Source organism: Diabrotica undecimpunctata, chromosome 9, assembly GCF_040954645.1.
Source record: "Diabrotica undecimpunctata isolate CICGRU chromosome 9, icDiaUnde3, whole genome shotgun sequence".
Lineage (NCBI taxonomy): Eukaryota > Metazoa > Arthropoda > Insecta > Coleoptera > Chrysomelidae > Diabrotica > Diabrotica undecimpunctata.
This window is the reverse complement of record NC_092811.1, coordinates 11686297-11788286: the sequence shown is the minus strand read 5'-3', so window position 1 is coordinate 11788286 and position 101990 is coordinate 11686297. Positions and strand designations below refer to the sequence as shown.

The 101990-nt window shown below is 34.9% G+C and overlaps 1 protein-coding gene across 1 annotated transcript; it reads left to right on the top strand.

The window, feature by feature from the left end:
* Positions 1-29761: 29761 nt before the first annotated feature.
* Positions 29762-99777, top strand: LOC140449533 (fatty acid synthase-like). Its single transcript, XM_072542736.1, has 26 exons — positions 29762-29946; positions 34200-34352; positions 34464-34631; positions 36988-37188; positions 37260-37498; positions 44299-44718; positions 47848-47976; positions 48668-48898; positions 50997-51186; positions 54462-54993; positions 56583-56835; positions 58781-59138; positions 60917-61233; positions 64590-64742; positions 70349-70576; positions 70761-71399; positions 75142-75321; positions 76946-77111; positions 77605-77818; positions 82466-82596; positions 85735-86094; positions 89978-90160; positions 90315-90571; positions 92942-93172; positions 93934-94170; positions 99635-99777. The coding sequence occupies exons 1-26, from the start codon at positions 29817-29819 to the stop codon at positions 99740-99742; spliced, it is 6408 nt and encodes a 2135-aa protein (XP_072398837.1). The 5' UTR covers positions 29762-29816; the 3' UTR covers positions 99743-99777.
* Positions 99778-101990: the final 2213 nt, after the last annotated feature.

Below are 101990 nucleotides of genomic sequence, written 5' to 3'. Positions count from 1 at the left end.
GGTATTTTAAAAATAGAAAGTTATATTTCGGAAATCTGGTCTTTTCGGAATTATATCTTCTGTTCAAAATTGTTTACAATTCGTGGAAATGAAATAATTATTTGTATAATCCGTTTTTGATCTTAATGTCCTTTTAATGACACACTTTCTCTACCTGCATTTACAGTTACAGACATTAAAAAATAATTTAGAATTAAAAAAATATACCTATTTATAAATTCAAAATTATTGTCTAATGCCAGCAATTATAAATTCAGGTAAATACTTGAGAGTAATTAAAAGAATTTTCAGTTGATATCAGACGTTTGTGTCGTGTCAGTGTCAAAATGACCGCGAGTGTAATAAAATTCAAAAACGGTAATTTGTTAAATAGTGAATGCAAAAAAATAGTGTTAAATGTTTTTAACTATTTATCAAACAGTAATAATGATAAAAGTGTATCAACAATAGTGCGGGAAGTTTCTGCTATGACTGGAGTCTCTGAGCGAACGATATTCCGATATAGAAGTGAAAGTAAAAATGGTCCACTCGTAACTCCTATAAGAAAAAAAAGAACCGGTTATTTGAATAGTCGTGAGAATAGATATGATGAAGCAACTCGGTCTAGAATAAGACAAGTAGTGCACGGTTTTTTTATGGACAATATTCCTCCAACCCTTGACGTAGTACTAGAAAAAATTAAGCAAATGGAGCATCTTCCGAATTTTTCCAAGAGTACGTTGAGAAGACTATTGCACGACATGGGTTTTATATATGGCAAACAAGGTAGAAATTCAATATTAATAGAAAAACAAGAAATAGTCGCTTGGAGGCGTCACTATCTCCGGGAAATAAAGAAACTGAGGAACGAAGGAGCCAATATCATTTATATGGACGAATCATGGGTTAATACTGGAATAACCAATGGGCAAGTATGGCAAGATACAACAATAAAAAATAGCCGACAGGCTTTCGTAAATGGACTTACCACAGGTTTAAAAACTCCGACCGGAAAAGGACCAAGATTTGTTTTAGTCCAAAAAAGGTGCTGAAGATTACCATGAAGAGATGGACGGAGATCTATTTGAAAAATGGTTTGAAGAGATGTTAATACCGAATCTCCCAAAAAATAAAAAGAATGTCATTATCTTGGACAATGCATCTTATCACTCTAGGAAATTAAATTTTCCCAAACAATATTGGGTGAAACGTCAAATTAAGGAGTGGCTCTATAAAAAGGACATTTATTTTGAAGAAGATTACTTAAAAAATGAACTTCTGGAAACTGCTAATGTATTTAAAAATATTTATGACAAATACAAAATTGATTGTATTGGTGAAAAATACAGGAATCACAGTGACGAACAATGCCGCGTAGATGTACATATCTTAAGACTTCCGCCTTATCACTGTGAACTGAACCCAATAGAAATGGTGTGGAGTGAAGTGAAACGGTACGTGTCCTCTAAGAATTCAAGTTTCAAACAAAACGACGTTAAAACATTGATTTATGAAGGTTATGATAAAGTACAGAACAATGGACATTGGAAAAATTACGTCAACCATGTTATAAAATTAGAGAATAATTTTTGGACAGTAGACAACATTCAAGATGACATTGAACCTATTAGAATTTCATTAAACGATGACTCTGAAGATGAACTAGATTATGAAAATGAAGATGATTGAAAATTGTTTTTCGGGGGTATTCTTTTCTCAGTAAAGGTAATAAAATATTTAGTTGATCTGGTTGACATGTAGCACACTTAAATAACTCATTAATCGACATAATTTCAAGTAGTTATATTAGACGTCATTATGCAAAAAATAAAGTTATGAACATTTAATAAATTAGTGCACAATTGAGGCCCCTAGAACACAAGGGGTGTAAGTGCCAAAAACAAAGTTTTGAAAAATCTTTGTTCAAAGTTCGATATAAATTTAAAAACCTAGGTAGCACTTTTTCAGTTTTCAGCATGTTTTCAATGACATGTAATTTTTGATGGTGTTATTGTTGTTAATGTAGAAAGTTTGAAGCCAAAAGTACGTGCCTGTTGTTAGATATCAGTTGCTAAGTGATAAGCAACTGCACTTACACCCTTGTGTTCTAGGGGCCTCAATTAGGGGTTTTTTGCAATTATCTCAGTCATTTGTTTATGTATTTTAATTTACAAACTAAAAAATTAAAAAACTGTTTAAGATCTGCAACATTTATTTGAAACATTTTTCCCTAAAATGCACGAGGAACAAAATAGGCAAAAAAATGATTTTTTCCAAACTTCTCATCTTTCTTTAAAAAATAAACAAAGCAAAATTGGCTGTAATTCTTCAAGGAATTATCATCAGTTATCCCTTATCTACCGTTTAGAACATTAAAAAACCTGTAGAATATTTTTCATATTTTTTTCCCTATTAACTGCGGTATTATGTATAAAAGCATTTTAGGAATTATTACCATTTATTTCATTCACGAATTTTCTATTAACAACTTTAGCTTACCTAAACATATCTTAGTTTACCGTGAGTTTGGCCCTGCTTATTTTACAAAAGTAGCAAAACTTACAATGGCAGTAGAATTGGCAACGCTGTTATCCTATATCCGTACACTGCCATCTCAACGTGACTTTATCTATAGTAATTTCCATATGATCGTCAGAGTCTTCGAAAGAAGATGACTCACAAAACATCTTCTTTTGATTCTTGAGTTTCTTGACTTTTTTTTCCAGAGGCCCTTTATTCTTTTTAGCATCCTTTTCTTTCTTTTTAACATCTAAATCTTTGCATATCGCCAAATTCACTGGGCTAGTAAGTACTGCAGCCAATTGTCTACCGCGTTTCCTTACTTGTGAAATACCTTATGTAGAAGGTACTGGAGAGATATCTAAAATTTTACCGGGAGTAATTTTTTCTTTACAGGTCGGCTTATTACCAGGTATAGATGGTAGTTCTAATGGTGACGTGTGAGATGGTGACGTGTGAGACGGCGTCGAAATGCTTGTAGATGGTAGGTTTAGACGTTGGAGATCATCTATTTAAGGAATTTGTGTTGTTGAACTCTCAAGAAAGGCGTACTCTGGAATTGCATTCCGGTCGACTGGATAAATACCACATGCGCGAAAACCAGATAGCTCATTTTGTACTGAGGCAGCTTTTGTCCAAGCCTCATTTAATAATTTCCCGAACTGCAAGCGATTAATCTTCTTTGTAGGATTCATTTTAACAAATGAATTGCAAGCATTGTAATAATGTGACTTCAGCGACTTAAAAAATGAACGATCTATAGTTTATTTTTATGAACGAGAGAGTAATTAGCATAATTTTAACTGGTACCTCCGACCATTCCATGGGCGTGCTCAAGATTAATTGAAAAATTACTTTGAATAATTGTAAAAAATAAATGAATTATTTCAGTGTTATAAAGTGTTATGTGTATGTAAACAAAAGTGACCTCTTTTATCACACACTATATTAGAACTGACTGGCCTACATTAAAAAGGGTTTTAAAAAATTCACATTTTTTTAATTTTTAAAAATTACAAAAGAGAAAAAGAGTTTTTAAAACCGTCTAAGGTATGTTAAATAGATGAATAAAAATATTAATATAAAACTTACAGCTACTTGTTACAAATCCAAATCAGATTCAGAAGATGAACTTTCAGAACCAAGATTTATAATAACTGGCTCGATCATTTTATCAGTAATATTGTCCAGCTTCCACATTTTTTCCTCTTCTTTAATAGTGTGATTTACTGCCTTTTCCCAGTTTTCAGGTTTTACATTATTTACGGCCTCCAAAAACAACTGTTTAACATCATGAATTTTAAAAGTGGTATTTTTTCTTGAAACTTCACTCTTTATCTGTGCCCATACCAATTCAATCGGGTTTAATTCACAATGATATGGTGGGGATCTAAGTACTGTCATTCCACGATTTTTGGCAATTTCATCAATTTCGTATTTTTTAAATTTTTCTTTATGAAGGGCACACAACGAATAAAGTTCCTTTCTTATAGATCCGGGATGGTACGTAATATTTTTTGAACTCAGCCAATTCTGCAAGTCTTTTTTTAACCACTTGGTTGTGGGCAGTCCTTCTATAAGTCTGGAGTGATAACTTGAATTATCCATTACTATTACACAGTTCTTAGGAAGAAGATCTATCATTTGTTCGAACCATTCTTGAAAGACATCAGCGTTCATGTCTTCATGGTAGTCACCGGTACGAGTTGATTCAAAAGTTAATAAACCACCTTCGACAAAACCGTCTGAACTGCCAATGTGTACTATTATCAGCCTGCGTCCCTTTCCTGATGGTGGGTTTAAACCAGTAGATAAGTTATTTACAAAAGCGTGCCTTTGACTTGTAACAGTTTCATCCTGCCAAAATTTATTTGGTGTATGACCCTCGTTGATCCATGTTTCATCAAGATAAAATATTTTTCTTTTTTGGTTTCTCATTTCCTTTATGGTTCTTAGAAAATGTCTTCTCCATATGACAATATCGCTTCTTTCTAATAAAATAGACTTTCTGGGATTCTTTTTCCAGCGGAAGCCTATTTCTTTTAAAAGTTTCCATAACGTACTTCGACTCATTTCTGGGTAATCCTTATCATCTCGAACTGAGACAAGAACTTTATCCAATGATGGAAATTCTTGTCTAAAGAAGAATTCATGCACTTTCCGTCGAAGTCCTTCTTTAAAATGATATTCTATTTGAAATTTTGGTTTCCCTGGAGCATTACGTGGCATTTGAAAACTACCACATTTCTCTTCTTTAATAACTCTGTAAATCGTAGATTTCCCAACACCAAGTGTACTGCTAACTAACTCAACGGTCTCATCAACACTTTCACATAAACGTTTGTCTGTAAATGATTTAAAACAATTAAATATTAATGTTTTTTCATTAACTGTTAAAGGACCAATTTTTCGGCGTTTACACGGCACTTCCAAATTTTCCATAACACTAGTATACACAATAAACTGCACCTTGCAACTGAAGTACCTACTTTTAGTGAACTGTTAAGAATTTTGAATACGCCACTTGGACCTTCCTACAAAATGGAAAAACCCACTATCACATTTTCTGTGGAATAAGTTTAGAAGGTAATTATCTAGTCAATTACTGTCTTAGATTCCTGGAATTAAAGAATTAAATGTTTGATTGTTGAAACCCTTACTTCGTGGAATGCACTCATTTCAGATAAAATAAAACGTTTTATTTTATCTAAAGAATTAAACTTTATTTTGCAAATAGGTAGGTACTTATTAAACTTTTATTGGTTATATATAACCAATAAAATAAACATCTTACATTTCTTGCAAATTCATTAGTACCTGTTAACCTCCATCACTCCGACACTGGCAACCTTATTTAGGGATTAGTAACCCTCACAACTATTGTATTCTATTCTGCTCCAACCTTTATACCTGGTGGTCATACTCAATTTAAAATTGTTTTCCTATATACTTCTGTAAACTTGTTGACAAATATCTGTTTTTCATTGAGTCACCCGTATCAACAGTTTAGGGATTTGCATACATAATTTATTGTTTTATTACTCTCTCATACATAAAAATACACTATAATGGTTGCAAAAACTGTGCAGTGTGGCTCGGTAAACACAGTAGAATGATCTCATTTTCGTCTGCATAGTCCAACATTTGGACGGAGTTGCAATGACATGCATAACCATCCAAAACCAGTAGGACTTTTCCTGGGGGCTTTCTAGGAACAAAGTGATGTCTTAACCAATCAATAAATATATCTGTGTTTATCTAAGCGGACTTTTCATTCATGTAAACCTTTGATCCTGGGGGCATGTCGTCTTCGAATTCTTGCTTTTTATTTTTGCCTTTGAATATACATGTCGGGGGAAGGAAGTTAGCTCCTACATTTTTAGATCCCTTTTGGGCTACAACAAATGCAGGTTTATTATTCAGTTGGAGTCCTGTTTCGTCCATGTTAAATAAACTTCTGGGCTTCTCCATCAACTCATTTTCTAGAATAACTTGCTCTAACAGATCAAAATAATCGCTTACATGCTTTTTGTTCATGCCTCGACTTCTTGCTAAGGATACGCCTTCCGATTTTCTTATACTCAAGTCAGGGTTTCTTTTTAAGAATGATTGTAATCAGTCAAAACCTGCAAGTTTTTTTTCCTTGTTGAAAGTAGTTTTAATATGTAATTCTTCCGCTAATCTGAATGCCATTTCTCTAACTCCAGCTCTCGTAGGTGCAAAACCAGCTTTCTGCAACTTTAGGATATGTTTCTTTATTTTATTTTCATTTTCTTTGCCGAGAACACTACTTACCCCTAATGCACTTTTTTTTAATTGTTATATTTCATTCTTCTTCTTATTGTAGGTGCTGGCACTTCAAAATTCCTGGCGGCAGCATTGACCCCCATTTGTCTACTTCTTACGGCATGTATGGCTGATTAGAGTTGATTTGTAGTCCATAAACCACGTTGGCAATTTCCTTTTCTGTTATACTTCGTTGGCATGGCTGAAAATAAATTTATCTATTAAAAATATCCTTATATAAGTAACTAAAGAGCTAGGCCATATCTCCCTAACATTTGCAAGCCAACTAACCCGAATTGTCAGGGTGAGATGGCCCACTTAATTTCCGTGTGTTGGTAACGTTTGAAAGGACTGAAAACTATGCCTACATAACCTCAACGATACAAACAACATGTCATCAAAACGTGACTTCAATAAAATACAGACAAAAATAAATGCACAATAGTTTTGACGATTACCGAAAAAAGTTTTAAGAAGATGTAAATAAGAATTTCTAAATATCTTACCTTTCAATCTTGGGAAAAACACGGAAACAACGCAATGCATCAAATAACGCAATGCAACTGACTCCAAATAGGATAAAACTGTGATATATTCGACCGAGTCATCTCACCCGACGAGCGATCTCTCCCGGACTTACCCGGAAACCATATGTTTTGTGTTAAGTATTATTTCCACTATTTCTTGTGTATTTTGATGAGTAGAATTGAAATAGGCAATCAAAAATAGTCTATCATACAAGGTTTTCTTTAAAAACTCTTCTTCTATCACAGAAGGTTTAAACGAATAACTTTTTATAAACAATTTCCTAAAAATAGGTCTTCTTCTTCATGTAGTTCCTTCTCCTATCGGAGGTTGGCTATCATCACAGCTATCCGTACCTTATTGGCGGCTGCTCTGAAAACATGTACCGAGCTGCAACTATACCACTCTCTTAGGTTTCTTAGCCAGGAAATTCTTGATAGTCTTCCTATGGATCTTTTACCCTTGATTTAAACTTGCATTATGAGCCGTAATATCTCATATTTCGCACCTTCAGTTTTTGGCCTAAATATTCTAGCTTTCTTATTTTGATATGCTTTATGACCTCGCAATCCTTTTGTAGCCTTCTTAACACTTCTGAATTTGTAACTTGTTGGGACCATGGTACTTTCAAGATCCTTCTAAAGCACCATATCTCACATGATTCCAACTTCTTTATATTATCCACTTTTAGTGTCCAGCTTTCCATTCCATACAACAAAGTCGAGAGCACGTAGCATCTTAAGGCTCTTTTCCTCAGCTCCAGATGGTCTCGATTAACAAATATTGTTTTCATTTTTATGAATGTTTCTCTACCTTGATCATTGTTTTCATTTACCCAAAAATTCGCAGATATTTGTAGTTATTCACTCTTTCTACTTGTTTACCCTCGATATCTAGCCTTCCTACTGTATGTTGCTTAGAAATAATCATGCACTTGGTTTTCTTAACGTTCATTTGTAGTCCATATTTTATACTGACTTGATGGAATCTATTTACTAAGCGTTGCAGTGCTTCTAGACTGTCTGCAAAAACAGCGGTGTCGTCTGCGAATCTTATGTTTTTAAGATTTTTCCGTTTATTGATATACCCTGTTGTTCCTCTGATATTGCTTGCTTAAAAATAGCTTCGCCGTACAGACTGAATAGCAATGGGGACAGCACGCAACCCTGTCTAACATCTCTTTTGATTTCTATAGATTCTGTATCAACATTTTCGATTCTAACCTTTGCTTTTTGATTCCAGTACAAATTGACAATATCCCATATATCTCGACTATCCACATTCTTTTCTTTTAACAGTTTTACTCTGAGTTTCTGATGTCGTACTCTATCAAAAGCCTTTTGATAATCTATAAAGCAGACATATAGATCCTGGTTCATATCTAGTCGTATTTGCGCGAGAGCGTTAAAAGCGAACAGAGCCTCTCTCGTTCCTAGTCCTCCTCTGAATCGAAACTGGGTGTCATCTATATCTTCTTCTATTTTTTTGTATAGTCTTCCATGTATTAGTTTGAGAAATATCTTAAGTGTGTGGCTTATTAAGGAAATTGTTCTGTACTGGGAGCATTCTGTCGCATGTACTGACTTTGGTAGTGTTACAAACGTGGACAGCAACCAATCTTGGGGCATTACTCCTGTTGTAAATACTTTGTTGAACAGATATAAAAGTATATGCAGTGTTTCTTCGTCAATGCATTTAATTAGCTCAGTGGGTATCTGATCTGGGCCTACTGATTTTGCGGTCTTTGCATTTCTAATTGCCTGTTCTAATTCACACATTATTTTTGTTCCTGTGGTTCTTTTTGTATCATTCTATCATCGCGAATAGTTTTATTATGTATTCTTGCCAAAATCTTAGTTTATCTTTGATGTCTGCAATGAGTTTACCATTATCATCTTTGAGTATCCCATAGTGTTCTCGCTTTTTGGTATTTGTTAGTTCTTTTATTTTTTTATGCATATTAAAGCTGTCATATTTTCTGTCATACTCTTCTATTTGTATACATTGATCTGTTAACTACTTTTCCTTGACCTTGTTTATCTCCACTTTACTTCTACTTTGTAGTTCTTGATATTTTGGCTTATTTCTCCCTTTGGCTTTTATCTTTTTGAATTAGTAGGGACAGGAAAATACCGACAATCTTTTTGAATTCCAAAAACAGAGCTGAAAACCACGCAATTTTCGGATAAAAAAAAAGACATTTCTTTGGTGTCCTTTGTCCCGAAGAAAAATAAAATAGTGTTAGTAACTTCTTCACTTCATTATGATACATAATTTGACCACAAATCAAATAAACCTGAGATTATAGACTTTTATAATCACACAAAAGGTGGCGTAGATATGGTTGACGAAATGTTTGCGTTATATAATGTGTCTCGTAATAGCAAGCGATGGCCTCTAACAATTTTTTTTCACTGCTTAATAATGCAGGAATAAATAGTTATGTTATTTATCAACATAACAAGCCAACTGAAAAACTAAAACGTAGATATTTTTTAAAAGAACTTGGTTTGGCTCTAATTAAACCATATATTGAAAAAAGAGGTAACAATCAAAGAATACCATCAGACATAAGAGCGAAACTAAAAAGAAATGATAGCGGAGAGGACTCTCAAGGACCTCCAAACAAGAAACAACGAACAACATCCAGATGTGGAGTGTGTCTCCGTGGAAAGGATAGAAAGGGCCAAAAAAAATGTGTGAAATGTGACATTTTTCTTTGTCTTGAACATTGTGTATATTTTTGTTCTAAATGTGCAAATAATTGTTAATTATGCTATTTAAACAAAAGTTCATAGTTATAAAATTTGTATTTTTTTTATTCTATATCTCTAATAAAAATGTTGGTAACAAAAATTGTGGTAGTGGTTTAAATATAAACTAAATTTTAGTATATTTTTTAAATCGTTGAATTTTTAACGGAAATTTTTTAAATGATTTAACTTTGAAAAAGATTATATAACAATATAAACATGATTTAAAATCTTAAGGTTGCATGTAAAAATAAAATATTTTCTCAATTTTATAAATAAAAAAAATGGGGTGATAATTTTCCCAACATACAGCCCCTGTCAGAAAATTTCACCACACAGTCGCCGGGTTAATACCTAGGTCCAGATATACACCCATCTTTAAATATTAAAATAATATATTTTTGTTTCATAATTTATATTTAATGTTGTAAAAATATAGTACCTGGTAATTAAAAGGATTTAGGTTAACAATACCCTAATTGCCACACTTTATCTTAACAAATCTTTACTAATTTATTAAATAAATATACACTGAGTTAGCGTTTCTCACAATCTTATTTACAGTCGAAGAAACAACACATTAAACCTACCAATATTCCGTAACAAGATGAATCGCCGTGCAACTTTTTACATTCGATTGGAGTTCTAATTCGAGTTTTAATGGTGTCAAAATTTTTGGCTTATAAATACTTAACAAGATAAGTAGCCTTTACTCATTTTTTTCCACAACACAAAAATATAGAAGAAGAAGGGAACAACAGAAGAAGATATAAACAACAGACTGAGACAAACAAGAAACTGTATAAGACAACTAAACTCAGTGTTGTGGGATAAGAACATTACGATAAAGACAAAAAAGAGAATATATAACACCCTGACAAGAAGTATCCTGACATATGGGTCCGAAAACTGGACAATAAACAAGAGAAATAGAGGTAGAATAAAAGCAGTAGAAATGGAGTTCCTGAGGAGAAGCTGTAGACTTACAAAAAGAGACAGAATTGAAAACGCAGAGATTAAGCGGAGAATGGGAGTGCAATCAGACATAATCGACTATATAGAGGAGAAGAGACTATCCTGGTACGGCCACGTCAGAAGAGCGGACAGAGGACGCTGGATAAACAAAATCACAGAATGGAGCCCGATTGGAGAGAAATAGAGGTAGAATAAGAGCAGTAGAAATGGAGTTCCCGAGGAGAAGCTGTAGACTTACAAAAAGAGACAGAATTGAAAACGCAGAGATTAAGCGGAGAATGGGAGTGCAATCAGACATAATCGACTATATAGAGGAGAAGAGACTATCCTGGTACGGCCACGTCAGAAGAGCGGACAGACGGACGCTGGATAAACAAAATCACAGAATGGAGCCCGATTGGAAGAAGAAAGAGAGGAAGACCCCGAAGGTCATTCAGAGATGAAATCGACGAGGCTATGGAGAAAAGAACCCTGCGAGATGGAGACTGGAATGACAGGGAAAATTGGAGAAAACGGTTGAGTGAAGGAAGACAGTGAAAACTGTGGAAATCCTTAGTAGTAGTAGTAGTACAAAAATATAGAACAGATAGTATGGCACGGAGATAGCCAGCTACTAAATTGGTCAGCCAATTTAACAGAATTAATAAACGAAAACAATCCTCAATAAAAGATGTAAGAACATTTAGACGTGCGTGTGTAAATTCAGACCACTACATGATCACAGCCACTATAAGACAAAAAGTTAAAATTGAAACAAAACAGAAAAACCAACATAAAAAGTAGAATGGTAGAATGTCAATAAAATAAGTAATGAAGCAGTAAGAAAAAAATATGAAGAGCCAGTAACAGTTCAAAAACAGTTCAAAAAAGAAATATAAAGCAGAAGATATAAACACAGAATGAGAGATAATCAAAAAATCAATAGAAGAACGTGCAAATATGCAAGTAGGTAAAAGTCAGGATAAAACAAAAAACAGATGGTATAACCAAGAATGTAGAGAAATGACAGGAAAAAAAGTGTAAGCTAGGATTAAATAGCTAAGAACAGATAAAGAGGAAAACAGAGAAGAATATGAAATATTAAGAAAGAATGCTAAGAAAGTGATAAGGCAAAATACAAAAAGATGAGTAGACGAAAAAATGCAGGAAACAGAGCAGAAAAGTACAAACAGAAATACGAAAAATTTTTACAAAAAGATTAAAGAACAAAACAAAAAATACAAAGGCAAACCAAACGGAATAAAAAATAAAGAGGGAACAGTGATAATAGAGGATCAAGATACAAGCAAATATGGAGGGATTACTATAGAGAGCTCTTGACGGAGGAAACAACAAGGGAAGAAATGAATAATGAGGAAAAAACGGTGCACGAAGAAGAAGCAGACGAAGTAGATGAACTAGACATCGAAATTTCAAAAGAACCAACATTAGAGGAATTGGAGAAAGTAATACAGAGAAGCAAAAATTGAAAAGCCCCTGGTAAAGATGAAATTAATATGAAACTAATAAAATACGGAGGAAGAGATCTGAGAGGAAAAATAGGCACTATTAAAAAATATATGTATAGAAGAGAAAATGGCAGGGGACTGGGAGGTAGGGCAGATCATAACAATACATAAAAAGGGAGACCAACAAATTTGTGAAAATTATAGAGAAATAACGTTACTAAATACAACATATAAAATATTGATCAATATCAATAATAAAAAGGAGGTTATTAAAGATCACAAAGAAGACAGTGGGACCGTACCAATGTGGATTCACAAAAGGAAGATATACAATAGATGCAATACACACAATAAAACAAATAATGGAAAAAGTAAATGAATATAAATTAGAATTGGAAATGTTATTCATAGACTTCAAAAAGGCATTTGACTCAATTAAAAGGAAAAGATTATTGATAGCACTTAAAAAATTAAAAATTTCACATACACTCAGAAAATTAATATAAATGACAATGAGATCTACAAAAATTAGCATAAAGACACAAAGAGGAGAGACAAACGAATTCAGTAATAAAGGGATGAAACAAGGAGATCAACAACGCTATTTAATCTAGCCTCAGAAAATATACTACGAAATATAAATAAAGGAAATCTAAGAACAAAAGGTGTTCAAATAATCGCATATGCAGACGATATTGCTATTATTGCAGTTAACAGGAAAATAATGAAAGAAATGCTAGAAGAAATAAAAGAGAAAGGAGAGGTAATCGGACTAAGATTAAATCAAGAAAAGACAAAAATATTAAGATTAAGGAAAAAGCCAATGAAAGAAAAAATCCAAATAGGTAGTTCTGAGTTTGAAGAAGTAGAATACTTCAAATACCTAGGAGTTACAATAAGCAAAACCAGAGAAAGGAAGTCCGAAATAAAAGAAAAAATATTAGCAGCGAATAAAGCTTATTTTGCAAACAAAAGATTACTTAAAAGCAAAATACTGACTAAGAAAAGTAAGATGAACATTTAAAGCACCATAATTAGGCCAATATTATTATATACAGAAGAAACAATGACGATGGTCAAAAAATATGAAGAAGACTTAATAATAGCGGAGAGAAAGATTATGAGCATCATACTGGGATCAATCAGAACAGAGCAAAATGAGAGATTAAGGAACAACTTAAGGAAGACATTGTGACTAAAATAAAGCAATGCCGAGTTAGATGGTTAGGTCACATTTGGCGAGCAAGAGATGAAGTAGTGACATACGCAATAATAGAATGGAATCCAGGAGGAAGAAAGAGAAGGGGAAGACCAAGATCAAAGTGGCTGCAAGAAGTTGAAGAAGACCTCCAAAGGGCAGGAGTCAGAGAATGAAGAGGAAAAACTAAAGACAGGAAAAAATGGAGAGATATCGTCAAGAAAATAACATAAACAGAAGGGAGTGATCCACCCAAGAAATAGGATCTAGAAAGCATCCGCGGTTTAATCCCATGCTGGGTTGTATAGCCATTATATATATATATATATATATATATATATATATATATATATATATATATATATATATATATATATATATATATATATATTGTTATGGATCAGTGTATCGATCAGAAATAGAATAAAGAGTTTTTTTATTATTTTAATATACCGCGGGCATATAAGTTAAAATACAACCCTGTACTTATTTGTAATAGTTAAAATAAGAGAAGACATTGTTCCGTGACGGTACCTGGACGAGTTTTTCCTTGAAAGACTGAGTGAATAGTGAAAGGACAATGGAAACTCGTATAATTATAGATTTAAGAATAAACTTGTAATTGTATTTTGCGGTGGGCATTTTTCAAAAGTAAATAAGAATTAGATTTAGATATGAGATAACAAGAATTTGGAACTTTATTTCTGTTGAAAAAGGCAAAATTGTTAATGGTTTCTGAAAAGTAATTTGAGTGAAAGTAGTTTATTTGTTTTAAATATTATGTTGGAAATTTTCTAAATCGAAAATTAGTGGGAAAGATGAATGCTTATGATTGGTTAAAAAGGAATGATGGGGAATGAGAGAGTGGAGAAGGTTGTCTGGGGAGATTGAAAAGATTATTATGTTACCGGCAGACCAGAAGAGAAGACTTGTTTTCGTGTAGTCAATCTGAGTACCAGTGTTTTCGTTTGTTAGTGAAAAAGGTGGAAGCTGAGAGCAGATCAAAATCGAGAAGATTAATACCTCTTTTGAGTCTGCATAGTCCACGAGATATAATTGAGAAAGAAAGGAGAATTTGTGAATAAAGAGTACCGGTCAAAAGAGGCTTGGGCTTGTGTTTTCGGAGGAGTAGTTTGCTGGTATGCGGTTTGGATCGATGCAGAGAACGAGAAAGATTTGATGGTAGCCGGACATAATCAATCAAGGAAGGAACTATGGTTTGATCGAGAGGAGATATCATTGGTGTAAAAAAAACAAAGGTCAGTCAAATAATTTGAATGAAAGAAAACTTTAAGATATTCTAAAGATAAAATCAAATATAAGCATACGAACTAAGATTCCAAGTTTCAAAGAGTTATTTTTTTTGTGAATAAATTATATTTTTATATGGTCATCTTTTTTAGTAGATATTATTATAAAACAGATCAATAGATAGTTTGTAATTAAAATTAAATTTAGAGTATAGGAGTTTGTTGGGAAAGATAATTGCCCACAAAGGTTATTTATTAATATTCATCGTTATTGCTTATTGAAAATAAATAATAATGTGTGTGCATATTTACGTTGTTTTAATGTTAGTTCCGTTTCCTGTTCTATCCCGATTATGAGCAACTAGGAGATACTGAACCCACTAGAAGAGATATATAAAGTAAACTGATTAAAGTAAAATTAAAAAGGCACCCTGAGAAATTTTTATAGTAATTGATTTGTATGACTCTGCATAAATTAGTGAATTAATTAAGTAAATAATTGGATTAATTAAATTAGTGTTAATTAATAATAAAACATCATAAAGCAGATCACAACAATATATATATATATATATATATATATATATATATATATATATATATATATATATATGAAAATTACTGAGTTCTCGGGAAGAACCGCGTTGAGAATTTAAAACTCGACGTTTCGGCACCCATTTTGGAGCCATTATCAAGAGGGATACGGTTCGGTTCGAGTTCGGGGTCTCAATCTGCCTACTCCCCTCACTCGAGACGTACCAGTATCGTGTTCTATATTGCAAGAACTGTCTCTCGGCACTGAGGTCTCAATCTGCCTACTCCCCAGTGTCGAGTGACAACCGGTCTTGCCCTGTGTGGCTGCTTTTATACTCGCTGTATGCGCGGGAACGGTATGCGCTGACGTGGTCTGAACTGACGTGGCCTGAGCGGTGTGGGCGGGAGGTCGCTGAAGAAGGGGTCGCCATGTTGCCGGCAATCGTTTCGCGTCATCGCGCGTGTTCAAGCTGTGAGGCCGTTTTTCGATTTCGATAGCTTCACGAATGATTCTCGCTTTTAATGAGCGGATGGGAGCGATGGTTTTTGCTTTTTCGAAATCTATTTTGTGGCCTGTCTGAATATGATGTTGGGCTAGGGCTGAAGTGGTATCGGAATGTTTGACTGATAGAGAATGTTCGTAAATACGGTTATGGATTCGTCGGTTTGTCTGTCCTACGTATGTACGTGGGCAACTGGAACAAGCTATCTCGTAGACACCATGGTCTTCATTGGGGATTTGGTCTTTTACGGATCTAACGAGATTGGACAATTTGGAGTGAGTGGTGAAGATGGTTTTGATATTAAGAGGGATAAGAGTTCTACTGATCTTGTCAGTGACACCTTTAATAAAAGGTAGAAAGATTTTGGGTTGATCCGGCGGCAAGGTTTCTTTTTTGGATGGAATGGGGTTTAGAAGTTTTTGAATGCTTCTATTGATTTGGGTTTTGTGGTAGCCGTTTTGTAGGAGTGTTTGTCTTATTGAATTGATTTCGGATGACCTGTGATTGTTGTCGCTAAGTCTTATGGAACGGGAAATAAGAGTGTTGATGACTGAATTAAGTTGGGCGGGGTGATGATGTGACTGGGCATTGAGATAGCGGTTTGTATGAGTGGGTTTCCGGTACACGGAATAGGAAAAACTGTGAGGTGGATTTTTCTGAATAAGAACATCAAGGAATGGCAAAGACGCTTCAGACTCAACTTCCATCGTGAATTGAATGCTGGGATGTATTCCATTCAGGTGGGAGAGGAAGAGATCTAATGTGTCTTTACCATGGGGCCAAATGACAAAGGTGTCATCAACGTACCGTAACCAGCAGGTGGGTTTGAGATTTGACGAGGACAAGGCTACTGTTTCGAAATGTTCCATGTATATATCTGCTATTACGGGAGAGAGGGGCGATCCCATTGGGGCACCTTTGATTTGACGATAGAAACGATTTTGGAACGTGATATATGTATTAGACATGCAGTGTTTTATAAGAGATAATGTGTCTTGGGGAATTTGATGTTTAGAGTCCAAGATGGAAATGGTTTCATCGATGGGAATGTTGGTGAATAAAGAGACAATGTCAAAACTGACTAGTATGTCTGAGGGCGAAATAGAAAAGTTTTTCAGAAGATCAATGAAATGAAAAGAGTTTTTGACAAAGGACGAGGCGTTTTCGGCTAATGGTTGTAAGGATGAAGCGAGATGTTTTGCCAATTTCTGAGTGGGGCAGTTGTATGCACTGACGATAGGTCTTAGGGGAACATTGGGCTTATGGATTTTTGGAAGGCCGTATATCTTTGGAATTCGGGATGATTTTTCTCTGGGTATAAGAGATTTTTTGAGGTCTGGAGATAGAGTAGACTTATTTATAATGGATTTGGTCGTTTTTTCTAGATATGTGGTTGGATCATTTGGGACATGTTTGTATTCTGTGGAATTCAGAAGTTCGGACATTTTGTCGAAATAGTTAGAAGAGTTGAGAATGACGGTGGCATTACCTTTGTCGGCCGGAAGGATGACGATGTCAGGGTTGTTGTAAAGTTCTTTGAGGGCACGTCTTTCTGAAAGACTGATATTTGAAGGTGGCGGTTTGGAAGTACGGAGAATTCTGGCGACATCTTGTCTGGCAACTTCGGCTTGGTCGGAAGGAAGATGGGAAATAGCTTCTTCAGTTTGACAAATAATTTTCTCAGTTGGAATGGAAAGAGGAGTGACAGAGAAATTGAAGCCTTTTGACAGAGCTTTGGTAGCTGAATCGGATATGTGAATATCTGAGAAATTATGGACAACAGTAGAAGGTTGTTGATTTGAAACGGGCGGTGGATTTTGCTGAGAGATAAGTTGGTCCAGTTTGCGTTTCTGGGTTTGGGTTTTGTTGTCAGAAATGTGTTGGGCTTTTTGGTGAGAAAGACGATCGAAAGTGTCCCATAATAATGGATGGATATTGAAAGAGTGGATGTCATTGTAGGTTTTAAGAAGTTGGGAATTTGTTGTATCTAAGTTGCGTCGGGTGGAATGAATTGAATTTCTAAGAAGCGAAAAACCAGTGGCTCTAAGAATTTTGGAAATTGATGAAGATTTGGTGTGATGTTTAACTTGTAAAGATTTTGGAATGACTTGATGGTCACGACATGATTTAAGAAAAGCAAGATCACAGAGAAGACGGTATTTGCGTGTTAGAAGATTAGAAAAAGATTTGGTAAGAATGAAAAATTCCTCCCCGTAGAGGCGAATAAAATGTTCGGATAAGTTTCCGCGGTCAGATGAATGAAAATTACTGAGTTCTCGGGAAGAACCGCGTTGAGAATTTAAAACTCGACGTTTCGGCACCCATTTTGGAGCCATTATCAAGAGGGATACGGTTCGGTTCGAGTTCGGGGTCTCAATCTGCCTACTCCCCTCACTCGAGACGTACCAGTATCGTGTTCTATATTGCAAGAACTGTCTCTCGGCACTGAGGTCTCAATCTGCCTACTCCCCAGTGTCGAGTGACAACCGGTCTTGCCCTGTGTGGCTGCTTTTATACTCGCTGTATGCGCGGGAACGGTATGCGCTGACGTGGTCTGAACTGACGTGGCCTGAGCGGTGTGGGCGGGAGGTCGCTGAAGAAGGGGTCGCCATGTTGCCGGCAATCGTTTCGCGTCATCGCGCGTGTTCAAGCTGTGAGGCCGTTTTTCGATTTCGTTTATATATATATATATATATATATATATATATTTATATATCCAGTTCTAAGATCCGCGTTAATAGTCAAATTTGGGACATTAGGGACATCAACTTAGATGAGGAAGCATGGAGAGATAGCGATGAATGGCGACTGGGTATCGAAAAATATCGTAGAATGTTGTAGATCGATTTATATAATAGTTTTATATATTCCTGTCAAAAACCTTCCATTTTTTACAGTCCGGTATGTACAATTTCGCTAATGTTAGGATTTGTTATAAGTGTATCAGTATATACTACACTGTACTTATACATTTCTTTAACTCTTTGTTAACATGTAAATAGTATTTCTTGACCTTTAGATAATTAACATATGACCAGGAATGCAAATTTATTAGTTTCTGTACACTGAACCTCTGTGTTATTTTGTTATTTAATAAAATCACTTAACGCTTTGCTAACACGATTCTTTCGAGTATATTTGGATCGATGTTAGAAAAAAACACATCAAAAACAGTAGATATTTTGGAACCTAAATAAACTTACTTTAACCTTTAATTGTGGCTTATTCCCATTTAAATAGTAATTAATATTTTTTATCGGTGCATTTAAACAACTTCTATAGAAAATGTCACACCGAGAGTGCAGTACGGCTAATATAGGAATGCACAATTGCCGGATTCCACGCCTTGTGCTTGGCGATACAAACAGGTCCAAGTGATAGTCACAGAACCGTACCCAGATCTCTACGCCGGGCTCTGTTATTTATTATAAAATAATATATTGATAAAATAATTGCCTTCAAGTAGCCAAATAAGAGGCATGAATTTGAATAAAAAGACCTTAAGTTTTTAGCGAGAATTTTATTATAAAACTGTATACTTTATTAAACTAACAAATGTATTTTAAATTACATTTCTTGATAGCTATAAATATACCGGGTGGAACCTCCGGTAACTCGATTTCCGTGCACCCAGCCCAATATCCAAGAAAAACTTTTTCTTTTGTAAATATGTGAAAAATTATCAGGAACGGGAATATCGAAAAATCTTTGCCCATTTTTTAATCCCGGCTATGTTATTAAAAAAACAAGTTGCGCACTTGAATCACTGCGAAATTTTAACACCTACTATGAAATTTTTTTTTGTGGAAATCTGAAGTGCAGTTTTTGTCCTTGTTAAAACATAATGCAGTCTCGCATTTTTTACACACAACATAAGTTTACCTAGTTCCTTGGCATAGCAACCTGGTAGTTTTCAGCGAAACCTTGTGTTATTCCATATGGGATAATGGTTTTCCTTGCCCACACTTGACCAGATGAGCAGGTATAAGGTTTATAGTGTAAGTTATTTAACATTATATTATATTTATACTTTATTAAACTAACAAATATATTTTAAATTACATTTCTTGATAGCTATAAATATACAGGGTGGAACCTCCGGGAACTCGATTTCCGTACACCTAGCCCAATATCCGAACAGCCCATACTCTGATTGGACTGGTAAATGCATTTTATTGGTTATACAGTGTAAAATAATCGAGGTTACTCACAGATATTCAATTAATTATACTAAAGTCGTCCTCTACATCCGAGATGTCGGATTCGCTTTCGCTACTCTCCCCTGTGTTCGCGTGTATTATCAATTGGTCTAAGTAATCTTGCAGGTTGTCCGCAGTCCACATCTCAGTTTCCGTTTTCTCAACAACATGAGTGACATAATTGCGCCAAATTTGCTCTTAGACGCGTGCGAAACCGTCGTCGATCAACTTTCGTACCTCGTTGTTTTTAAAAGTGGTATTATGGGTACCTACATATCGCTTAACTTGGTTCCACACCATTTCTATAGGATTCAATTCGCAGTGATATGGAGGAAGCCTTAAAATATAAACATTATGTTGTGAAAATACTCATCAAGATGATACTTATCACATTGATCTTTAAAAGCACGCGCTGCTTCTAATAGCTCGGATTTCAAATAACACTCCTCGAAAAAAATGTCTTTTTCCACTAGCCATTCCTTGATTGCAGCTTTATTCCAGGAATTGTTAGGGAATCTCTCTTTACGGGAGTGGTACGATGCATTGTCCATTACAATGATATTCCTGCGACCATTATTTGGTAAATTTGATATTAATGTCTCCTTAAATCACGACTCAAAATATGCGGCATCCATTTCATCGTGATAGTCGCCATCATTTTTCTTTGCCAGAAAAACACGCTGTGTGCCAGGAAGGAAACCTCCTGAAAAACCTGCATGCAATAAAACATATCGTGGACCTCGTTTAGTAGGTGCTTTTAAGCCAGTACTTAAACCTTTGAGAAAAGCATCACGACTGTTTTGTATCGTAGTATCGCACCATTCGTAATTCATAGATTGGCCAACATTAACCCACGATTCGTCCAAATATATGATATTGCAATGGTCTTTTTGCAAACGTCGTATAGTTCTCAAATAATTATGGCACCAATGAATAATATCCTCTCGCTCCACCATGATGCTTCTTCGGCCACGTTTCTTATAAACAAATCCAATATCTTTCAGAAGTCTGTATAAAGTAGAAAGAGACAACGGCTGTATATTCTCATTGGGTGAAATAGGGAAAGCTTGGAGTTTATCAAATACTAATTATGACAAACAAGTTTATGGCCATATTTAGGTGATTATGTTAATGATGGTAATTTGTAGCAGAAGTTTTACAAAAGAAATGAAGACCTATTTATAGAAACAACATAATAGTATTTTTAATATTTTACATACAACAGAAAAAATCTAATTTCTATGAAAGAATTGGAAATTTTAATATTATTTATAATATCTATAAATAATATCATTTCCAAGTTTCCAAATTCTTTCCTAGAAATTATGTAGGTTTTTTCTATTTTATGTAAAACATTAAAACTACAGTTATTGTATGTTGTTCTTGTAAAGGGGTGTTCAAATGTTACTCTTATAAATATGATTCAATTGTATAACTCATGTTGACGTTTTATATGCAAAATTCATAGTTTTCGTTGTCAATAACTCATCAATGCCTTTTTATTCTACTGTATACGTATACATGATATAAAATATTTTACTCGTACTGCCGGCAGATGCATTTTATCCAAGCCGGTCCTGTGAGACAATGAGCAATCAACAGCTGGAGAAAACCGACAACCCTGCGCGTTTATTCTCCATAAGAAAAGCATTGCCGTATCTTACCAGTACTGCACTCTCAGTGTGACATTTTCTATAGTGCAAATCGCAAATGGGCAGTTAGAGAGACATCGTTAGACGAACGAAGAAAACTATTAGCTCTATATTACTCCTCAGAGAAATTTACTGTGCAACTTATATCGTTTTATTCAAAAATTAAAAATATTCCAACATATAATCAATTTTATTAGGAAGCGCGAAAATGATGTGATGAGTCGTACCGAAACATAAAAAAGTCAGTGGTACTACCTTTTTTCTTTTATAAATATCGTATGTATAGGAGGGCATCAATAGAAGAGCTAGAAAAAAGAGGGAGTATCCATAAAAAAAAACAATACTTAAAAATACAATTAATAATAATTACGAAATTATCGATGAAAATATCTTAACAGTGAATATCAAAATCCATCGACGTAATATCACGTGAATAGCAATGTATGCCACATCCGAAGATGAAGAAATAAAGATTTTTTGAGACCTTTAGTGAATACTATTTAAAAATTATAGTAAATGTAGAATACAACAAATCGCCGGCATATTTATGTTTTGTGGACCTTAAGAAGACATTTCATCATCATCATCATTTTGACTTTACAACCCTGTGTGGGTCCTAGCCTCCCCAAGAATTTTTCTCCAGTCGTCCCTATCCATCGCCTTCCTCCGCCAAGCACGTATTTCCATATTTCTCATGTCTTCATCGATGTTATCTAGGAATCTTGTTCTGGGTCTTCCTCTTCTTCTTTGACCAATAGGTCTATCAAGGAGCGTTTTTCTAGCTGGGTCGGTTTGCTCCATCCGCATTACATGGCATATCCACCTCAGACGTCCTATCTTTATGTGTTTTACGATATCTGGTTCCTGGTATATCCTATATAGTTCGAAGTTGTATCGTCTTCTCCAGACACCATTTTCATTTACCGCTCCATAGATGCGCCTTAGTATTTTTCTTTCGAAACATCCTAACATGTTTTCATTGCTTTTTGTTAAAGTCCAGGTTTCTGAACCATATGTTAGGACTGGGCGTATTATTGTTTTGTAGAGTTTTACTTTTGTATTTCTTGATATAACTGTAGATTTAAAAAGGAGATTAAGCCCAAAATAGCATCTATTAGCCGTGCAAATTCTGCGGTTTATCTCTGCGGTAGTGTCATTTTCAGTATTGACGAGCGTTCCCAGGTATACAAATTCGTTAACTACTTCGATGACGTCATTTTCTATAACAAGTGGCCGTAGTGTTTGTGGTTGCGTACCTATTTTCATATATTTTGTTTTATTGGTGTTTATTATTAAACCCATTTTTGTAGCCGCTTCCTTTAATGCTACGTACGCCTCTCGTGCTGCGTTTTCCGTTCTCCCAACAATATTGATATCATCAGCATATGCGAAGATTTGCACAGATTTGTTATATATTGAACCGGTAGTTGTAATTTGTGACGTACGTATTACTTTTTCCAGAGCTAGATTGAATAGTATACAGGAGAGTGGGTCTCCCTGACGTAGCCCGTTATTTGTTTTAAAAGGTTCAGAGAGTTCCCCCTGGATTCGTACTTTGCATTCAACTTTTTTAAGGGTTAGTTTGGTTAAACTTACCAACTGATTTGGTACTCCTAGGTCTATCATTGCTCTGAACAATTCTCTTCTATTTACAGAGTCGTAGGCTGCCTTGTAGTCTATAAATATGTGGTGCATGTCTACACCGTATTCCAGTGTTTTCTCTAGAATTTGTCTCAGGGTTGAAATCTGATGAATTGTTGATTTACCACCTCTAAAACCAGCCTGGTATTGTCCTATTATTCGCTCTGCATATGGTGCCATACGATGGCATAGTATATTGGAGAATATTTTATACGCTGCATTTAGGAGCGTAATTCCTCGATGGTTAGAGCATTCAAAGATATCTCCCTTTTTGTGTATGGTGCAAAGTATTCCAATATTCCAATCATTGGAAAAGGACTTCTGTATCCATATTTCTTTTATAAGCTGCTGTAGCGCTATTACGATATCGTGGCCACCTTCTTTATATAATTCCGCTGGGAGATTATCTATTCCGGGTGATTTGTTTCTGGCTAGTTTGTTTACAGCGTCTTTAACTTCCAGGATCGTTGGTGGATCCTCCTCCCTCTCGTCTGCTCCGCTTACCTCGCAGCTTTCGTCTTCCGGGTTTTCTTTTTCTTCCTCTATATTAAGTATCTGGTTAAAAGAAAGACATTTAACAGGGTCAAATTAAAGGACTTTGCACACAAGAGAAATAATTCTAGGAATAATCAAAACGATCAAAAATATCTACCGAAATAGAAGTATACGCTCCCGGAGAAGCTGAAGCTGTTTTCACTTGAAGATCCTTTTTGTGTAGGGGGTTATCCCATTCTGGGTTTGGTTTTACAGTTTCTGGTGTGACTTTGCTGTTTTCACTACTTTTCTCCATTCTTTTCTCTCTTTTATTGACTTTTCTATAGTTCTAATTTTTATACTCCTTAAGTCTTCTTCCACTTTTTGTCTCCATCCCAGTTTAGGTCTGCCTCTGGTTCGTTTACCTGGTGGTATCCATTCCATTATAACTCTTAACGGATTCTTCTTCACTTTTCTCATTATGTGTCTATACCATCTAATTCTTTGTGCTTTTATTGCTCTAAATCTTCTTCGTTTTCCCTCTTTAGTCCAAGTATATTTCTGATAATCTTCCTCTCAAAAAGTTTCAACTGCTCTTCTCCTCTTGCTAGTAATCTAAATGTTTCTGCAGCATATACTACTATTGGTCTTATGGTCATTTTGTAGTTTTGTATGTCTTTGTGTTTATATCTGGTGCGACATATGTCCATGTTTAATGCTGCTGCTAAATTAAATTAAATTAGTCATTTTCCATTACTGTTTGTTGTGTCATATATTGAGTTTGCACCTACAACCTCTCTGAAGCAATTTTCATTGCCTATTTGGGCGTTGAACGTCCATTTAATATAATCACTACAAAATTTAACAAGTTAAATTCACCAAAAAACATGTACAAAGATGTTAATTGGAGCTGGAGGATCAGATAATAGAACAAGTGATGGAGTTTAAATATCTAGGCATCACACTCTCCTGTAAAGCTCGAAAGAGAAGTGGAAGATCAAGTGAATAGAGCAAAAGAGCCGCAGGATGCCCGAATGAAACAATATGGAGAAATAAAACAATAATATAATTTACAAAACAGTTATCAGACCAATAATAACATACACGGCAGAAACACGACCTGACACAGAGAGGACAAAAAGGATGTAAGATATTATGATACAGAGCTAGAAGTACAGATACACGATTAAGATGTAAAGAGGAGAAAAAGAAGAAATAGAAGAGTAGAATAGAACGATCATATAAGCCGAAATCAACAAATAGAGTAGTAAAGATGGCAAGAGACGGCTCCCAATAGGAAGACGGTTAGTAGAAAGACCACGAAAACGATGGAACGACAACTTACTGGAGGTAGATTAAAAAAGAGATAGAGTAATGTCTACACAAAAAGAAGAAGAAGAAATATTTTTTCCGTATTTATTTTTGTTTTTAAGATTTTAATTTTATTCCATTGTTTTTATTTACCATCAAAGATCAAAGGTTTCCATAGTCCAGCTATTTCCATAACTTTCATGCCTAATTATTTGTCTTTATGTTTCACTTGCTTGAAAAAATCTTCTATTTCTTTATATTATTTTACATCAATTATTCCTTGACAGATACTATTTGTTTTCTAATTTGCCTATTAAGTCATTTATATATTGACACAAGGTACATTATAGGTATGGTAACTTTACCAGGTTCCCCAAGTTGGGACTTGAGACGTAGAGCCAGCAGTCCTGCTTTCACAAAAAAAGTTCCTAGTAAAGAGAAGATTCCGAATTGACTTAGCAGAAGCCGACTTAATATGTTTTTGTTTATATGAACTTCAAATATCAGTATTGTTATCAGTATATTTGCTTCTAAGGAAAGATGTTTCACAAAACTGTCAATTAAGTGAAATGTATAGAGCGTGTCGTAGAACAAATATAAGTCCATGTCTATTTAGTAGAATTTTGAAATAATCTTATTGGGAATTAAACAACGTTCTTTTGCAGTGCCAAGTACATGTGATAAATTAGTTGAAGATAAAAAAATATCTTCATTTTCAATAACGCTTTTATAATGATTCCTGCGAAACTGCTTATGACGAGAATTAAACTGATAATACATAGATAACGTAGTAGATTTTATTACACCTGCTTATATGAGTGTACTGTACGAGTGTAACTGACAATATCAGAGATAACGTTCCATTTAAACGATTATGGTACTTTAGTCTCGTGACATTTACATTATTCTTGCACCTCCAGGAAATTTAGTACTCTGAAAAAATCATTAAGTCATCGTGTAAATAAACAACTTATTGTGTCACCATTTTCATGATTACTATCAAACTGTACTCTTTAGTTTTGTCGAAAACAAAAGAATAGAGTATTCAAGCCGAAGCACTTGAAGATGCGCTTGATACTATTTTACCGACAGTCTCACTTCTATAGAAAATCACAGCAGAAAATCACACACACACACACACACACACACACACACACACACACACAAACAATAATAATTCCCGACCTGAATGAGACTTGCATACCCGTAGGAACTTTTGGGCATACAAATTTTTGCGTGAAGGAGGATTGGTCCAGGTTTAGAACGAGTCCCAATGCTCTCCAGGGACTCTTTCATGACCTCCTTATAGCACACTGATCCGCTGTAAGCGGCTACTATCATAATAATGGTTGTCACCTGAGAGTCATTGGAAACGAGGCTCTCACTTGACGTCTTCTCCGCGTGAAGTTGTAACAATTATATTTGTCAATAGGGGGTTAAAAGTGGGGACTGAACAATCCCTGGGCTTAAAGATAAAGTAAGCAAATAAACTGAAATGTTTGCGAATGGTTACTCTTGTTTTGGTTAAAGAGCAAGGCCGTGAATAAGGATTCCTCTTATTTTGGGGGCACTGGGAGAACTAACTACGAAAAAGAAATCAAAATATACTTACAGAAATGTCTTGGGCAACAATAAACAAGAATATATCTAAACAGTTTAAAATTAGGAAGCCGTTTTAAAAAAATCCTCCAGCTCCTGAGAAGGAAAGGTTTAGGTTTTTTCTTTCCTACAAATGTTTTAAGGGTGAGCATCTTTTTAAAAGGTTATTCGTTGGTTAGGCCAGGTTAGGGTTAGGTTAGGTTAGGACAGAATAACCAACGAAGACATCAGGAGAAGAACCGGAGTGACTGACATCATCGAGAAGATAGCCAGACTAAAATGGAGATGGGCAGGACACATAGCCAGAATGACAGATGGGCGATGAACAAAGAGGTTAGTGGAATGGAGGCCAAGGGAAGACAAGAGAAGCGTCGGTCGACCACCTACAAGATGGACTGACGATTTAAGAAGACTCAATAAAAACTGGATCGGAGCGGCGCAAGATAGACGGGGTTGGAAACATGAGGAAGAGGCCTATGTTCAGCAGTGGACTCTTGAGGCTGGATGATGATGATCTTTTTAAAAGAAATAATTTGTTTAAACCCCTAGTTTAAATAGAAAAATTACATATTTATTTTTATTGTACCGGGTTTCTCATTATATTTTGACGCCCACTTATTTACCTTAATTTCGGGAATACAAAAAAAAGTTTCAAATAAAAGTTATTTATCTGTACCGACCAACAATGTAGCAACAGACCAAATTTTGTATACAGGGAGTGCCCAATAAAATGCATCTTCAATATTTCAAAATGAACACACTGTATTTTTTTATAGTTTTGAGTAGCCCTGCATTTTCTGATTATAAATATATAACATAGTGTAGCATTAGAATTGTTCTATAACGGCGTATGGCTCACATTATCAATATTAAATACTGCGTTCGTAATGTAATTATTGGACTCAAAATAGGAATAAAATTGTTGTTTGATATTAAATCACCCTATCGGACTACATCAAGGAACGTTTTCGGAATTAATATTCCATCATTAGTGCTATCCTCAAAGTATATAACCACTTAAAATAAAGAAAACATGAAATTTAAAATTTTGACCAAGGTTAATACAAAAATGTGGTAAATACTTAAGGCGGAGTCCCATGTATCGGATTTCCGACATCCGACATACGAAAATCATCTGTTTTCGTAGTAGCTATTTGTAAGCTAGGCACATGGTTGCGATTGTCGGATACGAAAATCTGTATCAACTGTCAATGGTTTTTGTTTATTGTTTGGATGTTTGGCTTGTAATTGCTGTTTTACCACTTTTGCGTGGTAAAACAACAGAAGTAATTATTTCCGCATTGGAAATAATCCCTTCTCCTGCTTTCAATTATTCGGTTTATTATGGATAACGTAGTAGAATTAATAATTTACGAAATGTGCAATTAGGCATTCTAAGATAATTGCAGTATTTATCAACATCATTTAGCTTTATTTCCTGCAATAGATTATTAAAATCCCCTTGTCACTTTATTTGCTTAAATATTTCACCCAATATTTTCTTTGTCGAATTGTACGTTTTGTTTTTTGTTTTGCGAATTAAAAGAAGCAGACATATAATATCGTGTTATTCACTTTACGAGCATAGCTTCTTCGATTAAAATTAGTGTTTTAATAAATTGAATGTACAGATGTTAAACTATTGGAATACAATTAGGTTACAAAACATCCGTTTTGTCGGAAAAAGTTAAAATAATTTTATCTTTATCCGATAGTTAAAAATTTCGGATGAATTTCGGCGCGAAAATATTCTGATTCGATTCTGACAAATGAGAATACTTTCGGATCATCGTCTCATCGGAAATTGGATACAAGGGACTCAGCCTTTATATTAGGATGTTTAAGTTACAAGAGGAATTGATAACATGGCAACGTATGACTTCACTGGAGGTTGCTAGTCCTGAGGCAAACTGTCTATGAGGACTTGTTGTTAGCAACTGATTGAAATGACAATAATGATATGTTAGGACGGAAGTCGGAATATAGCAGTCACTGTAACTTGAGGTATTTGTCTAAATATGAGACTGGCCAGCAATATTTAAAAACTGAATAAGTTTAAATTACAATAAAAATAACAGTAGCAACCATCAATACGTTGTAGTTTGAAGCATGAATTTATATTAAATTTACGTTGGGAAATTTGGAAATTTCTTAATAATGTAGGTGAACTGAAACTTTTTTGTAAAAATTTTGTGGGTACTGGTAGGCAACCAACTGTACATATATCTAAATTCAGTGGTGGTGAACTAAAGATTTTTTACAAAAGTCCCTTTATGTGTAGGAAGTTGGGTTCTTTAAATTTGATTAAAGTGCTATTAAGATGAAGAGTGAATAGAATAAATTTTGCAATGTACTGTTTATGTAGTACTTAACTTATAACTTAAGTGGAAATGGCCCTAGGTATATGTTAAAAAGCAAAATTTGGTACCCGAGAAATGTAAAAAGTAATCCCCACACTTTTAACAGATCTGCTTAATTTTCAGACCAAAATATGTTAACAGATTTTGAATATCAAAGAAGAGTCAAATTCAATTTTAAAATTTATATCGTTATGCCATTCTTAAAATTCGCCAAAAAAAGTCAAAGTCACCCTTACCCGATCTGTATACAATTAAAATGTTGGTTTTTATTGAAGGTACATAAATTGCACAAAACTCTGAACTTTGCCCTACAGTATATTCATTTAGACTAAGAGAAAAATACATAAGATTTTCTTTTACATAAATTGCAACTCCACCTCCACCTAGAGTACTAAAAAGAACCTTGGTTCTTTTTTACTCTACAAAAGAAATTAGCTAATGAAAAGCCGGAGATGCTAATTAGTTTTAAATTTTTTTCACTTTGTCAGTGCTCCGAAAAACATACGAGTCATATAAAATTTGACCGGCAAGAAAAGCATTGCTCATATTGACTTTATTTGAAATACACTGCAAATTAACATGAAACATAAAAGGTAAAGGTAAAAAACAAGGTAAACCGTACCTGACGAATTAGTTTATTTTGATAGAAGTTTATAGAAGCTTCTAGATTTCGTCCTCCGTCTTCTTTATGCGCTGAAAATTTCTTTTGAAGTTAAATCCCCTAACAGCAGCCTCTTTGGGCCAAATATTAGGTCTGCAGACTTTGTTAATTTTATCGAAAGGGAAAGATGCGTTTTTAAATCGAGCATAGAAGATTAATAAGTAATCGTTCTTCACTAATCGATGACGTAGTCGATAACTTAGAATAATAAAATTGAAACTCTATAAACCTATAGGGTCAATGTTGAAAAATTTGAAATGAATATTCATTAGGTACGCAAACAAATATTTCCCTTATTGTTCCAAATGAACTTTGGTGACACTTCCTCGAATTAATTAATGAATAATAATAAAAAAATCCTGATCACCATAAATAGAAGTGCACAATAGTCAACGTTCATTTTGGTTGTTTGTTTGTTTCGGTAGAGTTGTGCATCTCACAATCGAAAATGAATATTGTGCCTGATGATGTTGTGATTTCGGGAATCGGAGGTCTTTTTCCAAAGAGTACCAATATCGGGGAGTTCAAACAAAGGCTCTTTGAGAATGAGATACTTTTGGAACAAAGATTTGAAGAAGGTAAGTCCATAATAAAAAAAATGTATACATTATCTATGTAGTTTCTCTTTACACGATACAATATTTTTTCGGTAGATATATCGTTTTTTTTTAAGTACTCTTCTCCTGGCAAGTTTAAAGATTAATTTTGCTAAGAAAGTTATTTAATTTGTTTTGACTTTTTAACTCTATAACTCTATCATTTACATCTCTTAGCTCAGGATATGATGAAATTTCAGCTCTATTTTTCAATGTATTGAAATTAGCATTAGGTAAACCTCTGTTTAGGAAGGGTGATCCTGAACTTCTGGAAAATTATCGTCCTATCAGCCACCTCTCTTCTTTCTCCAAATTATTTGAATCAACGATGTTTGTGAAGCTTCTGAGCTTTTTCTATTTTCAAAATTTATTAAGTCAACATAGCTATTTAAACGACAATCAATCGAGATTGCTGTTTATAATTTTATGGATTAGTTTGCTGCCGGTTTTGTCAAAGTTGAAGATTTTTGATAGTTTGAACCACTCAATTTTACTGGAAAAATTAAACAGATATAGTATTAGGGGACCTTATCATTGAATAAAATCTTACTTAACAAGACGTAAGCAAAAAGTAGTTATATAAAATCAAGGAGTCAAGCACTTCTCCGAGGAGGAATCTCTTACTATAGTCATCCCATAGGCAGTATTATAGGCCCTTTGGTATTTGTTTTTTACGTTAATAATGTAGCTATAGATATTATAAAAAATAAGGACAACATTCATCTGGTAAGCTTGCCGATGACACGAATATATTGGTCTTAGTATCGTCTTTAAACAATCTTCTACATATTGCAAATGTTCATTTGAATCAAGCTCATATATGGTTCAGTAGGAACAGACTGAAAGTAGATTAGGAGAAAAAAATTATATAATTTTCGAAATACAGGTTGGCAACTTATGTGCTAAGCTAACATCAGTTTGTTACTCTTTTAGAGTAGTATCATTATATGTAGATATCACAGAATAACGTACTGTTTATTTTGCAAACTTCCACTCATTTATACGTTTTGGAATAATTTTCTAGGGAGGTAAAAGTAATTTTCTTCCACTTCTTCTTCTTTTTCTGCCTTTCCTTTTTTTCCCTGTTACAGCTTCCTTCTTTTTCTCTGCTTTTTTCGTAGGTCATCGTTTTTTTAAGTCAAATACTTTTTTCTTTATTTTATCCTCTTTGCACTTTATTGTTCCCTTCCTCTTTAACTCTTCATTGCGAATTTTCTCCTTGACAGGTGTGCTAGTCAAAATTGCAGATGTTAAGCTCTTGCGTTTTTTATTTTTTCGAGGACCAGCTTTTGACAGAGGTCTTATATCGATAGGGCTGGCAGGTAGAACTTCGGTGTGGGATGGTTCTGGTAGGTTCTTGGTTGGTTAACGTGGCTGAGTTGACATTGGTTGACATGGTTGATATAGTTTTGGCTAAAAGGCAAAACTTTGGCATGGTATGATCCTGGTAGGTTGGTCTGCGATGATCCCTGTTGATATGGTCCTGGTTTGTTGGTAGGGAGAAGTCCTGGTTGGTTGGCATAATACGACGGTTCAGGTTCATCGAGATACTGAGACTCTTTAAGTTGCCTAACATTCATTGGCTTCCTCATTACCATCTCCGGTTCCTTTTAATAAAGAAAGTTTTCTTTATTAAAAATGTTTCTATTAAATTCTCATATTCCTGTAGAACGAAATCCTGCCTGTACATTTGTTGGTGTTACTGCTTTACTTCTATACTTGGGATGTCATAAATTGAGACTGTGTTGAGATTTTATCCATCCACACATAGCATCGTTGAAAAACTTTTTCTTCTTCTTCTTAAAGTGCTCTCTCCTCACCGGAGGTTGGCTACTACAATTTTAAACTCTTCTCTATCTTCAGCTGTTCTTATTAGCTGTTCGAAATTTAGTCCTGTCCCTTGTCGGATGTTTCTGAGCCACGAAACTTTTTAAATGGACTAAAAACGGAAACATCCAGTGGTTGAACTCTATCTGTTGTGTGGGGAGGGAACGACAAGTGAGTAATGCCGTGCTCTGTACAATAGTCAAGGACTTCGATATAAAGATGAGCATTGTGGTTGTTCAACAAACTAAAACCGGCAACTCTTTTGAGCACCTTACTTTTTTTTCAAACTGCTTCATAAAAAACAAAAGTTTTGGCCTGCTATCTAGCCACTTGGGTTAGCAGTACCGCAATAACCTACTAGCTCATCACGTATAAAGTGCTCCTTGTAAAACTCACGTGGAAAAACAAACATGGGAGAAAATGTTCTCTCCTTTCTTCGCTATGATTTTTACCAGTTTTGAACAGTCCCAGTCCCTGTCTCGTCTATATTCCAAATATCATGCTGTAAAATATACTGGGGTGCAAAATTAACCGGACACTCAATTTTTTTGTTTTTTGTTGGTGTTTAGATCGAAACTTGTTTAATTTGTTTGAAATTGTATTTTATGCCTTATTAGCGAAAAGTTTTTTCTTGTTTAAACCTGTTTAGATGTTTTTTGCGAACAAAAACACTTTTACACATACGTTTTGTTATTAATGTGAAATATTGGCTTAGTATTAATTTAAGTTTATTGTGGTACTGTACCTGATTATAAGTTTGGCTGTAGGTTTTTGATTGTCTCCTGTTTAAAACTTGCATTAAAAAAATTATGACACCAGAAGAAGTAGCACAAGCTGTTGCTTTACAGGATGATGGGCGGAGCATTCGTTATATCGCAAATGCTTTAGGAATTTCTCGAAGTACAGTGTCTGATGCAATACAAAGATTTCGGGAAATAGGACAATACCTAGGAGACCAGGTCAAGGTAGACAAAGAACCAAAAGTCAAGTTGAAGATCGCTTTCTTAAGTTACAAGCATTACGCGATCGTACATTAGCAGCACCAGTAGTTGTTCAACGATTAAATGATGTCTATAGAAACACAGTTTCCATTTATACCGTTCGAAGACGCTTAAATGAATATGGATTAAGGTCCAGAATACCTGTCACGGGACCTCTATTAACAGCAGATCATCGGAGGCAACGTTTACACTTCGCTCGCGAACATCTTAATTGGAGTGTCGACGATTGGAGTGCTTTTCACGGATAAATCAAGATGTAACAGATACTCATCGGATGGACGGCATAAGATATGGAGAAGAACTGGTGCACGTTATCAGCAATGTTATTTTGCTCCGAGAGTTCAATTTGCTGGAGGTGGTATAATGGTGTGGGCAGGCATTTCCCTAGAGGCTCATACAGAACTTGTTACAATTCAAGAGGGCAGTTTGAACTCTCAACGGTATATTCAGCAATGTTTGGAAGATCATGTAGTGCCATTTGCCCCATTTATTGGAGAAAACTTTCGTCTAATGCAATATAATGCTCGTCCGCACATCGCAAGAATAACACGGGATTACTTGGATGAAGTTGGAATTCGTTTATTACCATGGCCGCCAAGAAGTGCAGATTAAATCCAATAGAGCATGCATAGGATATTCTGGGACGACGTATTCGACGTAACCATGGTGAGTTTGAAACCATGAATGATTTGGAGCAAGCAGTTCGTGACTAATGGGAGCGAATCTCTCAAGCAGACTTTGCTGCCATTATCCGAAGTATGCCTGATCGAATGAGAGCCGTAATTAGGGCTCGTGGAGGTAATACACTCTACTAAACATTGTTTTCCATAAAAATTGTTTATATTAAAATAAAAAATAATATTTTTTTCTTTGCGGATTTTTTAATTTTTTGAATTGTTTATTGTTTTTTCTGAGTAACATTCTTGAGTTGTAATAAATTTGACTTTTAAATGTTGTCTACTATTAAATACTTAATTGGGAACATCTTAAACTCTTTTAAACTCCAGTTTTTAGGAAAAATCGTAAGTGTCCGGTTAATTTTGCACCCAGTGTAGTTTTGACTTACTAATTTTAAGTTTTGAAAAAGAGCCCGACATTATGCTTGTTGAAACTTGTACTTCTGACTTAAGCTAATAGCCGCATGAATTGGAATAGATACATTATTGTTACTCTGCATGAACTTTGTAAACAAACAATGTTTCAGCTATTAACTTTTCCATTAATATCTTCAGTGACTCCTTGTCTGAAACGGGAACAATAAAATATAGACAGAGTATTGCTTAATAGTTTTTATTCACTGTCCCTTATAAATTTCTTTAAAATCCTTCTTAAAGTTACCGCGACTACATATTAATTTGTTAATATACTTATATTAATTCACAAGAACTTCCCGTTCTGTAATTTCAGGTACTTTTAATAATGCCAGTGGACTTGTTGGATGTATCAACTCAGAGCAGTTCGATCACTCCTTTTTTGGTATTCATCGACAACAAAGTTTGTATGCTGATCCAATGCATCGTTTGGCATTGGAAAGAGCCTTGGAAGCGTTAGCTGATGCAGGTGAGATATTTAATGAAAAATTGTTTTAATGTTTGTGTTGATCGTTAACAAGTTTTTCTACTCACTTATATAAACCATTATGATATACATTTCCACATGGTTATATTTTAGGAATTCGCCCTTCTGAGTTTAGAGGAAGAAGAATTGGTTGTTTCATGGGTTCTACTGTTGGAGAAGACGACCACTTGTTTATGGAATCTGTAGTCAGTGGATTTGGTATAACTGGCCATTCAAGAGCTATGTTGGCCAATCGTATTTCCTATTTTTTAAATCTTAGAGGTAAGTTTTACTTAAATTCTTTTTTAAAAACTAATTAATTATAGGTAATTAACAAAAATTTCATCATCAGTTGGCGCTACAACCCTTCGTGAGCCTTGGCCTGCTTCAAAACATTCTTCCATCCTTCCCTATCGAGTGTCTGTCTTCTCCAGCCCCTCACTCCAATCTCCCTCAGATCTTCCTGTACATCGTCCAGATATCTGAGTTTAGGTCACCCCCTTCTTCTTCTTGCGACCGACCTGTTTAGCATAGTTATTTTAGTGGGATCACTCTCATCCATCCGCATAACGTGGCCCACCCACCTTAGGCGGTTTATTTTGATGGTCTTCACAATATCTGCATCACCAAAAAGTCTATAGAGTTCAAAGTTATATCGGCTTCTCCACAGATCCTGTTCGTTTACTCCGCCATATATGGTCCTCAATACTTTTCTTTCAAAGACTTGCAGTAACTCTTCATCTCGGGTCGTCATTGCCCATGTTTCCGATCCGTATGTGAGCACTGGGCGTATTATTGTTTTATAAAGTTTGCACTTTGTTGCTATTGACATACTTTTCGCTCTTAGTTGAGGGCCCAGGCCAAAATAACAGCGGTTAGCCACGCTTATTCTTTTTTTTTTATCTCGTTGGATGTGTTATTTTTGTAGTCTACCAGTGATCCTAAGTAGCAGAATTCTTCTACCATTTCTATCGTTTCGTGTTGCACCTCTAAGTTATTTTGTTCAATTCTTGATATGGCCGGCATATATTTAGTTTTCTGGATGTTAATCAGAAGTCCGATGTCTTCTGCGGCATTTTTGATACGTGTGAAACTCCACTGCTTCATTTTGGGTTCTTCCAATTATGACGATATCATCAGCGTATGCCATTATTTGTATACTACGGGTATATATCGTACCTTTTAAGTTTATTCCCGAATCTCTCATAACTTTTTCTAACGCTAGGTTGAACAGCGTGCATGATAGCGCATCTCCCTGACGAAGTCCTCTGTTGGTTTTAAATGGTTTTGAAACATCCCCTTTTACGCGCACTTTACATTCGACTTTCATCATTGTCATTTTAATTAATTCTACCAATCCTTTTGGTATTCCTAATTCAATCATCGCCGAATATAATTGGGACCTGTCAATAGTATTGTACGCTGCCTTAAAGTCTACGAAGATGTAATGGCAATCTATGTCGTACTCCGTCGTTTTTTCTAATATTTGTCTGATGGATGATATGTGATCAATGGTAGATTTATTTTTCAAGAAGCCTCTTTGGTAGGATCCTATTATATTGTCAGTATACCGTGCCAGTCGTTCGTTAAGTATCAGGGAAACAATTTTGTACGCTGTATTAAGAAGGGAAATCCCTCTAAAGTTGGAACATTCAAGAACGTCTCCTTTCTTGTATATGGGGCATATAATTTCAGTATTCCAATCTTCTGGTAACGCGCGTTCTAGCCATACCTGTATTAGTAGTTTGTGAAGGAGGATTACAAATGTTTGACCGCCACATTTAAATATTTCTGCGGGTAGGTTGTCTGCTCCGGGTGACTTGTTTCTGGCTAGAGACTGAATTACTTTGTTTATTTCTTCCAAAGTTGGTAGTTCAGTATCCTCCTGTTCTATTTCTATATCATATCTACCTTCAGCTCTACTTTTTCCATTAAGTAGCGTACTAAAATGTTCCTGCCATCTTTCTAGTACTTCCACTCTCTCGTTTAAAAGAATTCCGTTAAGGGCCTTGATTTGGTTCGCTTGTGACTTGAAAACTTTTCTTTTTGTGTTAACCTGTTTGTAAAATTTTCTGTATTCCTGTTCTCTATTAAGGTTTTCCATTTCTTCGAACTCTTTATTGATTTGTTGCCGCTTTTTCTGTTTGTGTTTTTATTTTTCCTCTCGTCTCTTTACTCGATATTCTTCAACATTGCTCCTAGTCCTTCTGTTGATCATTTTTAGATACGCGTCGTTTTCTCTTTCGTTACTCGTTGGCATTCCTCATCAAACCAGTTTTTTCGCTGTCTCTTGGGTACTTCACCCAGCACTTCCTCTGCGGTCTCTTTGAGCGTGGTTTTCATAAACTCCCAATTTGTGTTAAGTTCAGTGGGATATACCTCACTTCTGAGATGTTCTGATATTTTACGATCTAAGCATATTTGGAAGTTTCTTTCGACTTCAGTACACTTTAATTTATCAACATTATATTTGATTATTTTTGGTTTAGTTTTATCGTTCCTGGCGTTTGATATACGTACTCTAATACGTCCAGCTATGAGATAGTGATCGGAGTCAATATTTGCACCTCTATAATAAACAAAAATTTACGCCAATATAATTTTAAATAAGTTTTCTTATATTTTTTGTTTACTTCAGGTCCAAGTGTAGCCTATGATTGTAACTGGATATCAGGCATGGAAGTTCTCCGTTTGGCGTACTGTGCTATTAAATCAGGACAGTGCGAAGCAGTTATTGTTGGAACTACGAATTTAGCATCGCTTAGAGAGTTTCACGAACTGTACGAAGAACTAGGCTTTCTATCCAAGGACGGAAGTACTAAAGCTTTTGATGCCGATGGTAGGTGTGATACCGTACTTTCTTGTTTTAATAATAAATATTAAATAATAAATAATATGCTTTTATTGTAGCTAGTGGATATGCTCGCAGTGAAGGAGTTGTGTTGATGGTGGTTCAAAAATCTTCTGAATGCAGAAAACATTACGCCAGTATTGAACACATTGCTACACGGTTTGATGGAACAACTGCCGACCGTTTTATGTCCATCGATGAAAATAATATGGTTGAGTTTTTGGAGGACTTCTATGAGAAATGTAGGATTAAACCAAATGATATAGAGTATCTAGAAACTTATGGATGCGGATTAAAGGTAAGAAATCTAAATACACGAGTATCTCAGTATTTATACGCCAAACATATTGCTTTCTCTTTAACATTCAATTGCCCAAGTAACTAATTTACGCATACTAACAAAAAACACTATCAAAACTTATGAGAAGACCATAACGGATATACAATACAAAGCATCCGAATTGGCAATACAAAATTAGCAACCCATTCGCTGCCAAACTTTATTTTTTTAATTTTATAGCGCCTACAGGTCAATTTTTTGTTCTGAACTTATAGAAAAATATTAAAAAAATTCTAGAACTTTTCACAATAGCCCTGTGTCTAAAAATTTTTTTGCTCCAATTTTGGAACATGGTTATAAGTATGTAATAAAAAATCAACAACTTCAATTTAAACTTAAATATTTATTGATAAAAAAATGTTAACATTTGGAGAGGATCTATATATGTTTTTCATGAAAAGATTTAAAACAATTAATAGGATGTACATTAATTTTACAAATACCGCATCCAAAAGTTGGGTTTGTTTTATAAATTTTGCCTACATATTTTGTGAAACAGATCCTGGAATTTTTCGAAATAATGTTTCTAACTTTGTCTTATCAGGTTTTGGTTGTCGAGGGTTGAGTAGTAGATATGTTGTCACAATGTTTCTTATAAACCCTAATAAATCCAAAGGACGCATCCTTTCAACAACTTCATCAGCGTTAGGTTGAATTTTATTGTGGTGTTGAATTTTATATAAAATTTATGCGTTAGAGATTAAAGCAGACAAAAGGTGAACAAAAATCCTAATCCTAGTATGCCACTCCTTCCCCAAAACGTAGACCTAATGACCTACATAAATAGCAAATTCCTTTACACCGAACAAGCCTACCAAAGAGAAATAGAGAATCTATACTTAGACACAGTACTGCGTCGATGTCAAACAAAGAGAGAAATTTTAAAAAACAGATTACTAATGGCCCCATCTTTACCTAACGCTGTCAGTCAACTTATGCAGAACATGCCAGGGTACACTGGAAGAGAAGTACTTTACATAATGCAATGCACACCGAAACCAGTGACCATACGAAGAACAAACAAATGTTTCCATGAACTACCGATCTCACTACTAAACCAGTCAAAATTTATGTCACCAGTAACAAGAATAGTCCAAGATTACGCCGAAGAAATAGATTGCAACCATGTAACACCCCCGATGTACTACATAGAAGAACAATGGGTCAGCTTGACACCAGACCCAACCAAGGCAGTCAATCCAACAGAAATCACAGTAGAAGCAGAATCATTAATAGACATGGTACCACTACAACCATTAGCAGCTGGCGGAATATACACACAATAAGAAATACAAGACGCACAAAGGATAGTCACGTTCGGATCAGAAAGAAAAGAGAACATAATCACCAGAAGAACAGCAGGCCTAGAGACAATAAATCAAGGGTACACATTAACCAAAATATTTGACGAAAATGAACTAAAAGAGATCGCTCACTCCACCCTCAATAGAATATGGGGATGGTTATCCACATTAGGAAATATCACCAGTAGCCTAATTGGCGTATATTTAATATATAGAAAAATTATATATGCTTGTGGAATAATACTGAATGGGTTAAAAATATACCAAACAATAGGATGCAGCTACATAATCATAGCAGGGTTATGGACAAACTTCACCAGCTGGGTAATACACCGACACCAAAAATCAAAGAACAAAGAACAAAATATACACCTGAATACAAGCAATGAGCAACCAGAATCAGAAGATGAACATTGAACAAAGATATGCAGCAAACACATACCAGACACCAATTTGTCAGAAGTATAACGCGGCAAATTAAACCAGTACCAACCAGAAAAGACCAAACCAGCGAGAGCATCCCAATGGAGATAGACAGCACTAACAAGATAGTTAACGCGGTACGTGAAAATTGGCAAACGGACATTAAAAGCCAAGACGACGCGAGTGAAGTGCGAAAATCCCCACAGGGATACGTCGATAGTGAACGATCATAAGCAAAACCGCGATTGCCGAGAAACGCGAGTTACATTCGGATAGAACAATTTTAGAATTTTAGAATTTAGAATAAGTGACACATGTAGTCACAAAACACTGTAATAAGTCAAGAATGTTTTCACTTGTAAATTTCAAAAGGAATTTAATACAAAAGTACTCAACTTGTCATACACATAGGTACAATACGGGGGCAGCACGATACATTCGCTGACCACCGCCCAATATTCTATAAGAAACAATATAATATAACATAATAATTGGGACTTAATATAAAAGAATATAGTAGGATATAAGTAATGTAAGATGTAAGTAGAATAATTATTATGGGTTGGAAAAGGAAAAGGCCTCTTAGGCCATTTCTTTTTTTGCGAAGGGAGTAATGTAACGGAAATATAGCAAGGAAATAAAGAAGGAAAAATTAAGGGACAATTAGCCTAGTAAAGAGAAATAATTATTTAAGAAATTATTACATATTCCAAATTGATTAAAGAACAAATAAATTCATAGCTAGTAGGTAACATATTTGCGTAAACATTTTACAATAAACAAAGATTGAAAACTCGACCCAGTTTAAATGTATTACACGAGTCTCAAATATCAGGCCACCAAGGTTGTTTAAATCACGTTTCAAAACATAGACCTCCGCCGAAATACAACACGGGGATCAGTCACCAAAAAAAAACAATAACGCGACCTTGGTACTACGACTGAAAATTGAGAACACGGGCTGATAAAAAAGCGAACAAGGGGGCCAGCGGCGTTAGTGGGAAGTGGTCACGCCAGACGCTCCACGCCATAGTGTGGAGATCGGACGATACGCAGACAGTGGACGCGTTATTTAACTCGACGGGATAGTGTGACGTATAAGTGTCGGCAACTGGAGATTCGAAGGTTCGCAATCTCAAATCCCTGTAGACTGGAGGCGTATTCCCTAGCTAGAGCCTAGATACGCGAAGGTAACTAAGATCTATATACTAACCCAAGGTGTATCTAATAATACGGAATTGTCCGACCTTTAATTCCTTGCTTGTCTCTTCTCGTCTCCCTTCGCGCCTGATCGAACATTTTTGGTCCTAACTGATATTTTGTAGTGTACAGTCTAGTTAATACATTGTAAATTCGAAATTTGTTTTGTTATTCCTAGCCGTTACAGGTCGAGACTAGAAGAGATACACATTTCGCTTATGCAGTGCTCCGGCTTCTAACGTAAGCCTATAACCTCTCACTCTTTGCAGGACCTGAGACCGAGAAGTCCTTAATTCCCTTCCTTTCCAGAAAGATTTCCCTACCCTCTTGTAAATCCGCGAGGGCGGAACCAGTCAGTTAAGACTAGTGGAACCAGTAAGCCTTGCCCCGCTCGCAGGGATAAATATCTCCTAAAAATTGTAGAGGCATTGATAAGGACATTGAGACAGACGTCTTCTACAATGGTGACAGCCTTTATCAGAGTGGACACAATTCATTAGAGGGGTTTAGTCGATTCATCTACAGCTTCAATCCTAAATTATCACGCTTAACCCCCCCAAATGTTATTAGATTGCCACCATTATTTATTGTTACGCACTTTTGGTCTATAGTTAGCGATATTTCTATCCATTAAATCGGTACCTCCCATATGAGTATTATACTACTGAATTGCGTAAGGAACGTCTATCGTTATGTATTTTTTTTTGCTGCAGAATAACGACGTACCGATGTTGTAGGTTGAACGCCCTAAAAATTTGAAGTCACGTGGACGATGGCATTAACCTTCCACTGGATAATTTATACCTTATCAGAACTTGTATATGAATCAACAGATCCTCTAACCTATTTTTTCATTGTGTTTTTATCCAACGCGCATTTCCCAATTTCACAAGTATTTTTAAGGACAAATTGGAATGACAAATCACTAATGCTGAAAAACAAGGTTTTACAGGAGGGCGGTCTATAACAGATGCAGTATTCATAATAAAACAAGTAAAAGAAAAAGCTATACAGTTCGGCATGCCAGCATATATTTGCTTCATTGATCTGATAAAGGCGTTTGGCAGCGTTCGCCTGGGAGACATTCTAAATATATTAATAGAAAAGAAAACGCCGACCAACATAACAAAGATAGTCCATAACCTAAATAACAACAATGTAACCAAAGTTAGAGCAGGAGACCAATTCACTGAAAATATTCAAACACCGGTAGGAATTAGACAAGGCGACAGTTTAACCCCCTTCTTGTTTAACCTACTCATGGACAAAATTATAAACAAAGTAACATCTCTCAATCTCGGATACAGAATGGGCAACAAAAGAATTTGTATGGTGTGTTACGCTGATGATGCATCAATTATTGCCGAATCAGAAGATGATCTTCAGAGACAGCTCTTTCAGTTCTTTCAAATAAGCCGCCAACTAAATATGAGCATTTCTACCAACAAAACTAAATGTATGACAATAGCAAAAGATCTGCTCAGATGTAAGTTAGTGGTTGAGAACAAACCCATAGAACAGGTGATGCAATTCAGATATCTGGTCATAGATATATCAAGCAGACACGACCCAGTAAAGGATCTAAGGAGTCAGATCAACAAAGCATCCGCATTGTCGGGATGTCTGCGGGAGATAGTCTGGTCAAATCCGTATATGCGCACAGATAGTAAAATTAGAATCTACAAGACTTGCATACAACCGATCATGACATATGGCATAGAAGTGCGCGAAGATACCAACAAAACGAAACAGATGCTAAGGGTTGCCGAGATGAAAACCCTAAGAACAATAGTGGGCAAAACAAGGAGAGACTGGGTGGGAAATACAAACGTTAGAGAGAAGGTCAAAATTCAAGATATTGTAAGATGGGGAAGGCAGCGTAAAAGGATGTGGTACAGTCATGTAAGGCGAATGGATGAGAATAGACTCCTAAAAATTGCCCTAGAAAACAACCCGCCCGGTTCAAGACCTCCCGGAAGACCACCTAAAAGATGGAGGGATAGTTGGCAATCTACCTCCCAGGAAATTAACCAGAGGCAGCTTCAGAATTAAACAGATCGAAAGATCTCCAAGAAGTGGAAGAAGAAGAAGAAGTATTTCCCAATTATATTATGTCTAATCGTGCCCGTGCAACCATATCCCAATTCACTCACGGCCCTTAGCAGCGGAAGTCCAGTAAAAAAGTTGTTAATAAAAAAGTAAAATTTTTGATCTGCAAAATTATGCTTCATCATCTCGGCAAAAGTTGTAACTATAAATCCATCTAGCCCTAAGTTACTCTCTCCTAGTAAGGTTCCTTTTCCTTGGTAAGGTTCAGTATCCACAAGATATGACAGCTATGGTGGCTGTAGTACGGTATCATGGATTCATAAACAAATACTGATATGGTTTCACGAACCGGCACATATTTTATAAATGAATTGTTTAAATGTTCTATGAGTGGCCTTATTTTAACAAACTATCATTGTTTTGTAGCTGAGTGGTTATCTGAAAAACGTAAATTTTGTAAAATTTCTCTAAAACCATTTCTCGACATTGCGTTGGTGATTGCTTCGTTTCTGAGATCTAAATCCAAACTCCAGTGCGTGTTTTCTAGGCCTTTAAGAATAATCAGAAATTAGTAGGATTGCAAAAAATACTTTGAGTTCTTCAATCGTAACCTTAAATGATGTGTTTGTATTTTTGTATCGGGCATACTTTATAGTCTCGTCTTTTATGTATTCAAAGAAATTCCCACACCAAAAAGTGTAAAGAAATCGATTGCACTTTCACACTGAACGTTACTTCGATCTGAAAGTGAAATATTTTCTTGGTGTTTATCTTGGGATAAGCCACCTCTTTTCCAGTACTTTTGTATATTTGATTTATTCGCTCTTTTATTAGATTGAGCCATATTTATTAGAAGTTCATAATCGCTCGTCGAGAAAAAAATCTTCAGCCTCTTGTGTCTCGCATTGTGAAATAAGAGTTGCCTAAGCTGGGGCGTTTAGAATCCTTGATGAAAATTTATCAGAAAGATCATTAAAATTCACATCATCCGTTGATTCAGAATCTTCCGCTAGAGGATAAATGTAGATGTCTGCAGAATCAAACTGCTTCTAATTTAGGTCATCGATTAGATTGTTCAGAGTATCAGATAAACAACTCGTTTTCTGTCCATAAAATGTTTTCACATCCATTATTCCAAACTAAAAAGAAAAACCTCAATTAGCAACGTATACAGCCAAGTTCCATTTTTGGAACATATAAAAACTAGAAATTATTTTGATATGAATCACACCACAAAAGCCACTTATACAAAACCAGTGGATAAATTCAGTATTCACGTGTTGTTTTGACACTACCGAACACAAATAGTTAATCAGATTTAAGACCAACAGTGACATCTTTTAACCAGGAGCGAAACTAACAATTGTTCCAGATTTGAAACATGGCAGTGAATGGGTTCAATTTACTTTCTCCCGGGCCTAGTCAGTTTGTTGGAACTGTTGGAACTGTTGATTAACTGTTGGACAAAGTCGTCCTCCTTTCGAGAAGGAAAAATGTATGTTCCCTTTATCTGAAATATATAACATCGACCTCGTGTCACGTTACCTTTACATTTAACCATGAGTGTCATTTAATTCAAAGGTTTTTACACCTAGTTTCATAACTAGTTTCAACTACGTTTAAATTTAAGTGTTTTCCACATTTTTAGTAATTTAACAGTCAAAATTTGACCTATCCAGGTTTCACTGATGAAGGTCTGACTGAACTGAAAACGTTTTAAAAAATTGTAATTCTTTTGGATAATTTTAAATATTTTTACAGGAAGACATTTTTTATTTACAGGAAATCGACAAACGGGAGCTTAATGGCTTAGCAAGAGTTTTCTGCAAGGATCGACCAAAACCTCTTTCAATTGGTTCTGTTAAAACTATTACAGGGCATGCCGAAGCGTCATCTTCTCTATTTTCAATAGTAAACGCACTTGTAGCCCTAGACAGCGACTGCATTCCAGCCACACTTCAATACAGCAAACCCAACCCAGACATTAAGGCATTGGTTGATGGAAAGTTTAAAGTCCTTACTGAGAACAAAAAGTGGAAGCCCACGTATGTAGCTGTCAACGCGTTGGGAATAAGCTCGTATTTCGGACACGCCGTGTTCAAAGCTAATCCGAAAGAGAAGGTTCTTAAGAAAATTGCTTTCCCAGTTTTACTGAATGCCTCAACTAGGACCGAAGAAGGAATTGACAAAATTATTGAGACGGTAAGACAATTGAAGAATGATTTTCTCAACTAAGGTATTTAGGATCACTTATTTTTACAATTTACATATTAATTTGGTATTCTCTGACCGCGAATTTTCAGTAATACTTAAGTGTGAATTTTTTTGATTCCTCAGTCAAAGATTAAAAACACATTTTATTATTGTTCAAACGTTTGGACCAAGTGATATTTCCAATAAACATGTTATTATTACGTTATAATCTAAGCGATGTACTATATACATTATTTTTTTTATAATTATGTTTATTTACAATCTACATCATTATAGAGTATTAAGCAAATGTGTTTACAGGTTTTGGGCGTGAAGGAGAGACATGCAATGATCTCTCACCTTATTCTGTCTTGGTTTAGTTTTGAAGTAGGTCTTGGGACCAACTTCTATTTAGTCTTCTTGTGTCTGGACCATTGTTGAATAATTCCCTTACAAGCTCATTTTCATGGTGAATGGTATGTTCATTTTATGACTCCGTGGCTCGATGGATTTCTTCTCTGATGAAAGGAATCTTTATGTCGTAGTGAAGTGTTTGATTACTTACGTACCATGGTGCATCCACTATCGTTCTTAGCACTTTAGACTGGAATCTTTGGATGGTATTCAGCGACGTTGGCTTTGCTCAGCCACATAGGTGTAGTCCGTAGAACCAGGTAGGTTTGAGTATTGCTTTGTATAGAAGAATTTCATTTTGGATGTTAAGTTTTGAGTTAAGTCCAAGGAGCTAATACATTTGCGGAATTTTAAGTCGAGCTCTTTTCTTTTGATCTGGATATATTTCTTCCAAGTGAGACGTTGATCAAGATAAAGGCCAAGATATCTAGCGTCTGTTACCGTTGCTATTCTTACATTTTCCATTCTTACAGGTGGGCATGTGTGACGGTTGGAAAATGTTATTTGAATTGATTTTGTTTTATTTACTTTTGTTCTCTATTTCGTATACCAATCACTGAGTATGTTCAAATGATGTTGCAGGTTTTGTCAGGCTTGTATGGGATTTTTATTTACAGCTAGTATTGCTACGTCGTCAGCAAAGGAAGCGATTGTAGTATTATTAGTTTTTGGTATATCGGCTGTATAGAGTGAGAAAAGCAGCGGCCCTAGAACACTACCCTGCGGGACTCCGGAGTTGAGAGGACAGAGGTTGGATTGTTGGTCTTTGAATTTTACAGAGAAATATCAATTTAATATGTAGGATTTAAGTAGGAGAAAAAAGTTACTGGATAGTGCTTTTTTACTTAGTAAAGCAGACCTCTGTACCAGACTTTGTCAAACGCTTGTGAGATGTCTAGAAATATAGCGTTGCAGTAAGACTTTTTAATATTTTATTTATCATTCGATGAACTTGTTGGGTAGTGAAGTGATTTTCCCGAAATCCTCCTGTGAAATTCCTGTGTAGCATTAATCTTTCAAAAGCTTTGCTTACATTTGGGAGTAAGCTGATGAGTCGATAAGATGTTAATTCATGTGGCTCTTTTCCTGACTTGAGGATCATAATGATTTAGCAAATTTCCATATTTTTGAAAAGTATGATAAGCTTAGCATGCGGTTACATATAACTGTTAGCAAAGTAATGGTCTTGAGAGGAAGTTGTTTTAGTATTTGTGCCAAGATTAAATCATAACCTGGGGCCTTTCGTGATTTAAGTTTGTTTATTTCTTTCTTGACTTCTATAGGAGTAAAACTTTTAATTGGGAGGGACATTTGACATACTGCGCTAATTAGTTCTTCCACTTCGTCATCAGGGTCTGCTGGCTCTGTTTGAAATACGTTTGTAAGATATTCAGCAAAGACGTCTGCTTTTTCTTTGTTGGAACAGGCCCATTCGCCATTTGGTTTACGGATGGGAGGGATAGTTGAGTATGGTTTCTTAAGCTTCTTAGTCGTCTTCTATAACGTCTGGTCATTAAGTGTAAGGTTTGTAATGTAATGTTCGAAGGTTTCGTTCTTTGTGGCTTTGATGGCTACTCCAAGTTGCCTACGTAGTCTACTGAATATATAGAGATCTACGTTGTTTCTAGATCTTTGCGAGGTTCTTCTCGCACGACATTTTTCAGCAATGAGTTGGCGAATGTGCAAGGGAATATTTGTGGTATGTGTTAGTTTTGCGTTAAGTTCGTGGTATCTATTATTCATACGTTATTGACAGCTACATCTAAAGTGGTACAAAAGCAGATGATTTCTCCAAATAAAAATAATTTGGATTCTATGCACTTTTAGATGTTCAGCTTGCCAAAGTCGCAATGAATATGCTGGCAACATATTGATACAGGTTTTATGTATTTTAATATAAATCCATCCTTTTCCGATAAGTATATTTTATTATAATTTAGCTGTATCTCCACTATGCATACTTTTTCAAAATCTAAAGATTTTGCTTTTACAGTTTACAATAATGCTTGTAGTATTTTTTATAAAGTATCTTATGCTGTTTTATGTGCAAAAATTCTTCTATGGATTATTAAGACGTTTGTCCAATATTCGTTGAATTATAGTAAATTTGACAACTTATGAAGTGTTCTAGGTGACGGTTGAAGGATGTAGAAGAGCACGTTACTGGCAGGAGATATTAGAGCTAGTAGTCAACCTTTTGTAACTTTTTATGTAGAGGTATGATTATGGTCTTTCTCCAATCTCCAGGACACATTGCACTGTACCAGATCTAACTGCTCAATAGATATAATATTCTGGCATATCCACATGCCGAAAGATGCTTTGAGACATCAGCGATAATGCAATGATAGCCTACTGCTTTGTTTTTCTTAAGTGTTTTCAGAGCAAGCTTAACCTCGAAAAAATATATGTCAGGCTCAAATTCAAAGCCTGTGTTGTAGGTGTCTGCGAGAGGAGTGCGAGAAGTGTATAGAAAGAAATTATAACTATAGGAATAAATGTATTCATTCCTACTGTACCTTAACCAGTCTTATTGCCACTTTATATATTTTTACGATATTCTACCTGAAGAGATTACAAAGGTCTTCCTATTCATATTTTTCTTTATTGCCTGTGATTTTTAAACAATAGGTCTATTTTTCTCACAGCAGTCGTTAAAAAGTAGTTATTCTATATTGTTTATGCTATAAGAAAAGTTACTAAATGTCATATTTCATATTTTAGTTGAAAAAGAAACAAAAAGATCCAGAATTTTACAATTTGGTACACCAGTTCTTCGCCAAAGCAATCCAAGGTCATCTTTACCGTGGATATTTACTATTAGAAGGAGAAGAGACTAAATTTGAGACAGTGGTAAGTATAATTAAAATCTAGATATGTTATTAGAGTTAAAATCGATCGAAGTTATGATAAATATTTTTGATACAGTAATATTTGGACAATATCAAGTCTCTAAGACGTTTTTATATCAAACCGTCCAAGTTTTTTTATATTTGCTTTGTTTATTGTCATGTTTTGAATCAATATGTTAGTACATGCCTCACCATGGATTTAGTAAATTCTTCTGATTTTGATTGAAAACTCTATCGGATGGTAAGATTGAGTGACGAACTACAGGAAAAACTAACTCAAGTAATTTACCATTTGGTGGTGTGCTCTCGGCTAGCCATTTGCAGCACATACCAATAATTATCGAGTTTTTATTTTGGCCACTGCATCTATCGGCGACCAGTCGTACCTTCTTTGAAATGTTGCCAAAATTAGTGTAATTGAGTCCATGAAATACTGCCAGGAAATTTCATGAACTCCTCTTTTTTGCTATGATTTTTTGGACGGTTACACTCAAGCTAATTCCATGTAATCGAAAGAACTATTTTCCAATAAAGTTGACCCAGAGACGCATCTCAAAAATATTGAACATATTTTAAATCAATTGATAATTCTGATATTAAAAATGTGAGAACAATTTTAGTGATCTTATTTTTAAAACCATATAAACCATATAAATTTCCACATCTATTTTTACGAATTAATTATTTTACAGAACTATATGGGCAACAAAAGACAAGTTTGGTTTGTCTACTCCGGTATGGGAAGCCAATGGAACCAAATGTTGGGCGACCTAATGCAAATTCCAATTTTCGCTAAATCCATTCAAAAATCGTGCGAGATTTTGGCCAAGAAAGGAGTTGATCTAATGAATATATTATCCAGCAGCGAAAAAACTATTTTCGATAATATTCTTCACTGCTTTGTAGGAATTGCATCAATGCAGGTAAAGAAATATTTTTAGTTATAAGAAATTCAAGATTAAAATTATTAACCAACATTTTTTATTTAATTATTTTAATATTTGTTATAAGAATTTTAGAAAAAGTCTTTGAAAACTAAACTTAATTATATTGCATTAGGCTTAGCCCTTTTTTGTTCTTTATTCCATCGTAGCGCAATAGATATTATAATAAAAGTTCATCAGCAATTTCTAACATTTTGTTTTCTTTATATTTTGTCAAAACTAAGTTCAGTAAGTCTTGTAGTAAACGACCATTGCAATTAGTTATTAGAGTTAGCTAAAACAAGTAATAAAATGCAAATGTACATATTAACTAAATTAAACGGTAAAACTTTGAACAAGTTGAAAACTACAATTATCTTGGCACAATAATTATTCACACAAACGATTCTTCCAAAGAAATCAAAGTTCGAATATAGAAAGCACGAACAAACTTCAATAAAATGAGAAAGGTACTCTGTGCAAGATACTGAAATTAGACTTGAGAGTTAGGCTGGCAAGGTGTTATATTTTCTTGACTCTTCTTTACGGGATAGAAGCATGGACACTTATCGCGTCGACTACTAAAAAGTTGGAAGCATTTGAACTGTGAGTGTATAGAAGAATCGTGAAGATATCATGAACCGAGCATGTAACAAACAACGAAGTCATGAGAAGAGTCAACAAAAGAATGGAAATATTGGCTGAGAAAGCTGCAATACCTGGGGCATGTTATGCGTAGTGCAAGATACAACATACTTCAATTATACAAGGGAAAATCCAGGGCAAGAGAAGTGTAGGAAGGAGAAGAATCTCATGATTGCGTAACTTGAGGGAAGAACAAGAAGATTAACTAAAGTACCAGTAACAGTATTAAAGTTGTTATTATAGACACCTCTTTTACCAATAAACTATTCGATATATGGCAAATGCAGTTAAATGTATTGATTTTCCTATAATTCACCTCTATTCTATCAAATTTATTATATTGATAAACCACAGTTACTTATAACATAATAGCCTTCACACTGATTATTAATCACCATTATCATTAGCTGTTTTGAGTCCACTGCTAAATATAGGCCTCCCGTAAATAATTCCATTACATCCTATCTTCAACATCCTGAATCCAGTTGTGCTGGATATGCTGGATGTCATCTGACCACCTTGTTGGAGGACGTCCTCAATTACAATAAGCATCGTCTCCAGTCAGTTCCATTTCAGCGTTAAAATTTTTTTAACTGCGTCCGTAACAGTAGTTTTTCTCCTAACTTATTTGATTTGAAACTCTGTCTCTGAGGGAGATTGACCTCTCCATTGCTCTTGTGTCACTTGTATCGTATTGACTACTTTTTTGGTAAGGGTCAATGTTTCTGCTTCATACGGTAGAACTGGAAGTACACACTGATCAAACACCTTTCTTTTCAAGCACATAGGAATATCTGATCTAAAGACTTCCCTCAATTTTCCAAGATGTCCATGCTAGTCCTATTCTTATTTCTGTCTTGAACTTTCGTTTTAGAACTTTTAGGCTTTTGTTCTATGGTATTGTCTGTTTCTTTAGCGTTAATGTTCCTTATTATGTCTTTCCTAATGACATTTGAAATAGTTTTGTTTAAATTCCTAAGGTCCGCAATGTTCGTTGTGTGCTTATCTTCCATTTCTCTTCTTTTTTGCATAAGGTTTCTTGTGTCTGTTGTGAATTTTTCATGTTTCCTTTTTTGCTGTACCTTGTTTAGGTTTCACTAACATTTCGTTAAGCTCTTCAATATTTGTTTGTGATATTTTTGAATTTGAATGTGACATTTTTATAACTTGTTACCATACTTTTTCTCTCCTACTTTAGGTTCAAGACTATCTTCATCTTACCATTCTATGGTCACTTCCGGTTGCAAATTGATCTAATACAGTTGCTTCTGGAACAGCGTTTTTCTTGTTAGTAAATACTAAGTCAAGTGCATTTTTGATTACACTTCCTTTGAGGACTTTTTTAATATGAGTGTTCATGAAATATAGCCTGTGTTGCCTGATTATTAATACTCTCAAATAAATTAACATTTTATATGATCTGATAATATTTGTACACATTATTATCTTGCAGATTGCCTTAACTGACGTTTTAAAAGCGCTTGGTATCGAGCCAGATGGAATTATTGGACATTCTGTAGGAGAACTTGGTTGCGCCTACGCCGATGGCTGTATGACACACGAGCAGATGATTCTATCGTCTTACTCAAGAGGAAGAGCTTCTATAGAAGCCACTTTAATTCCAGGCATGATGGCAGCTATAGGTATATCCAAGCTTTTTCATTTTTAGAGCGAATAGTGATAAAACTTTGTCTTAACATGTTGTAACAAATTGACTACTCTCTAAAAGTTGGAGCCAATTTGTAATAATAAAATTTCAAACTTTATTTGGGAGCTAATTGTGTAAAGTTTCGTCTAGCTCGGTCTCTCAAAGAACCTTTAAAGTTTTATTGTTACACATTAGCTCACAACTTTCAGAGGGTAGTCAGACTATGACACAATGGCGCCCAACGTGGGGCATAGACATTTTATGTGTCTACGGCATAGAATAAATTGGAGTAGATGTGGGAACTGAATACTGGAAATAAAATTGAAATAAGTAAAAGATTAAACAGAATATTTAATTGATAATAGAGTTGAGCACCACCTTTTTTAGAATAAAAATAGTAAATAAAAGATAAAGTTGATAAATAAATAAAATAAAATAAAAATTGGAGTAAAATAATTAGTAGAAAGAAAATAACAAAAACGTGAAAAACGTTACAATATGACAAAGGGGTTCTTTGGTTATGGTAGATGCAGTGCCCATTTGTGAGCCCTACAGACACTTTGACCTTCTATGAACCATTGTATCACCCGTGTGACAAAAAGTAAATGATGATAAAACTTTGTCACAACTTGTAAAGAAGGCTAAAATATTCCTAATTGATACAGCTATGTTATTTTATTTTTTCCCTTAATATCTTCTCTGCTGACGTATTTGACAAGCAATATCTGATGCTCATTTTGTTGTTCTATAGTTTGTAATAATTGATGTTTAGGTCCAACTTTCTTAACACTTCTTTGTTTGCCATATATCAACATATGATATTAAGTGACATAGAAATCCGAACACCCAGTTTAAATGATTTTATTTCAATAAAATTTGGTGTAATTTATTTATCTTACTGAAAAAAAAACAAGTGATAAAGTTTTTAGCCTTATCAGTTGGAGATTCCGGTTTTTATACTTTTTGTTTTTAAATTCACTAACAATCTAAAAATGAATATTTCAGCCGCAGTAAAGATCCAAATTTGGCGGATTGTGGTTCTTGACATTCTTTACGATTGGTTACGATGCCTAGAGTACGGAGACCTGTACGATTTTGTTAACTTAGTGAGTTTGATAGGGGCCGTATAGTGGGACTTCGGGAAGCTGGACTTTCTTTTCGGGAAGTTGCAGTTAGAGTGCAAAGAAGTGTAGACATCGTGGTTAGGTGTTGTTAGGCATGGCTTCAAGAAGGCCGTACGCAAAGAGCAAGGGGCACTGGACGCCGCCGTAGAACAACAGACCGTGAAGATCGCCGCCTAAGATTATTGGCCTTAAGAGACCGTTTCTCCACTACCAGCTCCATTGCAAATGAATGGTTTGCAGAACACGGAAGACCTATTGGCATGCGAAGTGTTTACCGACGAATGAGAAGTTTTGGCCTGTTTTCATACCGACCACACTGGGTCCTCCCTTTAACTCCAGAACACCGCCGTAATCGCCTTCAGTGGTGCAGAGAACGGTCACTCTGGAATCAGGAATGGAACAGTATTGTCTTTAGTGACGAGTCTCGATTTTGTTTAGGCATGCACGATGGTCGAGCGAGGGTTAGAAGGCGACGTGGTGAAAGGAGGAATCCACAGTATTTTGTTGAAAGACATGTTCATCACACTGTTGGAGTTATGGTTTGGGGTGCTATAGCTTATGGTTCCAGGTCACCTTTAATCTTCATTAGAGGTAACATGAACGCGCAGCGTTATATCCAAGAAGTTCTAGAACCCCACCTTTTACCCTATCTTGACACCCTGGCAAATCCAACTTTCCAACAAGATAATGCCCGACCACATGTTGCAAGAGTCACAATAGACTTCTTTTAACATAATGATGTCACCTTGTTAGCGTAGCCACCAAGATCTCCCGACTTATCCCCAATTGAGCACGTGTGAGATATGATGGGTAGGAGATTGCTCAATTTGCAACGTCCTCCTCAGACTCTACAAGCACTTCGAGAGGAGTTGGTGGTTGCCTGGAATGAGATACCACAAGAGGACATTAACCATCTGATCAGAAGCATGCCTAGGCGCGTTGGAGAATGCGTAACACATTGGGGTGCATCCACACATTATTAGAGGTAAAAGGGCTTTAAAGCAATGCAATTATTTTGAAATTTTAATCATTTATTTATTATGCTTCATTAAGTACTTATACAAAATTTTATTAAAATAAAAACATTTAAACTGGGTGTTCGGATTTCTATGTCACTTAGTATACAATAGTTTATGCAATTTTTACATTTAGAATGCTTCTATGTGATTAATTCTCCTTAATTTGAGACCATTTTGCAGCCACAAGTGTTAAATAAGCTATTTATAACATTTAACCATGTATAGTCTTGAAGTTGGATGCATCGCCTTCCAACATAAGTATTTCTGGGATTTTACCATTGTTGATCTTGCCATCACTATTTTTATATTTGTTTCTATATCACTAGATATTTTGTCATTTATCGTCTATCCATGATATTTGAACATGTCAATAAATTTAAATTTATTCTATTTCAGTTTTAAGCTCTTTCGGATTGTTATTTTTCCTTAAAGCAATGGTATATTTCTTCTGAAGTTAAAGTTTCCTATTATTGTTATTTTAAAAAGGTTCAATTGATTAGAAAAATCGATTTGATTAAAGAAAAAAGTAATGAAATCCAATATATTCAGAAACAGATAAAATAGAGGCGAATTGTTGGAAAAAAAACGTAACAAGAATGGTATAGTTGGAAAAATTTTTCTTACTGTGTCAATCTATATTTTCTGATCAGCAAATGCTTTACTGGTAATATTTTCCAAATAAAAGAATGATTGGGGACAGTCCACAATCGTCTTCTCTCTTTATTTTTATGTCTTCAGCAGTTGGCTTGTCGTCTATTTGCATCAGTGCTCTTTGAGCGATTTTTATCTTTGAATAGAATTCATGGTGTTCAGTTCTCACAACCTTTTATCAATTTTTAGTATCTTCTGTTTTAGAATATTCTTTCGACAATCATTTTTTAGTCGTGGCATAGATAATATTGTTGTATATATAAATATAAAGAAAAATAAAAAAAATTAATTTCATGTTACACTGCACCATGCCTTGCTTTCACTTATACTAGATGTTAAGCATTCTTTCATTTTAGTTTCTACTTTTGCAGTACTGGTATTGGTGTTAAGACAGCTGCAGAACATTAGCTTGCCAAAAATACATAGTTTGCAAAAAATGCCTACATAGTTTTTAGTTGAGATTTTTATAATTGCAGGTCTTGGGTATAACCAGATTAAAGATCAGCTACCTCCTACAATAGAAGTAGCTTGCCATAATGGTCCAGACAGCTGTACAATCTCAGGACCCGAAAAAGATATGGAAGAGTACGTTAAGACATTATCAGCTAAGGGAACATTCGCCAAATTGGTCAATGTAGCGAATATCGCCTATCACAGTCGCTACATACAACCTGCTGGCCCGTTACTCCGCAAGTACTTAAAGGAAGTCCTCCCTACCCCTATGCCAAGATCTTCCAAATGGATATCAACCTCAAACTTGGAAGGCGACTGGGACACAGATTTAGCGAAACATTCCTCAGCAGATTATCATACCAATAATTTATTAAGTTCCGTTTTGTTTGAGGAAGGCATTAAACATATTCCTAAAGACTCTGTTCTAATCGAGATTGCTCCTCATGGTCTACTTCAAGCTATTCTGAAGAGATCTGTTCCGCAGAGCGTAAATGTTCCTCTTACCAAAAGGGGATCTAAGAGTGGTACAGAATTTTTATTGCAAGCTTTAGGGAAGTAAGTAAATCTTTAATATTATTTGTCCAAGTGTCTTCAATATTACTCTTGTATTTATCGACGGTTCTTCCTTGATGTCTGCTTCAGAGCTTCCGAGATCTCAGTCTCCCGAGCCCCCAGAAGCTACCACACTGATCACTAATCAATGCACTACTAGTAGTGTAGTACAGAAGTGCGTGACTTTGTAATTATTAATCTAATAATCCTGTTACAGCTCTAAAATATTTTTTTATCGACAAACCATTTTTTTATTAATACTGCTTTTTTTCTTTCACACGAGGTGGTACACGATTTCCCCATATAGGTTACATAAGAGAACTTAAAAATCTCCTGATAATGAAACGATTAACCAAATATAATCATCCATGCAAGACACTACTCTACCTTATTAGATGTTAGGTCTTTTAGAGGAGCGTGCAAACATAGATAGTGATGACTATTTAGTTAAAGCACGATTTAAAGAGAGAATGTCCAATTTAAAAAAGGAGATCAGGAAAAGGAGAAAAAAAAATCGACATTAATAAACTAAAAGATCCCGACATTGCAAATGTCTATAGATAGCAAACAGAAAATCAAATAAGGATGGAAAACTTAGAAGAAGAAGAAGGCATTAACCAACCACGGACAAATATACGAGATATTGTGTGAAATCGGTTGAAATATTGGGCAAAACTAAGTCAGAAAAAAGAAATAATTGGTTTGATCATGAGTGCGAAATCGCCACAAATAGAAAAAACACAGCATATCAAAAAACCATCGACATAGGTTGTATACGGAGAAAAAAAGAAGAGTATAGTCGTCTTAGAAGAGAGGAAAAACGTATTCATCGACGTAAGAAGAGGGAATACGAACAGAACATCTTAATGAGGTACAAAGTTTATTCGGTAAAAATGAAACGAGGAAATACTACAAGTCATTAAATAGTAGCCGTCGAGAATTCAAACCACGATTAAAAATTTGTAAAGATATTAACAGTGAAATTCTACATAATAGAAACTCAGTTCTTAATAGATGGGCACAACATTTCAGTGAATATCTAAATATAAACGATATTGAAGGAGGTTACAACATAGACAATCAACAAAAGCTACAACGTCAACTACACAGTGAAGACCCAACAAGAGAAGAAGTTTCAAATGCTATTCTAAAACTTAAAGACGGAATTTGTATTTTGACAAACGGCACACTTGTATTTTTTATCATTCTATTTTCACTAAAAGGTTTTTTAAACAGCGGGTCGTAAAATATTTTATTACTTTTGAATTTAAAAAACTATAAGCAATAAAAAGACTGCAAAAAATCTCATTTGGCTTAAAATTCCTATAAAATGTTGGATATTTGTCTATAACAATCTCACGGACAATTATCTTGAGGGTCTATGACAATTTCTCTCGTTTTTTGTTAGGACAATCATAACATAGAAGTTTTGGTTCTCGTCTTATGTTGGAGGAAAGGACATCCACAACAGATAATATGCAATAAACAACCACTTACTTCACTAAATATAATTCAATAATTCTTTTGCATAAACCAGAAAAATATAAGCTTTTTTAGTACAGAAATTAACAGCAATTTTTCTGTCCTTTTAGGATATACCTTGCAGGTGTTGATATGAACTTGGCGAATATTTATCCCAAAATTGAATATCCAGTAAGTAGGAATACGGAAACGTTAGCCGATCTAATACACTGGAATCGTTCGGACAACTGGTCAAGAGATTCTTTGCAGAAGTCTAAATCTGGAGTAAGAAACTTCAATCTTACTCTAACTGCACCAGAATTTAGTGAGTGTATGGGACATAAATTGAATGGGCGATATGTTTTACCTATTAGTACATTATTGGTAAGTTATTATTAAAGTTATGGCAATAATATACAAAAAATTGAGGTTATGTCTTATAAAAAACATACAAATAACGATCATAAAAGAGACTCTGATTATATCTTTAATGTTGAATGTTTTCTTAGATGTACATAAAAAGATACAAAAAGGAAATTCATTTTAATGACTTTCTGTTTGATTTTCATGATGCTGGCATTCTAAGCAAATATGTATGGTGATCTCATGCTGGTTTACTGCATCTTTGGCGCTTTACGGTGGTTGCTTTTTTTTTTTTCGACCGCACTGGGTACACCTTCCTCTTGTTTTTTTGGGTAGTTTTGGAGTCTTAGTCTCGGAACTCTTAGGAAGCTGTTATTTTATCCCATCAATACATGTAGCCTAAGCCAGATGATAGCTCAAGGCAGCATAAGTTGTAAATGTACATATTACGTTTATAGTATGCAATAGATGTGGTTAGTTTTGGGAAAGCTAGGGCTTTCTCTAGGTCAAAAATGAATGCATCGTCAGTCTGGGCCGTTTCTGTATCATTTTTTCATACTTCAACCTGTCTTATCTCATTATCATCTGTTATAGCAGCTTTTTTAATTTATAAGCATCACACTTAGAGCACATATCTTTTTGCGAATCATGAAAATGAAGGTTGTACTATTGAATGTATGGAGATAAGTGTCACTGGAAACGGCGACAGTGCCTTGTTCTTGACAGTACTCACTGTACAAGCGATATAGAAGGGTAACATTAAGGTCAGAAGATAGATACCTACGATTGGGATTCTTATTCCTTATATAGTGTTATTGGTAAGATGGAAAATTTTCAATATGTTTCCGGGCACAGTTCATACGTTCTTCAGATATTTTATTGGTTGGTATACCATGGCCTCGATTATCTGAACCAGGTGGTTCCCCTTGTTTTATCTTATTAATGGCCCGTGTCATTCGTCCATCAGATCTCCAGATAAGATAGTATTTTTTACATACTTTCGTGGTTTTGCCTTGTTTATGAATGAAATATTGGTTAGACACTATCTTACCAGGTCGTGACTGATCCCAGGATGTTTTACTTTAGGTTTTTTTTGCTTGATCAAACCACAAATAAAAGAATTCTGTGCTGTAAATAATTTTAACTTCCATAATGATTCAAATGTTTTTTTTTCTATTGTCACAAAACATGTTTTCAAAACATTTTTTATTGCAAAAACAGTTGTTGTTTGAAAAAGTTTTACCTGGCACTACTTTTCATTTTTGTTATCTTATACTAACAACCTGAGTTTAGAAACCACTTTCTTTTTTTTATTTTTACGCCTCTGTCATTTTCGTGCTTTTTTGGGTTGTAAAACTTCTACTTTTTCTCTATTACTTTTTCTTTCATGGTCTTGGGGAGAGACTTCGTCTTTTGAATCACAGTCTGAAACAAACCAACTTTATTAAAATAACACTCACGTTGTTCTATTTACAGGAGTTTATTTATTGTTAGTATAGAGAATTTAACATTTTGAGGTTAGTTTTGATTTTATACAAACAAATATAATACACAAGTTTAACTTACCAGTACTTTTTTGTTGAGAATCAAAAGGCAACCACTCATCTCATGAGTAAGCGAAAATACTAAGCTCATCACACATTACTTAAACTGTCGTCATCCATTGTATTGAAAAATCACAACCGCAAAAGACTAAATAACTGCCTTAGGAATGAAGGAATAGTGGTGTAAGTCTGACTTTCACCACTATTCCCCCTACTACTACAGACATTTTGTTTGACTGTCAAGTTTGTGGTGCTATCTATGAGCAAATAGAAGAGGTATGACTTACTCCACTGTTGCTTCTGATAGATTTGAATATGGAGATTTTGAACATGCACCGATCTCTATTGTATAAAAAAGTGGCTTACACCACTTTTCCTTTCACCGTCTCATATTTTAAAAACTGTGTTTTGTTCTTTTTCAGAATATAATCGTTCAAATTTCTGGAGATATAAAAGGAGCAGCCGGCTTACGATTTGAAAACTTGCATTTTAGGAAACCCCTAGTGCTTTCCGCGATGGGTTCAATACCTATAAATGCGATGATTCAGCAGGGAAGCGGCGAATTCGAAATATTTTGCTCCGAAAGCGTTCTGGTTCTGTCTGGTAAAATCACCATTATCGAAAACGAAGAAGAAATCGGTATGGAAAAAACCGAAATAAAGCTGGATCAAGACAATTTGAAACTACAAAGCGAGGATATTTACAGTGAATTTGAACATAGGGGTTATGAATATAGTAGCATATATAAGACAATCAAGGACTTGACTCTAACGGAAGAAGGTAACTTAAAATGCCTTAATAATTTTTAAAGTGATATTTTTGTTTTAAATTTAAAAATTCTTCAGCGTTTGTCTGTAAAATGCCTTTGTATCTTAAACCTCTATTCACGCTTTTATTACTAGAAAAACTTAGCTGGTTTTCAGGTAGAATCGTGTCGATCTTCACTACACCGAGATTTCGATTTCCTCTCTGAAGTCTTCATCACGGCTTACCAAAACAGTCTTCTACGAGACTTCCCAGATTACTGCGCTTTTATACTATTCACTGATCACTGCATATATATATATATATACATATATATATATATATACATATATATATATATATATATATATATATATATATATATATATATATATATATAATCATCATCATCATTCTCAGCGTATTTAACCGATTATGGTGTAGCCTCCATTACATAGTCGTTATTCATTTCTGCTCACGATTGTCTAATTCTTTTCTGTTCCATGCTATACCGGCTTGTTTCCTTATGTTATAGTCCCCTTAAATTTGAACGTTTTCTTGGCCTCTTGGCGCCTCTTGGATACCATAGTGTAATTCTAGTGGACCATTTATCTAAGCCAGTTTCATTCTTCTGTTGATACCTGGATAGGTATTTGTTCTACCAGTTCATTTTGCTGAATATATTTTCAAGAGTTGCAGTGAAGAGCGTTGGTGATATTGCATCTCCTTGTCGGACGCCTCTGGTATTGGGAAATTCTGGAGTGTCTTCATAAATTTCTACCTTGGCTTTTGCTTGTCTCTATATATTTGCTAAAATATCTATCTTCTTTAGCTTTACTCTACTATAAATATGATCCAGAGTACTGAATCCACTTCAGAAGCCAGCTTGCTATCTTGGCTGTGCAACATCTAATACATTTGTTAATCTGTTGATGACCGTTGTGAATATCTTCTATATGATTGGTAGTAGACTTACAGGTCTATAGTTTTTGATATCCTCTTTGCTACCTTTCTTATTAATGATAATTATGTTTCCTGTATTCCAGTGGTCTGGTATACATCTTGATCTTGGGCAGTTTGTTAATATGTCTGCTATGATTTTCCAGGTTTTTTTACCCGCGTTTGTCAGCAGTTTCACTGTTATGCCATCTATTCCAGAAAAGCTTTACCGCTTTTCATTTTTGTAATTGTCGATTCCACTTCGTCCCTAAGGACTTCTGGTTGCTTCTGCAGGTATTTCAGGGACTTTGTGTAGTTCCCTGTAGAATTTAGTCACAAAGTTTAATTATTTTATCTTTGTCTGTAATTGTGATATCTTCGTTTGTTAGAGTAACGATGCAAAATGCCTTAGAAAGTGAATAAGGAGGCATCAAGTGGTTGGTATTGTTTATTTTATTGATGATATTCTACTACAAAAGCAATTATAGAAATCTCACAACAAATTTAAAATATATTTGATATTAATTGTCACTTTCGATGAAGAAGCATCGGAAGAAGACGAATTTCATGGCTCAAGAACCTGAGAGAATGGTTTGGATGCAGCTCAAAACAACTATTTAGAGCTACTGCCTCAAAAATTATAATAGCTATGATGATTGCCAACCTCCGTAGTTTAGATGGCACCTGAAGAAGAAGAAGTCACTTTCGATATAATTTGCATTACTTAAAAATTAAACCGTCATTAAATTCTTACGTCATGACCAAACATAAAGAGTCCCTCTACCAAGAAAAGATCTAACCGCCCTCAAAGGGGTAGTATCGCTAATTTAATGTTGATATTTTGTAGATATTTAATTGATATATCTATTTTGTAGGTTCTGTAAGCACAGTCGAATGGAAGGATCATTGGTTGTTCTTACTCGAAGCCATCGTACAGCAGCAAATTTTTAACGCTGGAGAACGAAGTCAGGATATGCACGTACCAAAGTTCATACAAAAGATTACAATTGTTAATAACGATTTACCTCAAGACCAAAAAGATGTTAGCATTCATTACGATTACTCCTCAAGGTTGATCTATACATCTGGAATGGAAGTGAGTGATATGGAAACAGTTCCGTTTGAATGTAAATCTGAAGGTGTTAAGATAAGCAAGATCGATATCGTCCAATTGGATAATGGTGTTCTAAACGTAAGTATTTTGTATTATTTTATTCTAATGTTTTACTATAGAAATCTGTAGCTGTTTCACTTCTTTTGACTTCATCTTCTGTAAAAATATAGCCATATTAAACTACATGAAAAGAATGATTTAACAGCCAGGTTAGCACCCTACTGATAAACTTTGTTGAATGTACAAAAATAATTAGAGACAAATAAGGACCGAAATACGAAAGGCCAAAGAAAATTGGTTAGAAACACAGTGTGAAGAGATAGAGTTTTTGGAACAAAAACACGATACATTTAATATGCATAAAAAGGTAAAACAAACAGCTGGTCTTCAAAAATCCAACACAGTTAGTAAACTGCAAAATCATCTCAGGAAAAATTTGGCCCTAAACATGGAAAAGAACAAAAAATTAGTAAAGAAACGAAACAAAAAATGGAAGATCGTAGAATGCTGAGAAGTCAAGGAAATGTTGACTCACAAGATATAAACAGCATCAATAAAGAAATCTCTAAAGCCATCAGACGGGATATTAGAAAATACAACAACGAGAAAATTATTAAAACTATAGAAGACAACAAAAGCATGAAAGCATTGAGGAGAAAAATGAAAAATGGCAAAAAAGAAATCTTCCAACTTAAAGACAAAAATGGAAATATTATCTCAGATAGACCAAGCATATTACATATAGTGGAAAGTTTCTATTAAACATTATATAAAAGTCAAGTTATTCCAGAGCTCATCGAACAACCAATACAAAAGGTACATAATGTAGGATCGGAGGATATACCAGATATATCACGAGAGGAAATTCAACATGCCCTCAAAAATATGAAAAATAATAGAGCTCCGGGGGAAGATGGTGTAGTATATACAATTAAACTAGGAGGTCCACTTTTGATGTCCCGAATCCAAACACTTTTTAATCTATGTCTGCATAGTAAAAACATTCCAAGTAAATGGAAGAATTCCGTTACAATCCTCCTCCACAAAAAAGGGGATAAATCAGATCTCAAAAACTATAGGCCAATTAGTTTGCTTAACCACCTATAACAGATTAGAAGCAAAACTCGATTTCTATCAATCAGAAGATCAGGCAGGATTTCAAGCGGGACACGGAACAAACGACCATTTGCAATGCCTTAAAACTCTAGTTGAAAAGTCTATCGAATATAACAGACCCCTTGTTCTTATCTTTGTCGACTTCCACAAAACATTTGACACAGTCGAAACAGTTGCTATTTTAAAAGCATTATCAGAATGCAGAATGGATCACAGGTATGCAAATATTATTCGAAATATATACGAAAATGCGACAACAACCGTTAACCTCCATTGCATGACTAAGAAGATAACAATTGGCAGAGGGGTGCAGCAGGGAGATACTTTGTCGCCAAAACTATTTATAACAGTTATGGAGTACGCATTTAAACGGCTAGAGTGGGAATCAAAGGGTATTAGCATCGATGGAAAGATATTCAATCATCTCAGATATGCCGATGATATTGTTCTCATAACAGACAACTTAGGAGAAGCCAGAGTTATGCTACAACAACTACAGCAAGTAACCCAGAAAGTCGGTTTAAAAATAAACTATGGAAAAACAAAAATGATGACCAATCTCGTCCCCAATGAGCTAATAGAAATCGAAAAGTCGCCCATAGAACTTGTGGAAAAATATGTGTATTTGGGCCACGAAATATGGTTCACGCGAGATAACCAAACATGCGAGCTACTCAGAAGAATAAGTCTGGGTTGGGCTGCATTCGGAACAATGAGAGACGTATTTAAAACAAATATACCGATCCATTTAAAAAGAAAAGCTTTTAACCAGTGCGTGCTACTAGTCCTCACATACGGAGCAGAAACCTTAACTCTCACAAAAACATCAGCCGAAAAATTGAGAAGGACACAACGAAAGAGGAAGAGATCAATGCTTGGAATAAGCTTAAGAAATAGAATAAGAAACGAGGAAGTTCGTAGACGAACCAGAGTGGAAGACGTTATCGAACATATTACAAGGCAAAAATGGAGATGGGCAGGACATGTTGCAAGAATGAAAGACGACAGCTGGACAAAAAAATTGCTTGAGTGGAGACCACGGGCTGGCAAGCGAAGCCGAGGAAGACCCCCAACGCGATGGACCGACGACCTCAAAAGAATCGTGACCAATTGGATAGCAGAGGCGCAGAACAGAAGCAGATGGAAAAGTCTAGAGGAGGCCTATGTTCAACAATGGACAACTCAGGGCTGATTGATGATGATAATGATGAAAATCATCTCTAAGAAGAAACGGCTGTTATACGGAGTTGAGTCGTGGACTCTCACAGACGCTACCTATAAGAAAATTGAGGCTTTCGAAATGTAGCTTTATCGTAGAGTACTGAAGATTTCCTATAACGACCACGTTACTAACTAGGACGATTTATTAAGAATGCAAAAAGAAAAAGAACTGTTAGCCACAATGAAAACAGCCAAAATCAGCGAAATGAAGAACAGCGAAAGATATTGGTTGCTGCAATTAATTCTTCAAGGAAAAGTAGAAGGAAAATGAGGACCAGGAAGGTGAAGAATTTCCTGGTTGAAAAATCTTCGTACGTGGTTCAACACAACAACAATAAATCTTTTTAGAGCCGCATTTTGCAAAATACAGATTGCATGATAGTCGCCGACATCCGAAATGGATAAGAAGAAGAAAAAGAAGAGTTACTTGACGAGATAACGATCAGATCGTTGACTATGTAATGTTAATAGAAAATATTAAAGGGGATTTAGAACAACGACTAGAACAGTGAAGCGTAACTGTTAAAAAAAAAGTTTAAAACTATAAAAAGTGGACTGAGTGGAGGAAGGAAAAGTAACAAGTGGAAGTAACTAGGATGGAGCGATAATATTTAAAAAATATAAAAGGTCATAGGACTACAAGATTGGAGAGGAAATATAACGGATCGAACTAGAAGAAAACTAATTGTACAGACAGTACAAAATTACTAATACTTTAAGCATTTTAATCATGAAGAAGGATCAGTTTTCAATCAAGTTACAAAAATAATTATAGTTAAAAAAAATTGTATGGCTAATTGGTCTTTACCAAAGCCATCTAATTACGAAAAAAAGATAGTAAAGAGCCATGAATGCGCATGAAGCTTATAAAGCTACACAGAGAGAGAAAGAGAGAAAGAGAGAGAGAGAGAGAGAGAGGGAGAAAGAGAGAGAGGGAGAGGGAGAAAGAGAGAGAGAAAGAGTGAGAGAGAAAATCTGAAAGACAGCACGAGTTTCTTCTTTGAAGAAATGTATTAAAAATTTAAAAAAAATTAATACATTTACATATCGTTTTTTTTTAGTAATAGCTAACAAAATAATTTGAATTTGTGTTCTAGAATATGAAGGCTGGAATCGAACTAGCTTTCCATTTGTGTCTGTCCAATCACGGTCAGCAAAGTGACAAGAAGATGTATGTTTCCGAATACGTGGTTAACAACTCGCTTAGCGAACATATCAAACCAGTAATACGGGATTTCCATAAATGTAATGTAAGTAAATTATATTTTTTATACCGACAGGATTTAGCAAAGGCAGTTTAAGCTACGTATTTTTTGTACTATCCCATTACTCCTCTGAACATTTTCCTCCATTGGTTTCTATCTTCAACTGATCTGAGAGTTTTGCAGAATGAGTTTCCAGCTGAATTCTTAATTTGGTCGGACCATCTAGTTGGTGATCGTCCTCTTGATCATCTCTTCGAAACGTTTCCAGAAACAATGACCTCTGCGAACTACGTGACCGAAAAATTGCAGAATACGATGCAGACATATTGTCGATAACTTTTTTTTTTTTTTTTTTTTTTTTTTTTTTTTTAATTTCGAGTTGGTTTAGAATGAAAACGTTTGTCCCATGAACTGTCCAAGGTATGCGCAGCATTTTTCTCCAGCATCACATCTCGAAGGCAATAATTTTTTGACGCTCGCGTCCGCGAAGAATCCAAGTCTCTGCCCCGTTGTAATAATTTAGGGTTGAAGCTGTAAATAAATCTAATAAACCCCTCTAATAAATTGTCACCACTCTAATAAAGGCTGTCACCATTGTAGAAGAAGTCTGTCTCAATATCCTTATCCATGCATCTACAATTCTTAGGGGGATACTTATCCCTGCGAGCGGGGTAAGGCTTGCTGGTTCCACTAGTCTGGACTGACTGGTTCCGCCCTCGCGGATTTACAAGAGGGTAGGGAGATTTTGGGAGGAAGGGGATTAAGGACTTCTCGGTCTCAGATCCTGCAAAGAGTGAGAGGCTATGGGCTTACGTTAGAAGCCGGAGCACTGCATAAGCGGAAATGTGTATCTCTTCTAGTCTCTACCTGTAACGGCTGGGAATAACAAAAACAAATTTCGAGTTTACAATGTATTAAACAGACTGTACACTACAAAATATCAGTTATGACCAATAATATTTCGATCAGGCGCGAAGGGAGACGAGAAGAGACAAAGCAAGGAATTAAAGGTCTGACAATTCCGTATCATTAGATATACCTTGGGTTAGTATATAGATCTTAGTTACCTTAGCGTATTTAGGCTCTAGCTAATGAATACGCCTCTAGTCCTACAGGGATTCGAGATCGTGAACCTTCGAATCTCCAGTTGCCGGCACTTATACGTCACACTATCCCGTAGAGTTAAATAGCGCGCTCACTGGCTGCGTATCGTCCGATCTCCGCACTTCTTGCGTGGAGCGCTCTAGAGTGCCCACTTCCCACTAGAGTCCCGATCGCCGCGCCTCTCGCGTGGGCCACTCTCGGGCGCCGCGCTCTTACTGGACGTTTTACCCACTTCTCTTTGTTTTTATCTATTGCCAACTCGTACCTTAGATTCTTTTGTCACGTCCGAAGTGGAGATTTGTTTCTACGTTTTCGCTGATTATGCCATCCTTTCCATGTGTTAAACTGTATCACGCTATGTAAAACTTCTTAGTCAGCTCAATTCTTATCACTTGTTTAACAATTCGTACCTTGTATTAATTTCCAACAAGGTCTAAGTGTCGTAATTTTTTAAACATTCAGGCTTGTGTTAAACTGGGTCAATTGTTTTGTTTTTAATTTGAAATGTATACGTTAAACTGTGTCGAATTTATTCTTTATTAATTTGGAATATATAATAATTACTTAAATAATTATTACTCTTTACTAGGCTACTTATCCCTTAATTTTTCCTTCTTTATTTCCTTGCTATGTTTACATTACACCGTATAGACATATTAAGAATACAAGGGCATTCACCAGTCTCATCTTGATATTTTGAAAGATATATCTGTCTTTACAACATCTAGACACAACTGTCCACTATCTGGTATTTCTGTTACATGTTAATCAGTTGAATAGTGTGGAATCTGTCGATCACCATTATTTTTGTCTTAGCATTATTGATTTTTCATCATCATCATCATGCAACCTCTTTTGTTCACTGCTGTACATAGGTCTCTCCCATTTTTCGCCACCCTTCACGGTTCTGTGCTTCTTGTTGCCATTTCTTGGATATTCGTCTAATGTCGTCCATCCAGCGTGTTGGTGGTCGTCCTCTGCTGCGTTTGTCTTCTCTTGGGCGCCAGTCAATTAGTTTTCTGGTCCATCTTGTGTCTTTAAATTGATTTTTAGACCAACTTTATTGCTTTCGTACTCAACTCTTTGCAGGAAATTAAACATTTCTTGCTCATTTGCTGCTATAAGTGTAGAATCGCCAGCAAATCTTAAATTTGGTCCGGCCAATCCATCTAAAGCCGCCCCCATAAATGTTGAATAAGTCAGGTGACAACAGGCATCCTTGTCTTGACACCTCTCTCGGTCTTAAATTGTTTTGAGAACTTTGGTGGCTTCTTGAACACAACTACATTCCATTGGTTTCTGTTGGTTATAGCCATGGGGCAAAAGAGTGAATAACAATTAAGGCTTATCCTCGAAAATCCTAACGGTAAAATTCAGTGCGATATCTATTTCAAAAATATCTTTCTTTACAAAAACAAAATCTATTCACGAAGAATAGTCTAAACGTCATCTTGTACTAAAGTTGGGCTTTTTACCTACTTACAACCGGACACCCACCCCCTGTAGTGAAAAGTCTTGAGTCTATACAATAAAGCGAGCGGGAGGTCTTCTATTCAGTGCGGTTATGGTGTAATTAGAATAATAGGAGTATACCAGAGTAATATTATTTATTAAATAATTAATTCACAACTTAGCAAAGGCACATACAGGTATGTATAACAAGATATTTTGAGGTCACAGTATTGCCGAATTCGTTTTTTTATGTCTTATATTTTCTTTGGTTTTTTTTTACTTTTTTACTGACAAATTGGCTTTTAACGTAGAATTACAGTTTGATGATAAATATTCTGAAATGGAAAATGTTGAGATGTGGCGAATAAAAACATTCATGAAATTAAAATGAAAGGATTTACGTCTATTAATAGTGCGATTTATAAAATTAGTACTTGAAGCCCAAATCGCGGGAGGAATATGTGCATCAGTTTTCAAATATTTATTATTTACTATATAATTTCTAAATTGAACCACTTTCACTTCTTTAGGTAATAATGTATCTGTTTTGACAACTAAATAAGTAATTAGACAAAATAATGAATATTATTTTGAAATTATTAATTTCAAAACAGGAGTTTAAAGAATTAGAAGGAGGTAGTCCGGGCCCAGTTGAACGGTCAAGCTTATTCCAGTGGAATAAGTAGGAAGTGCCAAAACTAAATCATCTACATATCTTTTAATAAAAGGAATGAAAAAAGTGCAATTGTTGATACAATCACTGATAACATCATCCATGACATAGCTACTTAGAATGGATGAAAGACTAGATCCCATAATTTAAACAAAAGGTCAGAAATTCAAAATCTAAGCAAAATTTATAATTATATTATTTCTATGTAGTTTATATATGAAACCAGTAAAATATCACATTTTGATTTAATTTTTCATGTATTTGTTACATTTTTTCAGGCATCTATCAATGGTGAATAAATCTTCTTCTTTTTTGTTACTAAACAAAAAAGAATTTTTATACAAAATTTTATTTTTGGCAATATAATTGTCAAAAATAAAAATTTTAAGTTGGTATTTATAACATTGACGCTTAATTGTAATTGTCACTATTCAAATTTATTTATCAATTCAATTGTTTTTATGTTAAGAAACTTTTTCAAAACTCTATTAAATTTTCAGAGAAGCATTTATTAGATTATATCATTTTTGTATTAATATTTTTTGAAATATGTTAGCAGCATTTTTATATACTAAACTAATTTTATTTGGTGAGTTAACAAAAATTTTGTTTGGGATCACACCGAAGTTTGTTAAGTTGACCCAACTAACAATGCAAAACGTAAGCTCGTGCGTTAGAATTGAAGGAGAAAACTCTACATGCTTTGACGTTAATGATGGTCAAATACAGGGGGAGGCTATGACGTGTCTCCTCTTTAATGTTGCCTTGGAAAAGGCAACCAGAAAACTAAATATTAGAATGAATGTTACTATTTTTAATAGAACTATGAGAAACATGGTGTAGTGTTTTACAAGGCTTGCGGAGCAATGTCTTATGAGTCTACACCATGTCTTATGAGATTTATGAGGAGCATTTATGAAACTTGGATGTATACTGAGTAATTATTTCAAAAATTTAGGCAGGAAACAGATAGGTTTTCTGCTTATAGGTCTACAATAACTAAAAAAGTTGTCAGCTACCTGGATTATTAAGTGTCACGAGAAAATCCTTATTACCCTGGACTAATATGACTGGACAAGCAAGTGACGAAACAAACTTTATATATTATGTAAACTTTACTAACAAAAACGTTTAATAAAATAAATATTCCAATATCTATAAATAATCAAATTTCATATTCAAATACTGCAAAATATTTGGGTATTGTCCAATAAATATAAATAATCAAATTCCATATTCAAATACTGCAAAATATTTGGGTATTACTCTTTAATAAGCCCTAATAATGTTATTCAACATTATTTATGAGAGAGTCTATATTTCTTACCTACCTGTCGGCGAGAATCCAGAAGCTATCGACAAAGACAGCCTGTACTGACCGAGAGAGAGTAACATTTAGCAGAACTTTGAGATTTTTTAAATAGTTTATATCAAATAGCTGCTTTGTGTTACACTTTATGTTAAAAATAAAAACAGATTCGGAAAGTGGGTCAAATTCTGTAGTGTCCTATTTCAAAAAAAAATTTTTCGTTTATTTTTACCAAAAATATTTGAAAAAAAAATATTGTTTAAACAATTTATTAATTTACAACCAAATAGTGCACTAGAACTTTTTAAGACCTTTCATATAAAAAAAGAATCATCTCAATATCTGCCATAGTTTTTGCGTTATTTGATATAAACTTTTACATTGGAATTTAGCTATGCCCAGAATCGCGAGGAACGGCCTTAAGGAGATTAGAACAAAATGCGAATTAGAAGAAATAAATCACTTGAAAGAAAAGAAAAAAATAAAATGGAGTCAATGGAAACATTGACAGATAGCACTTCTGTCAAAATAACAAGAGTCTTACCAAATATAAAGAGCTGAAAATTACCAAATACAAAGAGCTGAAAAATGATCAAAAATCATCAACTGAGAACTGTCATTAAAAGGCAGAGCCTGTCAAAATAGTAGAAAGTTTTCTTTTAAGATTATTTAATACCTATCTTTTTCTTCTATTATGAAAACCTTTTACTCCTTTTTTTCTGAAAATATGTTTGTAGTAACTTTATGCCCTTGTAGTTTCCCTCCTCCTCCTTATTTCTCAAGCCATTGTCAGGGAATGATGACACCCTAAATATTATTGGGCTGCTGCCTCCATTAGCCGCGATCTTGTGCCATATCTTGGTCTCTTGGTCTTCGGCCTTTCACCTTTCCTTCTACTACCAATAGTATCATTATAGTTCCTTTGTAGTTTACTCTATTATATTTTGTACTTATGTCTTGTTTATATTAACGACCACTATTGTAATGTTATTTTTTAACAACTAAAGGATTCATTTATTTTGTATATTTTATATTTTATGAAATCCAAATATATACAAATAGTGAAAAAATTGAAGACGATACAAATATTACATATGAAACTTTTTTTTGTAGATTAATTATCTCGCAGTAAAGGAAATTAGACAACTTAACACCATCGACACATTTGCTAAACTTATTATTATCAATGATGTTGTCAGCAAGGAAATTATAAAGGTAATAAAGAACTGTGACACTGCCTTCTTGCTGGCTAAAGTAGATCGCACCCAGCAACTAGATCCCGCCATTGCCAGAGTTGCTTACTTCAGAGTTGGACAAGATCATTACATGATCTGCAAAAAGGTAAAATAGTTCTTAGTAGAACGTAATTTTTTAAATAAAAAAGAACGTTCCCAAGAACTAACTTCTTTAACTCCATTAACTAACTTAACTCCTTTTTAAGTAATCTTTTAGACATATGCATTTTTGTTATTCTAGAAAATATGACAGAATAATATTACTTTCTAACGTTGATGATCGTTTACAGGTAACTGATGTGAAGCCAAAAATTATAAACATAAAGGAACCAACCATTAGTCTTTCAGATCTCCAGAAGAAGTCGATTGTATGGGTAGCAGAACTGCTTAAGTTCTCCAACGAATCCAGTAAACAGCAAATACCTATTTTACTCACAACATCAGCCGTTCCATCGGAAGGATTTATTGACTTTATCGAAGGCATCAGATCATTACCAAACATGGAGCATGTACGCATATTCTACAATCTGGACAAAACTCCAAATCGAGTGAACGAAGTAATCAAACGAGATATTTCGCTTGTGATTTTGAACAACAATCAATGGTGGACGTACATGCCTTTGAACGTCGACAATCAAAACGAAAAACTTATAGACAGACAATCCGATGCACCTATATTAGAAAACAAGTCGATAAGTTATCTGGGAGTAAACCTAAAAGATGAGACTCTAACGCCGAATAATAACGACAAAAACGAAATCGGAAATATTGATTACGCTGGTCTCGCTAAGAATGGAGAGAGAGTTATGGGTTTGGCATATTTGGATAAAGAAAATTCCAAGCTTATTGTTGACGATGACTTTACTTGGAAAATACCTGCAGGATGGACCTTTGAATCAGCTGCTACTGCACCACATGCATATACTTCTGTAAGTACTTTTTTTATTTTCCTATTTTCATTCAAATTTTGACTTTTTTATTGCTTCAAAGATCTCATTAAAGATGAGTTTGAGTTGAGTTTGAGTTTGATAAGTTTTTATTTGTCTTATTCATCTTCGTTGCAGGATTCGCATTTTGGTGTAACCAGTTCTTACATCAACATTCAATTTTTTTTTGGAAGCTAACTAACTTTTTATTTTTTTAAAAGGAGGATCATTTCGTTCCTCTTTCATTCATTCTCATTAATCCACCCCTTTCTTTTTCCATCTTCAGTGGATAATTCTTCACTTTTAATTTGGGTTAGGTTTTTCTTACCAGACATATTTTTAGATATAATCTATAAATCTTCTATCTTTCTCCAATAGCGGTTTTACTTGAAATAAGTACTTGATAACATCACTGTAAATTACTATAAAGTTCACAGAAAATTATACTGCACCTCACTATAAACCACTTCAATCGTTGGGAACTCTAAGCACTGATTGTTTGTATGAGTTAACGGTATGCTTGATATTTGGAAAAATATTTCGGTTATATTTACAATTTATTATACAGTGGAACTTGGTTATAGCGTCATTGAAGGGTCCAGTAAAAAAATGACGCTATATCAGAGTGACGTTATAAAAGAAGTAGAAAAAAATGAAATTTTAACGGGGCAAAATTTTACTACAGCATTATTTATTATTACAGCTGCATTGAAGATAAAAAATAAAACATATCATGTATATAAAACTTACATTTTTTATGAAAAAGTTCTCTAATGCTGAAAAAAGTCAGTTATTTTCTCCTGCACAACCCTTTCCGAAGTTTTCTGTAGTGTCCTTAATATTCTGAGCAGCTTCTTTGGTACTTGTGGATGCCACCCTGAACTGGTAAAACCTGGATATGGTCTCAGCAGCTTTCATTGCTTCGTGGATTGTAGAACAATCAACGCCGTCTTCTTCTTCTTTTTCATTATTTTCATATTGTGAGAAACTACAGACACTTTAGCTTGATGAAAGCACTTACAAATTGTTATTGACGTAACCGCACTCCACGCATTGTCTAAAATCTGAACTGCATGAATGATGGAATTGTTCACGAGTTCCCAATTGTCCATACAAAAATTCGTGCTTTTCAAAAGCTGTTTAAGATAATGGCACTTTAAACTTCTTATCACTTCTTGGTCCATAGGCTGCAAGAATATCTTTTGTCATCACCCATGCGAGATGGGCGATGACAGAAGAGACAAAAAGAAAACTGGAAGTCTTCGAAAGAAAAGTCCTAAGAAAGATATTTGGACCTATTAACGAAAACGGAATATGGAGATCCAGGTATAACCATGAACTCTACCAACTGTTCAAAAAGACACTGATCTCAGAATTCGTTAAACTTCAGAGACTTCGCCGGGATGGTCATGTAGTAAGAATGGAGACAGAAAGATTGCCGAAAAGAGCCCTTGATAGTAAAATGCAGGGCGCAAGACCAAAAGGAAGGCCACGGAAAAGATGGAAGGAAGAAGTGGCAGGCATAGTTTGGAGGAGGCCAAGGCCCGATTTGGGCTGTAGCGCCATTGGAGAGAGAGAGAGAGAGAGAGAGAGAGAGAGAGAGAGAGAGAGAGAGAGCCTGCAGACACTCGTGCAGTTGACTGGCAAGAAAACTAGGTTGATATTAGTTAAATTAAGCTTGGGAGGGGGCTGCACAGTTTTCAACTAAGAGAAGAATTTTTCTTTTCGTTGAAGAGAGTTCCTTGTCCCACTTTCTCAATTCTTCTTCAAAAATAGCAGAAGTCATCCACGCTTTTTTCTTGGCTGTGCAGTTTACAGGCAGTGTTTTTATGTTTTTGAAACATCTAGGATGTAAACTTTTCCCAAAAACCAAAAGCTTTATTTTCTCTGTACCTGTCATGTTTGCACAAACAAAAGCCGTGACTCTTTGTTTTGAAAATTTTCCACCGACACATTTTTAATTTTTGGAATTTAAAGTTTTGTCCGGCGTTAATTTATAAAAGACACCAGTTTCATCGCCATTGAAGATATCGTCATCCTTGTATGCTTGCCTTAGTTGTGGCCATGTGTTTTGTAATCAATCACCTGTCACGTTCTCGTCCACATATTTTACCCCTCCAACAATTTTCGCGAAGGAAATTGAGTGCCGGGCTTTAAACCGACCTAGCCAGCCGTTAGAGCATGTGAAATCTTCACCAAACAGTTTTCCGAACTCTGTAGCTTTCTCCTTTAAAAGTGATCCAGACACAGGAATATCAGAATTGCGACACTGCTTGAAACATTTGAGTAGAGCTGAATCTACATCACCACGAATGCACTTCCTAATCTTTTTAACATTTTCTCTCTCCTCATTAAAGGCTGTTAAAATTTTGTCTGTTTTTGTTTGTTTTGTTTTTTAGGATTGAGCCGACAGTCGAATTAACAAGTCCAAATTGCCGACATACATCAGCAATTTTTCGACCACTTTCGAATGCTCTTATAACGCGCACTTTATCTATAATAGGCAAAGCCTTTCTTTTAGTACTATAACTTGCCATATTAAAAAATAAAAATTTAATTCCTTAATTAAAATCTAGTAACAAAACGAGCCGAACACAATTTGACGGTAGCGAGAATCTCTTAAACTGACTGTTGTGAAACAGAAAATTTGACTGTTAGGATGGCACTGATAAATGGGAAATCATAGAACTGCCAAGGTCACATAACTGTACACTGAAGGGATAATCGGGCTTTTAATAATGTTATCGAATAGTTTTTGGTCGGACCTATTAAAAATTGACGTTACAATCGAGATGACATTACTTTTTTTTTTTAAACGGATTGATTACGGCTGTCGCCGCTTCTCCGCCCCCAATTTCCATCTTTTTCTGTCATATGCAGTTGCCTCTTCTAAGTCTCTTGCCGCTATTGCTTTATCAATATCGTTGCGCCAACTTCTCCGTGGTCTTTCTTCTTTCTTCTTTTAGGAGGGATCCATTCCAGTACTCTTCTAGGCCATCTGTACTCTGGCATTCTTTTAACATGTCCGAACCAGATTAATTATTTTCTTTCTATGTCATCATTGATATTTCGCTCCATTTTCATTTGGTTTCTTATTTGTTCGTTTCTAACTCTCTCTGGTTTCGATCTACCGCAGCTTCGTCTCAGATAATTCATTTCTGTCGTCATAAGTTTGTTTCTATGAGCTTTGGTGACGTCCCATACTTCCGAACCATAAAGTGTAATACTTTGGACTATACTACCGTAAATGTGTTTTTTGGTTTCTCGTCGAATTGTTTTTTACCAGAGAAGAGAGTTTAAGGCACGTGTCGCTGCTTTGCCCTTGTTTATTCTTTCCCTGATTTCATCTGCGCTATTTCCCTTCTTGTTGAAAATGACCCTCAAATATTTGCAGGAATGCACGCCTTTGATTTTGTCGTCTTCTAAGACAAGGTCACATATTTCATCTGTTCCCACTGATGACATAACTACCGAGGCCAATATGTATGTGTTAACTTTGCGTTCTCAATAATCCGCTAAAAAGGCAATTTGTAGAAAGAAAAAGTGGATACTGCCCAAAATATGGACGCGGACATTTTACACATGTCTATAACTCTAACACATCATCATCCAACTACTAGATAATGGTTGGAATATAATTTGTCCTTTCACTGTATCCTCAAGTATTTTCTAATTGACCATGTAACTCTTCATTTACTATTATGTTTTTGATTATGTTAGGTTATTAAGTTTGTACTTGTTTTAGGCATATTACATGTTAGTAATTAAAGCTAGAGTAAAGCATGGAGACACAGTGTTAATTCATTCAGGTTGCTCACCTGTTGGTTTTGCTGCAATGAACATAGCTTTTAGTTATGGATGTCAAGTTTTTGTTACAGTTAATTCAGAAAGACAAAAGGCCTTTATAAAGAAGCATTTTACATACGTAAGTACATTCGAAATATATTTCAAATTTTTAATTACTTGTAATTGCTGATGTGTTTTAAGCGCTGAGCGTTTATTTAAAGGAGCAGCATTTATTATATGCTGTGCAATTATTTCTTATTAGCTTGCGTTACCTTGGTAGTCTCAATTATACCACTGAGTAAATAGAGATTAATTAGTTAATCTGAACTATCATAGTTTATTTAATTTTCGTGAATGCATGTAATCATTTTTTTAAATAAATTTTTACAATAAGAAGGAGATAAGAAATTAATGTTTCAGCGCAACTTCTATGGCAATTAATATGGGAAATCGCCAGAAATTCGCATTCGATGATGACTGGAAGTTTATGAAGGCCCTTTTCAGATTAAATACACTATGCGTTTATCTTATTGCATTTGATATAGATAAAATTGAATCATTACCTGGGGGATGTAGAGCAGTGAATGTAAATGTATTATATGTAAAGGGCATTAGGACGCGGAATCTATGTAGAGCACTAGACGTTTGGTAGTTTAGTCTTTAGCTAGTTTGGGCATAGAGAAAGAATGACTTGACTGCTGGCAGTTGACGTTTGACTGTTTAGACAAGACAAATAAGAAGAAGCCAGACAAAGACAAAAAACATGACAAATTTGCCAATGGAGCAGAAGACGAATTGACAAACTGAAGAGAAGACGATTGGACACATGGAAAACAAGATGAATTGACAGACGGAAAAGAGAGTGTGTTGAAAGATAAAATAGAAGAGGATTTGACAGATGCGATTTGTCAAACTTGCCACCTGTCTCGTTTGTCAGACGTAGTCATGTGTCACCTGTCGGCCAACAAAGGGAGCTGCTTTTTCCCACGGCATTCAAAATTTTTCCATATATGTATTAAACCTAGAGCTAAGATTAATACTATTACCGGATTAATATTAAACGATTATCATTGCGCCGATCTTTCGACATCCTCTTTGATGTCTTCTTCAGGGCTTCCGAGGTCTTAGTCTTCGGAGCCCCAGACACTACTACACTAATCACTAAACAATGTGTTACTGCCAGTGGGAACAGAGGACGGTTCATTTATACCGTCGATAGTGACGTGGTTTGGGTGGAGGTTGGCGCGGGGGTTAGCGTGGAGATTGGCACATAGATCATAGATTGGCGCGAACAATTCTGATAGTAGGATTTTGATTTGCGGGTGGAGTCGTGGTAACCGTATGCCGTCATCTCTGTTATTGAGATAATTTGGCCTTTTGTTAAATTCTATGGCTCTCGGATAATTCTTGGTTTATAAAAGCAGATGGGAACTATAGTTCTGGAGTTTTCAAATTCAATTTTGTGACCTGCATGAAGATGGTGTTGACCTACAGCTGAAATTGAATCGGAATTCTTTGGAATATGTAATATTTTGGATTCTACAATTTGTTTGGCCTATATAGGATCGGGAGCAGTCTGATCAAGAAATATAAACTCCGTGTTGTTCATATGGGATGTTGTCTTTGATTGATCGGACAAGAGATGAAAGTTTTGGGAGGGGGAAGGGGGTAAATATTGTCTTTATTCCTCTTGATTTAAGAATTTTGTCGATTTTGTATATAGTAATATTCAGGTTGATAAGTATTTGCATTATTAATTTTAGATGCAAGCAAGGAACATCTTGAATTACACAAATACCAAGTTTGAGACTGATCTGATGACCATAACAGGAGGAAAAGGAGCTGAGGTTATATTAAATTGTCTGTCGGGGCTTCTTCTTCGTAGTTCGTTAAATTGTATCGCAAACTATGGAAGATTTATTCAGTACGGTATGTATAAACAATTTGAAAAATGTTAATAACCGGCTTAGATTCTTTAGTTAGGAGTTAGTTTAAGGAAGAAGAGAACAGCATTTTTGCGTTGAGTGCGAGACAAGTATCATACGCGGGAGAGTAAATAAAACTAATAAATGCTAATTCTCGCACCTTACTCTGATTGATCGGTCTCGGTAGAGTGTTTCGACCGTTTTGTTGGCAAGATCATTTAAGAACAAAAAAAAGTTAATTAGTTTTCTAAATTATAGTGTATACTTAAAATTTGCCACTTCGCATTTTTGTGATTTTATAATGCCTTAGAGATAAGTGAAGATCCTCATTAAATATAAACTTTGATAAATAGACAAGCATAAACGCCTTTTTAAGTGGCTAGGAAAATAAATATTGGTTATTTCTATTTATAAAATGATCAGTTTTTTTCCGGTTTCTTATCACACTCATACATTTGACTTATATTATAATCTTTTTAATATAAAACATATTTAAGGCAAATATGATATGGAAGAAGGGGGCAGTATTGGAATGTACTGCTTTTTGAGAAACGTTTCATTTTATTGTGTCGATTTGAACAAGATATTTTTCAAAGAGAAGGATATTAAAGCTGAGCTAAATAAACTCATCGAAGAAGGATTGGCCAATTACACAGTGAGACCGTTGAAGAGAGAAGTAATAAAGAAGGACGAAGTTGCCGATGTTATGTCGTAAGTAATTAGATTATTATACATTATTTTTTAAAAATTTTAAAAAGAGCTTAGTGAATACAATGCCGAGCATAAAATTATACTTTTGCATTTTTTTATTTCAATTGAAACTACATAGTTTACTGACTAATTTCTTGAAAAAATGCGTTTGACTCACCTTAATTGTCTTCTTCTTCTTTTTCCTTCGTGTATGTAGGCTTTAAAGCCTGTTTCTTCTTCAATATTAGCCTTCTAAATTGTTTAAATTATCGCACCATCTTTTTCTTGGTCTGCCAATACCTCTTCGTTCATTTGGTGACTCATCCCGTGCTATCCGTACTATCCTATCCTCTGCCATTGCACGAATGTGTTAGTTCCACTCCTGTTTCCGTTTTGTCTACTACTACTACTACTAACGGTTTACAGCGTTCTCCGACGCCTTCCGACTCCTAACCGCCATTCTTCTCTATTCAGCCATAGGCCTGGAGGGATTTCTCTTTCCTCTAGTTCTTTTTCAATTCCCTCTCTCCAGCTTTTTCTCGGCCTTCCTCTTTTCCATCTCCCTTGTGGTGTCCACGTCAAAATCTGTTTTGGAATCCTGTCATCTGGCATTCTCTGTACATGGCCGTACCATATTAACTGTTTTGTTTTTATGTCATCAACTATTGTATGCTTGACTCCCATCATTTAACGTATTCTCTCATTTGGTATCCGATCTCTTCTTGATTTTCCTGCTGCTCTTCTCCAGAAGTCCATTTCTGTTGCTAGTAACAGTTTCTCTGTTCTTTGTTTCATTTGCCAAACTTCGCTGCCATATGTGATTACACTTTTAAGTATGGTGTTGTATATGAGTTGTTTGTTCGCTTTAGATATTGTTTGGTCCCACAGAATTCCGTTCATCATGGATATGGCTTTTCTACCCTGTATGTTTCTGTCTTTTATAGCAGCATCGAGTGTTCCATCTTGAGTTATCTTCATACCCAGGTACTTGTATTCATCACAGTTTCTAATTTCTACCCCATCGTCTAATATAATGGACTGTTTTGTCCCTCCAATACACATGGCTTCAGTTTTCTTAATGTTGACTTCGAGACCACATTTGTTATATTCTTCTATTAGCTTCCGAGTCATATAACTCAAGTCGTCATGATGCTGAGCAATCAGTATTTGGTCATCAGCGAAACATAAGGTGTACAGTGTAGTCTCGTCATTGAGAGGAATTCCCATGCCATTACATTTTCTTTTCCACAGCTTGAGTGCTTGTTCCAGATAAATTTTGAAAAGGGTAGGCGAAATACAGCAACCCTGCTTTAGTCCTTTCGTGACCTTAAATCCTTCAGATATCCTTGATCCAGTTTTAATTTTTGCAGTCGTTCCATTATACAGACTTTGGACTGCTTTGATGAGACCATGCTTAATGTTGGTTTGCTGTAGGGTTGACCATAGTTTACTTAGGGGTACACTGTCATATGCTTTTTGTAAGTCTACGTACATCAGGTGAACTTCTTTATTGACGGCTGTTTTTTTCAATAACTTGCGTAATAGAGTACAGGTGGTCTACTGTGGATCGCCCAGCTCTAAAACCAGCTTGTTCCTCTGCTTCGTAATCTCTATAGTCATTTTCTATTTTGTTCTTAATAAGTTTCCCATACATCCTACTTATTGTGCTGTTTACCGCAATTCCTCTGTAATTTTCACACTGATCCTTGCTGCCCTTTTTGTGGATAGTTGACATGATAGATAATTTCCACTCTTTTGGTAATTCGGCTCCATTCAAGCAGTCTTGAAAGAGTTTTCTTAACTGTTCCTGGAGTTTGTCTGTACCGGCTTTCACTAATTCTGCAGGGATGTCACCAGGACCAGGGGATTTTCCATTTTTCAGGGATTTGGTTATTTCTTCCATCTCTGATTTACTTATTTGTAATGGTGATGAATTTATACGTATACCTATCGTGTTGTCTTCCATGTTAGCAAATTCTGGTCTTTGTTCTGTTAGTAATTTTTTGAAATATTCTTCCCATTTTTCTGTTGTTATTGGTGATATAACGTCTTTTTTCTTATTATTTCTCATACTTTTAATCAATCTCCAACTCTCTGTGCTTCTTCTACCTCCTATGTAGGTGTTGATCTTTTGGCAGTTCTGTTCCCATGATTCGTTTTTTTTTTGAGTGATCTTTTTTCTTACTTTGGCTTGTGCTTCTTTGTAAATTGTTTTATCGTTTTCTGTTTTTGTTGTTAAGAATGTTTGGTATTTCCGACGTTTATCTTTAATTTCCTTCTCTATTTCTTCATCCCACCAGTATGGTTTTATTCCTTTATGATTTTCGTCACATTTCCCCAGTGCTTCTTTTGCTTCTTCCGTTTTGTCACCCATCTATTTATGTCTTCTATATTGCATGCTCTTCTTATGTTTTCGCTCCTCTTCCTATCCAACAGACTTTCCCCTGATATTCGTCTGAGTGTTTTCACCTCTGTTGTTTCTAGTAGTCGTCTCGTTTTAGATATGTCAGATCTTGTCTCTGCCGTGTATGTTAATATAGGTCTAATTGCTGCTTTATAGATTCTTGTTTTTGTATCTTGTCTTAGGTGTTTGTTCTTCCAAATTGTGTCGTTAAGAGATCCCGCTGCTTTACTTGCTTTTAAGCTTTGTTGTCGTACTTCTTCTTCAACATATCGGTACCCAGTTATATCTATTCCCAGATATCTAAACCTTGCTTCCTGCTTTATTATTTTCCCATCAATTTTGATTTTACATCGTAGTGGGTATTTACATGTTATCATACATTTGGTTTTTTCTGCTGATATTATCATATTGTATTTCTTGGCTGTTGTATTTAAGATGTGTGTTAATCTTTGGAGCTCGTCTTCTGTCTCGGCGATTAATGCGGCGTCGTCTGCATAACATAATATTTGGATTTCTTTGTTCCCCATTCTGTAGCCATGACCTTTACGTACGGCTTGTATTATTTCATCCATTATTATATTAAAGAGAAGTGGGCTTAACGAGTCACCCTGTCTGACTCCACTTTGTACTGGTATACACTGTGTTAGGGTTCCATTTATCTTTGCCTGTAATCGATTATGGAAGTAGATGTTTTCGATGGTTTGTATAATATTGATTGGTATGCTTCTTTTATACAGTAGGTGTAAGACTTCTTCGACTTGAATGCAATCGAAAGCCTTTGTCAGGTCTATAAAACATGGATATGCTGGTTTATTGCACTCGATGGCCTTTTATGTGATTTGTCTTAGTACAAATACGGCGTCTACGCAGGATTTTTCGGATCTAAATCCTTGTTGTTCATTTGATAAAGTTGTTAGTTTATTGTACAGTGATTGTACATTGAATTGTTTCTTGGTGATTTCCTGTAGAAAATGTTTTGGTGTTATTTTCGTTCTTATTTTTGCTAGTACTAGTTTGTGTTCACTCGCTGCGTCTGCTGAGTTTAAAGTTCGAATATCTAGAATCTGCTTTGGGTGGATTTTTCTATTAGTGACTATAAAATCAATCATAGATTTATGTTCCCTGGAGTTTTCAAATGTATATTTATACTGGAGCTTATGGTCGAAAAATGTATTATTAATTCTCAGTTCGTTACAAGCACAGAGATTAGCCATGAGTTCTTCAGTTGCGTTGACATATTTTTTACTAAATCTTTGTTTTACTCCTGGAACTATTTCATTTCCGATTTGTGCATTAAAGTCACCGATAAGAATTCTTTTCGTTCTTCTTTCTTCACTCCACTGTATGCTAGAAAATATTGGTTATAGTCTCTTTGCCTTTACCTTTCTTCTTGGTTCCTTGGATTGCACAAATGTCTGTTTTTAATTATCAGTTCTTCTATTATCTCTTGGTCTTTGTTGTTGAAAGATGTAATGTTTCATGTTTCTAATCTGATTGTGGGCTTATTTTTCCTTCTCGTTTTCCTTTTCTCTGCGTGGTTCGTCATCTTAGGTTCCATCTGGTGCCGAGGCTTTATATCGATTCTTTGAGCCTTGTTTTCTTTTACAATGGGTAGGATGCTAACTTGGCCCATCAACCCTCCTCTTTTATCCGGTCTTGGTACCGACTGTGGGCATTAACGCGGCTTCTGAGCTACTCAATCCACCCATTCCTCTCGCTCATAAACACTAGGCAGAGTTTCAAATTAAAATTACAACTAAAAATATAAAAACACTGGCATCATTTTATACAAAAACTAAAACATCTATTAACATTATGGAAAGCTCAAATGTAGTTTACAAAATACCATGCGAAAGTTGTGATAAATTGTATATAGGACACACATCCAGAAATCTAATAGACAGACTGATGTCACATAAAAGTGACCTCACAAATAATATAAATACATGTGCATTAATACATCACGTAATTATTAAAATTATTCATTTAATTTTAATGAAACCAAAAAACTGAGACATCAAAACAAAGAAAGAATTCTTAGAAATGGTACGCATAAATAAATATCAATGTGTTAATAAAAAAACTAACATCAATAAACAAACAATATGTATGAATACATTATGTCTTACGAAAAATAATATTTTATTTCAATAATTATAAATTTCCTGACTAAATTAAAAAATTTCAATTTTCAAATTTTATTTGTTTAAATTTTTTTCCAATTTGTAATATGTGTATATTCTTAAAAAATAATATAATTGCAGAATACTTCAGAATCGTGAGACCATAGGCAAGATTGTAGTCGAAACAGGCAACACAATGAATATCAATAAAATTAATTTCAAGGATCCTAATCGGTTCATCTGTAATGCAAAGGATTCGTACTTAATTTGGGGTAAGTTTAACAACATTGAAATGGTTTTATTATAAATTTATGTTCATTTACGGCTCTTGGGCTTAAAAGAGCAATTCTAGATCGTCCTGATCATGCGCAATAAAGAAATGTGTTCAGACGTTTATTTACTGCACATAATCAAGACATTTGAGGAAAAGCTAATTCGCTATGTGCAAGTTCCGACGAGCGACATCTAGTGGCATAACACAGCGAAGGTGTTAGCACTATTAATAATTTAGTCTTATATTAGCTGAAAATAAAGTGACTTAAACTTGTTTATTTAATACAATAATTATTGTAAAATATATATTAATAATTAACTTTTTGAAAAATTTTGAATTCATTTTTAACTGTAAAAATTCGTAAGTATATTTTTAACGTTTAGATTTCATTATTTGACATTTAAGATTAATGTTATGAGGTTATTAAAAGGTAAAAATTGTATATAGTACATGTAAATATCCCAATGTTCGACTGAAGGTGAGTGAAAACCTCAATACAAAGGTGCTAAAATGCAGAAATGCAGGAACTATACAGGAAAGTTTGACCATCATACAAGAAACAGTGAGAAATAAAAGAACAACACCTGAAGAAAGATACAGAGAAACTAAAATCGTGGATGACCGATGAAATACTTAAAGTTATGTATTAGAAAAAAAAAACAAAGAAAATCTCCAAGAATATAAGAGAATACATAACATCGTCAGAAGAAAGATAAAAGAAGCCAAAGGAAAACAAAAAACAGAACAATGCAAGAAATAGAGGAGTATAAGAGTCAATATGATAACTTCAATTTTACATGACCTTAGAACATTACACGAACCCACCATTGAAGAAAATTCAGGTCCCGAATTCCTACCACAAGAAATAACAGCAGCTGTCAGACAAATGAGGGATGGAAAGGCATCTTGACTTAATGAAATTCCTGCAGAACTGCTGAAACTATTAGATGCAGAACAAATAAAAATAATAACTGAAATATTTAATGAAATAAACAAGGCACGAAAAATACCAGTAGAGTGGCTCAAATCGGAGTTCGTACCTTTGCCCAAAAAACCAGGAGCAATAGATTGTGAAGACTATAAGACCATAAGCCTAATGAGCCATCTGCTGAAGCTATTTTTAAAAGTCATCCACAAAAGAAATTACTGGAAATGCTAGTAACAAATTGCGCCCAATCAGTTTGGATTTGGGAACGCTGTTGGTACAAGCTGGTACAGATGTCCGCTGTGATGTTTATGCATGATTGATTGACTACAAGAAGGCTTTCGATAGAGTCAGGCATGAACAAATGATGGAAGTGCTGAAGAGGACATAGATTGACGGAAGAGACCTGAAAATAATAACTTATCTGTATTGGAATCAATCAGAGGTGCTCTGAATAGATGGAGAATTTACCTTTTCAACCAACTATCATATCCACTGTAAAATATAATTAATAATTGCATATCATATCAATAGTTTGGAGCAACATTAACGCCCTATTTCATAATGACAACCTAAAGTCACTTTAACTAATGTTTATTTTAGACTAAATTGAACAAACTTGAACCAACATAATTATTGAAACTTGCACTTTAAAATTTATATTAACTTTATATTATTGAACTTTTCACTTAAAGTTAACTTTAAATTTAATGTTCAAGTCAAACTTATTACGAAATCGGGCGTAAGAATGCAGAATTTGGGTTATGTTACTTACTTCTGCTTTATTATGATATAAATCCACTTTTCTCGTAACATTCATTTGTGGTTAGAAGTTGAAAACTAACTTGAATTTACTATTTTTTGTTGTATTTTTACAATTTATAACACAGCTTTTTCGAAATCCCATTTTCTTCAATAACTACTTATGCTACTACTACTACTTGTCGGTTTATAACGTTCTCCGCCGTTTTCCGACTTCCAATCGCCACTTAGACCGGTTGTTCCATAGATCTTCTTCTATGGCCCTCTCTCTCAGTTCTTTATTTATTCCTTCGCTCCAACTTTTTCTCGGTCTACCTCGATTTCTCTTTCCTTCTGGTTGCCACTTTAGTATTTCTTTTGGCATTCGTTGTTCGTCCATTCTTTGTATGTGTCCGAACCAGATAAGTTGTTTTGTTGTTAGGTCATCTGTGATTGTTCGTTTGATTCCCATTATTTCTCTAATGCGTTCGTTGGTAATCCTTTCTCTTCTAGATCTTCCTGTGGCTCTTCTCCAAAAATCCATTTCCGTCGCTTTCAGCGTTGACAGTGTTCTTTCTTTCAGTGGCCATACCTCACAGCTATATAAAGTGATACTTTTTACTATAATCTCATATATCCTCTTTTTATTTTCTTTGCTGATGGATTGGTCCCATAAAATGGTGTTTAACATTGTGATAGCTTTTCTCCCTGACGTATTTCTCTCTCTTATGGCTTTGTCTAATGTTCCATCTTGTGAAATAGTGATACCTAGGTATTTGTAGTCACAGCAGTGCTTTGTCGTAGTATTATCGTCTAATATGAGATCTTTTTGTTCTGCTCCAATGTACAGGTATTCGGTTTTCTTTTTATTTACTTCTAGACCCCATATATCATACTCTTCAATTAATTTTCGTGCCATATAGTTTAAATCGTCATAATCTTTAGCCATTATTACTTGATCGTCTGCAAAGTTAAGCGTATATACCATAGTATTGGTGAGCGGTATCCCCATTGTCCTGCATTTTTGTTTCCATCTTTTTAAAGCACTTTCGAGGTATATTTTAGATAAAGTGGGAGACAAGCAACATCTTTGCTTTAATCCTTTTGATGTTATAAATCCTGTTGTTATTTGTGTCCCTGCTTTTATCTTTGTTATTGGTTGGTTGTATAGCAACCAATAACTAGTTATGAAATATGCTAAAAAAGTTGCAAGATTTCACCGCTGCACGCGCACGATCGTTTCTCGTATCCCCTCCAAGTACTTGCATACAGCCAATAGACATTCCACGAGATATATAAACTTTTGCTCATCTGTCGCTGGATGAGGTATTTATTACTCTTTTAGCTCTTACTCTGTGTCACTCTTTACAAGTCTTGCTATAAAATAGCTGATTTAAGACTGATGAGGTGCTCATTTATATTCTTGCTATTGTACTGACAATAATTTTATTCTTGCATTTTAATTTTTAGGTGGATCTGCCAACCATTGGTCACACATTGCAGAATGGCTCGTACATAGAGGAGCTAGAAAAATAGTGATCGCGAGCGAAAGCAAACCAAAAGAGAACCATCTCAACAGAAGACTACAATTCCTCCAAACTTATTATGGCGCTGATTTAATAATGGCACCTAGCAGAGTTCAAACGAAAGAACACGCTCAGAATTTGGTCTCTGACGTACAAAACTTTGGAAAACTTCACGCTGTGTTTACACTTTCCCAGTCGATGACTGTTTCTGCTACTGAGAGCGAGTCTGTTGAACTTCTCGAAAAGGCTCTAGAGAGAATTGCACCCAAAGCTATTTTGATTAATTTTGTAAAATCAGCAGTAGGTAAGGTATTATTATTTAGTTGGTAGATTTTCATCCATTCTCTTGCAGGATAACTTTAACCTTTGTGAAATATCTCATTTTTTCTCTGAAGCCTTTGTCAAGGTTTCCGGCGTCTTAGTCGCCTGACCGTCCAGATAAATTTACTAGAACACTGTTCATTGTACTACTGCCTCTTGTAGTTACTTTGTTGATGTGTCTTTTTCTGTTTTGGTTGCTTCTTTCGGAGGGCATGTGTGTGTCCTGCTTTAGGTGTCTATCACCTCTTCAATACCTCGCCTTGTGGGTTTTGGCACTGGGGTTGTTCTGTCTCGCTGATGGTATTGGCTCGTTGGATGCTAATTTTTGCGGAGGAAATAGCTTTCCAGGAAAGTCAGAGGTGAAAGATTTGGTGCTAAAATGGTTCTTTTTAGAAATTATTTTTTATCAATGATTATGAGTGATATATGACTGAATTTAAATATATAAATTATTGTAGGATGAATTAAGATGTAGTGTTGAGGGCAGCTGGGACTTTATCCTCCCTATCATCATCATCATCACCATCACACAACCCTTTGCATTCACTGCTGGATATAGGCATCCCCCATTTTGTCCAATGTGCTCTATCTTGAGCACTTTTCATCCAATTTCTTGAGATAGTTAGTCCAACGAGTAGGGGATCTTCCTCTACTTCTTTTTATTTCCGCTAGGTACTAGGTTTGCCATGATATTTGTTTTGGAGATGTTTATTTTGAGACCCACACTGGCACACACTACCTGAATTTAATGTAGTATTATACATATCTCCTTGAGGTTGTCCGAGAACAAAACTATGTCGTCTGCAAATTTCAAATTTGTTAATCTTCTACCGTTGTTCCGTAAACTACCAATGTTCAGGCCTTTCTTTTCCCAGTTAAGTTTTTTACAAGCATATTCTAGTACTGCGGTAAACAGATAAGGTATCACCCTGTCGGACTCCTCTGCCGATTGGGATATGATCCGTGTTTTTATGTAGTTTCACCGACTTTCATCGACCGAGTTGCGTTCTTGTATGTATTGTAAATTAACCTTGTATATTGGTAGTCAATGCGGATGCTTATAGTGCATCCAGGATTTTGTCAAATTCTACCAAGCCAGAGCGAATGGTCGATTGTATTCGATAGTCTTTCTTTTTACCGTTTTGATGCTCTGTAGGTGATCATTTGTTCCAAATCCAGTACCAAATCCCGCTTGCTCTATTGGCGGGTAGAAATCAAGTTTTTTCTTACTTTTTGTACAATAGAATTACCTCATGTCTTGTCTAACAGCTTTGAATACTTCTTTATTTAATTTTTGTAGGTTGTCGGCATACATAGACTATAGTGACTTACGAATAATAACAAACCTCTACTGGAATCCAAGAGCACAAATCGTAATAGATAACGAACCCAGTCCAGAAATTGAAATCAGATTAGTATTTAATGTATATAGTGAAGCCATATTTAAAGAAGCATTACTATCTCAAAGTGAAGGAATAATAATTAACGGAAGATCTGTTAACAACATAAGATATGCAGATAACACCGTGGCAAGCTCTGCTGAACAACTCCAATTACTGCTAAACAAAACAAACAGTTTCTGTGAAAAATATGGACTAAACATGAATATAAAAAAGATCAAATACATGACAACAACAAAGAAAACAAATATACCAACAAACATACATTTGGGAAATGTACCGATAGAAAGGGTTGATAAATACAAATACCTAGGAACCTGAATTTCAGACAATAATGATCAAACAACCGAAATATGAGTAAGGATAGAAATAGCAAGAAATTTGCGTTTGTAAAAATGAAAGCAATTCTATGCAACAAAGACCTTACATTAGAACTGAGAGTGAGAGCACTGAGATGCTAGGTATTTTCGATACTGCAATATGGACATGAAAGCTGGACATAAATAAGTTACAGTCCATTGAAATGGCTAAGTTACAAGAAGAGGCTTAGAATAGCATGGACACAGAAGAAAACTAACACGACAGTATTGCGAAAAATGGGCAAAGAATACAAAATAATAAACACAATAAAAATAAGAAAGTTACAATATCTGGGACACGTAATGAGGGGACAGCGATATGAACTGCTAAAGCTGATAATACAGGGAAAGATAAGAGAAGGAAGGAGTATAGGAAAAAGGAGAGTGTCATGGTTGAAGAATTTAAGGGACTGATTTAAATGCAGTTCTATAGAACTCTTCAGAGCAGTAGTAGATAGAGTAAAGATAGTGATGATGATATCCAACCTACGATCGGGAGACGACACCTAAAGAAGAAGTTTGTCAGCTTTAGTTTTCGTCTCGCTTCTCATTCTATCCTCCCTAAAGACAAAGTATTGTGCAATGGGATCGGGAAACCACAGAAAACCGATCCCTCTTTGTTCGTGGCTGAGTTCGAAGTGAACTATTTAGTTGTTGCGATAATTAAGTGGAGTTGCATTCAGGATGTCGATATATTCATCAAGGAGATCGTTGCTGGCTGAAGCCAGCAGTTTTGTCGGGAAGAAGGGTAGTTTTCTTTTGGAGTGTCTAACGAATACATTGCCAAAAGATGAGCAGGTAGTTTTGATTATGTTGTGGGCGCCTCTTATAGCCGGTGACGGTTTATTTATAACGTCGATGGTTAAGTGGCGTTTGGGTGGAAGTGGGTTCAAAGATTCTTGACGACGGGACTGGATTGGGGGACATAGTTTTTACCAAGTTCTGACAAAATTCTAATGTAAACGAATCCCATATTTCTTGCAATTTTTCCTTTAATTCGTTGACGAACCTGGCAGGATGTTTTCTCTACGCTTTTTTCATTTCGCGCCACAATTCTCTATCGGAGACAAGTCGGAACTGTTAGAAACCCATTCCAGAAGTGGTGTACCATGGTGCTCAATCCATTTTAAACTCTTTTTTGAGTATGACAACCTGCGCAGTACTGTTGGAAGACAAAATCTTCCGCTGATGTTAAATAGTGTTCCATAATCGGTAAAAGAGATTCTTCTAAAATAATCAAATATTTGTCCATGTTTACAATTTCATCGATAAAATGTAACTTTCCCACACTTTTAGACGACATGCTGCCTCAGATCATCACAGATGCAGGAGATTTGACTTTTCTCTTCAGACAGTCGGGATGAAAAGATTCATTTTTCCTGCGAATGACGCGACTCCTACTGTCTCCAACACACACTTCAAATCTGGACTCATCACTCCATTGTATTGAATACCATTGCGACTGAGTCCAATCTTCGGTTATTCCGGTTATTCCCCTTCGATCTGCTTCGGTTATTTTATTTTTTCGTACATTTCTAGGTTTTGTGACGACCGAACCTGTAGTTTTGTATCTTCTGACTATATTTCTTACCCTATAGCGTGCCAATTGCAACATATTCGCGATTTCTGAATTGGATTTTCCAGAATTAAAAAATCTAATAATGATTGAACAAATTTTCTCATTTTAGTGAATTTTTTTTATTGTTGAAAATAAATAAAAAAACATAAGGGTATTTTTAATGTTTTGAATGAATATTAATAAAAATGCCATATTAATTAATATGGGAACTTATAAAAACATTCAGAGAATAATTTGTTTATGGTAATCAACTTAAACTGCAAATTCCATAAGTGGGTCAACTGATATGGGAAGGGGCTCGTATCTAGACTATTGTCTAAAGCCTAAATATACTACATGAACAACACGGTATTTGTAATATTTTTTAATATGTTTTCTATATAATTTTGGAGTTTTGTTCCCTTAAGAGTTATTTTTAATAATGACCCTTCTTAGTGCGCTGGTTGAAGGCTGGAAATTTTAGACTAGTTGTATTTATAAACTGAAATCAAGATTTCGTAATAATAATTAATTGTTCTCTTTTTTTAGGATTATGTTACATCAGAGCACCTGATTATCCTACATACAATATTAACGTCAACACTGAAGAAGGTGTTAAAGATGCTATAGTTTTTCTGGATAAGGTTTTATGCTACAAAATAAGTAACCTGTCGTTAAGAAGAGATACACAGCTGGAAGAAACACAAGGATCAGTTAAAAGTGTTATAAAAGGTGAGTGTTGATATTCCGGTGATATATTTGTTAATATAAGTTCTCCAAAATTATCTTACAATTTAAACAATGATATATATATATATATATATATATATATATATATATATATATATATATATATATATATATAATTAATGTATATTCGTTCTAGATGTAACTCAGCTACTTCCAAGTGAACAGGAAGTCATCCGACTGCAAAAGAACGCGTCTGATGAACCAGAGTTCGTACAAGTACTAACGGAGGGACCTCTAGAGATAAGAGAATTAGCACCCCTCTTTGTAATACCTGGATTAACAGGTTTCGCGGAATTGGAGCAAATGTTAAAGCATATATTGTACCCAACGTTCTGTGCCGTTTTGCCGTCTAAATCTTGGTCGTTGGACAAACTCGCTAAAGTTTGTGCTCAAGTAAGTACATTTTTTTTATCAATTTAAAGAACTGTTTATTATTTTTTAGCAATAATTTAACTTCTGTAAATTTTTGAACCAAATACATTTTTGAAATCAGTATTTCAAAAGCTTTTTGAATGAGGTGTCACATGATGTACTTTCCCATTAAAAAAAAAATTAAAGTTATGACTGTCACCAGAAGAGGGATTGCGTAAAGTTCGAAACATTGATGCTATAATATACTTTGAATATTTTAAAAATCGTCTTGTCCGAGTGTTTTGCTTACGTGCTAAAAATCCTATTCTTCTTCTTCCTTTTTAAGCAATTCTTCTTGATTCTTCTGGAACGTGTGCTGCCTATCGGACAAAGAAGAGCCTCTTTTACGGCTTGGATATTTGATCTGTGATCTAGAATTCATCTCTTAACTCAGTGGTTTCTTGCAACTTTTTGTCATCTCCTTTAGAAACTCAGAAATGATACTGTTTTGTTGTCTTTTAAGTTTCTTATAGGAAGGAGGTAAGGAACTAATTGCAATTGTAACTAAGCTTGTGGACAGTTGTTTACATCAGGGCAAAGTCCCTAAGAGCTGAAACAACTCTAAAGTAATCTTATTACACAAGAAAGGTGATAGTCGAAAATTGGAAAACTACAGACCCATCAGCCTACTGTCACACCTGTTTAAAATACTCACCAAAGTCATAACTACTCGACTAACAAGGAAATTAGACGAATACCAACCATATGAACAGGCAGGTTTTAGAAAAGGCTATTCAACTTCCGATCACCTGTTAACCACAAAAATATTAATAGAAAAATGTAACGAATACAAGTTTCCAGTTTTCCTAGCATTTGTAGACTACGAAAAAGCTTTCGATACCATAGAACACACGGCCGTAATAAACGCAATGCAAAATTGTAGAATAGACAGCAGCTATATTAACTTAATAAAAGAAACTATGAACCAAGCTACAGCTACATACTACCTAAATGGAAATAAACACACGAACCCTGTACCATTAAACAGGGGAGTCAAACAGGGAGATACTTTATCACCCAAACTGTTCACCTTAGTTTTGGAGGACGTTTTTAAAAACCGAAATTGGAAATATAAGGGAATAAACATCAATGGCCGCTACCTCAGTAATCTACGATTTGCAGATGACATAATCCTGATAGCTACTGACCTACAAGAACTGCAAACCATGCTTTTAGAACTACATACCGAATCTTCTAAAATAGGACTGAAAATGAATTTAAACAAAACAAAAGTCATGCACTCCGAAGACACCGTGACAATAATAAACGATAAAGTTATAGAAAAAGTTGAAGAATATATATACTTAGGACAAAAAATAATACTAAATAGGGAAATTCAAACTGAAGAAATAAAAAGAAGAAGAAAGTTAGCTTGGGCAGCATTCGGTAAACTGAACTATATACTCAGAAATCAACAAATTCAATTACATCTTAGATCTAAAGTTTTTGATGTATGCATTATTCCGATATTAACTTATGCGGCACAAACATGGACAATCACAAAAAATAATATGAATATACTTAGAGTCACTCAACACGCGATGGAAAGAGCAATGCTAGGTATATCACTTAAGGACAAGAAAACAAACACATGGATAAGACAGAAAACCAAAGTCACCGATGTGGTGCAAAAATTATTAAAGTTGAAAAGGAAATACGCTGGACATGTAGCTAGGAGCGATCTAAACAAATGGCACAGATCAATTTTAACCTGGAGACCATACCAATACAAAAGACCCAGAGGCAGACCTCCTATGAGACGGACAGATGATCTGAAAAGGACTGCCGGGAAAAATTGGCTACAAGTAGCGTACAATAAAAAACAATGGAAAGGAAGACTTGAAGAGCTTATGTTCAGATGTGGACGTGAATGGCTAGACGAAGAAGAAGAAGAAGAAGTTTCTTATTATAGTTAACATTTCTTCAATGGGAAGTGCTTCTGGTACTTGCATTTGTTAGCTTCGACCTTGATCTTGATCTGCATGTAATCTATTTTCGAAATATTGGGCATATTTTTCTAATTTTTTATCAAATGCATCTAATCGAGTTTCCCCTTTATCTTTATAATATTTTTTGATATTTTATGTTGGGTTCACTCTCGTTTTATTTCTTAGTAATGTTTTTTTTTATTGTAATATTGTTTAACTTTGAAAACCTCTTAAACTAAAAACATGATATATCTTTTTCACTTTATAATACTTACGGAAGTAGGTCAGAACTAGTAATGTTAAAATCCATACCTTTTATTCTCATATACCTACGACTTATAAATCCACATGTTTAACACTTTTGATTTTATTTGTATCTTTTAAAAAGAGTAAAATTATTTCATACCATATTTTTATTTTTCAGAGGATGTCGGAAATATATTCTGGAAACGATTACAACATTGTAAGCATTTCAACTGGAGGTGCTTTAGCTATTGAAATAGCTAAAATATTATCCAAACAGAACAAAAATCTTCACCTGTTTTTCGTCGACAGTGCGCCAATGCGTATTCAACAAGGGCTGGAAGACATCGGGGAAGGCCAACAGCTAGAAATTAATTTATTGCGAATAATTTTCGACATTAGTGACCCAGAGGTACGTATTTGCTACGTAAATAAAAAATACAGCAATATCATTTTGACAGCAATATTTTCGTATTTCTACCTTGTTATATTTTGAGCATTTTCGTAGAAAAACGATAACCCAGAAAATAAAATATGTCCATTGTGTTACAAGAAAATAGAATGGAGCTAATTTGCTACTATGTCACAAAAAATAAAATGTGAATTACTGCATTAATCTTTGAATTTATTACAAAGATCTTATAAATTAAAAGAAAAAGATAATGGAGAATATTTTATTGTAGCTTATATAACTAAAAACTTAAGCATCTTTTGGTAAATTGACAGTTATATTCGAATCCAGGATGCCAACAGTAGGAAAACACATACAAATACATTGGGGCGAATTTAACCGCCTAAAATCAAAATTTTTTAAGAAATAGAGTTAAAATAATTTAAAATCTATTGTAAATTTAGACAAATCTATATAACAGCGGTACCTTCTGTGCATTTGCTCGTATAAGCTACTTTTTAAAAGTTTACTCATATATGGAAGTAAGATTTGATAATTATTGATAATTAAATCGCCCAGCAGAAAATAATCTCATACTAATAAAAGACTACTCCATCGCTCTACTAGATAGGCATTTATAACACCGCCGCGTCAGCTGTGTTGCCTACATTTAGACTCCAAACTCACATAAATCGATATGTAATGTTTTCACTTAAAATATTTTTATGACTATTAACATGTATTTGATATTTAAAATATTTAAAAATTTCTATTGATTTTAGATTATTAAAAAGCTTACCAATAGTTCAAACTTGGAGTCGAGAGTCCAAATGCTGCTTAAAGACAGAACTGATCTTAATGATAAAAACAAGAAACTTTTAGAACAGGGCTTACCTGCCATTAAAGATTATATCGAAAAGGTTAAAGCATATAAACCTGATAATGAACCAATAAATGCGAAACTACATATCTTACTTCCTGAAGACTGTAGTGCTTATGAGAGCTTTGGATTGTCTTCGGTAAGTATAAAATATTAAGTAGAGTAGTGATAATTTCCATCCATAGTTAATGCGTATTTTTTTATAAATTAAACAATGGAAAATATAATAGTTTCATTATATTTCAGTTTCATTATAATAGATCAGTAGTCTGATCATCATTATCATTATTATGTAATAGGTAGTACTTGTTAGTTATGGATTATGTGCAGCAATATTAATGAAGTAAATCATTAACTGTTTAGACTGTGTATTGTAGTAGTTCCATAAGTATTTCTCCATTTTATGATGTTGTTCCATAACATGATCTGCTGACATGCTTGTAGCTCTCTTTTCTTTTCTTTTTTATCCATGGTGATAGGTACCTACTATTATATCATCTTGTCCACTTTTCCCTATATCTGTCCACTTTTTCCCTATATCTACGTTTTTTCTTGGAAGTCGTCTGTTATAAGCCGCTTGTACTACAGGCAAGTAGGGAAACAGAACTTTATCAACAGAATTATTTCGTCTTTTGATTATTACATAGCTTATATGGGTAGGATCAGCTATACATACGCTCTCCATCAGTGCCCAGTAAAGCTCATATTTGGCCCTGGTATTGGGGAACTTAATTATTGACAGTAAGCTCTGCCGAAGATGCATTATTATGTTGAGGATTAGCCTACAGAATTTTAATTGGAGCTATTAAAGCCTCTGATCGACTTGAAGGATACCTTTTTTAAGTCTGTAATATGTCGTGACTTAAAATGAGTAGCCCTCAATGCTTTGTAAGAACTCTCGTCGATTAAGAAGACTAGAATTTGCGTATCCTCTGCCGATTCTTCAATTGATCGGCAGATTTGTCAACCAGTTTTACAACTTAAGGTCTTCTTCTTTTTCCTTCTTGTATGTAGGCTTTAAAGCCTGTTTCTTCTTTAATATTAGCCTTCTAAATTGTTTAAATTATCGCACTCGTGCTTTTTGGACTATCCTATCCTCTGCCATTCTAGGAATGTGTTTGTTTTATTCCTGTTTCCGTTTTGTCACCCATCCATTTATGTCTTCTATATTGCATGCTCTTCCTATGTTTTCGCTTCTCTCCCTATCCAACAGACTTTTTCCTGATATTCGTCGTATTTTCATCTCTGTTGTTTCTAGAAGTCGTCTCGTTTTAGGTGTGTCAGGTCTTGTCTCCACCGTGTATGTTAATATAGGCCTAATTGCTATTTTATAGATTTTTATTTTTGTGTCTTGTCTTAAGTGTTTGTTTTTACAGATTGTGTCGTTAAGAGATCCCGCTGCTTTACTTGCTTTTAAGCTTTGTTGTACTTCTTCTTCAACACCTCCGTAACTAGTTATATCTGTTCCCAGATATCTAACCCTTGCTTTCTACTTTATTATTTTCCCATAAATTTCGATTTTACATCGTAGTGGGTATTTAGATGTTGTCATACATTTAGTTTTTTTCTGCTGATATTATCATATTGTATTTTTTGGCTGTTGTATTGAAGATGTGTGTTAATCTTTGGAGCTCGTCTTCTGTCTCGGCGGTTAATGCGGTGTCGTCTGCATAACATAATATTTGGATTGCTGTGTTCCCCATTCTGTAACCATGACCTTTACGTACTGCTTGTGTTATTTCGTCCATTAAAATATTAAAGAGAAGTGGGCTTAACGAGTCACCCTGTTTGACTCTGCTTTGTACTGGTATACACTGTGTCAATTTTTCATTTATCTTTGCCTATATTAGATTATGGAAGTAGATGTTTTCGATGGTTTGTATAATATTGATTGGAATGTTTCTTTTATACAGTAGGTGTAAGACGTCTTCCACTTGGATGCGATCGAAAGCCTTTTTAGGTCTATAAAACTTAGATATGCTGGTTTATTGTATTCGATGGCCTTTTCTGTGATTTGTCTTAGTAGAAATACGGCGTCTACGCAGGATTTTCCGGATCTGAATCCCTGTTGTTGATTTGATAAAGTTGTTAGTTTATTGCTTTTGTTGGTTAGGACTTTTGTGGTAAGCTTAAGGGCGGTGTTTAATAGATTTATGCCTCTATAATTGTTGGAGTCTTCTTTATATCCATTCTTGAACATTGGTATCATTATACATTATGCAACCGAAGAAGCAGCAGAGGAAGAGAAGGAAGAATTCTATGACCCCCTAACCCGATTATACACGGAAGCCCCAAAACATGACATCAAAATAATATTAGGGGACTTAAACGCAAAAATAGGCAAAGAAGAACACATAAGGCCGGTAGCTGGAAATCAGAGTCTACATGACATTACCAATGACAATGGTTCAAGGCTGATTGAGTTTGCAGCAGGGTGCAACATGATTATCAAAAGCACCCAATTTGCCAGGAAAAACATATATAAGGTAACATGGAGATCAAATGATGGAAGAACGAGGAACCAAATTGATCACGTATTAATTGATGGGAGGCATTCCAGTAGTATAATAGACGTAAGAACTAGACGGGGACCAGATAGTGATACAGACCATTTCCTAGTAAAGGCCAAGCTCAGAACTAGAATCTCAACACAAACAACAGACAAACAGATGAAGATCGAAAGATGGAATGTGTCTAAATTGGAAGAAGAAGAGGGAAAGAGACAATACCAACTAGAATTGAGAAACAGATTCCAGGTGTTGGAAACGAAAGAAAATGAAAGAGAAAATATAGACCAGAAATGGCACTCCATTAAAACGATCATTACAGAAACAACAGAGAAGTGTATAGGTCGGAAGAGAAAAGCAAAAAGAAATAAATGGTTTGATGAAGAATGCGAGGATACCTTAAAAGAAGCAAACAAAAAAAGAATCGACTACCTAGCAAACCCGACGGATGAAAAGCGTGAACAATACAATAGAGAGAGAGCCTTAGCCAGAAGAACAGTAAGGAGAAAAAAGAGACAACATTTACAACAACAAATTGAAAAAGTAGAACGTGAACACAGAAGCAAGCAAAATAAAAAATTCTACAAAGAAGTAAGACAACATAAGAAAGGTGCATATATAAGAACACCGAACTTTGTGAGAGATAAAAATGAGCAAATGATTACAGCTGAAAATAAAATAATCGAAAGATGGGCTGAATACTTTGAAAGTCTTCTAAATGTCCAGGTAGACGCGGATGGAAATAAAGCAAATTGTGAGTACCAAACGGCCGAGATAGAAGTACCCCCGCCAAGCCTGGAAGAAATTATCACGGCGATAGAAACTCTAAGAAATGACAAATCCCCGGGACTAGACAATATTGATGCAGAACTGATTAAAAAGGGAGGGCATGAACTTAGAACTAAAATACACCAATTAATGAAAGAAGCCTGGGAACAAGAAATAATGCCAAAAGAATGGAGTGGCTGTATTATCGTGCCGATACATAAAAAAGGCAGAAAGGATACATGTGGCAACTACAGGGGAATCTCACTAATCGGTACTACATATAAGATATTAGCTTCAGTTGTACTAAAACAATTACTGCCATATACAGAGGAAATTATTGGCGATTACCAATGCGGCTTTAGGCCTGGAAGATCAACAATCGACCAAATATTTACTATCAGACAAATGCTAGAAAAGTATTGGGAATATAATAAAGAAGTACACCAGATCTTCATAGATTTCAAACAAGCATATGATTCCATAGATCGCTTAAAACTGTGGAGTGCAATGATGGAGTTAGGCGTACCAAAGAAGCTGACCATGATTGCGCGAATGTGTGTCAACAATTCCTTTGCACAAATTAGAATAGGAGGCAAAACTTCAAAGGCTTTCGGCATAAGCACCGGACTCAGACAGGGAGACCCGCTGTCCCCATTACTATTTAACCTAGCATTGGAATATGCAATGCGAAAAATCTATACCAGAGTCAAACTAGACATAACTGCCAGAGGAGCAAAGATTATTCTCGCATTTGCAGATGATGTAGATGCAGTAGCACAGACAACACTGGAAGTTAAGGATATAATATCGAACTTTGAAGAAGCAACACTAAGCGTAGACCTGAAAATAAACGAAGAAAAAACTAAATACATGGTCGTATCAAAAAAGGAACGACAGCGAATAAGACAAAACATTACCATAAACGACCATAATTTTGAGGTGGTCAAAGAATTCAAATACCTAGGAGCAACAATTACCAGTGAAAACACAGGAGAACGGGAGGTTGAAATACGAATACTGGCGGGGAATAAATCATTCTTTGCCATTCAACATCTAATGAGGTCAAAGCTTCTCTCAAGGCGTGCCAAAATCCAAATGTACAAAATCATAATACGACCAGCAGTGACATATGGAAGTGAAACATGGACATTGAGAAAGAAAGAAATCAATAAGCTATTAGTATGGGAACGCAAAATCCTGCGAATTATATATGGTCCTTGCAGGGACAGCGTGACAAATGAATGGAGGAGCAGATACAACAATGAAATAGAGACTCTATTCGGGAAAGGAAACATCGTAAGATACATAAAAGCCAATAGATTAAGATGGGCAGGCCACGTGGTACGGAGTGATGACGACAGACTGATTAGCAATGTGTTTTGGGAAAGACCAGATGGTAGAAGATCGACAGGAAGGCCTAGAAAAAGGTGGAAAGACGCAGTCAGGGACGACCTGGAGAAGATGGAAGTAAGGCCATGGGAAATAATAGCACAGGATCGGAATCAATGGAAGGCAATAGTAAACGCGGTAAAAACTCACGAAGAGTTGTAAAAGCCAATGATGATGATGATCATTATACTGTTTCTCTATGCGTCTGGTATCTTGCAGTTTTGTCATCTATAGGGTTATACTTTCTCCTCCGTGTTTTAGAAGCTTGTTGGTTATTTCGTCTGATCCTGGTGACTTTCTATTTTTGAGTAAATTTATGGCTATCTCTATTTTGTGAAAACTGATTTGCTAACTTAAAGTCTTGATTTTCAATGTTTCTTGCTTTAGTCCTTTTTTCGGGAGTCATGTGTTCATCCTTTCTGATCTTCCGAATTTTTTATAACCAGTCCTAAGGTCGTGATTTTGTTTCCTTAATCACATCCTGATAATTGCTTAATCTGTCTCTTTCTCATCATTTTGTTGAGGCCCCCATGTCCAATTAAAAGTCTCGTGAATGATATCGAAAGTTTCCTCCATAAAGGCATAATAAACAATAGGATCTCTTCTAAACTATAGAACAATATCATATTGGTGTTTTGTCCAAATCTTGTTTTTGTTTGTTTTACCTTTCATTAAAAATGTCTTAATGTCTTAAAAGCTTCAGATATCTGCAAAAAAATTTTTGACCTTTTTTTAACCAGACTGGGCTATAATAATTACCAGTGAATGTGATTAATTCTTGTATATTTATTGCCTTAAACTAGCTATTCAGATTATGTTAATTTCCATTTAATCATACTTACCGTAACGCATATATTTTTACGAACAGTTTATATTTCTTGATGAAAAGATATGTAGATACTTTCTTAACGACGAAACACTTAATATTTTTTATTTTAGTACTTTACGAGTCTGCCGGAATTCGCACAATTCGATGGAGACCATTTGAGTATTATTGCCAGCTACGATGTCTGCGAATACATCAATAAACATCATTATCAAGATTAAATTTAAATGATAAAGTAATAAAGACATTAACTGAACCGAGTCATGAGTTTTTTTATAGTAGTAGTAATTAAGGCATAGGGTAATGGGCGGCAACTGGACCCAGAGGTGCAACTATAAATGCATTTAAGTTTTTTGCTATTGGCTGTACTGCAAGAATGTTCCTTCCCCCAAAACATTAATTCTAACCTTCATAGTACTTTTGGTTCCTGTGAGAAGTCCAATTTAAATTCGTAGTTTTTTTTATGGAATCAACGTGGCGTGCTTGTGATTTACATTATTGTTTTGATTATCAAGGTAAGTGTTTTACCATATATTTTAGTGTAAAAGTGTTGATTATTATTCTACTAACAATGTTTAAATTAGTTTTGTATGCTTATCTTATTAGTTTTGAGGTTAGAATGAGTGGTCCAGTTGCCCCGAGAGCTTTTGCTCTTTCGGATTTGCCAAATTTTGCAAAATTTGCCAAATGCTGCCCATGTCAGGCCCATGTGTTTGATTGTCTCTGCTTATTTTGATCTCGTGTCCCAGATATTTGTAAGTGTCTGTTTGTTGGATGGTATTATTGTCTATAGTTATGTTTCCACTCATTACGACATTTGTCATAAGTTTAGTTTTCTTAAAGTTTACCTTTAATCCTGCTCTTTCAGATAAACTTTTAAGCGAATATATCATAGAAACTGTATCTAGTAAGTTATCTGCGATTAATACAACATCATCTGCAAACCTTAGATGATTTAATCTTTCTCCATCTTTGTCTGTAACTTTGTTATACATTTTGATTACAAATGTACATATTTAATTACCAAATAATCACTTAAGTTTTGTAACACTGCGTGCTACAATGATATATGCAAGGCCAGAATCGCTCACTGTCGAATAGAATTGGGAGGGGTTTTCTTAAACATATAGAAACTATATCGTATCTTAAATCCAAGCACAATTAGATAATATGAAATTATAATTTATTATTGGACGCCACATATTGGTTTACAAGAAAACTATTCTTTATTATTTCTTAGTAATGAACAAAAAGAAAACATTAAAAGTTATGTCATCCCAAAAGGATACCAAAATACCATTTCATGTTTACATTACCATAAACAAAAAAGCTTTGTATCGTATTAAATTAAGAATTAGTTATAAAGAAAATGAATATATATATATATATATATATTAACCCCAAATTTCGAAATTTGTTTACATTGAAAATAATATTGTTATTTATCAACTAGAAATAATGAAGAAAATAAACCTTTAAATAAAATTAGAACACTTCACTATATTTTCATTTTTTGAGTTCATAATTATTTCCGTTGTCTTGAAAGTAGGTATAATAAAAATTGGTACAACCTTAATCTGCTCTGTTTCTTTTCTTATTTAATCAGTCAACCAAATAAACCATTGATTCGGCTACGTCCTATATCAATCCACCACCATCCTAGATAAGAGGGGTTAGGTATTCCATAAAAAGATACCGCTACTGGGCCATGATCTGGAATAACTCCATACCAATACTATCTTGCGACATGTATTAGAAATATATCAGCATTATAGCCTCTCCAAAAAGGGTCTAAAAAAATAAATATCTATCTGAAATATGGACAAGAAAAGGATTTCTAAGCTCACCTCTAAATGAGACCCACTTTTGGAAACACGTCTTAACGGTTGGACGTTCTTAAGAGAAAAGAGCGAGACGCTATCATGGCGCCTGATTCTGGGCGTGAGTGACAAGGTGATGAATGTGCTCATCTACCGGATATATTTGGGAATTACAGAAGAATCCTTGAGTCGGCTACAGGTAGGTACTTGATAGATAGATGGGGTTAGTAGTTTTATTTAAAAAAAAATAATCGAAATTTATAATGATTTTCTTTAAAATCTTTTGAAACGGTTACAGTTTGTTCTGTAATTTTGACTAAATTGAGTTAGTTATCATAGAAGATGTATTTCAATTATTCATATTGTTACATTGAAATTTAATTATTTAAAGATTGTTAAAGTATGATAATATTAAACACATCAACTAACTTTGATATCTAAAATTTAAAAAATTTTAGAGACATTCATTAATACAGTAGACTCCCTTTATAACGAGAACTGAAATGGCAGACTAATTACTTCGTTATAAGCGGAGGCAAGGAACCGCAGTTCTATGGCACAACAGGAAAACACTCACTGCACAATGAAACAAGCGAGAATGGGGAGTTTTTGATAAATTTTGCCACCAGTAAAAACATGGTTATAAGCT

Bases quoted from the DNA above. Each gene is read 5' to 3' on its own strand.
- LOC140449533 (XM_072542736.1), top strand. From the start codon at position 29,817: ATGAATATTGTGCCTGATGATGTTGTGATTTCGGGAATCGGAGGTCTT. The intron at 34,632-36,987 runs GTAAGTTTTACT...TGTTTACTTCAG, and splicing joins CTATTTTTTAAATCTTAGAG to GTCCAAGTGTAGCCTATGAT. The intron at 47,977-48,667 runs GTAAGTATAATT...ATTATTTTACAG, and splicing joins AGACTAAATTTGAGACAGTG to AACTATATGGGCAACAAAAG.